At 45.0% G+C, this 144,179-nt stretch overlaps 4 pseudogenes; all 4 read right to left on the bottom strand.

Moving 5' to 3' along the window:
- Positions 1–53,045: 53,045 nt before the first annotated feature.
- LOC147697056 (UDP-glucose:glycoprotein glucosyltransferase 1 pseudogene) lies at positions 53,046–55,311 on the bottom strand (annotated as a pseudogene).
- Positions 55,312–60,215: 4,904 nt separating this feature from the next.
- Positions 60,216–62,675, bottom strand: LOC147697055 (UDP-glucose:glycoprotein glucosyltransferase 1 pseudogene; annotated as a pseudogene).
- Positions 62,676–67,838: 5,163 nt separating this feature from the next.
- Positions 67,839–70,300, bottom strand: LOC147697054 (UDP-glucose:glycoprotein glucosyltransferase 1 pseudogene; annotated as a pseudogene).
- Positions 70,301–75,402: 5,102 nt separating this feature from the next.
- Positions 75,403–119,204, bottom strand: LOC147697053 (UDP-glucose:glycoprotein glucosyltransferase 1-like; annotated as a pseudogene).
- Positions 119,205–144,179: the final 24,975 nt, after the last annotated feature.

Genomic DNA, 144,179 nt, shown 5'->3' with positions numbered 1-144,179 from the left:
TTATACTTTCAGATTATCCTGCACTTTCCCTACTGCAGCACTTATCAGGACTTGCAATATTATTTGACATGTTTCTTAACCATCCAGCACTTTCTCTACTGTTGCACTCATCTGGAGTTGGAATAGTAATTTATACCTCTGGATTATCCAGAATTTTCCCTACTGCAGCACTTATGTTGAGTTGGAATAGTAATTTACACCTGTGTGTTTTCCAGCACTTTCTCTACTGTTGCACTTATAAGGAGTTGAAATACTAATAATTTACATTTCTAGTTTGTTAGCATTCTCCTTACTGCTGCATTTACTAGGAGTTAGAATATTTACTTTACACTATCCTGCACTTTTTGTACAGTTGCATTTACTTGGAGCAGGAATCTTCATGTACATTTTTACATTTTTCTGCACTTTTGCTATGGCAGCACTTAGAAATAGTAGGAATAGTATTTTGTACCTGAGGATTATACTACACTTTTCTTACTGCTGCACTTCCTAGGAGTTGGAATAGTAATTTAAACCTGTGTGTTTTCAAGCAATTTCTGTACTGCTGCACTTAAATGGATTAGGAATATTTTTTATTTATACTTCTACATTTTCCAGCTCTTTTACTACTGCTACACTTAACTGGACTTGGAATAGTAATTTCCACCTCTGGGTTATCCTGTATTTTTCATACTGCAGTATTTAATCGGAGTTAAAATAGTAAATTACATCTTTTGGCTATGTAAATGGATTTCTCTTATATAACATATATATGTCTCCCAGAGGTATGGAAACAGGCTATAGTGCTACCTATTAAGAAAAAGCCCAACATCAGTGTGGATGTAATGGATAATCTACGACCCATATCCCTTCTACCGTATGTTGCCAAGTTGGCAGAAAAAATCGCTAACACCCAACTGATGGAACATCTGGAGACCCATAATGTTTTCCATAATTCCCAGTCGGGTTTTAGATCAGGGTTCTCAACGGAGACAGCCCTCCTGAGGGCCACCGAAACCCTACGTGAGGGAGCAGATGAGGGAAAGACAATGGCCCTCATCATGCTTGATCTCAGTGCCGCTTTTGACACTGTAGCACACTCCATCCTGCTACAGTGTCTAAATAAAGCTGGAGTCACCAATAAGGCACTGGGATGGCTGAAGGCTTTCTTGCTTGACAGAAGCTTTCAAGTCCAAAGGGGGAGCTTTCTCTCCGACAGGGTGAGGCTGGAGCAGGGGGTGCCTCAGGGCTCTGCCCTGAGCCCCACCCTGTTTAATCTATATATGGCCCCTCTGGCAGAGGTAGTGCAATCGTTCGGCGTGGAGCTTGTCTCCTACGCCGACGACACGCAGCTCCTTATCTCTCTGACCCAAGCCCCTTCCAAGGAAGCTGATAATTTCAATGTCTGCATGACTAAACTTGCCACTTGGATGAACGACCACTGTTTGAAACTGAACGGGACTAAGACGGAGGTCCTCATCATGGGAGGCAATGAGGCTAAATGGACGAATGAGTGGTGGCCCAGCTGCCTTGGTCCTTTGCCCTCCCCATCCCGAGAGGCGAAGAACTTGGGTGTTTGGGTGGACAATAAATTGTCCTTTGACAGCCACATAAGAAAAACGGTGGGCAAATGCTTTGGGGTAATGAAAACTCTGAACCGTACCCTTGACCTGTTACCTATTGATTCCAGGCGTACCATGACGCAAGCACTGATAACGTCCCGTATTGATTACGGAAACGTGCTGCTCATGGGTACATCTGAGAAAAATATTAAAAAGCTTCAGGTGCTACAAAATTCGGCAGCTCGCCTGGTCTTAAGGCTCCCTCGGCGAGCTCCATCTCGCCCCTCTCTTGTAGCCCTTCATTGGCTGCCCATCAGGAAGAGGATTGATTTTAAAGCTATGCTGTGGTGCCATAAAATAATTCATCACAGAGCACCGGCCTACATGTCGGATTTGGCTACTGTCTATGAACCGAGCAGGTCGCTTAGGTCTAAAGGTATGGGTCTGCTCAGAACCACATGCCCCAAAAAGGCCAGAATGGGAGGCAAATCCTTCCGGACTTTGGCGGCCAGGAAATGGAACCTTCTTCCTGCGGATATCAGGATGGAGAACAATGAAATCCTGTTTAGAAAGAAACTAAAAACCTGCCTTTTTACTTGGTGATGGGTTTTTCCTCTACTCCCTCTCACACTCTCTCCACAGCGCGGGGACACGCCGGGAGGCGTCACCAGGCTCTCTACAAGCTCCTTTAAATTAAAATTAAATTAAAACATATATTTTAAAACGATATTTCGAATTTACCTTTTTATATGATGGTTTCAATATACGTTTCTTCACAGTTTACAATTTCTTTCTTATATTTGTGTCAATAATTGGTATTTCAATCTGAAATATAAAAAAATAATTTTAATATATTACGTTTCAAGTACATGTTTTTTGGAATCTAAATGCAGTATTTAGTTTCACACGAAAATATGTTTATTACCTTTTAAAAGGATGTCGAAAATCTTTTCAGGGGCAAATATAATTCGAGATGAATTTTAGAAGTAATAGTTCTGTCAAAAAAAATGAATGTTTACTTGTAATGCGACCTTTTTAAAAAAATGAATAACAAAGTTATTTAATGAAGAATGATTAGGTACCTTCAGCGAACTTTGAAAAACGAGTTGTTTTTTTCAAAATAAATGAAATATTTAGGTCTCTCGTTTTCTACGGTTTTGAATGGAATTCTAAGAGAAATATAATGAATAAATATTAATTTATTTTTATCGTATTTAAATTAAATGACGTTTTATTGTGGAATTTATTTAATTTAATTTTATTTCACAATATAAATAGGACATATTTTTCTGAAATTTAATTCTTTTTCGATTATGTTTATTAAATCCCATTAATATTTTCGCCACATTTAATTATATTTTAAATAATAAGCATAGTTAATAATATTTTGTTCTACATTCATTTTAAATTAAAATTAATTATTTAGTTACCGTTTTTGGTAAACGTTACTTACTTGTAATTCGTTGTAAAACGTTTTATTAAGTAGCTCAGATATTCTAACTGCGATGACAGGGTGAAAAGGTCACAGAATAAGATTTCACGTCTGCTCTCTCGGATAGTTGAGGATCAACTAATTTCAAAATGGTGTCTGGTTACTATTTATAAGTTTGGCTTAGTAACTCAATTTTAATTGTAAAAATATGCGCTAGAATTGGTTTTTAATTTAACATTTAATTCTCTGAAAACATATAATTTAAAAATTAATTATAATTAGTTTATTTCGCGTTATGTTATCCGTTTTGGCATCCATTTTGGTTAATGTGTTGTGGTATTTATTCATAGAAATAATGGTAGGACTAAATATAGTGATACCTATTCAAAATGGCGTCCATGAATATCAGGTAAATTACATATCGTGTATATTAATAAAGGTGTGTTCATTTTAGTTTTAAAATATGAAAATAAGTAAAATGTTATCATTTTTACCAATCGGAGTATTAATGCAAGTACTCGAGTACTCGAGTATTAATTTTAATACTCTATTAATAATTAAATAAATAATTAAATGGCATTCGTAATAATATGGTAGTTTTTCTTGCCGTTTTTTAATACACTTACCCACCCAAAACCCCTATTTTCCCTGCATCCCGTGCCAGGTTTTATTTTACAAAGGAAAAAAAAAATATATTAATATATGTGTTTTTAAATACTCGAGTAATAATTAAATAAATAATTAAATGGTATTCGTAATAAAATGGTAGTTTTTCTTGCCGTTTATTAATACACTTACCCACCCAAAACCCCTATTTTCCCTGCATCCCGTGCCAGATTTTATTTTACAATGGAAAAAAAAAAATATATATATATATATATGCGTTGTAATGGTACACGTTGTTATATATTGCGTTGTAATGGTATTTATTCTAATTAAATACTATTTAGCGTTGTAATAGTACTCGTTGTTAAAACATGCGTTGTAATAGTATTCGCGTTGTAAAAAATGCGTTTTAACGGTATGCGTTGTAATAGTATGCGTTGTAACATCATATATCCGACTGGATAGGGGAACCAGCGCTATTGTTATATCTGGATGCCGAAAAGCCATTTGATTCGGTCGAATAGCCATATCTGGTGGTGGTCCAACAGAAGATGGGCTTTGGTCGGTTATTCCTGGGGTGGGTCTGGGCAGTTGTACCAAGAGCCCCTGGCCCGGGTCAGGGTTAATGGTGCAAGATCGAGGGAATTCAAGCTCGGAAGGGGCACTAGGCAGGGAAGAAGCAGATAAAGTTAATTTTTTCTGGGTTATAAAATAGTGTCTGGCCACACCCTTTTCCCTGCCCAAACTGTTTTTCATGACCTCCCCTACCATTTATCACACATTCCTAATGTTCCATTTTGTAAAAATTGCATTCCAGCCCATTGATTACACTTTATCCTGCCCGAGCCGGAGATTAAGGCTTGAGTCGGAGAGTATGGCCCTAGCCTGAGAGTATGGTCCGAGTGTGGAGAGTACGATCCGGGTGCGGATATTCCAGCCTGACAGTGTACGTAAAGATAGGAGTCATAAATGATTTCTGTGAATACCGAAAATCGTAAGTGCCTTCTGTGAATGCCAAAAGCCGTAAATTTAGACTTTTGTCTCAGATTACTTTTGTGAATTGGGCCCATTTGCTTTCAGTTCCAACTCTACCGGATGATCTGATCATTTATTTAACTTGAAATGCCTATATTCCGGAAAAATGTGTCTTCTTTATGTCATGACAAGCATCCTATATAAACTGACCAATGGACTGAGTGGCCTGATCTGATGAGGTAACCACCCCGGGTCTGTGATAATATAATACCAATTGGATTGATCCTTGGAACACATTCATTCACATTCTTTTTGCCACCCTTCTCATGCTGATTGCTTTCTATCAGACTGAGAGACAACTATCGGACTGGTGGACTCTCCTGGCTGGCACATATGCTGTGTGTGTTATCTCCTTTACTGAACTTTCCTTCAAGAACTTTGGTAATTGAGGCCAAAAAAGACCAATTTCATGATTTTGTACTCTTAACTTTTGATGCCTGTCATTAATGTATTTATTGTTTAAAAATACTGATAAAATCTAACCACTTACAAATCCAGTTTTCGTCTCTCTATGACTAGTCTTTAACCACATCGCTGCGTGCAAGATTCCCCTCCTGTGCTGGACCACAATGAAAACGGGTGTGGTCATGACGAGCTGAGCTCGTCATGAGCACATGAGCACTCTGCTGCATGACGAGCTGAGCTCGTCATGAGCATGGAAGGGGTTAATAATTAAATATGCATTTCCATAGTTTAGATGAGCGATGGGAATTGTAACAGAGGGGTCTCTAGTCTACAGGTCCTGATGTTACTATTTTGTATACCTTTAACTGAGTTGCTTGTTTGTATGAACTTAGCCCGTCTAAATTTCTTCAGGAGATTTGGTTTAGCAGTATAATTCTATGCCTGCATAGTCTATTGTTGAGAGTCACATACATGAATCTAATTACTAGCATATAGATCAGTTATCCAGTTCCTTGCACTCATTGGTTGACTGGATTGGATCCCCTATATCCGACCCCTCACTGCATGGTTCAAGATCCATCGGGGGACCAAAGTAAATGACTCTGAGGTGTAGGGTAAAGATCAATAGTAAACGGGTCCAGTGGTGCTCCAGCAATTCACAACCATGATAGAACCCCTGGCAGCTTAAATCTTAGAGGATGCACAGGTCAGGTGTTTGACATGGGATCCGGGCTGGGAGGACATGATTTTGCTCTACACAGATGACATTCTGCTGTGCGTAGCCAGTTTGGAGGTTTTAATCTCAAGCATTCTCTACATTCCTCGAGGTCCTTGGTGTGTATGCCGGGATCCGTATTAATTGGAACAAATCCATCGCATTTCCTCTGACCACATGAATCCCGCCAAGCTGCTGGTGGTGGGGGGGTCATCTAAAGTGGGAAATGACCAGTTTCAGGTAACTAGGCATCTGCATCACTGTGCAACAGGAACTGTTTCTCCTGGAAAACTTGAAGTGTATACTAAATCAATATAAGAGGGCGGTGAGCTACTGGAGGAAACTCCCTGTCTCCGAGATGGGCCGCCCTATACAATAATATATCTCCCAAAATGTTTATACATACTGCCGAACACCCTGTTTGCAATCTGGCAAGTTCTTTTGAGACATGGATGTGCTGCCAGATTATTCATATGGGATTTTGGCCCATCAAGGATCACCCTTTCTACTTTGATGCGTAAGCCCATTGACGGAAAGGTGGCTGATCAAACCTGAGTCTGTACTTTTGGGCTGCCCAGGTGCTGATCATCAATGACTCGGCATTTCTGATGCAGCATGAACCGTCAATGTATGCTGACAAAATAGCAATGGACACAATGGGTACCCCCGCTGGCTCCATGGGTCAGACAGAGGAACCCTGCCACCAGGCCCCACTGAGGTTGTAGTAAAGATATGGTGAATAGTGGTGAACAGTGATGATACACTGGGTTGGAAGGGCTGCATAATGCTTGAAACGCCACTCTTGAAGTCCGGTTTGCTGGCACCCATAAAGCACGTAGAGGACCACAAGAAATTGGACCTGGTAGGCATTTCGCAAGTGGGGATATCTGGAAGGAGTGAGAGATGATTCCGTTCCCGGAACTCCAAGTGCAATTTGAATAAGCAGAAAGACAATTCCTTCAATATCAGCAGGCAAAACATATCCTGCGGAGCTTCGGCGACCTTCTTCATGACATCACGGAGGAGAAGCTATTGGAATACTGCATACTGGGAGACTAGCTTCATAAACACATCGGGGTCTAATATGAAAGTCCGCACGTCATCGCCTCTGGAAATGGCGGGACCGCCCACTGAGGGTGCGGCGGTCCCGCCTGGGCAATTAGGCTGCGCCCGCCACACTGGCGGGCGCATCCCGCATTTTTTCATTGCAGCGGGCGGTGCTGTCAGCAGCATCAGCCGCAATACAAAAAAGGCATGTGCGAATTTGCATGCACAATGTGGCAGGCACCGCGCGGTGCCTGCCACATCATCCATGCAAATGCAGGGGGGTACCATAGGTACCCCACATGTGCCCCCCACAAAACCCCCAACATATTTGGGGCCTGCAATGGACTCCCAACTGAGGAAACGCATGCCTTTCCGTGGCAGCATCGCCGCCATGGAAAGGCTGCTTCCCGCTGCTGTCATAATATGGATGGCGGTGTCTAGCAGACACCACCACCATATCATGCCCCTTTTTCACCCGGTCAACTGTGTGACCGGCGGAAAACCGGCGGACGGTCGTTCCATCCCCCAGGGCCCCCCCGCCATACTAATATGGCATGTGGGCGGAGGAGAATGTCAGGCGGATCGCCACCACCATGCGGGTGGTGGTGATCCACTCGACATTCTAATAGACCCCATAGTCTCGCAAATCTATTTGTGCCTGCTATCGAATAGCTTGCCACTCCTTGATCCCCTACAAAGTAAATGGGAGACGATCTAGGAACACTGGAAGATGACGTATGGGGAGAAGCCTGTAGAAACCCATGGGCAGTGGCTATTCGGGCAAGATTCAGTCCAGTTGAAGATTCTTCCTAGGGCATACTATACATGAACCCGTCTATGCAAAATTACTTTGACCTTTGCCTAAGGGGCTGCAGATAAAGGGCGATGCTAATTAACACCCTGTGGACGTGCCCGAGAATATAGGGATACTGGGAATTGGTGAAAGGCAGAACATCCTTGGCCATTGAATGCTCCCTAATACTTACCACACAACTGTTTATTTTTGGCATTTAGGGGGAGCAGTCGTTGGACAGGTACACACTCCTCTTCTGTAAGGTAGCACTGATGCTAACAATGACAGATATAGTGCAACATTGGGGAGGGACAAATGTTCTAACGGTGTCCAAATGGGCCTCCAATTTACAATGATGCATGAGAGCGGAAGAAGTGGCTTATCAAGCTAAAGGGTGCCCACGTAAGTTTGAAAAGACCTGGGGCCCCTGCAAAGCATGGCAAAGACTGAGAGTGTACAAATAGTAGGGAAAAGTGGACTGCGGAGTAGAGAATATTCCAGCTGGAACTGATCACTAGGCCTGTGGCTCAGCAGTAGGGCCAGGGAGTGCCAGAGAGGATCTCAGAACATGGACGTAGTGGAAATATGGATATGGGAATTACTGTACGATATTGTTTTCATGTGCCTTTTAGCAACTACTGTATTTTTGCATCTTGTTGTAAAACCTAATAAACAGATACGAAAAAAAGGCTTCTTTTAAAGCAACAGAAATTAAGAAACCTTCTAAAGCAACACAGGCGCTAATTTGAAAAACGTCAAAGACAGCAAAAGCAGAGAATGATATTTATATGCAGCAAGTGGAGAATATGGAAAGAGAATGTAATTATCTCTCAAAGGTAAAGCAAAGGGCCCGATTAGGATGATGGTGGGACTGCCACCATCGGACCTATTACATCCCCCTACATATTTCAATAGTGGGCAGATGTGTGGCGGTCGGAAAGACTAAAAGCCACACATCTGGCTGGCTCTTTGAGCCTGCTGGTGCGGGAATGGGGCTCGTAGTCCCTACAATGGTGACAGTGCCTACCAGGGAGCGCTGTAGAGAATACGACATCCTTTCCGCCTGCCTGTTCATGGCGGTTAACCCGCCATGAACAGGCAGGCGGAAAGGGACTTTGGAGGGCCCGTAGCGGGCCCTCCTTCAGCCTCGCCCTCTGATGTGGGTACTGGGGGGCACCTATGGTGCCCCTCTGCATATCTCTGCACCATATGGCAGGCACTGCATGGTGCCTGCCATGTTGTGCAGGGAAATGTGCAGTGTGCCCACCGCTGCATTTGCGCTACTGCATTTTGATCCACCTAAAGTTATAAGTCACTGGATATAGATGTGTATGATGAAACAATTAGAGAGAGAGGGTAGGAGGCACTCTTAGTCCCCCGGGTTGAGTTTGTGAAACAAAGAAAGAGTGTCCTGCGCAACGGGGTCTGTGGTAAAGCACAGAGGCAAAGACTGTAAGGAATTCCCTATTATGGACACAGTGGAAACCTTATAGGGATTTATTGGAAGCCCTCACTCAACAACCTGGTTGGTGACATGCTTCATCATCGGGCCCAACAGGAGAAGCCGAATGCCTCCCTGGTGTGCTACAACGCCAGATTACTGCGGAGCTGGATTTTGAGACAGTGATGTGAAAAGTGATGTTAAAAATGTCTACAACTGTACCAACCCAAAAATTTTTTTTATTCACTGGTCAGTTTAGACATGGTTAAAAGATATGTGTGAGAGAACTACCACAGATTATGATGGGAGTTTCCACTTATAGTGGGGTCAACATGTTTCTGCCCTAATAAGTGTAAGATTTACATGGGCATTCGTCAGGACCGTGTATCGTGTACCTCGGCGGTGTGGGCACGCTGAGGTCCACCCTAACCAGAGGAAGTGAAAGTTAAAAATTGCTCTATGTGTAAAAATCAGTGCAAGAAAACAACACAAACCACAAGTTGTGGGAATTACCTCAACTCTGAGGAATCTGTGTAGTCTGAAATAAAAAGACAAACATACATGTAAGACAAAACATATACTTAATGCTCATTGGTTTGGAAAGTTTCTGCTAGAACAGTCTCTGCGATTTTAGTGCTGTATATCGGTCTGAAAATAGACCTTGTGCCATACGTTTATTTTAGTGCCAGAACCACTGTATGATTGCCCAAAGGGCATTACAGGCGTGTGGGCATGCACTATGGCGAGAGGAATGCAGGCCACTGGACAGAGCGGCTATATGTACAACACTCGTGGATAGCGATCAATGGGCCATTGTTATACGGCCAGAAGTGTTAACTCCTAAAAGAATTTGTGTCACACAAAGGTAAGGTTTGGAGATCTCACTTGTATTCTAAAAGATCCACGCCCCATGGGTCTCGGGAGGGGGGTGGAGGCGACTATGGCACACCCTGTAGGTAAAGGAAAGCCTTGTATATTTTACGCGCCAAAATGGTAACAAACAGAACATTTACTTAGCTCTTAGTTAGTGATGCGAAGGATCCTTAGGCCCGCAACGCCTAGCACCCGCTCGGCACCTAGCTTCTCCTGCTCCGGACCCCGTGGATGTGGGTCGTAGCGCGGAGGACGCTAATGTGGAGTGCCGGTGGGGGCCGGGCATCACGTGACGCGGGGCAGCCAATCAGGGGGCCGCCATCAGGACGAGGCTTAGAAAGCAAGCTCGTTGCGTTGCCCAATTGCTGAGCCTCTCTAGATCGAGGCTTAGAACACTGGAGTGAAAGGGCAATGCAAGGAATTGCTAGATGACGTGGTTCCCAAAAGGGATTCCCAGGGAATATCCTTATCTCCTAAGTCAGATTTGTGACATGGGGGAAGGATATGGGGCAGCAATAATTAATTATTAATACCGTTTATGACTTATAAAGGATAAAAAAGGTAGGATAAAAAGAGAGAGGTGTTTGTCGAACAGAGGACATGGGACATGGGTCTGGTGGAGAGTGAGAACAGTTTGCAAGGGAGTGCAATGTGTTAGTCACTGTATCCACTGGGTATAACTACAAAGTACAGCACATGTAGGGGCGGTAAGGTAGAACTAGACCCCAACTCGTTAATGATTAACAGGTATCTTCCTGAGAGGAAGAACTATAACAGTCTCCAAACAAGAGGGAAAGGTCAGCGTTTCAGTACTGTGGACCAAGGGATCTGGTCATTTAGACCATGTAGGTGTGTGCCCAGTCTATACACCCAGAGTTGTTCTTTCTCAAATAATATGTTAGCAGTGTTAGTTACTGAGTCAATTTGTTCTATGATGGTCCATCTCAGATCGTTGGGTGTATGGTTTTGTTGGTTAAAGTGCTCACTCAGTATAGTTGTCACTTTTCGGCATCTGATATTGCTTCGATGCTCGCAGATACGTTGTTTGACTTTTCGAGTTGTCATACCAACATATCTTTTCCCGCATGTGCAGGTGATAAGATATATGACATTCATTGAGTTGCAATTTGTATGTTTCTTTTGAATCCATGTTTTCCCAGGTTCCAAGGAAAGTTCTTTTGTGTGTGTCGTCAAGTGACACACACTACAATTGGAGCATGGCTAGTGTCTAACTATTGGGGAGAGGCCCCATGCACTGGTGATAGATCCAGGATTGTGGTAGTTAGCTTTGTCAATTCTAGGTCGTGTATTGACAAGGGTGTCCTTGAGGATGGTAGCTTTTTTAAAAGAGAAGAGGGGTTTCTGCCAGTCTTTTCTGTTACTCCTGATTATGCTCCAGTGTTTGTTCACAGATTTTTTCATCTGGTTTGAAAGGTTGCTGTAGGTGGTGACACATGTTAATGGTATTTCTGCAGGTTCCTTGATGGTATCTTCTAGGAGGGCCTCACGTGGTTGATTTCTGGCCCGTTTGTTGCCCTTTTCAAGTATTTTTGCCGGGTATCCTCTTGATTCTAGTTTCTGTGTTAAATCCGCTGCCAGGCTCTTGTAATCAGTGACGTTGCTGCAGTTTCTGCGTATTCTAAGATACTGACCGTAGGGAAGGTTCTCCCTAAGTGGTCTAGGATGGAAGCTTGAGAATTCCAAGAGGTTATTTTTTGCTGTTGGTTTGTAATGTGTTTTTGTGGTCAAGGATGTGCCACACACTGTGATTTCCACATCTAAAAAGATAACTTATTTCTTGCTATAACTGTGTGTGAATTTGAGGTAAGTATCCAAGGTGTTTACCCAGTTCAGAAAATGCTCCAAGGACGCTTGACTACCCTTCCAGATTAGGAAGATGTCGTCAATATACCTCCTCCATAGTCCTATGGAGGAGGAAAAGGGGTTTTCAGATGGTATAATGTGTCTAGATTCAAAGTCATAGGCATACAAACCTGCTACGCTAGGAGCAAATGTGCTGCCCATCGAAGTTCCAGTGGTTTGCAGGTATAGTTTGCCCTTATGTTCAAAGTAGTTCTCCTTTAAGGCTATTGTTGCGCATTGGAGTATGAAAGATTTGGGTGTTTGGTATTCCCAGATGATAGAGTCTAGAGCTGTTGCTAGAACTTTCAAGGTTTCATCTTGGGGGATACTTGTGTATAGGCTCTCGATATCAAGCGTCACAAGGGTGACGGAGTCTGCCTCAAAAGTGAGCTGTTCGAGCAATTGTAACAAGTCCTTTGTGTCTTTTAGATATGTTGTACTCTTTTGTATCAAAGGTTTTAGATAATGGTCACAAAAGGCAGACAAAGGTTCCAGAAGGGATCCAATCCCTGACACTATGGGTCTGCCAGGTGGTGGAGTTTTATTTTTGTGAGTTTTTGGCAGGGTATAGAAGTATGGAGTTGTGGTTCCACCTGCCATTAGAAAGGATGCCTCATTCTTTGAGATATAATCATTTTCTTCTGCTTCTTTTACTAGGTTATGGATTCGTGCTCTCAATTCTGGGGTCGGGCCTTCTGTAAGAAGACTGTAATTGGTTCTATAGTTGAGGAGATCCATACATCCTTTCTCGTAGTCTGAGGTGTTTTGAATAACAATACCATGTGTATGTACACCAATATATACATCACCAAAGGAGCTTCCATCTCTGAATCACTTTCCGTCTCTGAATCAGTTTAAAACATTGAAGGATTCATTTGTGGCATAAAATCTGAAGGGCAGATGACCAACCATGGCCCTTTGGGAGACCCCATGTTCTGTCAACTCAAGGAAACAAATAGTATATGGATTAAAGCTTTACCATTGTCGAGAGGTGCGCTGGCCAATAACTCAAAGTGGCAAATGCCAAACAGGCCTGAATGTAGATTTTGGGTCTGAAATGTCAAATGGTCAAATTGCTCCTTATTAACGTTCCTGTAAGCACAATCATATTTGTAATACATGGGATTCTGCAATCCCTATATACAAACCTGTCTCTAATTTCTTTATTATTAAAGCTTCCAGTTTTCAGTTTTTACCGATTTCTACAGATAAATACAGACAGAAATCAATCTATAACCTGTTTGTATTTATTTTCCTCCTGCTCTTACCTGCTGTGTTGAGGCGGCAATTGCCAGCAAATCCCCCCCCGCACCCACCCCTGCTCCACAATGTGGCCGTCGCCGGCAGCAATCAGCAGAATCTCGCCAGTACACACACCCGCCCTTCAGTGCGCCCACGGGTGGCAAATCCCTGGGACCCATGAAAGACCACAGGGCTAGCTACGCAATTGGTTACTCTCCTTGTTGTCCTTCATGAATTGCAGACCAACTTCTAAGCAGATAAACACCATGGGATCTAAAACAGGGTGAGACTCCCTTAAATACAGGCATTTAACGGGAAACAACCTTTACAACGCAACTTTAAAACTCACTACCATTACAACGAAACTTTTACAACGCAACATCTATTACAACGCATGCCATTACAATGCAACCATTACAACGCATGACACTACAACGCATACCACTACAACGCATGCCATTACAACGCAGTTATTACAACGTATACCATTACAACGCATAGCATTACAACACATAGTACCCTTACACTATCCAGCACTTACCCTACTATTACACCCCCTGGAGTTAGAATAGTAACTTTTACCCCTACACTATCCAGCACTTACCCTACTATTACACCCCCATGGAGTTAGAATAGTAATTTTTACCCCTACACTATCCAGCACTTACCCTACTATTACACCCCCCTGGAGTTAGAATAGTAATTTTTACCCCTACACTATCCAACACTTACCGTACTATTACACCCTCCTGAAGTTAGAATAGTAATTTTTACCACTACACTATCCAAAACTTACCCTACTATTACACCCCCCTGGAGTTAGAATAGTCATTTTTACCCCTACACTATCCAATACTTACCTTACATGCAATGTAATGTTATGCGTTGTAGTGGTATGCGTTGTAAAGGTAGTATGCGATGTAATGGAATGCGATGTGAAGGTAGTTTTTAAAAATTTGTTGTAATGGCATGCGTTGTAATGGTATGCGTTGTAATGGATGTTGCGTTGTAAAAAATGCGTAGTAAAGGTATGCGTTGTAAAAGTATGCGTTGTAACGTCATACATCCGCATGTAACATATATTTGTGTATAATGCTAATATATACCTGACGGTGTCGTGGTTTGATATATTTGGCTGCTTAATTCGCTAAAACACACTAGGTACCAAAGTACGAGTGCATGTTTATCAGTTAATTAAATGTGAAATACCCCATTTCATGACTCCATATATACTCAAAACATAAAATAAATACCAATATAATGGCCCAAAAATAAATATGGATAAATACAGACAGAAATGTTAAGAAAATAAATACCATAAAACAGGGAGCCCTATGCATGATACATGGGATTCTGCAATCCTTGTATAAATGCCTGTCTCTAATTTCTTTACAATCGGCGGCTTGTGACGCCTACAGCCGCTGATTATAAAGCAAAGACATCACAGCTCAACTGTAATGTTATTACAGTCGAGTTCTGGTGTCACAATGCCTGCTGTCAGATTCAGCAGTTAAGGAGATAAGCAGGTCAGGTCACAGAGCACCTGTTTGGAGCAACCAAAATAGAGGAAACAAAACATTGCTTTTCTTTTTTCTGCTCTATTTGTCTAGCTTACAGTGACAAGCAGAATACCCATGTTTACATTTTGCACTCCTTAGATAATTATAGAAAAGTTATAATCTTTGATCATGTTTCTACACATTCTGACCTACTGCAGCTTTAAAAAAACACAAAAAACGGACTTGTATTTTGTATTGACCTGTTTCTAATATATTTTTGCAACAAATAATTAACAGGTTATGGGTGTGTTTCATTTCGCTCTAGAGATTCTATTTTTATTCTTTATGTTTGCAAACATGCTGTGTCTTTCATATGAAAGAGCTGCGCACCAAAGTTTTAAGTGATTTGTGGGAAAGGAGATGGGATACATGGGATAAAATACCCCCGTTGTACATGAAAAGAATAATGCAAGTCACCTAGGAGTTCCATAACCTTATAAAGGAACTCTCCCTTCGGCCTCATTGCTCTATATGGTCATGGATCTCCTTTGTGACTTGCAATATTCTTTTAATGTGTTGGAGGGTGTACTTTATTTCATATACAATACTTCTCTCCACAGGGAACCTTCTATGCTGCACCTCCTTTATCCCAGTCACTCTGTAAACAAATGCTAGCTCCTCACAGGCAGTTCTGCAGGTCTTATGTTAATAGTGTACAGGGCTGCAAGAAGGACATCCTGCACATGCTGCACAACCATTATGCACTGCTTGAAGCGTCTTTGGATGCCCTTGCCCTAGCCTTTGCAGCAATATCGCCTCCATGTATCTGTCTATGGCATACTTAAATTTGTTGTTCTGCTTGTCTCTTACACTTTGGCAAAGGTATTTGTCCACACGTTCACTACCAGTTTTGTGAAGTAAGTAGTTCTGATAATACTCCTGAGCCTTCCGCCCCCAACCCCGTAATCTGCTTAAGTTGACAAACACTGGTTTTCCTCCAGGGCACCAGGGGTGCATGAAAATGTTCAGCTGAACGAGGAGCACTATGCCTGGGTATCCCTCTTGGGCTCCTTTTCGTTAGATGGTACATGATGACCAACCTGTTACAACATATGGAAAAGTAAGGACTGAAAGCCAGAAGGTGCCCTATATGTAGATGAAAGGAGATTGATTGAACCTAGTCTATAGATGCTGATCAATGCCTTGTGTCCTGAACACCATTAAATATAATGGGGTGGCCCTGTGTCCCTCAGAATCTGGGTATGCAATCTATGAGCTACAGAGAGTTCTGTCGGGTAACACAATCCTTAAAGAAGAATTGTGTAATGTTGAACAATTCACATCAGTATAGAAGGATCACAAAATGATCCCTTTGGAAAAAGGGGATTCTCCTATTAATTAGAGACCTCTGTTTTACGTCCCTGAAACCAAATGCAATGCCTATTTTACAGGGATGAATCAAACAGGAAGTCATAAAGATCAATCAAAAACCCTCACTTGATACAAAGGCAAACCTGGTTTGATACACTCATTGTCATATTCCAAGAATTTGTAGCCAACACATCAATATTCTTTGCTTTACTTGTTTCGTTTTTTTCAATACGCTGCCCACAATATCTATATCACATACATTAAATTAAATTACAAACACATAGTGAGAATGCAGACAATCCCAGTGTACATACACACAATAGATGAGATGTGTCCTGAACACGCAGGGGAAATGTTCCCTCTTGCCCATTGGTTTAGTAGAAAAATACCCAATATTTTGTATTTGAGGCAGCCTATGGGCCCCTTTGCAGCAGAACGCACTGCACCGATGATAGCTATGTCACTGATGCTGATGGTTAGCAAGAGCCAAATTGTGAGCTGAGAACACATTTAGTATGGATTGCCACAGTTGGAGTGGATGCACAATTCTCAAAGTGGAAATTGAAGAGTAATAAAGAGTAGTGGAAGACAAGCAAGCAGAGAAAAGATCCTGACTCTGGACTTCACCAGATGAATGTTCAGCTGTGTGCTAGCTAGAGAAGGGGAAACAGACAGCATCCACTAGAGGATGATAAGCAGGCCCATCTGATGGATATATCAGAACAGGTATTTATGGTTCAAATCTCTTTATTAGGTTTCATAAACAAGGGAAATAGCAATACAAGGCCTGTGGCCCGTCTGCAATGTTATTGTTACAAAGTCCCTGAACAACCCAAGCATTCCCCCAAACTCAGCACACACACCCCTCACCCCCACTCCCACCCCCCCAGGTCCAAAGGCATTAGAAATTGATTGGAAGAGCGATCTCAAGAGCCAGGCTGGAAAGGTTGCCAGGTTACACTCAAAACGAGTTGCGGGGGTCTCAGTCAGTCGGAGAAGGCGTAGGTATTTGGAGCAGGTCATTTCCAGGAACTCCAAAGATAATAAGGACAAGAAGGGATGCCCTAAGGCTGGGAAGGAGGTTCCTTGATTCAATAAAGTAAGTGACAGGCGCTCCATCCCTAAAGTATGCCACAATCGGTATATCCATTCCTGGTATGTCGGAATCCGTCCTGTGCAACAGTGTGACAAAATGTTTTGTAAAGCTGTGCCTAACTATTAACCAATTTGCCTACCTTGTTGAGATTCAAGCTGGAATTTAAGCTCATTAGGTAATCCCAGAATAACATGGGCAGGAACACAGGGGAACTGTGTGTTAAAATGAGTGTCAATGTCAACCAGTATCTGTGTCCAATAGGATGTGAGTGTAAGACATTCCTATAGTATATGCAATAACATGCCCAAGGTGCCACAAATATGCCAACACTCAGGCATTCAAGTGGGATTGCACTTGTGTAAACGAGGAGGTGTAAGTTACTAATATGTACCAATCTTGGTAGCCATTTCTACACCGGCCACATTAGGAGTTGTATTCCAAGTGTGATAATAAATGCCCCCCATTCCCACTGTGTTAGTGAGCGGCCTAGTTTTATCTCCCATCTTTTCTGGGCTGTGGATTTGTGTTGGTTGGTAGTGGGATGAAGCAGGCTGCACAATTCAGTAATTAGATGTGTGTTGGATGTTTTGGTGAGCAGCCATTTTTGGAAGAAGTAAGAAAGCGTTGCTCTTTAGGTCGAACTGAGGGGAGCATCAACCAGTGCCTGATTTGCCTGTAATGTAGTCATTCGGTTTCAGCAAAGCGCGGTCAGAACACAGGTTTTCGAAGGGTAGCGTGTCAAATAAGTGACCAATGGATCAACAGCCTATCCGATTCTAGTGTGTGAAAGCTAGAGAGTCCAAACCTGAAGAAAAGTCTGGATTACCAACAATTGGCATCAAAGGAGAGGTGAATGTGTTGAGTCCATTTCGCTCACTCTGTCCCAGGCATTGAGGGAAGTTCTAGTGATAGGGGAGGAATAGAGTCTCCTGGGTTGAGCGGAATTATGAAGGAAATAGATTTTTCATAAAGGTTGTCCAGACACTGCCCTGTCCATGAAAAGCCACTGCTTTTCAGATTCAGCGCACAACCATTCTAGAAGAAACCTAAGCTGGGTCGCCTGATAGCATTGGGAGAGATCCAGGATGCCTAGGCCTCCCTCCTGTGGAGATCTATAGCTCAACTCTCGCCGCATACGGGATCGTCTTTCTGCCCAAACAAAATGGTTGAGCTCTAGCTGAAGAGTCCGTATTGCTCCAGGAGGGGCATCTGGAAGAGAAATAAGATTTTAGGTAGTATTGTCATCTTTAGAGCTGCAATGCGGCAAAGCCACGAGAGACTGTAAGTTTTCCATTGTTGGGGCTCTGATTTAACATGGTGGATCAGGTTTTAATAATTAGGAGCTGCTGTCATATGGGCTGCAGTAGTAAGTAAGGAGGTTCCACAGGTAGGGAATAGATATCATCGCTAATTGGATGGGGTAGCTGTGTTGTAGGGATTCATATGTGGAGATCCGGAGTGACAAGTTGAGAGTTTGGGACTTGTGTACATTAACAAAGGACCCAGATGACCTCCGAGAATGCCAGTAAAGAGTTTAAGATCTACGTTACGGAAAAAGATATACTGGTCTATGGGACATGCAATGACGCTTGCCTTTCACTGGCTTTGGGAGACCAACAATGGACACTGCTTTTATAGAAGTGGGGATTGAGGAAGGGAAGTGCTCTCAATAGAATTAGATAACCTAGCGAGTAGGGGGGCCAGAGTCAAACAAATGTCTTATAAAAAATGGCAGAAAAGCCACCCGGACCAGGAGACTTAAGCAGCTTTTGTCAAGGTATGATTGATGTTATGTTATGTTATGTTACTGGGTGTTTTGTAGAGCGCTCAGCTGCTCAAAGAGCGTCCCGGCGCTATAGATCCTCTTCACAAACTACCAGCAACCAACAAGACAGCCAAACGGTACTAGAAATCCAAGGAACAACTTACAGAACAAAGAGATACGTTTTAAGTCCTTTTCTAAAGGCGGACAAATTAGGGCACGTTCGCAGCATCAGGGGCAGAGTGTTCCAAAGATGGGGGGCAAGGTAGCTAAAAGAGCGACCTCCACAGCGAACACGTCTCACTACCGGTACCATGGCATAGGCCTGGGCAGCAGACCTCAAGGGTCTAGATGGAAGATAGAAATTGACCCTTCTCTGCAAATAGCCAGCGCCGAGATTGTGAAGCGCCTTAAAAGCTGTAGTTAAGGTCTTAAATGAGATGCGCTTGCGAATCGGCAGCCAGTGCAGAGTGGCAAGGAGATTGCTCGCCCTGGCTCTTCTGGTAAGTCCAAAGATTGCCCTGGCTGCTGAATTTTGGACTATCTGCAGACGGGTCAGCAGATATTCAGGAAGACCCAAGTAAAGGATGTTGGCATAGTCTAGGCGAGAGCCTATCAGGGCCTGCACCGTTATCTTCTTATGTTCCAAAGATAGGTACGGCAGAAACTTTCTCAACATCCTTAAGATGGCAAAGCACTTCCCTGTCAGGCCAGCTACCTGGGCTTTGAAGGAGAGGGTGTTATCGACCAGCATGCCCAGATTCTTTGCTGTAACAGAATCGCTGGCCGGGGGGAACATGGCCGAAGGCCACCAAAGCTTCCATCTCGGGTCGGCAGGACAGCCGAAAAACAATATCTCGGATTTGTCCGAGTTGCATTTGAGGCCGCTTTTCCCGAACCAATCAAACACAAACTCCAGGCACTTCCGGATGGCCGCCCCGTCGAAGTCACAGCCCCTGTCACACGTGAACAGGAGCTGTGTGTCATCCGCATAGGATACGATCTGGGCCCCTAGCTCCTCCACACGTGCCGCCAATGGTGTCATGAAGATGTTAAAAAGGGAGGGGCTGAGTATGGAGCCTTGCGGAACCCCCACCTCGAGCTGCGGCATAGGGGCGGAGAAAGGGGGGGCCCAGATCGTTTGTCTGCGGTCGGCCAAGAAAGATTGAAACCATTCGAACACCGTTCCCCTTAGGCCAATCTCCCAGAGTCTTGTAAGGAGAAGGTCGTGGGGGACGGTGTCGAAGGCCGCCGACAGATCTAGCATGATGAGCAAGGCCTTTCCACCCCTGTCCAGAGTTTCCTTCACAGCCTCGGTCACCTCGAGTAGTGCAGTTTCAGTACTCAGGTTAGATCTGAACCCCGACTGTGACTGATGTAATAAGGAATTAACCTCTAGATAGTTGGTTAAGGTGGTGTGTACATGCTTTTCCGCTAATTTGGCCAAAGCGGGCAGCAACGAGATTGGCCTATAGTTGGAATGCAATTTGGCATCTACATTTGGTTTTTTTAACAGGGGAAGGACTAGGGCCTGTTTCCAAGTTGGGGGGACTTTGCCCGTGCTCAGGGATAAGTTGATAATAGGGTTGATGATAGGGTTGAGAGCAGGTGCCAGAGTCGCAAGATACTTGGCAGGGCAAGGGTCAGATGGAGAGCCAGATTTCAAGTTGGATAAGAGGTCAAGCGAGGCCTGAAGCTCTAAAGCAGGGAAGCAGTCAAGAATAGGACCCGGGGTATACGTGTCCGATACAGATGAATGTACCCTGGGATTAAGAGAGCCGTCAGCCCTGGATCCCGAAACCGAGATGTTATGGGCACCTTGCAAGGCCGACTGAATGGTGCGGATTTTAGTAGTGACGAATGCTGCAAGCTCCGTGATCCATGGTTCCGAGAAGACAGACGTAGGAGTGCAGCAGGAGGGAGAGATAAAATCTTTAACAATCTTAAAGATCTCTTTGCAGGAGTTATCTGCTTCCTCAATCCTTTTAGCTATAAAGGATTTTTTCTCTGCAATGATTTCCTTATGATACTCCTTCACTGCTTCTCTATAGGACTGCTTAGCAGATATATCATACTGCCTCCGCCAAATTCTCTCCAGCCTCTTGCAATGCCTTCTCTTGCCAGCCAATGTAGCAGAGAACCACGGCGCCGACACTCTTGCCGGTTCTGATCTAACCTGGCGGGGTGGTGCCAAGGTTTCCAGACGTGCGGTGAGCCAGTTCTGAAAACACACCACATCGTCCTCCAACCTGCCTGTAAGAACACAAGGATAGGTTTCTAAGGCCTGGGTAAGCATGGCTGGGGTGACTTTGTGAAAGGCTCTAGGCAAACGTGCTGTTTGCCGCTGCACCTTGCGAGTGGTCGTCAGATGATGTTCTGTCACGAAGTCCGCTAGGAAATGGTCCGACCAGAGGACTGGGGCAAGGGAGGAGAGGGACACCGGAATGGTCGAAAAAATTTGATCCAAAATGTGCCCCTTCTCGTGTGTGGGGGCTTGCAAGTACATGTGAAGTCCCACCGAAGATGTCATATCCAGGAATTTGTGCACTTCAGGATCCTCACCCTTGTCCATATGGATGTTAAAGTCCCCTAGAATTAGGCAGTGTTTGGCCCTGAGACTAAGTGTGGAGATAATCGAGAACAGGTCCTCGGTAAAAGAGCCAAGAGGACCAGGAGGCCTATACAACAAGATCCCCAAACAAGATTGATGGGGAGAAAGCTTTAAGGAGAAGGCAAGAGTCTCACAGCCTGGTAGATCATCCACAGATAAGATAGTGCAAGAAATGTACCTCTTAATAATGAGCGCCACTCCGCCTCCTCTACCTTTAATTCGATCTCGACGGAAAATAACATGCGTAGGGGGGATGGCGATAGCTAAATCAGGTTCCGATCCCTCGTCCAGCCATGTCTCCGTGAGAAAGAGACAGTCTGTTTCATCTTGAGTCAACAAACTGTGGATGTCTAGAGCGTGTTGAGGAAGGGACCTAGTGTTCAGCAATGCACATTTACTGCCTAAAGGGGAAAGCTTGCAAGGGGGGGTTTCAGTGGAACCAGGAATCCAACCGCACGTGAAACACTTAGAAATAGCCCCTGCAGAGTAAGGGATGACTCGCTGACATGGAGCAGTATGTACATTACAGGACAGAAGTTCATCTCTAGTGTACATCCTACTATGTGCTCAATAAGACCCACCGGCCTCGCGCCCCAAGCGCCTCCGGGACGCTGACGGGCGCAGACGGGCTGACTCAGGCGAGACTCCGGCGCTAGGGACGGTGCTCCCGCAAGCACGACCGCTAGCGCGGTAGAGCATCCGTTTCCTTTTATGTGATCCACTAGAGCGCTCTCACTGCTCTGGGCCACACTCAAGATGGCCGCCGTGGAATAATTTCAGTAACCCCAAATAAAGCCCAAAAACGGCCACTAGAGCCGTAGAATGATGGCGAAAATGCGTGCAGGAGGCCTAGGGGTGTGCTGTCTGCATCACAAAGTGAAAAACACAATTTTTAAAAATGACGATTTTTTATCATTAAAAAGACTCAAACAGCTGACAGAAACAGCAGTATTTGTTAGCCCTTAACAGGTAGCGTTTCCAGATAGTATTTGGCAAAGGATCTCGCGAGCGCTGACACAGGGCTCCTTTTATGTGATCCACTAGAGCGCTCTCACTGCTCTGGGCCACACTCAAGATGGCCGCCGTGGAATAATTTCAGTAACCCCAAATAAAGCCCAAAAACGGCCACTAGAGCCGTAGAATGATGGCGAAAATGCGTGCAGGAGGCCTAGGGGTGTGCTGTCTGCATCACAAAGTGAAAAACACAATTTTTAAAAATGACGATTTTTTATCATTAAAAAGACTCAAACAGCTGACAGAAACAGCAGTATTTGTTAGCCCTTAACAGGTAGCGTTTCCAGATATGATATGACTTCCTCCACCCAAATGGGACCGTAAAGGTCAGCAGCTTGCTCCAATGTCAACTTGGGAGTTTGAGCCTTTTGGAGGTATGTAGACCACCCAGCCATAGTCAATTGCTGTCATGTATAATAAAGATCTCTATAAAATCATCGGAACGTCTCCACAATGTTTGGATCATCTGTCCATTCTTGACCATCAGAACCCAACACTTCCTGGACTCCCATTGCCATGCATTGCACTCTAAATCTATTGGCTAAAAGGTGTCCACACCTATCACCCCCAATTTAATATCTATGCTGAAGGCGCAGGGCTGCATACTCCGCTCTGTCCAAATTAATGCCTGCTAATGGACATCGGGCCGCCTCAATTTGAAGTCATACCTGAGGGGCACCAGTGCGCTAATGGATGCGCTCAAATTCTTGGGCCTGGCGGGACAATACGTTTCTTTTATCTTTGTGTGCCTTATCATCCACCACAAAAATCTCAATTAGCTCGCCCCTGATTACAGCCTTTAAGATTTCCCATAGCATAAAGACAGAGGTCTCTATAGCCTTGGTGACTTGTTTAATGACCTCACAGCAGTGTAATAAGGTTTCTCGGAGTAGCCAGGATTTAGGGAGTGATTTTGATAGGGGTACAGTCAGTATAAGTGTAACTGTGGCATGATCTGCTAGGGAACAAGTTGCTATCTCAGAGACCTGGACTGTAGATGTGATCTCAGGCGAGCCGAGAAAGTAATCTAGTCTGGTATATTCTTTGTGTTCTTTAAGAATAAAATGTATAGTCTCTAATTGGTGGATGTAAGGTTTGCTAAATGTCCCTGAGGCCTATATCTCCCAGCCAGAGCACCTCCTTCCCGGAGGAAGCGCCTGTTTGCCCATGATGATGTGCTGATCTATCGAGCCCATTCTCAGAAACCAAGTTGAGGTCCCCTCCCAATCAGATTGAACGGTCTGGAGTGTTGATCACCTCTGACACTGCACGTCGGAGAAAAGATTCCTGCCCTTCATTGGGTGTATAAATAGTCCCTAAAGGAAAAGCATAGAAGGCCACTGTCACCATATATGCGAGAAGACTGCCTCTAATTTCAGCCTGTTTGGGGCCCAACTTCACCCCAGAAGGATTTAGATACTAGGGGCCTCATTTATGAAAAGTGATGCATCGCTGCATGAAAACAGCGATGCGTCACTTTTCACTGCGCCCTCCTTGCGAGACCAATGATGCGTCATATTTACAGTATGACGCATTATGGCGCAAGGAGTTACAGATACATCAGTATTTCTGACGTATCTGTATGGCGCAAAAGTGACGCATTGTTGGAGTGTGTCACAAAAGTGACGCAACTCCATGTGAAAGGGCCTGCGTCAGTCTTACGACTGCTGTGAGGCAGGCTAAGAAATTGACGCATTTGTGTCCTAGAAGTGGCGCAGTGAAATCTTATAGATTTCACTGCGTCACTTCTATGACCCTGTCTTGCGTCAGAACGCCCCCCCTGCATACATTATACCTGGCGTAGGTATAATGTAGCGCAGGGGTTTACAAAGTGACGCATCTACCTAGATGCGTCACTTTGTAAATATGGTGCAACAAGGCACATTTTTTACGCTGCTGGTGCGTCACAAAAAGTGACGCACCGGCGGCGTAAAAGTGACGCACAGCCTCATAAATCAGGCCCCAGGATTGCTACCCCAGCTGTTTTAGTGGTGTTAGATGAGAAATATTGTTGGGGAAAGACTTTTGAATGTATCACCAGCGAGGTGGTCTGTTTCTTGAAGCAAGCAAATGTGGGTTCCAGAGTGCCCCAGATATGAGAGGATAGTGCATCTTTTGATGGAATTATTCAAGCCCTTAACATAAAGGGTGAGGGTCGTCAAATCCCTTTCATTTGTCATCAGTATAGTGGGTAGAAAAATCCTAAGTGAGCGCCTCTATGAAGGGCATTTGGGCACGTATAGATATGGCATTTGAGGTGTTGTAAGAGGGCTCCTGCTCGGGTGATGTAAGTGAGAAGTGAGATTGCTGAGTGTAGGTCCTGTAAAAAGAAAAGATAAACAACCCAACAAATGACAACTCAAACAACGTATGAAAAATAATAATGAGTATCATTGCCCAAGGTGTACTACCCTTTGGAAAGAAGAAGAGGGATACTGAAATCTGTTTTACTTGGGGTGCTACAAATGGAAGTGCAAACACTATCTGGTTCATGCATAATGTGCCAGTGGTAAGCTCCAATCAGAGTTAAGAGGTAATAGATTGTGTTTTTCCAGGAGTATATGTAATACATTTGCTGGCTACTCTGAGGGTTAAATAGATTTTACCGGAAAAAAGTTTGACAAATTATTGCCTCTGCACATAGAAATGATAGCCTGCCATCTGTCACAGGACTGTACATCGCTCAAGCTTGGTCTCCTGATTACAGTAAATGTATTCCTACTAAGAATACAAGTATATTCACTCAAGTTACTGAAGGCAGAAAAATGCATTTCTTTATTGATGAAATGTAAACCAACTTGGTCTAATACAGATATTTTACCTGCAGGTACAGTGTTCGAATGGTTCATCAATTTTTCTACTAAATAGGAAATTTCAGATCTCCATGGTGCCTTTTGTGTAAGAAATAAAGGGGCATATTACCAAGCAATAGCGATAATTATTGCTATTGCTTGGTTAGAGACAATAATTTATCGCCTACCTGCGGCGATTTTTATCTCAGATAAACCTTGGTATTACCAAGGTTTATCGCAAATGCGATAAAAATCGGCCGCAATGCATGAATATCGCTGAAAAGTCAGCGATATTCATGCATTAGCAAGCTAATGCTCTTAGTCATGTTATCCACCTCCCATTGGATAACATGGCTAAGAACTGCTCAGGGCAGGTGTTAGCTTTTGGAGATATTCGCGCTTAGCACGAATATCTCCAAAACTTGGTAATAGGAGATAGCGATGTTAGCGATGTTAGCGAAGTTAGCGACTGTTTCCAGTCCTAACATCTTGGCACGCCCACTTTGCATGTCATTAGTGATAAATATCACTAACATGCAAAGTGGGGCCCAAGATGGTCGCTATCTCCTACTAGCTGTCGCTAACTGGTATTAGCGACAGCTAGGTAATAGGGAGATAATTTTATCTCCGCTTTCTTGGCTTTTAAAGCCAAAAAAGCGGATATAAACCCCCTTGATAATTAAAGTGTGGAGTTTCACTAGGATCCATTGTTTGCCCATTGCTGTTCAATCTTCATACGTTTCCTCAAGTTCTTCTTATTGAATCTTTTAGGTTTTCCCTTTTATCTATACCTATGATACACAAATTCTGTTTATGATTTTTAGAAGCTTGAACATATGTGCTGACACACGTTGTCATTATTGACACACACTGCCACATTTACACAATTGTTTACAACGTGTCAATGCTTGGATATGCTGCCGTCTGCTAAAACTAAATGGTGGGAAAAATTAGCCACTACTTCTTTTCTGATCTTCTCAAATTTGGGACCTTCCTTTCTGGACTCCTTGATTGGTTGATAAACCTTGTGTGAAAAATATGGGTGTTAAGCGTGATGATGGCCTCGCTCTCTCTCTTCAGATCAATGCAGTGACTAAAGGCCTGATTTATGCCTGGGTGGTCAGTCCGCCATTCAGCCATGTGGAAGGAGTAAATTACTCCTTCCACATGGTGGAGAGGACGCCCGCCCAATTTATCAATGACCCTCAAGCAGGTGCTCATTTATAAAATTATTGCTAGGGACCGCCATCACGGCGGTCTCTGGAAATGCATATTACTCTGTGGTTCGAGGCTGTATCAGGGATTTTCTTTTTGTAAAGAAAAACATTAAATGCTCCCATCACCATGGAAGCCTTCTCCCATGGTGAGGGAGCATTATAATGTTTTTTACTGCTCCTTTCCACCAGGTCTTACCTAGAGGTAAGAAAGAGTAAAACATACATTTCAACATGTCCGCCCATCTAAATTGGGCAGGGTGACATGTAGCCATTTCTCCGACAGCCCTTACTCCCTTGGGCCTTTGGAGGAGTTTGGCCACGGCGTAAACAGAGTAGCCTCAGCTGTGGCCAAACTGAAGGTCCACACATATTTAAATCAGGCAGGCGGACCTTCATGTTGCAGGTATGTATACTCCACCATCGTGTAAATCATCCACTAAATCATGCTATTTTTTGGCATGTCGTTTTAAAACATTTTCTCTAAATGTTTTCTTGTCCCATAACATTTTAATTCTGAATGCTTTTATATCTGCTAAATTGGACGATTGCAATGCATTATATCTGGATCTCATTGGTAAACCAAAAATAAATTGCAGTTAGTCCAAAACTCACTGATGAGACTCGCTCTCAATCTTAAAAAGATCAGTTCTTTTATCTCTGCCCTTTCCTTGTTCCACTTGCTACGAGTACAGCAACACACTCTTTTTAAATCGCTTTGTCTAGCTCATAAGGTTCTGTTCAGTGATCAGCCAACTGTTTTGACTCAGAAACTTCAGATATTTCCTAAATAAAATGAAAGATAGTTTTTTGCATCACTTGTTTTTATTTTCCTCTTTTTCTACCATATTTCAACTAACAATTTAGCACTATGATACCTGTTGGTGAAAATTGCATTTTAGAAATTCAAATACATGGGGCGTGGCTTGAGCGCCGGCCAAGATGGCGGCGTAGCTCCGGAGCTCCGCAGCGAGCCTCAGCGTTTCCTTTTCCCCTGCAGCACTGAAGGGACTTTCTTTGGTACTTTGTGCAAGATATGCGGACCGGAACATGAGGTGCGCTGCTCGCCCTCCTTGTTTCCCGGTTCCGCTCTGAATTTCGCGCAATTTCACGGAGCTGCCGATTCCGGCGATTGCGGCCGCCATTTTGTGCACCGGCCACGTTTCCTCACGGCGGCCGGCTGTGAAGTTCCTGACATGACGCATTTTCGGCCAACAACCTGAAAAACGGCCCTACATAAGAGGTGAGCCCTCGTTCCAGCCTGCTGTGGCTTCTGGACTTTTCTTTTTCCTTTGAGCTTGGTGAGACCTGACTTTTGTGGATTCGCCCGCCATTTTGTGGACTTCCTCATGTCTTCACAAGTTTTCTCTGATTAACGCCGCTTGATCTTTTGGCGCGTTGTGCAAACTTTCATCATTGTTTGCTGCCTACATTGCGCTTCTTTCAAAATATGCAAAGGTGTTCATGTGACCTTTTCATCTGCGCTATGGCTCATTTCGATGTCTCCTCCCGGTTGTGACACTGCCTCTTTGCCCCCCACATGACATTGCGGTCCTTCTTTTCTCTCAGGCTGCGATGGACTATTGATAATCCTTATCTTCTTGTACTATTAAGGTGCCTGCATTTCGTTCTTCTTACATAGTGCCTGGACTCCTGTTTATTTCCCTTTGTCTCATTGCTCCCTCTCAATTGCTACCCTGGGATTTCATGGGGAAACTTCGCAATTTAAAGCTCAACTCCACATCTAAAGTGCTGGTTGGTTCAGACTCCGACTCACCTATTCAAGACATGGAAGAGGGTCGGTCATCAAAATCTGACTCCGCACATGGAGCCATTCCTAAGGCTCCCACCGGAAGTAAAGCATCATCCTCTTTAGTTTCTTCCAAGCGCCTGAAAAAGGACCCACCTTCTCCTGGGAGTGCTTCTTCTCCCTCATCTATGGATCTCATATTGGAGGAGCTTCGTGCTTTCAAGCCATTTATGGAAGCCACCACCAAAAATATGCCGGCAATGCAGGAGAAGTGGTCATCTCTGGATACACGTGTTCTCACCTTGGAACAATCTACAGATTCCTTGCAGTCCTCTTGTTCCCGTATTCCGTCTATGGAGGCAGAAATACTACTACTTAAACGTCAGACTGAGGATTTGGAAAACAGGAATCGTAGAAACAACCTACGCTTCTGCGGTCTTCCGGAACTTTCAGAAGGGTCTAACCCTACCACCTTCTTCCAGTCCTTTCTTGCCAAGATCCTAGATGCTCCGGCCTTATCCTCTATCAACATCCAACGAGCTCATCGTCTTGGTCCTAGAATCGCTTCCAAGCCCAGAGGCGTCATCATGCTGTTCCTCCAATACACTGACCTCCTACAGGTCCTTTCAGCCGCCAAACTCAAGAAGCAGATCACATGGGAAGGTCATCGTCTCTACTTATCGCAGGATGCTTCCAAGGCCACCGCGGAGCACAGGAAGAAGTTCTTGGACATGAGGCCGCAGCTCAGAGCCCTTAATGCTAGATATGGTCTCTTGCATCCTTGTCTCTTTAAGGTTACTTATAAAGACAAAACAACCACCTACGAGGATCCTGCAGCCCTACAAGCTTTTCTTCATCAACATGGTCCTGATGTCATGGATATGTCCAAGCCTGGCTTACTGGTCTTGTTAACTTTCTTTTTGATGTCATTATAATATGGTTCTGGTCTTCTCCTCGTTTGTACTAATGATGTTATGAAGTACCTACTGTTATCCTTATGTTTGCCTTTCCTCTTTTGTACTCCCATTGTTCAACCCATTTTTCTTCTTGTTCATTTCATTCTCATGCATTTATCCTAATGTCTCTCTTCTTTCAACAGGTATTTCCCTTCCCCTCGTCACCCTGTTTTACCTTACTGTTTCCTCGTGCTGCCTTTTTGATGTTTTGATGTCATAATAACTGAGGTTTGGTGTCCGCTCTGGATGTCGTCGCCGTCGTCTCCTGCCACCACCATCCCCCATTTCTGTTTTGGGTTTTTTCGTTTTCGTAAGTATGTCTTTCAGTCGTTCGTTTTGGACGTGTACTGTCTTCTTGATCGTTATTGATGCTGTCCTCTTTTGTATTCCTCTTTTCTTGGACTTTTCTCAACTTTTCTTTTTCTCGTCTTCTCTTTTTCTCCTTCTTTGTTCTCTTTTCCTTTCCATTTTTCTCATTTTCTCTCCATTGTATTTCTTATGCATTACTGAGCATGTTGCACTCAGCTATTTTTCTAAATTGTTTCGTTCCGTGTAACGACATGGAACGTTAAGGGATTAAATATTCCCATTAAAAGACAGAGGGTTCTCTCACATTTAGCAAGACTTAAAACTGACGTTGCCCTCCTTCAAGAGACTCATCTTGCTGAACCGGAGGCTTTGAAACTTAAACGTTGTTGGGTGGGTCATGTTCTTTGTTCTCCTACGACGTCTAGGAAGAATGATGTTGTACTTTTGTTACATAAAAAGTTAAATGTTTCCTCGATTACTCATGAATGTGATGTTGATGGTTGTTGGCTCTTTGTTAATATACTCATCGATAACATCCCACTCACCCTTTTTAATGTGGATGCTCCTACTGGAATCGATAGATCCTTTTGGCCTGCTATCTCTTCCAAGTTGTCTTCCCTTTCTGGAGATTACATACTTCTCGGTGGAGACTGTAATCAGATTGTTGATCCCTTCCTTGACCGACACTCGAAAGTCAATTTTGTTCCCTCTAGAATGCGCACGCAGTTTGTGAACTCCTTTCAAAACAATGCCTTAGTAGATATTTGGAGACTGTGCAATCCTGATGTTAGAGAATATAGTTTTTTCTCCCCTCCTCATCAATCCCAATCCCGCATTGACCATATCTTTCTCAGTAAATGCTTGTCCCAACACGCTATTCGTTCTGAAATTGGCTCCATCTTACTTTCCGACCATGCCCCAGTTTTTGTAGATCTTGATCTACTCCCATTCTCTCCCCACTCTGACAGATGGCAATTTAATAATGCTTTACTTTTGGAACCCACCTTTTGTACCAAATTCACTGCCTTTGCCAAGGAATTTTTTCTTTTAAATCAAACCCCTGACTCCCCTTTTGTTATGGTTTGGGATTCATTCAAAGCAGCCTCTAGGGGTTTTATTATCAACTTTGTGTCTCGGCGGAAGAAACTTCGAGAGGCCAAGTCGGAGAAAATTTGGGCTGACATTAAAGCTTTAGAACTTTCCTATTATGCTTCTAAATCTGATTCCTCCCTTAAGGCTCTTATTGAAGCGAAAATCTCCTTTAACAAATTCACAACAGACGCTGCTTCTAATATTCTGCTAAAATGTAATTCTAGATACTATGGGGGTAAGAATAAAATGGGGAAGCTTCTGGCCAATTACTAAAAGATTCGTAAGGAACGCACAAAAATTCAATCTATCAAAACATCTTCCGGTGAATCCACATTTAAGGATAAAGATATCCTCACTGAATTTGCCAAATTTTACGATACCCTTTATACCCCAGAACAGGTTCCAACGTCTGATTATCTCCTCTCTTACTTTCAATCTCTTCCATCTCCCTCGGTTTCACATGTTGACTTTCACACTTTGGAACAAGACATTTCGCTTTCTGAAATCTCCCATGCTGTATCTAAACTTCGTCATGGTAAATCTCCAGGCCCTGATGGGTTTACTATTGAATTTTACAGCCACTTTGCCTCTCTCCTTCTTCCTAAACTCTTACTCTTATTTCAATCTTTCTCTGATGCCGGTTCCTCTAGCGCTTCTTTTCAACAAGCCTTAATTTGCTTAATTCCAAAGGAGGATAAGGATCACTCCTTGTGCAAAAATTATAGACCAATATCTTTGGTTAACACTGATTACAAAATTCTAGCGAAGATATTAGCACTACGCATGGACCCCCTTTTACCGGATATAATTGGCCCAGAACAATCTGGTTTTGTCAAGGGGCGTCTCTCCTCTGATAACTCCTGGGTTTTTCTTAACATTCTTAGCAAATCTTCTTCCTTGACTCTTCCTTTCGCAGCCATCTCCCTAGATGCGGAGAAGGCTTTTGATAGGATTGGGTGGGACTTCATGTTTCAGGCTTTACGTTGGATTGGTATTCCTCCTAAATTCATTTCTATTGTTTCTTTACTTTACTCTGATCGTCAAGCTTCTATTTTTGTTAATGGGATGTCCTCGGATTATTTTTCTTTACATAGAGGGGTTCAACAAGGTTGCCCCTTATCTCCCTTACTTTTTGTTTTAGCCTTAGAACCCTTCCTTACTAAAATTGGCTTAGATGACACTATCTCTGGTTTTCATTTTGGTTCCCAACAAGTCAAACTCTCGGTTTATGCCAATGATATTCTTTTTTATTGTTCCGACCCTGCCACCTCTATTCCCTCTTTTCTTCAGCAGGTCTCTTCCTTCTCTGCAGTTTCTGGATATCGCTTGAACGCCGACAAGTGTGAAATTTTACCTTTGAATCCTCTTTGTCAGAAACATCTCTTTTCTTGTACAGGTTTCTCATGGCAACCATCCAAAATCAAATACCTAGGGGTTTGGTTTGCTCCTCTATTATCTGATACTCTCAAACTAAACTTTGATTATATTTACAAGAAAATGGACACGGCTATCACTCGTTGGCATCCGCTCTTTTTGTCCTGGTGGGGTCGACTCAACTCTATAAAGATGATGCTATCCCCCTTGCTTCTCTATACTATTTCCATGCTTCCTTTACACATTCCTTTTTCTTTCTTTAAGAAGATTGACTCTTTATTACTGAAATTCTTATGGAACGGTAAACGTCCTCGAATAGCTCTTGCCTCTTTGCGTAAGGACAAAGCTCAATCTGGAGTACGTTTTCCTGATTTCAAAAAGTATCACCGTGCTTTTTTCCTAAAGCAATCGACTCGCTGGTTTTCATCTAATTTGCCTCATTATCCTCCTGTCTGGCTAAGTATGGAATCCTCTTTCATTTCTCCTTTTACCTTCCGTGAATTCTTGTCCTTTACGTCTTCTTTAACTCGTCTTCGTTCGCCTATTCTTTCACATTCTCGTAATCTTCTTTCTCCCTACTTAACTCCATCCTATCCATCCCTCCTCTCCATTCACGAACAACCGATTTGGAATAACTCTCTTCTCAAAATCCGTAATCGTACCATTTATTGGAAAACTTGGCACTCCCGAGGAATATGTTGGATTTCTCAATTACTTTCTCAGGATACGCCTCTCTCCTTCCAGGATCTTCAATCTCTTTTCTCTTTGCCTGCTTCTGCCCGATCGCAATACACTAGCCTTTATCCAGTCTTTATCCAGTCTTCAATCTCTTTCACCCTCCAACGATGTTCCTTTAGATCTCAGATCCACTTCCCTTTTACTGGAGACTTTTCCTTCTGCATCCGCTCTATATAATTCTTTCCGTTTTACTACTGATAGATTGAAATCTCGCATTGAACTTGCATGGGAGTTGGATTTTTCTCAGAATTGGCCTGTACTTTTTTGGGATAAAATTTGGACTAAACTTCATAAGACCTCTAGAGCTGCTAACACTACCCAAAGTTTATTTTTCATTTATCACAGAACTTTATTTACTCCACTTGCTTTATCCCGTTTTTCACCAGACACTCCCTCTACCTGTTGGTCTTGTCCCTGCCCTTCTGCTGATCTTAAACATATGTTGTTTGAATGCCCTCCTACTTCCCAGTTCTGGCAGTTGGTTTGGCGGCAAATACAAAAGATTTTCCAGTTTCAGGTCCCCTTTTCTCCCTCACTAGTTTTTCTAGGCTCCCTCTCATCGGACCTCCCTCATTCTCCCAATCACTACCCTTTACTTGACCTTTTCATTGCTGTAGCCTTTCATATCGTCACTTCTAACTGGAAACAGGCTGCAAATACTTCATATCAGTCTTGGTGGAATGCAGTCTGTTTTAACCATCGTTTAGACACCAATTATGTATCTCCCATCTCCCTAGCTATCAAACGTGACCTGATTTGGCTTCCTTTGGTAACATACATCTCTTCCTCTGCCCTTGTTCATCCCTCTCCTGATCCTGAAACAGTGTTGAAGTTCGCAAACCCCGTGATTTTCTTATTACCTGTTTTTTTCTTTTTATTTGATTACAATAAATATTAAGTCTCAATATACTGTGTTTTACTTATTGTATTTGTACTCTTATGATGTGTTCATAATTCTTCATGCTTGTTTTTTTTTTTTTTTTTTTAAGTTTTATTGTTTTATTGCAAGGAAATACAGCAAAGCATAGTAAGCAAAATAACACAGTATATTCAAAAAGCAAAGTATATAACAATTTTTAACAGAATACTTAATGGAAGAAAAATAGAACAAAGAGTAAAGGAAATTAAATCCATTCGACAATTGGTGCCCAAATTCTTTCCCCCATGATTCTTTTTTTAACCCCCTTCAGTTTATAAATAGCAGATTCCATATTATACATAAATAATAATTTTTCCCGCCACATAAAAAACGTGGGGGGATCCTGGCTAATCCATTCTTTTGGTAATACAGGATCTGACTGCTGCCATGCACAGAAAAAGAAAGTAAGAGGTTGGTCTGGGCCTAATAGTAGTGTGGTCTATACCGAGTAGTACTAATTTGAGAGTTATCTTTATGTCACATTTCAAAATAATAGATAAGAAGGTTTCAATTTGTTGATACAGCACTGACAATTTAGAACAAAGAAAAAACATGTGTAGTTCATCGGCTGCATACAATCCACACCGACTGCAGTTCATGCCTACAGTCGTACTCCATTTAACAACTTTACTTGGTATATAGTAAAGATTATGGATACACACGAAATGTTGGGATTTCATCATCCCAGTTATAAGACACTCTGCAGCCATTTTAATCGAGAGTAAAATATCAACATCCGGTATACCTAGATTGTTGGCCCATTTCATCTGACATTGACCTAAATCATCCCCATATTCCTGCATTAGACTTAAATAAATAGCTCCTATATGGGTTTTTTTTGGTAAAAGCTCTAGTAAAGGAGTTGTAACAGGAGGAACTAGAGGATGATTCTGTAGAAAGCTACGAAGTTGTAAATATTTAAAGAAATCGTTTCTTCCCACAGAAAAATTAGTCATTAGATCCTGAAATGAAACCATTTGACCATTATAAAATAAATCACCCAAACACCTTATTCCTTTCTGCTGCCATCTATACATGGTTAAATCATAAAAAATTTCTGGGAATAGATCCGTTGATATAAGGGGGGTATAGAAATTTAGTTTCCTTAATTTTATATGTTTTCGAATTTTTTGCCAAACTCCGAAAGCTGATTTCAGCGTCTTATATTTAGTTTTTTTATGATAGCTGGGTTCTACCATTCTCAAAAAGCTACCCTTGACTTTCTCACCCATTATCATTTGATAAATTGATGGGGTCTGACAATCTAAGAGTTCGACTCTATCACCCATAATTAAGGGGCCAATGTATTGTAAAACGGCAGAAAAATAATAAAAAAGAAAATATGGAACATTCCATCCGCCACATTCCTTGCTAAGAATCATTTTCTTAGCAGTTTTTCTATGACGTTTATAGCCCCAAAGAAATCGAAAGACAGTTCTCTCTAAATTTTTAAAGGAAAACAATTGGAAATCCAAAGGTATTGTGCGAAATAAGTATAGAACCTTTGGTAGAACCAGCATTTTTAAAATGTTGAGTCTACCAAAAAGAGATAAGCGTAGATGATCAAGACGCTGTAATGAGGTATTAATTTGAGTTATAATAGGGTTTAGATTGCGATCTGTAATCTTTTCTATAGGTAACGAGATTTTAATTCCTAAATATGTGACTTCTGAAGTGATAGGGATGTTTGCAGGTGGGTTTTCTCCTGAGCATAAAATTTGAGTCTTCCAAATTGAGTCTATAGCCAGAAAAAAATCCAAACTGTTTAGCAATCTCATCAATGATAGGTAAGGCTGTTTGAACATCCGTAGTAGTGATCACAATATCGTCGGCGTAGGCAAGGACTCGATAATTAATATTGGCTAGATGTATGGGTTTGATATTGGTTTCTAAAAAGAAACGGTTAATTAAAGGGTCAATATAAAAAGCAAAAAGTAGGGGAAAGCAGGGGCATCCCTGGCGGGTACCCCTGGTAATTAATAAAGGTGACGATAATTGCCCATTGATACGAATGTACGCTCTAGGGGAAATATACAAGGTTTTTAAGGCTTTAATGATTCCATGTCCTAATCCCTTCCTGAGCAAAATTTCCCAAAGATAGCCCCAAGCGACCCGGTCAAAAGCTTTCTCAGCGTCTAGAAATACGAGTCCAATATTAGACCGTGTTGCTTGGGACCAATCCAAGAAGGAAATCACACGTCGAACGTGATCAGCAGTGTCTCTAGCTGGGATAAAACCATGTTGGTACTTAGAAACTAAAGGGGAAATAATGTTGGATAGTCTGACCGCTAAAATTTTAGAAAAAATTTTACTGTCAGTATTTATAAGTGAAATAGGGCGAAAAGATGAAGGTAATAACGGAGGCTTTCCTTTTTTAAGAAACACCGTGATAATAGAGTCGTGCCATGATTGCGGGGAGTTACCTTGCTGTGCATTCAGACATAGGTCCAATAATTCTAATTTTAAAGCATTCCTAAAGAATTTATAAAATTCTAAAGGAATAGCATCGGGTCCTGCAGCTTTTCCTGAAGCTAGCGACATTAGAGAGAGTTCAATCTCCTCCCAGGTAATTGGTAAGTCTAGTTTCTCCTTCTCTTCATTAGATAGGGTAGAGTTCACAGCTGGGTCGAGAAACTGATTAATCTGATCTAAGCACTCAGGACGGTCATCATCAGCATACAATTTAGAATAGAAATCACTGAAAACTCTCAGAATATCTTCCATTTTGCTAACAGTCAACCCTATGTGATTATTTATATTATTAATACTAGCAAAAGATGCTTTCTGTCTCGCCCTCTTTGCCAGTAATTTACCAGAGTTTTCTCCAACCTCATATATCTCTGACCTAAATGCAGAGACTTGTTGCGCAAATTTTGTAGCAAAATGTGGATAAATCTTGGCTTTCAAAGTTGTTAATTTCTTTATAACAGTTTCAGTAGGTAATCCTTGATTACATGCTTGCATAAGTTGGATCTCTAGAGATCTAAGGTTTTTAATTTCGGAGTTTTCCTGGAGTCTGGCTTCCTTTTGTTTGCTTAATGAGTAGCTCAGTGTTTCACCCCGAACCCCACATTTGAAGGCGTCCCAGACTATTTCAGGTGATGCAGTACCTTTATTATTAGAAAAGAATTCCGGGATCCAAGTATTCATGCAATCAATATAGGACGGGTCATACAGTAATTTACGATCAAAAGACCATGAACGGGTGGAATTAGAAGTGTTCAGATCGAATTTAAATATTAAAGGGTTGTGATCTGAGATAACTTTCGGAAGAACCTCATAGTCTACTTGCGCTAGGTCATTATATAATCCCTTGGATACAAAGAAGTAATCTAGTCTAAAGAATCTTTGGTGCGGTGCAGAAAAAAAAGTATGGCCAAACATCCCTGTTCTTTTCTCATGCCCTACATCGGTTAATCTATACTCTTGAATAATCCCTTTAAGTGCTGTAAATACCTTCTTCTTCCTACCCTTATATGGAGTACTACTATGAATATCAAATGTTTCTTCCAAATGTAGATTAAAGTCTCCACAAAGAATAATATTGGATGACCATTGTGCCAACTCTACACTTAGAAGATCAAGTGCACCAGAATCATCTAATATAGATCCATACATTGAACATATAGTAATAATCACTCCTCCAAATTTAAATTCGGCAATCACCCATCGTCCACTTGGATCTTCTTTAACTCTTTTTACTTCCCCCATTCCATATCTCTTGAGAATCGCAACACCTCTTGTTGTAGAGTTCTGGCGAGAACACCCTACCACTTCCATGCCAAGATCTCTTAAAGTCCCTCTATTAGACCAAGCAATATGAGTCTCTTGAATGCATACTACATCCACCCGCATCGTTTTTAGCATCTGAGCCATTATACCCCTTTTTTCTTTTATCATTCAAACCACATACATTGATAAAATAAATCGATAATTTAGCCATTGTAAAGCATTTTTAAGTAAACTTGACTAAGCAAAAATACATGAGCAGCAATTGCCAGGATTCGGTGTCTACCAGAAGTGAATCTTAAACAACAAAAAACAATTATATCTTCCAACTGTATGGCCTTGCACCCCAAAAAAAGAGCTTCTTCCCACCCACAACCCCCACAATTCCCTCCCACCCCTCCCTTCCCCCCACACCCACCCACACCCCCCACCAGAAGCTTAAGGGCTATTGCCCTCAGTGATGGTATGTGAGTATGAGCTATGAGTTCCGCCCGGGTCTGACCAGCCTGACAAATAGAAAAAATAGAATGCATCTAGAACTAGAGAGGCCAAAACAAGAAAAAAAAGAAGCATAACACACTGCTAAGGGGTCAGCCCATTCAAACTAGACAAAGTGTTACCCAAGAGCTCCATCCTATAACAATTATTACATAATTTCTAAGTATTGTTGTGCTTTTATCTCCGAAACAAAGAATAAGGTTCTTCCCTTATGCACAACTTTAAGTTTAGCAGGATTAAGTAAGAAGGTTTGCCCCCCTTGCATAAGCTGCAACTGTCCAGCGTTGTTGGACAGTTGCAGCACAAAAAACTGGTCTAACGAAGAATTCGTGCCCCAAACCTTTTCTGGGTTTAGATGGCCTTGCCAAATCATATAAGATCTCTCGGAGAAGATAGTTCTGTACACAAATAAGAATAGCTCTTGGATGTTTACTCCTCCCCTCCTGGTCCGATTTTTGAATAAATGGGAATCGATGAGCTCTTATAATTTCTTTGTCCCAGTCCCATCCAGTAAGATCCTGAAAGGCATCTGAAAACATCTCTACTACAAACCGGCGAGCGTCCTTCCCTTCTGACTTTTCACCAACTCCCAAAATACGTAGATTGTTACGCCGAGCACGATTCTCTAAATCAGTTAATTTCCAGTCCACATCTTGCCTAGTACTGTCCAATTCTTTAATTGAGTTCTTTTGTAGCGTTAACTCATCCTCTACCGCAGATATACGTGTTTCAGTCTCTTGCACTCTCAAATTAGTGTCTGTACTGGACTTGGCCAATCGTCGGACGACATTCTGGAGTTTACGTACAGCTCCCTGGGTCCGAAGACCCTCAGCCTTGGTTTCTTCTCTATGAGTCACAATCATGCGATACATTGAGGCCTGTAGCTCATATATAGATTTTAAAGTAATCTCCTCAGTTTCTTCTAGTAGCTCAGAAGTTTCAGAATCAGTTTCAATATTTGCACCGGCCCCATCCCATTGAGGTTGATTCATAACAGTTATGTTCTCTTTAGATTTTTCCTCTATGACCTTGCGAACAGTATTTGATACTCCTTCATTTATTAGGAAATCGGAGCCGAGCATATCTTCCTCTGAGATTTGATTGCAGTCGTCCACCCAATCTTTTTCATGAGAGTGTCCCTCAAAAAGCTCCTCTTCAAGGTCTTCTTCCGCTGCAGCTGATAAATCAGACATTGAGAAAAATTGACCCCCTGATTCTATAGACTCTGCGTCTTGTTGTTCTTGTTGTTCTTGTTGCTCAATCAACCTGGGTGAAACTCTAACTCCCTCTACCGCAAGGCAAAGCTCAGATACTAGATCATCGTCATTAGCTTCCCCTCTTACTCCAACTCCTTCATCAACTGGGGCTAAAGCAGCAGAGGGTTTAGCTGGTTGACTTATGTTGGGTTCTTCGGGGTTAGAGTGTGCTAGAGCTGGAGCCTTAGAGGGGGTCAGTTCAGTAGTAATATTTTTATTGGGATTAGTTATTGCTTTTTTCTTGAATAAGTCAGGTATTATGGGCTCTTTAGAAACCCCATTAGTTTGTAAATTCACAGCAACTCCCGGGGTGGTATTTGCAGCATTTGCAGAGTTAACTAAGTTAGTAGTGGGTTTTTTTGTTACTCTGCCCTTAGGAGCCATGTTTCAACTCTCAGAGAATATGCCTCAGGTAACGTATCACAAAAATGTTAATTCAATTGAAGCACTTCTATACAGTTAGTACTTGCCGGCTCCTAAGAAAAAATTCAAGCAACACAATGTAGCAGATTCAGCAACAATGTTTCCACTCACCGGGTGAATCTTCTCTAAATCCAAGCGTGGCAGCGTGGTAGAAAAAAAGAAAGCTCGAAAAGCTGCTACATCGCTGATTGCTGGCAGCAGAGAGTTTTTAAAGTTCAATGGTTTGCTTAGCACCGGCAAAAACGCCTTTCAACGTCTTTAAACTTTACACAGTGTCTGAAGCGCCGCCAGCTCCTTCCTAGGCACAAACACTTCGAGCAACATCGAAGACAGGATCCATTCAATGCATCACGAATTCCGTAACCGTTGGAGCAGCAGAGGCACGTCGTCAGCAGCTCGACAGCACAAACGCCCAAGCTGAGTCTTCCACACGTCTCGTGGCAGCTGGTTTGCAAATGCGGTGGGGCGCGGAAAGGCTGGAAACGCCGCGGACGTGAGAGCAGAAGCACCTGGGTCCAGCGGAAGAAAATCCCCAACACGGCTCAGGACTTAGCTATTCAGCGGCTCCAACGCAGTCTTTCCCCGCAGAATCTCCTTAGAGCCTCGGTGAGTCCCGTAACACTTTGAAGAAAGAATCCAAACGAAGGACTGTAGCAAGCACCACAATCGCCGCTAATCACGCCAGGTTCGGTCAGTCACCGGACAGAACGCGAGCAGCTCCTCACACGGCTGCATGAGCGGCCGCCATCTTGCTTCGGTTTCAAGTCCTCCAAACGCTTGTAATGCTTACTTTTTATGAAATTATTATTATATTGTTTATTTCTTCCATCCGCTTATTGTAACTCTTCTCCTTCACCCCCCTCATTCCCCCCTTTTCTATTCTTCAATAAATCAAACTTAAAAAAAAAAAAAAATCAAATACATAAATGAAATAAAAAAGGAAGATATGAGGCCTTCGTAGTGGATCTGCCGACCTGTATAACCCTTTTCAAGTGTAGTGCATGTAGAAGAAGCAAGATGATGTGTGGAAATGGCAAATCTCCATTGCCCCACCTCCTACCCAAAAACCATTTCAGGTTGCCACCACTCCTTCCTTCAAACATACACTATTAATTGCAGATCTCTGCCCTGCTGTCTCACTACAGCACCCTCTAGGGAATGGGTTTCCACATTGTCCTCCTCTACCTGGCTTCACAACATCCCCTTAATCCTTGGCTTGCCCCTTTGGCACCGCAATGCTCCATAGCATCATGCAGGGTGCCACTCAGTGTAGGACAGTAATATCTTATATGTGTCTGGTTTCATTTGGTTTTAGGATTTGGCACAGAGACAGCTCATATTACTTTAGTAGATCCCACTTTGCTCCAAAACCTTTATTTTTGTACTGTTCACCTCAGACACATCGCCTTTGAATAAATTAACATGGAGTTGGCGCAAAGCAGTTTTAGTTCTGTGTGAGGGCCAACATTTGGCTCAAAACAACTTTATAGTCTAAAGTTAATCATCACTGCTGTTTTCTGTGCTTTGCTTATTTTCTGTCATGCTTACATCAGTGCCAACCTTAGTAGTAGAGGTAGGAAATCTGGGCCCATGTCTTCACATTTTGAAAGTTACAAAAGCGTTCTTGTGCCACCTTAACACCCTACCAGTGTTAGCATCGGTTTTTTGCCGATTTACTCACAACCGCTCACATTTAAATTGCATCTGTGTATTGTTCATGCAGTGGCAACAGAAAAAAATGTTTTTTTTACATCTGCATTTCATAATGTGTGGGATAAAGTAACTAATGAAATTCCATATAAGAATATTGCACATCACTCAGGTATTCCGTGACCATATAGAAGAACAAGGCCACCTGCAGATTTCCTTATAAGGTCATGGAGCTCCGAGGTGACTTGCAATATCCTTTGAAAGTATGGTAGAATATTCCTTATAATACATTGTCAATTACTCTTCCCACAAACCTCTTAAATCATTACGTTCAAGCTCCTTCTTATGAAAGAGATAGTATGGTTGCATCCATGAAGAAGAAAATCTGAATCTGTATCGAGAAAAGAAATACCCCGTAAAGCAGTTAGTGATCTGTGGCAAACATGCTCAAAATTATTCTTAGAAAGGAAGATGTAGAAGATGTTAAAGGGGGGGGGTATGGATGGTGGTGCAGATATCCTGACTTATTCCCTTTTGTCCAACGGAGAGAATCATTGTTGACTGCTGGCCTGTGGGTTTATTGAGTATGATTCAAATCAGATGAATGATCCTTACTTTGAACTGTCTGTTGCCCACTTAATTCTTGAATAAGTCATGTGAATTTCGAAGAAATATATTGACTTTCGACTGACTTATGGTTGAATGCCCCCAGAGCCCAAAAGAACTGCAGCTTGCCTTATATTTCTATTATTTTATGGGGCAGGACGATATCCACGGTCTTCTATATAGTGCTACTTTTCAGCTTCACTCTTCAAGAGGGACAATCCAGTGTGCCACACTTATAATTGACACATTTAGATGCACTTCACTACTTATCATACTTACAAATTAATTCTGATGTATTTCCATTGGGAATTGGAAAATATTATTCTTGATTACCACAAAGGTCCTTGTTTTTCTCTATCTATTTTGTTGGAGGGCTAGTTTACTATTGCTGAAGAGTGGAGATTAAAAAGCAGGTTAACTACCAATAAATCCTCCCCCAATCCGAAAAAGACAAAAAAAAGGTAATTGCCAGTGATTGGTCTCACAAATAAGGGTCACACAATCATAAAAATGGTGTTGTTGAGGACTAAACCAAAGAGGTTTTAAGGCATGAGCAAAGTGGACAATCGCCCTGGGCCCCCACCATTAATAGGACCCCCGTGGAAAGTGATCTTTTCTGCTCGATCTCTGTCCCTTCAGTCCATTTCTCTCTCTTAAACACTTCCCAACTCCATTGTCATCTTATGGATTTTTGAGGCCCCAGGCAAAACACTTTTCAACATATTTCAACTGTTTTTGTGTGATTGTGTAACATGAACTTAATATTTTGGAGTATTATGCAGCCTTCAATTACTGCAAAATAGGTAGTAAAATTCAAAATTTGTCTGAACAGAGGACCCCAAAACATGTGTGCCCAGGTTCCCAAGAATACTGAAAATGACGGTGAGCCATTGGGGTTAATTGAATTTGTTGGGGTTCGCTAGCAGAAGCAGAAGTTGGTTTCCTTGACTTCTCTCATTAGCAAACTGAATCATCTCTGATGAACCAGACCTGGTGTGACCCACCATCCACTGCTCACATAAGAAGTGTACAATATGGAAAGTATTCACCTAACACTTCAGGCCACAGTCTTGAAGGCAAACTTCTTTCCAGGTCTGATGAATTTCCCCTGAGGACCACTCAAAGACTTGCAATCAAACCTCCATGGCATTTGTAGTAGCTCTCCATCTCACATGGTATTTTGGTCAGCTATTTGGTGGTTGAAGCTACTGCTTCACTTCTCATTGTTGTTTTTGTTAGTGTCCGTCTTCATGGTTAAACAGTCATGTTCCAAACAACAACTTTGTAGGAGATTTGCAGATTTTCTTCCCGACCGTCAGAGTTCCCGAACCTGCAGTAGAGCAACCTAGATATGAAAAGTCTACAAAGAGATTGTAGATATTTTTCCATCTGAATAATAATGTGTCCCTTATTTTAAGGAGCAATGCTTAAGCAAACCCAGAAAAGAAAGTGTAATTATACTGTTAAGCAGTGCTTAATTTGAGCCAGTGGTTTCCGGTGCTCGGCACCCGCACTTAATTGTCAACAGCGGCATTTATAACAGTTTGCCACATGGTGGCGCTATTTGCAAATACAGAAACGAGCACAACAACAGTCATTATTAATTCTGTATACCTTAAAGTATCTATTACCTGCCTTCCAAGCCATTCCTACAGCTTTTAGTGGCCTGGAGAAGTCTGAATTCTCACACTTGTAGGGTTTCCTGGTTAGTAATTTTGTTAGTTCTATCATAGGCGATGCTCACAGGTGCAGTGGGCTGGTGCAAGCTGCAGTGGTCTTCTGACGAGGGCTCCGGCACTTATCTTTTCACAAATTAACCACCACTGCTGTTGTGTTAGCAGATTTACAAGGACAGGTCAACATTGGAATAAAGGTTGCATGAAGTAAATATACAGGCACAAAACAATGAACAGTACATTAAGTGGGTCGACTTTTTATTTCCAAAGGCTCTTGGTCAAAGAGAAACTGAACAGTTCATTTATTGTATTGCTTTGTAGTTGCATTTGTATAGTGCTTTATGCCCCTAGTAAGGCGCTAAAATGCATTAGCATACATCTAGTACATTTCATCGCAGGATAGTGCTTTGTTGGAAGAGTGTTTAATGCAGTGTCACCAGGGGCGTTACGCTGGCCCAGCATCTCCTATGGTGCAAGGGGACCCATAAACCCTTCAGGGGGCCCTCAAACCCTTCAGAGGGGCCCAATTCCACCCAAGGCCCCTAAGTACCTGTGAGATATGGGAGACCCAATGGCCCCTCTATACATTCTGCAGGGGGGCCTCATCTTTTTATGTTACGCCCTGAGTGTAGCCCGTGTTGAGAGCTTTTTCTGTCATTTGCGCGTGAACAGAATGGTGCTCTCACCATGTCTTAAGTCTCACTGCCTATGTGTGTGATGGAGGACGAGAGATAAGATGAGAGCAAGAAAGCAGCAAGCATCTTACATTGATTTGATGATGCATATAAACAGTGGCAGCTGGTGGATTTTAAATATGGTGGGCGGAAACTGTAGGCCTGATAAAAACATGTGAGCCAGCCAAACTCGAAAGAGTTATGCAGGGTTATTTCTCGCCCCCTCTCCCCCAAGAAAGTTTTTGAACAAAACAGATTCTAATTGCGGATTATACAGCACTCTGCCAGTCATGGAAAACTTTGCATTTCATGGTAACGCGTAAAGCAGTAGCACAGTGTGCATTATTTTCACCTAGCCATAACTTGACACAAATACAAGTATGCACTGCCTTAAGAACAATTAAGATCTCAGTAGAAAACTTGTATGAGTGCAGAATACTTTCTGCCAGCATGTCGGTTTTTTCAGTTCTACTGTACGTTTCGGCCTTTTGGATACTCAAAAGAGTTGGAGGCTGGAATCAGACAAGCAAGCTCCCCTCATATTAGGCTCACATCCAAGTAATAGAGATCCCTTACTGCTGGCATACCTATGTATTGCACTCTCGATGTTTTATACTATTCATACTAACCATACTCTATGGAGATCCTCAACACAAGCTAAGGGGTCGATTAGGATCGCGGACGGACTTGCGTCCGTCCGCGACCCCAGAGGAGGAGGGAACCTCCGCATGGCATGCGGAGCTCCCTCCTGTGCAATTAGGATGTGACCGCCACCCTGGCGGTCACATCCTCTATTTTTAACATTGCGGCGGGTGCAGCTTCAAGCTGCACCCGCGGCAATGTTAAAAATGCACGCATTGCATTTGCATGCAGAAAGAGGCAGGCACCGCTCGGTGCCTGCCGCTTTCTGCATGCAAATGCAGGGGGGGTACCATAGGTACCCCCCATGTGCACCCCCCACCCCCCCTTCACCTAGGGGGCCCGCAACGGGCCCCCGCAGTGAAGTTCCGTATACTTTTCCACGGCGGAAAACCCGCCGCGGAAAAGCATAACTCACTGGCCATCCTAATATGGTGGACGGTGTCTGGAAGACACCGTCACCATATTAGAGCTTTTCCGCCGCGGTTGTAATCCGACCGCGGCGGAAAAGCTGCGGACGGAAACCAGGACCCACCAGCCATCCTAATGTGGCGGTGGGTCTTTGGTCAGTCCGCTGCGGTTTTTCCGCATCCTCGGGGCCGGCGGTGGCTTCCGCCGGCCCCGAGGATGCGGAAAAACCGCAATCGTAATGACCCCCTAAGTATGGTAGTACAAGGGCCATGCTTCTTCGTGTCTGCAGAAGACACCTGGGCAATGATGTTGGTGTGACCAGTGTTCGTTAATCTATGGAGGCGATGAGGCCTGATGGCCACAGCTACCGCCCATACACCTCTACTCTAAACTTGCTCCACTGTCCATCCTAACTCCTATGTAATCCTTCTCGCCTTCCTTTGTGCTCTCTTAGAGACATATTATCAAGAAGGGCATTAAAAGTATTGCCGCTTTAGCGGCAGGAAACTGCCGCTAAAGCAGCGGTAATGGGCTTGATAATATGCCCTAGAGAATTCCCCTACAAGCCTATGTTCACACCAGAACCTGGGCTTCTATGGGAATTCACAAGGCCATATTATCAAGCCCCTTATCGCCGCTTTAGTGGCAGTTTTCTGCTGCTAACGCGGCGATAGTTTTAATGCCGTTTCTTGATAATATGCCCACTGGTCTGTCACCTCTCCTATCATTTATAATTTGTTTTGCCCCTCACCTTCATTGTATTAACTCTTAGACCATTCTCACCATGCTCTGCTCTCTCTCCCCTCTAACACAGCTCTTAAGTGTCAATACTGTAGTCCTTATCAGTTCTTTCTCCACTTTACGATTTGCTCATTTTTCTCTCTCCCTTTTTTCAGCTGTTGTGTTTTTCACCTCTCAACCCCAGCTTTAGTTTCCCTATTGTCAAGCCTATCTCTTTCCCGCTTCTCCACACCTAGTGTGCCTTCTCTCCCCCGCTGTATTTGGGTGGCTCTCCTCTCTTCCTTCGTCCCTGTTCCCTTTCATCTTTCTTTTATCTTGTTGACATTCCTTTCAGCTCTTTTACTTCTGGGTCTGCTTTCTTTCGCCTATCACCTTGACCACTACTATCTCTCCTTCCTTTCTCAGTTGGTTCAATAGGCTAACACTTTAAGGGATTGAATACATTAAGAAAGGAAGAGGCCCACAGACATGTTGAACTCTTCCTTCAACACTTCAACATTTACATTATTTTTGGGTTGGTTCATATAGCCCCTCATTATACTGTTAGGTGCTTTAGCTCTCAAGGTTGAGAACGAAGAAATGGAGGCATGAAATAATGTAGGAGAAAGTGAGAAACACACACCAAGAATGATCCTCTGATAGCCCCCAGGAAGACAAAATAGGAACAAGAGTTGAATCGTTGTTATTTACCACAAATACATTTCCAACTCTAGAAAATCCTCATAATCATGCCATTAAAGATATTCTCATGAAAAGGGAAAGACTTTAAAATGAACTTTAATCTTCTGTGTACTGAATTTTGAATCTAGATTTCTTTTTTAATAAATGCAGAATTTAAACTGTGTCAAAATTGCAAATATTTATTTTAAAATGTCCAAGAAAACTCACACGTTCCATACTTTTAAAAGATGTGTTTGATAAAACGATTCCAAATTTCACAGATCAGAGAACAGTAACTTACTGTCTTTGGTAAGGCCTGGCCGGAACCGGTGTCTCTTTTATTTGATTTATGGGCAAAGAAAGCACCCTCAGCACTGCAGGTAGATCATTGCCTCGACTCGACAACCCCAGGCTCATGCGTTTGCTTTTCATTATGGCAGGTTTTATTTGGCGATACCAGAGCGTGAATGAATGCATGAATTAGCAAGGTCACTCTTTCCATGAAACAACATTGTGACTGCTCGCTGTGTGGACCCCTCCCGGGTCCCTTCTGTGCAGTCTGCTGTGCTGGCTGTGCACAGCCAAGGACAGTCTGAGCCTCTGGGAGACAGCACGACCATTGTAAAGAAAGACTACCAGGGCAGCAAGCCCAGTACTTTCCTTGTACTGCACAGTACTGTCTGTGCCCGTGCTGTATGACAACACACCCTGCCCAAGCTCAGCAGCAGCCTAATTAATGCACATTGGCGCGGAGTATTCAACATAGTGCTTTGGAGTCCTCGGCGAAAGAAAAAGCCGCCACGCGACATTTCCACTTTTGAAGGACTGGATCAGGACAGCCACCCGTGGCACAAGGAAAATGAGCAGCGGTCGCAAAAATTAACAGCCTCCACTGGGGAATAATAGCCTAAGTTAAGCACTGGAGCGATTGTCACCCGGGCAGAGGTTGAGCGCAAAAATCTTACTCAGTTAAAAACTTACACTGGTAAAACATAAAGTTCACAAAATCGGATGTATTAAGCTGAAACATTTCAGTGTGTTACAGAAATACGGAGGTTTGAATTTTAAAGGGGCCTTTTCATATTCTAACGTGATATTTGTTGCATGATTTCCCCCACCTCGATAAAACAGTTAGAAAGAGTATGATGATGTTTCTGACCTGATGCGGGCTATGGGTAGGGTGACCAACTGGCAAGGGTCCAAATTCAGGACAAAGGGTCAACATTCAGGACAAAAATTCAGGACAGGAGGTCAAAATTCAGGACAAAACTTTGGAACAAAGGGTAAGTTTTACAGACACGTCAGAGGAGGTCGCCCAATAGTATATCATTAAGTCATCCATATCCAAACATATTCAACCATTTGCAAACCTATCCATCATGTATCCTTCCATCAATCAATTCACTCATCCATCCCTCCATCCACCCTTTCACTCATTCATTCATTATCCATCCATCCACACTTTCACCCTATCCATCGGTACACTCATCCATCCACTCTTCCACCCATCCATCCACTCACTCATCCATCCAGCCTTTTAGCCTTTCACCCATCCAGCCATCCTTTCACTTACTCATCCATCCACCCAGTCACTCATCCTTCCACCCATTCACCCTGCCAGTCATTCATCCATCCTCCCTTTCTCTCTCCATCGACCCTTTCACTTAGCCATCCTTCCTTCCACCCATCCAGCTACTCATCCCCTCATGAATCCATCCATTGACCCCATTAGTCATCCATCCACCCTTTCACTCCTTCACTCTTCTATCCATCCTTTTGTCCATCTACCCTCCCTTTCACTCACTCATCCATCCTTACATCCACCCTTTCACTTATTGGTCCATCCATTCACCCTTTCACTTATCAATTAATGAATCCATCCATCATTTTACTTATCCATCCACCCATTCACTCGCCCATCAGCCACCCTTTAACTTATCCCTCCATCCTTTCACTCATCCATCCATCCTTTTACCAATCCTTCTACCCTTCCACCCATACATCTATATTTTTACATTTTGTCTTATCCATCCTTCTACTCATTCATCCATCCATCCTTTCTCTCATTATCCATCCATTCACCCTCTCATTCATCCATTCACCCTTTCACTAATCTATCCAGCCATCCACCCATCCCTTCACTTACCCACTCACCCACATTTTGATTTTAATTATAAACGGAGCCTTTGGCTCCAGAGTTGCAGACAGAAGAGGCCCATCAAGAATGTCACCCTTGCTCTAGTTCCTAAAGCAAGGGGTGGGGCGGGGAAGGGTTCACTATGCCCTTGCACGTAGGCAATCTGAGACACGCATGATGCACAGTGCCAGGCCATGAGGTGACTGTGACATGGTATTGTTTCCAGGGCTTTAAGTGGGATGAAAAAACGGGGGGGGTTTCTCCAAAGTGGGTGTTTGATGTAATTACGGGTGTGGCTTTAAACACCTAAGCTAAAAATCTGTGCTTAGTATAGTGTACCGCCTGACTGGTATTTTGCGTCTTCTGTCATTGTATCCATATAACACAACAAGTAACGTTATGCCTGCAACAAGCCAGAACTATTGGCTTTGTCAATGGTTGCTAGTTGCATAAAATAAAAAAGCAGCAACCATGTCTTCCTTTAATATTGAAAATGCATCAGTTCTAAAATGGCGAGACTTTCACCCAAAACCAATTTTCATTCAATAGTATAATGCTTTATTCGATAGACTCAATATATAAAAAAAAAAAAAAAACAGGAATTAGCCTTCCTCACAGAAACTTTATCACGGTAAAGTCTATAGTCGAAGGGCCAAAAACACATATCACATGGCAGTTCCTAGACATTTGAACTATTAAAAAATCTTAATCATTCCATTGAGTCTCAGCAGAATCTGTCGTTTTTCTAAAGTTGAGAACAAGTGCATGAACCGCTGGATTAGATGCGTTCACTGCAGAGGATTAACCCGAAGATGCCAATAATGATTACAAGTGTATTCAGCAACGTGTGCATTTAGATAATTAAAGAGGTACTCTACTGTGCATCACCCAATCCAAACTCCTCCCACTCAAAACTGCTCTACACTCCACTTATCCCATTTTCAGTTAAATTCAGTAATGTCACTGCAAGCCTCATCTAGTTACATTGTTTTATGTCTAGAATAAAATTGAAACTGAGAGCTCCTGCCTACAACACAATCCAAACTAACTCTCCGATTTACCCCTCTAATCTTAAACTAGCTGGCAGCCTGAGAGGCCTACTGTGTGAAAACAAAATTCTTCTGGAAACGCCAAGAAACAACTCTCGTCCTCCCCCCCTCCCATTGAAATTGTATTGTGAGCCCCAAAGGCAACCCTATGGATGGTGTTGTAATTCACCACTCCCTCTAAAATGATGTCACTGCTGCAGCTTGTGCTTGCAGGTCGAGCAATACCTCGCCCTTCTGGCACATGCGCAGGAGGACATGTCCACAATTCAACGCATTTATTACTGTAGTATTGTGGGTATGCCCTGGCGAAATGACTGGACACACACACAAGTTGCTTGAACTGGTGGCCAGATACTAACTGAACCACGACCAGAGCTCTGGGCTATTTATTAACAATCCTGCGTGCCGGCCCGTGCAGACGCAGGGTCAGATCACTTTGGTCGTGCTTGTAGGGGGTGTGGCCAAGCATCCCCCAGGACACTTCAACACGGGCTAGCCCAATCCCGGGCAACACTACAAATACCAAGCAGCAAGTCATCATTTGATTCTAGCTGTTGGGCGTTCTCGCTCATCTTGCCTCTCCCTCGGGATAAGTAGGGCAACGACCCCTACGCTCATTAACACCAGTCGCCCCTGCATATGAGTGGGGATCTCCAGAACATATCCTGGATCGCAAACCTAGACTGTGCATTTGAAACAGGCAATGGCAAAAGATGTGTATAACTCCCTGGAGCAACAGGTGAGTGGCTCAACTCAGCCAAGGAGTTATGAGCAATAAGCCACAGACGTGCAAAGGAGAAGCACAGTAACATTTAATGTTCTTTAGGGAGGGACTAGAAGGCACAGCCCACAGGAGGGGAGTGGTCACAGTAGGGTTACCAGCCGTCCTGGATTTGCTCGGACTGTCCCGGGAGATTTCATTAAATTTAGCTCATGTCCCGGTTTTTAGAGAGGGAACGGCTGATAACGGCATAGGTGCATTTTCATGTTTTACAAAGCAGGAATAGTTAGCAGTTGTTTCAAGAAAGTAATTTAATTACCCGGCACGCTTCTGGGTTTCAAAATGGCATTTTATGTATGTTCTAACTGCCTGTTCTGTAATTCGCTGCTGAGGAGCGCTGTCATTATGTGCGCTGGCATGAAGTAAAACTGTAGTCCTTCTTCTATTTTAGTGAAATGCCCCAGTTTTTGGCTTTGCAATTCTGGTCACCCTAGGTCACAGTCTTCCAGGTGTAAGGCTTTGTGGGGGTAATGCATGAAGGATCCATATGCGTCCACTGGTCACAGGCAGCCAGCATAAAAATCTTTGAGCTTCAACCCACAAGCAACAGAAGTGCAGCTCACTGCATGCTATGGAAAGAGGCAAACGCCATACATGATCTAAGGAGTATATGCATGAGCGAGGGAGGGCAAATGTACAGTATACATGAGATTCACCACATGCGATGGATCTTAATAGTTTGAACAGGAGCGGTTGACTGAGGCGGGTAATCTTTAGAGTCTACCTAGGAGTAACAGAGGGCAATTGTGAGCCATGGCTCGGGTACAAGTAGCCAGTGCCCAAGGCCAGATCTGGACATGGAATCCCATAAACAAAGAACACAATCAAACCAAGACAAATAAATGTGATGGACCGCAGGTCCAAGAGGCTATAATGTTATAATGTTAATATAATTTATAATGCACACAAATCAACCCGGCGGAGGTGCAGACTGATTAGGCCTGAAAAATCACTGTTGTAAGAAGTGTCCTAGAATTGAAATGATTTGCACATTAGCGTATAGAAAATGGGAGCTTGTTCCACAGAAGGAGAGCCAGGTAAGAAAAGGATCTACCTCCCCAGCGAGATCTAGTGATACGTGGAACTGAGAGCAAGGCGTTATCACTAGCACTCAAAACTCTGCAAGACCGGACAAGCTTTTCAGAAAGATAGCTGGGCGCATTGCCCTGCAAGGACTTGTGAGTCAGGCAGCAAACCTTAAAGATAATTCTTTTGCGAATCGGTAGCCAATGAAGCATGTGCAGAAGAGAGGCAGAGGCCGTCCTAGCTGGAAGATTATGAACGAGATGAGCTGGCGTATTTTGAACAAATTTGCTTAGAGCAATCTCATTTATTGAAGATAAAAGAGCGTTACAATGGTCCAAGCGACTGAGGACAGATGATTGGACTAGCGTTTTCCTCACTGATGCTCCCACAAGAGACATTCACCTCTATGTGATACACAAAGTGGAGGTCTGAATCTTGCCTTGAAAGAGTCCAGCTAGGAGTGATAGAGGATCATCTCACAGGTGTGCTTTGGAACAGAGGCATCCAAGATAAATGCCATATTGAGTCCACCCAGCAGCTACAGAGGAGCAACCAACAGCATGCACTCATAACAGATATACCACAACAAATGCTCTGTAGTTCCCATCCAGGAGGAAACCAGAGAGATGCACTGGATACAGGCAGCTGGGAAAGATGTCATGTAGGGCCCACCGAGGAGGGGCAGGCGCAGCTTATAGCATGCGCTGGCTACAGGCAGCCATGATAGAGGATGTGTTCAGCCCTCGCAGGAGCCACACAGAGGCAGTGCATGGCAGTCACTGTTTATAGGCAACCATGCTAAATGATCTGTAGATTCCACTCAGCAGCTAATGAGAATGAACATACAGCATGCACGGATTACATACATTCCGTGATGAATGCTCTGTAATGCCCACCCAGGGGTTATGGAAGAAAGGGAGAACTCACAGAGGTGCACTGCAAAGCAGGCAGGAAGGTGAGATGATTTCTAGAGTCCACTCAGGAGCAACATAGGAGCAACTGATGCCATGCACTCATTAGAAAGCCATGATAACCGCTTTGTAGATCCCTCCCAGGAGCTGCAGAGCAGCAACCTACGGTATGAACTGCGATAAATGCTGTGTAATTCCCCCGAGCGCTTAGAGGGGAGGAACCCAGAGATGTGCACTGAAATACAGGCTGCAATAGTTAGACGCTTCCTAGAGTCCTCCCCGGAGCAACGTAGGAGCAATCTATGGCATGCTCTGGTTACAAAGCCGTGATATTGCTTTGTAGATCCTTCCCAGGAGCTACAAAGGAGACACCTATGTCATGCACTGCTGACACAAAACTGTGGGGAGCATAGTTATGCTCCACTCCCAGTCGCACTGCATAATAGGATATGTAATCCTCCAAGTTTCCACATTAAATTTATTCAATTTTTAGTCCATGTTGCTCGATGCTATTTTCCATGCTCTTCATGCTTTTTCAATTTTAATCCACATGCACGATTTCTATCATGCGTTTTGAATGCTTGCCATATTCAAGGCGTGCACATCTGGACGTCTTCAAGAATACGATCAGAACACAAGATGTTTCCAAGACAGCATTTCTTTCATTGACACCCAATGCATTTCGGGCTTAAAGTAGCCCTTTGTCAGGGGTAACTTTCTTGGTCAGGTAGTTCATGCTGTTGGCGACAGACGCAGTTTTCTCTTTGGAGTCCAAAAGAGTAAATCTTGCATAATCATCCACAAAACGATTATTGGAAGCAGTTAGGTCCAAGTACTGCCTCTCTGGTCCCAGGACTCTGGCATTGATCCTGGGAACGACATTGGGCTGGCTCATGATGTAGCCCACAACATCCTGCTCATTTGTCAATTCACCCAGGTACACAGCCCTTTGAAGAAAGCTGGTGGTGTCCAGGATTTTATGCATTGTCACAGTTTCTAGTTTGTCAGGATCTAGTTGATCTTTCTGAAAGGGCATACCATTGAACAGAACAATGGGTAGTGGCCCAACTCCTGTCTGCAGATAGTAAGGGTTCCCTTCCTTTCTGTTCTTGTCATAAACAGAATCACTGCGGAGAATGCTGCTGACTTCCACATATGGGTACTTCTCCTCCAAGACACTGATCACGTGTTCAACCTTCAGCTTATCCCCTGGCATTACTTTGTTGTGCACCGATATCACAGTCTGAAAAGCATGGAAGTTATCCATTTCTTCTGCAACATTGTTAAATGCTATAAGAAGGGCAACACCAGCATTTTCCAGCACATCACATCTTCAGAATCATCCACCACAAAAACTAGGCATGTGGTTACTTAAGAACATTTCTGCAACATTTATCAAATCAGATGTGATTTCATGGACTGGGTCAATGAGTAGAACAACGTTGTGGAATTTCTTTCTGATTTGTCGGATGACACCGGGGAATGTGGGACACAGAAATTCCTGAACATTGGAAGGCCATGAGTTGTACCTGCTGTCCAGTTCAAGGTTGTTGATCCATGCAATGCCTGAGTTCCGGATGTCCACAGCACAGTCTGAATCAGAGGGCTGAATGTTCAGCTTCAGAATGTTGTGTAAGGCAAGACCCTCAATTCCCATCCTATGCAATCCTTCCATTACCCGAACTTCATTGCGTAGAGTATCAAACAGACTGAAGATATCCTGTGAGTCAAGGTCAACATGCAATCCATTTATAAAGAGTGCGGAATCCCCAGGATGCAGTCCCAAAGTACCCTTGAAAAACTTTTGGTTTTCTTCTACTTCCATTCGGAGCTCTTGATTGACAACAGTTCTGCTCAATCGCCTGGCTTTGGTGGGAAAATTCTGGCTGAGGTCTTTCATAACCATTAGTGCTTCAGAATTTGGAGCAAACCGGATACGGGTAGCAGTCTGGTAACTGAGATCTTGCAGCTACCAGACTTTCAGTGGTGCTTTCAATGAGGTGATTTCGCTCTTTCAGCTCAGGGTACAACTGCCTCAGTTTGCAGAAGAGGAATCCTTGTACTTCATCTATGGGGTCATTTTGATCTATCACTGTGGTGTTCACTTCAGTCCCCATTACTTGTGTATCATCCTTTGCTTTGTACTCTGTGCTTTTAATGGCCAATTCCACTCCATAGCGTGAAAGGAAAACCTTTTCTTTGTTGGGATTTGCTATAAAATGTCGCAGCACATAGCCGATTTCACCACCATGAGCTTTTGCAGCAAACAACTGGTGTGCATTGGAAAACTCCTGATCACCAATGCCAGCATAAAGGATCACCACAGGGACATCAGGATTGAAGACTGGATATTTATGATCACCTTTGAACAAAAACTGCTTTGGTCTTTTAAGCGCAGTTTGCATTAGCTGACTCCAAAACATCGAAATTGCAAGTTGACTCTCCATGTACCACAAAGAAGAAGGTGCAGCCATCCGGGGGAGGTTCATCAGCAGCCATCTGCTGGAACGTCTGCACAGAGGCGGAGTAGGAGTGCAGCGACAAGCCAAACTTCAGCAGGTTCAGCTGCAATGGGAAGAGGTACTGAGTGGCTTTTCTTTATAATGAGCTGGTAGTTGGTGAAATCAGTACCTTTGTGCTCATGTGATGTGATTTCTGGACTTATCTCGACAAATGCCCAGAATTTTTCTTCTGCAACAATAAATAGCAATGGCCACTGAGGAGTGACAGAGAAGGAACCCACAGATAAACATTGGAAAACAGACAGTCCAGTTAGAAGCTATCTAGAGCCCCCCGTAGTAACAGAGGAGCAGTATACCACATGGACTGGCATCAGGCAGCCTTGGTAACCACTCCATAGATCTCACCCAGGAAGCACAGAGGAGCAGCAGCACACAGCATGGACTGAAATCCAGGTGGCCGTGGTACTGCTCCAGGGGAGGCTCTAGGCTCATGGTGGCCCTGGGCAGGAAGCGTAGGTTGGGGCCCCGGAAGAGGGGGTCCGGGAGGGGCGGAGCGCGGAGGCCAGTGAAGAGGGGGGGGTCAGGGTGTTTGGAAGTGGAACAGAGCCGGAGGCCGCCAAATTCCTGCCAGGGGCCGCCACGCAAATATGTATCCATCCTCAGAGGATTATTATATTAAGGATATATATTGGCGTGGCGGCCCCTGGGGTTTGGAGGCCCTGTGCAGGTGCACAGCTTGCACATGCCTAAGGCCGCCCCTGACTGCTCCATAGATCTCATCCAGGAACCACGGAGGAGCAGCGTAATCCAGGAACAACGGAGGAGCAGTGCACCGCATGGACTGAAATACAGGTAGCCATAGTAGCCACTCCATAGATCTCACACAGGAACCACAGAGGGGCAGCGTACAACATGGTTGGAAATACAGGCAGCCATGATACGAGGTCATTGGGGTCCACCACTAAGCACCTGGGTTGCCAAACTATGTAGGATGATTTTTCACTCACACCTGTTCTGACTATTAACAGTAGCACATTTAAAGCAAATGTTTGGGCACAGATATATATCTGTGCTAAAAGAAGATGAAAAAACAGAAAGAGTAGATGGATGGGTGCCGGAGAGACAGATGCATTGTTCTACATAGGGGCTGTATGAATTTGAAAAGTTTTATTCTTGACATCCTCACACTTTTTTTGCTAACCCTATGAAAGGAAAACATGCGAAAATACATGCAATTGGCCCTCTGAGTGAAGATCAAGACTCTTGAAATTCATTTAATTCCCTAATTTCTTAGTTTTGTACTCGAGTGTAAAGTTGCAAAGAGTCGGCAAAGAGATTTTAAAGAAATGATAGCATGTTTGAGTTCTATTGCAGGGAAATGCTATAATTGGGGTAGGAGCAAGGGAAGCATTAAACTCTGCAAACAACAGAGTGATGAATACTACCAAAGACGACTAACCAGGAGCTGCTCAAATCTATGCTTGTTTAATCAAAACTTTGCACACCCCGATTTTTAACCTTGTGTATGGGTTTTGTTTTTTCCACTTCAGTTTTGTTATTATTTTATATCCAACAATTACAAACATCTGTAATTGTATCGCATTGAAGTAGGTCCTTTGTTCCAGTATGCTTGTCATTGCTATTGCAAATGCTTTATCAACATCAGTCTGTACATTTCAGAACAAAAACTGAGCAATAAACAGAGCAACCCAATGACATATATCTAGTAAGAGACCCTTCAATCAGACAAACACTCAACATATGCTATGGCACATTACAGCTTCCCAGGCTTTCATCGTCCATTACCACCATGCGCAGTAAGTAGGATATCCAACAGCCTAGACCTCTTTAGGTTTAGCGAAGGTATGCCACTGTGCAGAGCAGCCCTCTGTTACATCATTGCAGTTAGCTAAATCACTTATCCAGCTTTGCACTCTGGGCATGGGCCACCACAACCAATGCATTGTCACACAACGTTTCACAAGTAGTAATGCTATAGCAGCATACTTCCTAAGGGCCATTGGCCTATCAGCAACACATCCCACCATTCTATCATGGGAGTAACTGGTATGTCTGAAGAAACCCTTGCCTCCATAGTTTAGGATACTTTTTTTTATAGTAATCCTGAATTACTGGACATGCCTGGCTAGATGTAAACGTCTACCCCTAAATCTGCCACACCGCTTTCAAAAGTCGTCTTGTCCATTCCTAAATTAACCGAGCCTCATTGGTGTATAGAGCAACCTACACAGGAACTTAAATCACACCATCATATATCTGCTACTCAAGGATAGTTCTTTGATTTGGCTGTAGCAGTAAATCCAACACTTATCTGATACCTTTGTCTCAGGTCTCTGTCCCACTGAGCTCTAGCGAGGGGGCCACGTATGCGTGGGGCCAAAGCACATAGGAGTAAAGAAGGGGCACATCTCCCTCTTGTACCCGCGCTGTCATTTTAGAGAGTGCAACACACTCCTGTGTCACAGGGGGGACATGTGATACAGGGCTTTCAGAGTGTGAATGATCCTACAATACAGCTGGATGGATAACAATGAGTTCCCCGCTCAATCCTCCAGAGCTTGTAAATTTAACATCCTCCCTTCCGGTAATAAATCTCTCATCACCTCCAGCCCTAATGCAGAAGAATCTTTTGAACCCCCTTCTCTGCCGTCAATGGAATGTGGAGGATCTCTGCCAACAGCAAAAGGGAAGAGTAGGGGGAAGCTGAATTGTTAGTTCATACCAGCTGCCCTGACTAGTTCATGCCAAGTGCAACCTGGAGCAGTTGTAGTGTCTATTATACAGGCCAGCCTTGTTGGTTGCCTTTAGTGCCTCCACTAGAATCAGTGATGTGCACGTTGGAAGAATCAGAATGGCGTTGAACCTACACGCGGATTCACACTAGCAGGAAAACGAGGCGAAAAAAGTGATCCCTGGCCATATGTTTAATTTGATACTCTTGACAAACAGGAGAACTTGGGGGTTTATTTGCCAGCCCTTCGTTACCTATTAGAAAGCGGCGACCCAAACATATCTAGAGCTACAGATCTTTGTCTACTGTCGTCAATGTAAGGAATCAAGACTCTTCTAGATTTTTACCATCCTCACACATAGGACGATGTATACCACGACGGTCCTTTAATAGCCTGTGTCCTGATGAGGCCCATATCTATTGGGCTGAAACGCGTCGACATTATTAAGAAGACCCCATCAAAAATGTATGTTGCAAAAATAGATCAATAAGGAGTGTTTAAATAAGAAAGGTCTAAATAATATACACCTTCTAGGCTCCTGCTCTGTTTTTTGGTAGATCTTGCTTTAAAGGAATGCTTTTTTTACTTTAGTAAGCGTCCTTCTTGTTAAAAAAAATGGGCTATAATACATAGAAAGGTTGAAAATATATGTGTTAGTATGACAATGTAAATATCTTGTATAGTTTGTGGTGAATATAAATGTGGTGTATATATATGTAGTTGTTGTATATATGTAGTCTATTGTATAACCATAACAAGAACATTTTCTGTCTATGAAAAAATAGAACAGTAATAAAAAAAAAAAATAATAATAAAAAAGAGCTACTCAGAAAGTTCCTTCTGTGTCATAGAGTTTGGTTTCAGATGAATATAAAATATAGATTTGTTCCGATATGAATTAATTCAAGCAGGAAGGGATAATTTATTTTTCTCTGTCCTCGAAATAGATTGATTATTATTTCCTATGCATCAGTTTTTGTTGAATATCCACTAGAATTAGGGCCTCATTTATGAAAAGTGTTGCATTGCTGCAGTAAAACAGAGATGCAACACTTTTCAGTGCACCCTCCTTGCGACGCCATGGATGCACCGGATTTACTGTACGGTGCTCCATATCGCAGAGTTTGACATTTACGTTAGGAATCCTGACAGATCTGTTGTGGCAAAATTGACACATTGCTGGAGTGTGCTTGGAAACTGACGCAACTCCAGCAATGTTTCGTTTCACATGGGGCATGGAGGACATTGTCCACTCTTTTCCCTGTGTGTGGGTGTGAATCCTGGGGATGGCAGATCTGTCGATTAATGTGGATCAGCAATTGGTGATCAGGCACATGTGGGTGGACGTAACATTTTGTTATTATACCTTGTATGTCATAACTTGTGATATTGTGTTTTGATTCTATGTTGTGCTTAATCTATGTTCTGTGCTAGAAATAGACAGGATTTACTCAGGGAACAAACAAAATAGTTAATAGTGGCTGGTGATGTAAAGGGAGGAGGCGTCACAAGGGGCAGAGCCCTGAGCAGCTTTTCATAACTGTCATCCTATGCAATATTCATTACAAACACTAACCTCAAAGAAATTGTCAACATTGAAAAAATGATGATAATGCTAGTCTGTCTTAATTAATTGGTGACAACTCTACTGCATTTTAAGATAGCTAAGGAGGTTAAGGCACCTGGGGCCTCATTTATGAGAAATGACGCATCGCTGCGTGAAAGCAGCGATGCGTCACTTCTCAGTGAGCACTCCTTGCGACATTCCTGATCCGTCATATTTAATGTATGACGCATCATGTCGCAAGGAGTTACAGCTACGTCAGTATTTCTGACGTATCTGTAAGCGCAAAAGTGTCGCATTGCTGGAGTGTGTCACAAAAGTTACGCAACTCCATCAATGCGCCCTTTCACATGGGGCAAGCCCCATGTGAAAGGGCCTGCGTCAGTCTTACGCCTGCTGTGAGGCAGGTGCAAGATTTAGATGCAACGGCTTCCTAAAAGTGACGCAGTGAAATCTCATAGATTTCACTGCGTCACTTCTATGACCCTTCCTTGCGTCAATAGGCCCCCCTTGCATACATTATACCTGGCGCAGGTATAATGTGGCGCAGGGATTTACAAAGTGACGCATCTACCTATATGCGTCACTTTGTAAATATGCTTAGAGGGGAGGAACCCAGAGATGTGCACTGAAATACAGGCTGCAAAAGTTAGACGCTTCCTAGAGTCCTCCCCGGAGCACCGATGGAGCAATCTATGGCATGCTCTGGTTCCAAAGCTGTGATATTGCTTCGTAGATCCTTCCCAGGAACTACAAAGGAGACACCTATGTCATGCACTGCTGACACGAAACTGCGGGGAGCATAGTTATGCTCCACTCCCAGTCGCACTGCATAATAGGATATGTAATCCTCCAAGTTTCCACATTGAATTTATTCAATTTTTAGTCCATGTTGCTCGATGCTATTTTCCATGCTCTTCATGCTTTTTTCAATTTTAATCCACATGCATTTCTATCATGCGTTTTGAATGCTTGCCATATTCAAGGCGTGCCCATCTAGACCTCTTCAAGAATATGATCAGAACACAAGATTTATCCAAGACAGCATTTCTTCTATTGACACCCTATGCATTTCAGGCTTAAAATAGCCCTTTGTCAGGGGTAACTTCCTTGGTCAGGTAGTTCATGCTGTTGGCGACAGACGCAGTTTTCTCTTTGGAGTCCAAAAGAGTAAATCTTGCATAATCATCCACAAAACGATTATTGGAAGCAGTTAGGTCCAAGTACTGCCTCTCTGGTCCCAGGACTCTGGCATTGATCCTGGGAACGACAATGGGCTGGCTCATGATGTAGTCCACAATATCCTGCTCATTTGTCAATTCACCCAGGTACACAGCCCTGTGAAAAAAGCTGGTGGTGTCCAGGATTTTATGCATTGTCACAGTTTCTAGTTCGTCAGGATCTAGTTGATCTTTCTGAAAGGGCATACCATTGAACAGAACAATGGGTAGTGGCCCAACTCCTGTCTGCAGATAGTAATGGTTCCCTTCCTTTCTGTTTTTGTCGTACACAGAATCACTGCGGAGTATGCTGCTGACTTCCACATGTGGGTACTTCTTCTCCAAGACACTGATCACGTGTTCAACCTTCAGCTTATCCCCTGGCATTACTTTGTTGTACACCGATATCACAGTCTGAAAAGCATGGTAGTTATCCATTTCTTCTGCAACATAGTTAAATGCTCTGAGAAGGGCAACACCAGCCTTTTCCAGCCCATCCACATCTTCAGAATCATCCACCACAAAAACTAGGCATGTGGTTACTTAAGAACAGTTCTGCAACATTTATCAAATCAGATGTGATTTCATGGACTGGGTCAATGAGGAGAACAAAGTTGTGGAATTTCTTTCTGATTTGTCGGATGACACCGGGGAATGTGGGACGCAGAAATTCCTGAACATTGGAAGGCCATGAGTTGTACCTGTTCCTCTTATTCTCAATTTAGGTCTCTCCTCAAAACCCATCTTTTCCGTAGTGTTTATACTTAAGCTTTTTATACCCCCCCCCCCTGCCTCTCACCAAATAAGTTGCACAGCGCCAAGAAACCGTCCGGTGTATGCTGCGCTTTATAAGTAATTTTTACATTTACATTTACATTTACCTGCTGTCCAGTTCAAGGTTGTTGATCCATGCAATGCCTGCGTTCCGGATGTCCACGGCACAGTCTGAATCAGAGGGCTGAATGTTCAGCTTCAGAATGTTGTGTAAGGCAAGACCCTCAATTCCCATCCTATGCAATCCTTCCATTACCCGAACTTCATTGCGTAGAGTGTCAAACAGACTGAAGATATCCTGTGAGTCAAGGTCAACATGCAATCCCTTTATAAAGAGTGCAGAATCCCCAGGGTGCAGTCCCAAAGTACCCTTGAAAAACTTTTGGTTTTCTTCCACTTCCATTCGGAGCTCTTGATTGACAACAGTCCTGCTCTATCGCCTGGCTTTGGTCGGAAAATTCTGGCTGAGGTCTTTCATAATCATTAGTGCTTCAGAATTTGGAGCAGACGGGATACGGGTAGCAGTCTGGTAACTGAGATCTTGCAGCTACCAGACTTTCAGTGGTGCCATCTCATTGGTGCTTTCAACTAGGTGATTTCGCTCTTTCGGCTTAGGGTACAACTGCCTCAGTTTGCAGAAGAGGAATCCTTGTACTTCATCTATGGGGTCATTTTGATCTATCACTGTGGTGTTCACTTCAGTCCCTATTACTTGTGTATCATCCTTTGCTTTGTACTCTGTGCTTTTAATGGCCAATTCCACTCCATAGCCTGAAAGGAAAACCTTTTATTTGTTGGGATTTGCTATAAAATGTCGCCGCAGATAGCCAATTTCACCACCACGAGCTTTTGCAGCAAGCAACTGGCGTGGATTGGAAAACTCCTGAGCACCAATGCCAGCATAAAGGATCACCACAGGGACATCAGGATTGAAGACTGGATATTTATGATTACCTTTGAACAAAAACTGCTTTGGCTTTTTAAGGGCAGTTTGCATTAGCTGACTCCAAAACATCGAAATTGCAAGTTGACTCTCCATGTACCACAAAGAAGAAGATGCAGCCATCCGGGGGAGGTTCATCAGCAGCCATCTGCTGGGACGTCTGCACAGAGGCGGAGTAGGAGCGCAGCGACAAGCCAAACTTCAGCACGTTCAGCTGCAATGGGAAGAGGTACTGACTGGCTTTCTTCATAATGAGCTGGTAGTTGGTGAAATCAGTACCTTTGTGCTCATGTGATGTGATTTCTGGACTGGTCTCGACAGATGCCCAGAATTTTTCTTCTGCAACAATAAATAGCAATGGCCACTGAGGAGTGACAGAGAAGGAACCCACAGATAAACATTGGAAAACAGACAGCCCAGTTAGAAGCTATCTAGAGCCCCACGTAGTAACAGAGGAGCAGTATACCACATGGACTGGCATCAGGCAGCCTTGGTAACCACTCCATAGATCTCACCCAGGAAGCACAGAGGAGCAGCAGCACACAGCATGGACTGAAATCCAGGTGGCCGTGGTACTGCTCCAGGGGAGGCTCTAGGCTCATGGTGGCCCTGGGCAGAGAGCGTAGGTAGGGGGCCCCGGAAGAGGGGGTCTGGGCTGGGCGGAGTCCCCCAGAGCTCAGGAAGGTGTTTTAATAAAACGTCCAGAAAAGGCGTTAGATGACCAGTACCTGCGGCTGCTCCTACCCTTCCGAATTCGTCTCAGAACGATAAAATTTAGGAGGAGGAGGGTATTGCGACACACAACGTGAGGGACTGGCACAGACGGCTGCAGTGCCAAGGCCATGACAGGGGCCTCGGACCCACAGCCCCCTCACAGAGAAAGAAGTGGTGGGCTCCTTGCCCAGAAACATTAATATCGATGAGGCGCGTAGGCCAGTGAAGGGGGGGGTCAGGGTGTTTGGAAGTGGAACAGAGCCGGAGGCCGCCAAATTCCTGCCAGGGGCAGCCACGCAAATATGTATCCATCCTCAGAGGATTATTATATTAAGGATATATATTGGCATGGCAGCCATTGGCGTTTGGAGGCCCTGTGCAGGTGCACAGCTTGCACATGCCTAAGGCCGCCCCTGACTGCTCCATAGATCTCATCCAGGAACCACGGAGGAGCAGCGTAATCCAGGAACCACGGAGGAGCAGTGCACAGCATGGACTGAAATACAGGTAGCCATAGGAACCACTCCATAGATCTAACCCAGCAACCACAGAGGGGCAGCGTACAGCATGGATGGAAATACAGGCAGCCATGATACGAGGTCAGTGGGGTCCACCACTAAGCACCTGGGTTGCCAAACTATGTAGGGTGATTTTTCACTCACACCTGTTCTGACTATTAACAGTAGCACATTTAAATCAAATGTTTGGCCACAGATATATATCTGTGCTAAAAGAAGATGAAAAAACAGAAAGAGTAGATGGATGGGTGCCGGAGAGACAGATGCATTGTTCTACATAGGGGCTGTATGAATTTGAAAAGTTTTATTCTTGACATCCTCACACTTTTTTTGCTAACCCTATGAAAGGAAAACATGCGAAAATACATGCAATTGGCCCTCTGAGTGAAGATCAAGACTCTTGAAATTCATTTAATTCCCTAATTTCTTAGTTTTGTACTCGAGTGTAAAGTTGCAAAGAGTCGGCAAAGAGATTTTAAAGAAATGATAGCATGTTTGAGTTCTATTGCAGGGAAATGCTATAATTGGGGTAGGAGCAAGGGAAGCATTAAACTCTGCAAACAACAGAGTGATGAATACTACCAAAGACGACTAACCAGGAGCTGCTCAAATCTATGCTTGTTTAATCAAAACTTTGCACACCCCGATTTTTAACCTTGTGTATGGGTTTTGTTTTTTCCACTTCAGTTTTGTTATTATTTTATATCCAACAATTACAAACATCTGTAATTGTATCGCATTGAAGTAGGTCCTTTGTTCCAGTATGCTTGTCATTGCTATTGCAAATGCTTTATCAACATCAGTCTGTACATTTCAGAACAAAAACTGAGCAATAAACAGAGCAACCCAATGATATATATCTAGTAAGAGACCCTTCAATCAGACAAACACTCAACATATGCTATGGCACATTACAGCTTCCCAGGCTTTCATCGTCCATTACCACCATGCGCAGTAAGTAGGATATCCAACAGCCTAGACCTCTTTAGGTTTAGCGAAGGTATGCCACTGTGCAGAGCAGCCCTCTGTTACATCATTGCAGTTAGCTAAATCACTTATCCAGCTTTGCACTCTGGGCATGGGCCACCACAACCAATGCATTGTCACACAACGTTTCACAAGTAGTAATGCTATAGCAGCATACTTCCTAAGGGCCATTGGCCTATCAGCAACACATCCCACCATTCTATCATGGGAGTAACTGGTATGTCTGAAGAAACCCTTGCCTCCATAGTTTAGGATACTTTTTTTTATAGTAATCCTGAATTACTGGACATGCCTGGCTAGATGTAAACGTCTACCCCTAAATCTGCCACACCGCTTTCAAAAGTCGTCTTGTCCATTCCTAAATTAACCGAGCCTCATTGGTGTATAGAGCAACCTACACAGGAACTTAAATCACACCATCATATATCTGCTACTCAAGGATAGTTCTTTGATTTGGCTGTAGCAGTAAATCCAACACTTATCTGATACCTTTGTCTCAGGTCTCTGTCCCACTGAGCTCTAGCGAGGGGGCCACGTATGCGTGGGGCCAAAGCACATAGGAGTAAAGAAGGGGCACATCTCCCTCTTGTACCCGCGCTGTCATTTTAGAGAGTGCAACACACTCCTGTGTCACAGGGGGGACATGTGATACAGGGCTTTCAGAGTGTGAATGATCCTACAATACAGCTGGATGGATAACAATGAGTTCCCCGCTCAATCCTCCAGAGCTTGTAAATTTAACATCCTCCCTTCCGGTAATAAATCTCTCATCACCTCCAGCCCTAATGCAGAAGAATCTTTTGAACCCCCTTCTCTGCCGTCAATGGAATGTGGAGGATCTCTGCCAACAGCAAAAGGGAAGAGTAGGGGGAAGCTGAATTGTTAGTTCATACCAGCTGCCCTGACTAGTTCATGCCAAGTGCAACCTGGAGCAGTTGTAGTGTCTATTATACAGGCCAGCCTTGTTGGTTGCCTTTAGTGCCTCCACTAGAATCAGTGATGTGCACGTTGGAAGAATCAGAATGGCGTTGAACCTACACGCGGATTCACACTAGCAGGAAAACGAGGCGAAAAAAGTGATCCCTGGCCATATGTTTAATTTGATACTCTTGACAAACAGGAGAACTTGGGGGTTTATTTGCCAGCCCTTCGTTACCTATTAGAAAGCGGCGACCCAAACATATCTAGAGCTACAGATCTTTGTCTACTGTCGTCAATGTAAGGAATCAAGACTCTTCTAGATTTTTACCATCCTCACACATAGGACGATGTATACCACGACGGTCCTTTAATAGCCTGTGTCCTGATGAGGCCCATATCTATTGGGCTGAAACGCGTCGACATTATTAAGAAGACACCATCAAAAATGTATGTTGCAAAAATAGATCAATAAGGAGTGTTTAAATAAGAAAGGTCTAAATAATATACACCTTCTAGGCTCCTGCTCTGTTTTTTGGTAGATCTTGCTTTAAAGGAATGCTTTTTTTACTTTAGTAAGCATCCTTCTTGTTAAAAAAAATGGGCTATAATACATAGAAAGGTTGAAAATATATGTGTTAGTATGACAATGTAAATATCTTGTATAGTTTGTGGTGAATATAAATGTGGTGTATATATATGTAGTTGTTGTATATATGTAGTCTATTGTATAACCATAACAAGAACATTTTCTGTCTATGAAAAAATAGAACAGTAATAAAAAAAAAAAATAATAATAAAAAAGAGCTACTCAGAAAGTTCCTTCTGTGTCATAGAGTTTGGTTTCAGATGAATATAAAATATAGATTAGTTCCGATATGATTTAATTCAAGCAGGAAGGGATAATTTATTTTTCTCTGTCCTCGAAATAGATTGATTATTATTTCCTATGCATCAGTTTTTGTTGAATATCCACTAGAATTAGGGCCTCATTTATGAAAAGTGTTGCATTGCTGCAGTAAAACAGAGATGCAACACTTTTCAGTGCACCCTCCTTGCGACGCCATGGATGCACCGGATTTACTGTACGGTGCTCCATATCGCAGAGTTTGACATTTACGTTAGGAATCCTGACAGATCTGTTGTGGCAAAATTGACACATTGCTGGAGTGTGCTTGGAAACTGACGCAACTCCAGCAATGTTTCGTTTCACATGGGGCATGGAGGACATTGTCCACTCTTTTCCCTGTGTGTGGGTGTGAATCCTGGGGATGGCAGATCTGTCGATTAATGTGGATCAGCAATTGGTGATCAGGCACATGTGGGTGGACGTAACATTTTGTTATTATACCTTGTATGTCATAACTTGTGATATTGTGTTTTGATTCTATGTTGTGCTTAATCTATGTTCTGTGCTAGAAATAGACAGGATTTACTCAGGGAACAAACAAAATAGTTAATAGTGGCTGGTGATGTAAAGGGAGGAGGCGTCACAAGGGGCAGAGCCCTGAGCAGCTTTTCATAACTGTCATCCTATGCAATATTCATTACAAACACTAACCTCAAAGAAATTGTCAACATTGAAAAAATGATGATAATGCTAGTCTGTCTTAATTAATTGGTGACAACTCTACTGCATTTTAAGATAGCTAAGGAGGTTAAGGCACCTGGGGCCTCATTTATGAGAAATGACGCATCGCTGCGTGAAAGCAGCGATGCGTCACTTCTCAGTGAGCACTCCTTGCGACATTCCTGATCCGTCATATTTAATGTATGACGCATCATGTCGCAAGGAGTTACAGCTACGTCAGTATTTCTGACGTATCTGTAAGCGCAAAAGTGTCGCATTGCTGGAGTGTGTCACAAAAGTTACGCAACTCCATCAATGCGCCCTTTCACATGGGGCAAGCCCCATGTGAAAGGGCCTGCGTCAGTCTTACGCCTGCTGTGAGGCAGGTGCAAGATTTAGATGCAACGGCTTCCTAAAAGTGACGCAGTGAAATCTCATAGATTTCACTGCGTCACTTCTATGACCCTTCCTTGCGTCAATAGGCCCCCCTTGCATACATTATACCTGGCGCAGGTATAATGTGGCGCAGGGATTTACAAAGTGACGCATCTACCTATATGCGTCACTTTGTAAATATGCTTAGAGGGGAGGAACCCAGAGATGTGCACTGAAATACAGGCTGCAAAAGTTAGACGCTTCCTAGAGTCCTCCCCGGAGCACCGATGGAGCAATCTATGGCATGCTCTGGTTCCAAAGCTGTGATATTGCTTCGTAGATCCTTCCCAGGAACTACAAAGGAGACACCTATGTCATGCACTGCTGACACGAAACTGCGGGGAGCATAGTTATGCTCCACTCCCAGTCGCACTGCATAATAGGATATGTAATCCTCCAAGTTTCCACATTGAATTTATTCAATTTTTAGTCCATGTTGCTCGATGCTATTTTCCATGCTCTTCATGCTTTTTTCAATTTTAATCCACATGCATTTCTATCATGCGTTTTGAATGCTTGCCATATTCAAGGCGTGCCCATCTAGACCTCTTCAAGAATATGATCAGAACACAAGATTTATCCAAGACAGCATTTCTTCTATTGACACCCTATGCATTTCAGGCTTAAAATAGCCCTTTGTCAGGGGTAACTTCCTTGGTCAGGTAGTTCATGCTGTTGGCGACAGACGCAGTTTTCTCTTTGGAGTCCAAAAGAGTAAATCTTGCATAATCATCCACAAAACGATTATTGGAAGCAGTTAGGTCCAAGTACTGCCTCTCTGGTCCCAGGACTCTGGCATTGATCCTGGGAACGACAATGGGCTGGCTCATGATGTAGTCCACAATATCCTGCTCATTTGTCAATTCACCCAGGTACACAGCCCTGTGAAAAAAGCTGGTGGTGTCCAGGATTTTATGCATTGTCACAGTTTCTAGTTCGTCAGGATCTAGTTGATCTTTCTGAAAGGGCATACCATTGAACAGAACAATGGGTAGTGGCCCAACTCCTGTCTGCAGATAGTAATGGTTCCCTTCCTTTCTGTTTTTGTCGTACACAGAATCACTGCGGAGTATGCTGCTGACTTCCACATGTGGGTACTTCTTCTCCAAGACACTGATCACGTGTTCAACCTTCAGCTTATCCCCTGGCATTACTTTGTTGTACACCGATATCACAGTCTGAAAAGCATGGTAGTTATCCATTTCTTCTGCAACATAGTTAAATGCTCTGAGAAGGGCAACACCAGCCTTTTCCAGCCCATCCACATCTTCAGAATCATCCACCACAAAAACTAGGCATGTGGTTACTTAAGAACAGTTCTGCAACATTTATCAAATCAGATGTGATTTCATGGACTGGGTCAATGAGGAGAACAAAGTTGTGGAATTTCTTTCTGATTTGTCGGATGACACCGGGGAATGTGGGACGCAGAAATTCCTGAACATTGGAAGGCCATGAGTTGTACCTGTTCCTCTTATTCTCAATTTAGGTCTCTCCTCAAAACCCATCTTTTCCGTAGTGTTTATACTTAAGCTTTTTATACCCCCCCCCCCCCTGCCTCTCACCAAATAAGTTGCACAGCGCCAAGAAACCGTCCGGTGTATGCTGCGCTTTATAAGTAATTTTTACATTTACATTTACATTTACCTGCTGTCCAGTTCAAGGTTGTTGATCCATGCAATGCCTGCGTTCCGGATGTCCACGGCACAGTCTGAATCAGAGGGCTGAATGTTCAGCTTCAGAATGTTGTGTAAGGCAAGACCCTCAATTCCCATCCTATGCAATCCTTCCATTACCCGAACTTCATTGCGTAGAGTGTCAAACAGACTGAAGATATCCTGTGAGTCAAGGTCAACATACAATCCCTTTATAAAGAGTGCAGAATCCCCAGGGTGCAGTCCCAAAGTACCCTTGAAAAACTTTTGGTTTTCTTCCACTTCCATTCGGAGCTCTTGATTGACAACAGTCCTGCTCTATCGCCTGGCTTTGGTCGGAAAATTCTGGCTGAGGTCTTTCATAATCATTAGTGCTTCAGAATTTGGAGCAGACGGGATACGGGTAGCAGTCTGGTAACTGAGATCTTGCAGCTACCAGACTTTCAGTGGTGCCATCTCATTGGTGCTTTCAACTAGGTGATTTCGCTCTTTCGGCTTAGGGTACAACTGCCTCAGTTTGCAGAAGAGGAATCCTTGTACTTCATCTATGGGGTCATTTTGATCTATCACTGTGGTGTTCACTTCAGTCCCTATTACTTGTGTATCATCCTTTGCTTTGTACTCTGTGCTTTTAATGGCCAATTCCACTCCATAGCCTGAAAGGAAAACCTTTTATTTGTTGGGATTTGCTATAAAATGTCGCCGCAGATAGCCAATTTCACCACCACGAGCTTTTGCAGCAAGCAACTGGCGTGGATTGGAAAACTCCTGAGCACCAATGCCAGCATAAAGGATCACCACAGGGACATCAGGATTGAAGACTGGATATTTATGATTACCTTTGAACAAAAACTGCTTTGGCTTTTTAAGGGCAGTTTGCATTAGCTGACTCCAAAACATCGAAATTGCAAGTTGACTCTCCATGTACCACAAAGAAGAAGATGCAGCCATCCGGGGGAGGTTCATCAGCAGCCATCTGCTGGGACGTCTGCACAGAGGCGGAGTAGGAGCGCAGCGACAAGCCAAACTTCAGCACGTTCAGCTGCAATGGGAAGAGGTACTGACTGGCTTTCTTCATAATGAGCTGGTAGTTGGTGAAATCAGTACCTTTGTGCTCATGTGATGTGATTTCTGGACTGGTCTCGACAGATGCCCAGAATTTTTCTTCTGCAACAATAAATAGCAATGGCCACTGAGGAGTGACAGAGAAGGAACCCACAGATAAACATTGGAAAACAGACAGCCCAGTTAGAAGCTATCTAGAGCCCCATGTAGTAACAGAGGAGCAGTATACCACATGGACTGGCATCAGGCAGCCTTGGTAACCACTCCATAGATCTCACCCAGGAAGCACAGAGGAGCAGCAGCACACAGCATGGACTGAAATCCAGGTGGCCGTGGTACTGCTCCAGGGGAGGCTCTAGGCTCATGGTGGCCCTGGGCAGAGAGCGTAGGTAGGGGGCCCCGGAAGAGGGGGTCTGGGCTGGGCGGAGTCCCCCAGAGCTCAGGAAGGTGTTTTAATAAAACGTCCAGAAAAGGCGTTAGATGACCAGTACCTGCGGCTGCTCCTACCCTTCCGAATTCGTCTCAGAACGATAAAATTTAGGAGGAGGAGGGTATTGCGACACACAACGTGAGGGACTGGCACAGACGGCTGCAGTGCCAAGGCCATGACAGGGGCCTCGGACCCACAGCCCCCTCACAGAGAAAGAAGTGGTGGGCTCCTTGCCCAGAAACATTAATATCGATGAGGCGCGTAGGCCAGTGAAGGGGGGGGTCAGGGTGTTTGGAAGTGGAACAGAGCCGGAGGCCGCCAAATTCCTGCCAGGGGCAGCCACGCAAATATGTATCCATCCTCAGAGGATTATTATATTAAGGATATATATTGGCATGGCAGCCATTGGCGTTTGGAGGCCCTGTGCAGGTGCACAGCTTGCACATGCCTAAGGCCGCCCCTGACTGCTCCATAGATCTCATCCAGGAACCACGGAGGAGCAGCGTAATCCAGGAACCACGGAGGAGCAGTGCACAGCATGGACTGAAATACAGGTAGCCATAGGAACCACTCCATAGATCTAACCCAGCAACCACAGAGGAGCAGCGTACAGCATGGATGGAAATACAGGCAGCCATGATACGAGGTCAGTGGGGTCCACCACTAAGCACCTGGGTTGCCAAACTATGTAGGGTGATTTTTCACTCACACCTGTTCTGACTATTAACAGTAGCACATTTAAAGCAAATGTTTGGGCACAGATATATATCTGTGCTAAAAGAAGATGAAAAAACAGAAAGAGTAGATGGATGGGTGCCGGAGAGACAGATGCATTGTTCTACATAGGGGCTGTATGAATTTGAAAAGTTTTATTCTTGACATCCTCACACTTTTTTTGCTAACCCTATGAAAGGAAAACATGCGAAAATACATGCAATTGGCCCTCTGAGTGAAGATCAAGACTCTTGAAATTCATTTAATTCCCTAATTTCTTAGTTTTGTACTCGAGTGTAAAGTTGCAAAGAGTCGGCAAAGAGATTTTAAAGAAATGATAGCATGTTTGAGTTCTATTGCAGGGAAATGCTATAATTGGGGTAGGAGCAAGGGAAGCATTAAACTCTGCAAACAACAGAGTGATGAATACTACCAAAGACGACTAACCAGGAGCTGCTCAAATCTATGCTTGTTTAATCAAAACTTTGCACACCCCGATTTTTAACCTTGTGTATGGGTTTTGTTTTTTCCACTTCAGTTTTGTTATTATTTTATATCCAACAATTACAAACATCTGTAATTGTATCGCATTGAAGTAGGTCCTTTGTTCCAGTATGCTTGTCATTGCTATTGCAAATGCTTTATCAACATCAGTCTGTACATTTCAGAACAAAAACTGAGCAATAAACAGAGCAACCCAATGACATATATCTAGTAAGAGACCCTTCAATCAGACAAACACTCAACATATGCTATGGCACATTACAGCTTCCCAGGCTTTCATCGTCCATTACCACCATGCGCAGTAAGTAGGATATCCAACAGCCTAGACCTCTTTAGGTTTAGCGAAGGTATGCCACTGTGCAGAGCAGCCCTCTGTTACATCATTGCAGTTAGCTAAATCACTTATCCAGCTTTGCACTCTGGGCATGGGCCACCACAACCAATGCATTGTCACACAACGTTTCACAAGTAGTAATGCTATAGCAGCATACTTCCTAAGGGCCATTGGCCTATCAGCAACACATCCCACCATTCTATCATGGGAGTAACTGGTATGTCTGAAGAAACCCTTGCCTCCATAGTTTAGGATACTTTTTTTTATAGTAATCCTGAATTACTGGACATGCCTGGCTAGATGTAAACGTCTACCCCTAAATCTGCCACACCGCTTTCAAAAGTCGTCTTGTCCATTCCTAAATTAACCGAGCCTCATTGGTGTATAGAGCAACCTACACAGGAACTTAAATCACACCATCATATATCTGCTACTCAAGGATAGTTCTTTGATTTGGCTGTAGCAGTAAATCCAACACTTATCTGATACCTTTGTCTCAGGTCTCTGTCCCACTGAGCTCTAGCGAGGGGGCCACGTATGCGTGGGGCCAAAGCACATAGGAGTAAAGAAGGGGCACATCTCCCTCTTGTACCCGCGCTGTCATTTTAGAGAGTGCAACACACTCCTGTGTCACAGGGGGGACATGTGATACAGGGCTTTCAGAGTGTGAATGATCCTACAATACAGCTGGATGGATAACAATGAGTTCCCCGCTCAATCCTCCAGAGCTTGTAAATTTAACATCCTCCCTTCCGGTAATAAATCTCTCATCACCTCCAGCCCTAATGCAGAAGAATCTTTTGAACCCCCTTCTCTGCCGTCAATGGAATGTGGAGGATCTCTGCCAACAGCAAAAGGGAAGAGTAGGGGGAAGCTGAATTGTTAGTTCATACCAGCTGCCCTGACTAGTTCATGCCAAGTGCAACCTGGAGCAGTTGTAGTGTCTATTATACAGGCCAGCCTTGTTGGTTGCCTTTAGTGCCTCCACTAGAATCAGTGATGTGCACGTTGGAAGAATCAGAATGGCGTTGAACCTACACACGGATTCACACTAGCAGGAAAACGAGGCGAAAAAAGTGATCCCTGGCCATATGTTTAATTTGATACTCTTGACAAACAGGAGAACTTGGGGGTTTATTTGCCAGCCCTTCGTTACCTATTAGAAAGCGGCGACCCAAACATATCTAGAGCTACAGATCTTTGTCTACTGTCGTCAATGTAAGGAATCAAGACTCTTCTAGATTTTTACCATCCTCACACATAGGACGATGTATACCACGACGGTCCTTTAATAGCCTGTGTCCTGATGAGGCCCATATCTATTGGGCTGAAACGCGTCGACATTATTAAGAAGACACCATCAAAAATGTATGTTGCAAAAATAGATCAATAAGGAGTGTTTAAATAAGAAAGGTCTAAATAATATACACCTTCTAGGCTCCTGCTCTGTTTTTTGGTAGATCTTGCTTTAAAGGAATGCTTTTTTTACTTTAGTAAGCATCCTTCTTGTTAAAAAAAATGGGCTATAATACATAGAAAGGTTGAAAATATATGTGTTAGTATGACAATGTAAATATCTTGTATAGTTTGTGGTGAATATAAATGTGGTGTATATATATGTAGTTGTTGTATATATGTAGTCTATTGTATAACCATAACAAGAACATTTTCTGTCTATGAAAAAATAGAACAGTAATAAAAAAAAATAATATTAATAAAAAAGAGCTACTCAGAAAGTTCCTTCTGTGTCATAGAGTTTGGTTTCAGATGAATATAAAATATAGATTAGTTCCGATATGATTTAATTCAAGCAGGAAGGGATAATTTATTTTTCTCTGTCCTCGAAATAGATTGATTATTATTTCCTATGCATCAGTTTTTGTTGAATATCCACTAGAATTAGGGCCTCATTTATGAAAAGTGTTGCATTGCTGCAGTAAAACAGAGATGCAACACTTTTCAGTGCACCCTCCTTGCGACGCCATGGATGCACCGGATTTACTGTACGGTGCTCCATATCGCAGAGTTTGACATTTACGTTAGGAATCCTGACAGATCTGTTGTGGCAAAATTGACACATTGCTGGAGTGTGCTTGGAAACTGACGCAACTCCAGCAATGTTTCGTTTCACATGGGGCATGGAGGACATTGTCCACTCTTTTCCCTGTGTGTGGGTGTGAATCCTGGGGATGGCAGATCTGTCGATTAATGTGGATCAGCAATTGGTGATCAGGCACATGTGGGTGGACGTAACATTTTGTTATTATACCTTGTATGTCATAACTTGTGATATTGTGTTTTGATTCTATGTTGTGCTTAATCTATGTTCTGTGCTAGAAATAGACAGGATTTACTCAGGGAACAAACAAAATAGTTAATAGTGGCTGGTGATGTAAAGGGAGGAGGCGTCACAAGGGGCAGAGCCCTGAGCAGCTTTTCATAACTGTCATCCTATGCAATATTCATTACAAACACTAACCTCAAAGAAATTGTCAACATTGAAAAAATGATGATAATGCTAGTCTGTCTTAATTAATTGGTGACAACTCTACTGCATTTTAAGATAGCTAAGGAGGTTAAGGCACCTGGGGCCTCATTTATGAGAAATGACGCATCGCTGCGTGAAAGCAGCGATGCGTCACTTCTCAGTGAGCACTCCTTGCGACATTCCTTATCCGTCATATTTAATGTATGACGCATCATGTCGCAAGGAGTTACAGCTACGTCAGTATTTCTGACGTATCTGTAAGCGCAAAAGTGTCGCATTGCTGGAGTGTGCCACAAAAGTTACGCAACTCCATCAATGCGCCCTTTCACATGGGGCAAGCCCCATGTGAAAGGGCCTGCGTCAGTCTTACGCCTGCTGTGAGGCAGGTGCAAGATTTAGATGCAACGGCTTCCTAAAAGTGACGCAGTGAAATCTCATAGATTTCACTGCGTCACTTCTATGACCCTTCCTTGCGTCAATAGGCCCCCCTTGCATACATTATACCTGGCGCAGGTATAATGTGGCGCAGGGATTTACAAAGTGACGCATCTACCTATATGCGTCACTTTGTAAATATGCTTAGAGGGGAGGAACCCAGAGATGTGCACTGAAATACAGGCTGCAAAAGTTAGACGCTTCCTAGAGTCCTCCCCGGAGCACCGATGGAGCAATCTATGGCATGCTCTGGTTCCAAAGCTGTGATATTGCTTCGTAGATCCTTCCCAGGAGCTACAAAGGAGACACCTATGTCATGCACTGCTGACACGAAACTGCGGGGAGCATAGTTATGCTCCACTCCCAGTCGCACTGCATAATAGGATATGTAATCCTCCAAGTTTCCACATTGAATTTATTCAATTTTTAGTCCATGTTGCTCGATGCTATTTTCCATGCTCTTCATGCTTTTTTCAATTTTAATCCACATGCATTTCTATCATGCGTTTTGAATGCTTGCCATATTCAAGGCGTGCCCATCTAGACCTCTTCAAGAATATGATCAGAACACAAGATTTATCCAAGACAGCATTTCTTCTATTGACACCCTATGCATTTCAGGCTTAAAATAGCCCTTTGTCAGGTAGTTCATGCTGTTGGCGACAGACGCAGTTTTCTCTTTGGAGTCCAAAAGAGTAAATCTTGCATAATCATCCACAAAACGATTATTGGAAGCAGTTAGGTCCAAGTACTGCCTCTCTGGTCCCAGGACTCTGGCATTGATCCTGGGAACGACAATGGGCTGGCTCATGATGTAGTCCACAATATCCTGCTCATTTGTCAATTCACCCAGGTACACAGCCCTGTGAAAAAAGCTGGTGGTGTCCAGGATTTTATGCATTGTCACAGTTTCTAGTTCGTCAGGATCTAGTTGATCTTTCTGAAAGGGCATACCATTGAACAGAACAATGGGTAGTGGCCCAACTCCTGTCTGCAGATAGTAATGGTTCCCTTCCTTTCTGTTTTTGTCGTACACAGAATCACTGCGGAGTATGCTGCTGACTTCCACATGTGGGTACTTCTTCTCCAAGACACTGATCACGTGTTCAACCTTCAGCTTATCCCCTGGCATTACTTTGTTGTACACCGATATCACAGTCTGAAAAGCATGGTAGTTATCCATTTCTTCTGCAACATAGTTAAATGCTCTGAGAAGGGCAACACCAGCCTTTTCCAGCCCATCCACATCTTCAGAATCATCCACCACAAAAACTAGGCATGTGGTTACTTAAGAACAGTTCTGCAACATTTATCAAATCAGATGTGATTTCATGGACTGGGTCAATGAGGAGAACAAAGTTGTGGAATTTCTTTCTGATTTGTCGGATGACACCGGGGAATGTGGGACGCAGAAATTCCTGAACATTGGAAGGCCATGAGTTGTACCTGTTCCTCTTATTCTCAATTTAGGTCTCTCCTCAAAACCCATCTTTTCCGTAGTGTTTATACTTAAGCTTTTTATACCCCCCCCCCCCCCCCCTGCCTCTCACCAAATAAGTTGCACAGCGCCAAGAAACCGTCCGGTGTATGCTGCGCTTTATAAGTAATTTTTACATTTACATTTACATTTACCTGCTGTCCAGTTCAAGGTTGTTGATCCATGCAATGCCTGCGTTCCGGATGTCCACGGCACAGTCTGAATCAGAGGGCTGAATGTTCAGCTTCAGAATGTTGTGTAAGGCAAGACCCTCAATTCCCATCCTATGCAATCCTTCCATTACCCGAACTTCATTGCGTAGAGTGTCAAACAGACTGAAGATATCCTGTGAGTCAAGGTCAACATGCAATCCCTTTATAAAGAGTGCAGAATCCCCAGGGTGCAGTCCCAAAGTACCCTTGAAAAACTTTTGGTTTTCTTCCACTTCCATTCGGAGCTCTTGATTGACAACAGTCCTGCTCTATCGCCTGGCTTTGGTCGGAAAATTCTGGCTGAGGTCTTTCATAATCATTAGTGCTTCAGAATTTGGAGCAGACGGGATACGGGTAGCAGTCTGGTAACTGAGATCTTGCAGCTACCAGACTTTCAGTGGTGCCATCTCATTGGTGCTTTCAACTAGGTGATTTCGCTCTTTCGGCTTAGGGTACAACTGCCTCAGTTTGCAGAAGAGGAATCCTTGTACTTCATCTATGGGGTCATTTTGATCTATCACTGTGGTGTTCACTTCAGTCCCTATTACTTGTGTATCATCCTTTGCTTTGTACTCTGTGCTTTTAATGGCCAATTCCACTCCATAGCCTGAAAGGAAAACCTTTTATTTGTTGGGATTTGCTATAAAATGTCGCCGCAGATAGCCAATTTCACCACCACGAGCTTTTGCAGCAAGCAACTGGCGTGGATTGGAAAACTCCTGAGCACCAATGCCAGCATAAAGGATCACCACAGGGACATCAGGATTGAAGACTGGATATTTATGATCACCTTTGAACAAAAACTGCTTTGGCTTTTTAAGGGCAGTTTGCATTAGCTGACTCCAAAACATCGAAATTGCAAGTTGACTCTCCATGTACCACAAAGAAGAAGATGCAGCCATCCGGGGGAGGTTCATCAGCAGCCATCTGCTGGGACGTCTGCACAGAGGCGGAGTAGGAGTGCAGCGACAAGCCAAACTTCAGCAGGTTCAGCTGCAATGGGAAGAGGTACTGAGTGGCTTTTCTTTATAATGAGCTGGTAGTTGGTGAAATCAGTACCTTTGTGCTCATGTGATGTGATTTCTGGACTGGTCTCGACAGATGCCCAGAATTTTTCTTCTGCAACAATAAATAGCAATGGCCACTGAGGAGTGACAGAGAAGGAACCCACAGATAAACATTGGAAAACAGACAGTCCAGTTAGAAGCTATCTAGAGCCCCACGTAGTAACAGAGGAGCAGTATACCACATGGACTGGCATCAGGCAGCCTTGGTAACCACTCCATAGATCTCACCCAGGAAGCACAGAGGAGCAGCAGCACACAGCATGGACTGAAATCCAGGTGGCCGTGGTACTGCTCCAGGGGAGGCTCTAGGCTCATGGTGGCCCTGGGCAGAGAGCGTAGGTAGGGGGCCCCGGAAGAGGGGGTCTGGGCTGGGCGGAGTCCCCCAGAGCTCAGGAAGGTGTTTTAATAAAACGTCCAGAAAAGGCGTTAGATGACCAGTACCTGCGGCTGCTCCTACCCTTCCGAATTCGTCTCAGAACGATAAAATTTAGGAGGAGGAGGGTATTGCGACACACAACGTGAGGGACTGGCACAGACGGCTGCAGTGCCAAGGCCATGACAGGGGCCTCGGACCCACAGCCCCCTCACAGAGAAAGAAGTGGTGGGCTCCTTGCCCAGAAACATTAATATCGATGAGGCGCGTAGGCCAGTGAAGAGGGGGGGTCAGGGTGTTTGGAAGTGGAACAGAGCCGGAGGCCGCCAAATTCCTGCCAGGGGCAGCCACGCAAATATGTATCCATCCTCAGAGGATTATTATATTAAGGATATATATTGGCATGGCGGCCATTGGCGTTTGGAGGCCCTGTGCAGGTGCACAGCTTGCACATGCCTAAGGCCGCCCCTGACTGCTCCATAGATCTCATCCAGGAACCACGGAGGAGCAGCGTAATCCAGGAACCACGGAGGAGCAGTGCACAGCATGGACTGAAATACAGGTAGCCATAGGAACCACTCCATAGATCTAACCCAGCAACCACAGAGGGGCAGCGTACAGCATGGATGGAAATACAGGCAGCCATGATACGAGGTCAGTGGGGTCCACCACTAAGCACCTGGGTTGCCAAACTATGTAGGGTGATTTTTCACTCACACCTGTTCTGACTATTAACAGTAGCACATTTAAATCAAATGTTTGGCCACAGATATATATCAGTGCTAAAAGAAGATGAAAAAACAGAAAGACTAGATGGATGGGTGTCGGAGAGACAGATGCATTGTTCTACCTAGGGGCTGTATGAATTTAAAAAGTTTTATTCTTGACATCCTCACACTTTTTTTGCTAACACTATTAAAAACCATATCTACCTATATGCGTCACTTTGTAAATATGGCGCAACAAGGCACATTTTTTACGCCACTGGTGCATCACAAAAAGTGATGCACCGATGGCGTAAAAGTGGCGCACAGCCTCATAAATGAGGCCCCTGGTACAGAGGTCTATGTTAGGGTGTATAATACTAGCAGAATAACTCAGTTGGTAAATGCACTTGCACGAGAGATCTAATTGTGATCTGTGATTGTGGGTTTAAATATTTAAATACTTCAGATCATTGATGTCACCGTTGCAAAAATTGTATGTAACATGCAGGTCAGATATGTCTATTTTACATAAGATAGCACAGTGAGTAATACTTCTGTTACATAAATCATTGTTTAACCTGTAGGCCACAAGTTACAATCAGGTAAAATAACATAGTGAGTTATGCCCCTGAGAGAGCGCAAACTGACCTAAATGTATAAGTACACCACACTTACACGTAGTAAGCACAAGTCATGAAGAGAAATGCCATGAGTGCTGATAGTACCTACATCTATATTCTGAAAGGTGTAGTTAATGTAGAGATTTAAGTAGAAGTGGAACTAATGCAGAAATGTGTGAAACTATATGACTTTATTAGACGTGATTATTCCTGAATCCATGTCGTGTAGCTGCTAAAATGTAAGATGGCATACGGTTAAACGTAGAACGTGGTAGGCCTCAGGGCCAGAGATGGAAGGGATGGGGAAGGTGTTTCCGTTCACGACATGGATTGCACTAATGTTTTAGTAATAACGTTAATGGGCCATGATTTATAGATGTGTTTACCGAATAATAGAATAAGAGTACTAACATGCTATTAATTAATGAAGGAGTTGGATGCTATAATCATTATGAGAAATGCTGTAGGCCTGAAATGTTTTAGCCATTGATTTACACGTATTGGTCTGAGCCGAGAAATGTTGCAAACCTTTGTTGGAAGTCTATGAGAATTGGGATCTTGGCTGCAGGTGTCTGTCTGCAAGAGAAAGGGGGGATCCAATTATAAATGGAATGAATAGAGGTTTGTTCAGGAGACGGCCCAGACATGGAGGAGGGTTCCGGAATGTTTTAAGGGGTATCAGCGGGCCGGAGAAGAGTCTGAGAAGCAAGGTCAACTCTAACGCACGAGGCCTCATCATGGAAAAAGCCAGAAGCTAAACCACGTGAGGGGCGTCTCACGAGGGGCGTCCCAAATGCTGTTGTGTGTTTTGTATTAGGGACAGCACCCCTGGGTGGAGTTAGAGCAGATGCCTGAGGACCCTTTAGAGAGCGGATGGGTAGGCAGAGAGGGGCCATGACTGGAGAACTATAGGTTTTCACCAAGAGACTGAGAGTGGGTGACTTCCCTTGGGGGTCATTCACCGCTGACACCTTTTGTTAGGTTGAGACCTGGTTAAGTAGGGATACCATCTAGAGCAGGGTAGGGACAGCCTAACTTGTGTTTTTTCCTCCAACTTAAATGACGGAGAGATCCCAGTACGTGTCAATGCTGATAGCTTTATTATTCTTAGAACTTGTACTCGTAGTTTCCGTTGCTCGTCTGAGGGCTTTCAGAGAGCACATGTATGTAGTTGGGCCTGTGTATCTTGTGAATCTCATTCTGAGATGCCTGTACTTGCAACTTATCTTAACCTTATAATAAACCTTTGAAAGCTAGAAGTTGTTTGTGATCTTTTGGAGCGGAGTCCTTTATTGGGTGAACTAACTTGGTAAGAGATGCACTTTCTTCCCTCAATGACAGGCAACAAAGGTTCAGTCGGCCAGATCGGGGTTTTAGATCAATAGTGATAAGGTATCGATCAAAATCTCGCCCTTCCAGTTGGTAGCTATAGAGGATGGTTGCCTTCTTGAGGAAGGTGATCTAGGCCAGGTTAGATTACCCCAAGGCCCCTAGAGATCGATGATCGGAAGAACCGCCCGCCGAAGAAGGACCGGATGACGTGAGACAGAAAAAGCAGCAGTATCGGTCGAGAGTGAGTATAAAGGGTCATGCGTGCTAGATTGCGGTGTTTTTGTGTTGTATTTATGTTGTAATGTCTGGCGGAGTTGAATGCCTGTAGAGAGACTGTGGAACAGGTTGTGAGCGCGCGCAACCGGTGGAAATCTTAAGTTCAAGGAGAGCTTAAGTGGTTCGGGTGTATCGGACACCCAGTGTAATTGTTAACTAGTGTGAAGGGGGTCATGAGGTACCATTGATCACCCGAAAGACCGAGATAGGGGGAACGTAAGAGTGAGTGCGTGAGTAACGGACGCTGGTCGGAGGTTACTGTGTGTGTAAAGAACCTATCAGAGAGACGATAGACATTTCGTCAGTTGTGTTGACAATTACAGATAGACTGTGGACGTACAGTCGAGGGAAGTGACCGCTTGGTCGGAAGTAGTCATTTTTCAGGGTATGAATGGGACGCATGCATGACCGGGAGGAGAGCTGAGAAAGGAGGGGTGCTGCTGCGAAGCGGAGACTAGTGACGTCAGAAAGTGTCGCGCTGGGATTGGCCGGCCGGAGAAAGACCGCGCTGCGATAGGCCAGCTAGCAAAGCCGCGCTAGGATTGGTGGATTGTCATCAGGAAGTAAACAGAGTATTCAGGCTGGAAATTGTGCGTATAATTATGAAGTGTTTTAAATGGTTGAGAGCGGCGTTCAAAAGAGAGAGGCAGGGATCGTATGAAGGGGAAGAAGCCCCGCCGGAGGGTACGCCGGCTCGTTACATGGCAGTACATGTTGGGCTGCATACAATTTTGTGGATCTCAGAGTGGAGTAAGATTACAGAAGGAAATGAGGAACTGACGTTCCCGAAGTACGGGACGTTCAGATTAGAGGTGCTACACAGATTAAAAGCAGTTATGACCTCAACGAGACCCTTGCCTAGACCGACCCAGTTTGAAGCCCTTAATGCGTGGATTAGGGCAGCGCACGAAAAGAACATGAACAGACGACAAGAAAGGGTGAAACGTTCGGTAAGGGCAGTGCAGGATGCCAAGTGGGATGCGGATGCTAAAAGATGGAGAGTGCATAATATGGAAGTAAATAAATTGTATCCAGTGTTAGAGATGCCCGGGAACAAAAGCCCCCTAGAAGAAGATGATGAGAGCGAGACAGAGGACAGCCTGATGAACAGATTATTGACAGATAGGCCACCCCCGTATAACAGAGCAGGGGGGGAGGTCGAGCATAGTGGAGAAGGGGGGGGCAATGCAGGAGAGCATGGGCCGCTTCCCAGTTCCGATTGGGATCCCGCTGCGAAGAAAGAACTGTTCCAGTCTAGTCAGGTGCAGCAGGTGGTCGGAAGGTTTGTGGTACAAAGGGCGCCGGAAACGGAGTGTGCCACATCCTACGCATTACCAGATGCACTACAGGTACCTGTTACAATAGGTCCTATAGTATCGATATATGACCCAGAAAGGGCCAGAGGGGAGGAACGGGTACGGAGGGACAGAGAAAGAGCAGAAATGGCAAGAAGAAACGATACGATTAACTCCCCAAGTCAGTTGCCGATACCAAGAGAGTGGAGCACCCCAGTGCACACAGCAGGGGACCCAGCAGGGGATCCGGGGGACCATAGATGGCCAGTGGATATGAGGGGATCAGGACGAAAATCCTTTCAGGAGTTAAACGAGTACATGAAGAAGTGGGATGAAGCAGTAGAGGCTCACAAGAGCATCAAAGCTGCGGAAGCTGGAAGAGAAAGTCAGGATCAGGATAGCAGAGCCCGGACTCACTGCGGGGCTGAGGAGAGTAGCCCGGAGTGGGACGGGAGGGAGAGGGATAGTAGGGGAGTCACCCATTGGGCCCGGAGTGGAGGTAGATCAGACCTGGAAAACGGGGGCCCAGAGAGCGGGGGGGTGTCTCGCCCAATACATAGTGAAGAAGACAGGAGGACTCGGGAGTACAGAGACAGCTTTAAGTGTATCCACTGTGTGCCCGGCAACAGAGAACAGAATGGAAGTTGCGAGAGGTCGCACCACAGTCCCTGCGATGATGGACATGAGCGCAGTCCAGGGAATATGGGGAACCAGGAAGGATCGTATCGGATACTGAGTGATACTAGGCCGAGAGAGAATGGACAAAGTAAGATAGGGGGTAACAGGCCCGTGTTCCATCACCTTCCAAGATCGGATGGCCGAGCATGGGACCTGGAGAGATGGGAGCAAGGGAGAACACTCCCCAACTCTCCCGAACCCAAACGTAGGGCTCGAAGTTGGGATGGGAGAGAAACCTGTGAACCTCCCTCGCAAGAGATATTGCGAGCTGAGATAAAAGCCAAGAGACTCGATGTCTCCAGCTTAAGGTCAGATCTGGATGACATGGTAGATGGTACCCTGCCCTTAGAAAGAATGGAAATGTATGAGCAGGATGAAATTCTGTTCATGGCAAAGGACGTAACTCGTAAGGCGAGAGCAATCCATTAGAAATTAGTCGAACTAGCAGGCAAATATATGGTGGACCTGTCAAGGACCAAAGCATTACAGGGTAACCACAGGCTACATTACTCAGATCGAGACCTAGATGAGAGGAGAACGATCGGATTGAAAACGCACATAAGGGAACTGATCACTGGAATAAGGACATGGAGGGCACTAGATAAGTGGGAAGAGAGGTGGTCCAAGAAAGGGACCGTCAGGAGAAGCACACTTGGTATGACACCAGGAAGACTGCAGGGAGTAGAGGCATACCCTTTGCGTGAAGTCGCAAATGGGACCTATGTCCACGTCCCTTGGAGTAGGGGAGATTTAGCTGCTTTTACCACCTCCTTCCCCAAATTGCGGGAAAACCCAGTGGAGTGGTATAAGCAAGTTGAGAGATTCGTAAAAATCTCAAAGGTCCTATGGATAGATCTGAACACGCTGTTTGACATTGTAGTGCCTGGAGATTTGTGGACCGCATGCAAGGTTAGCGCTGAGTGGCCCACAACAGAGCCGGAGAGAGATGCTAAGACCAATGGGCCGTCCGAGACTGTGATGGCAAAATTCGAGAGAGTGATGACCTGGCTGAAAGAGAAAGTGCCAATGCAAGACATAGATTGGGTCAAAATAGATCGAACTAGACAGGAACCCAAAGAGACAGTTCATGAATACTATGAGAGATTGCTGAAGGCGTTTAAACAGTATAGCGGTCTGGATGTAATGGATCCAAAAGACATAGGGCAATTTGTGTCCAAGTTCGTCTTGGGCCTGAGACCGGATATTAGTTTAATGATTCAGCAACACTTGATTTGTTGGCAAAATAAGCCCCTAGATGAAATACTGAGATATGCCAGGTACTGCTGTGACGAGATAGACTCCAAGGCAAAGAAACTAAAGGAGAAACTGATGGTGGTACAGATGCAGGCAGCTGGGAAGGGGGGACAGCAGCAACAGCAACCAGGAACAGGTACTGGAGGAAAGAAACAGTACAGTCAGAACAAGGGCAATGAGGAGAACTCCACCTTTAGACCCAGGATAGATATAGCTGCCTTAAAGAAAACGACTAGGTGCCACCAGTGTAACGAGGTGGGGCATTGGAAACGCGAGTGTCCCTATAATGTTGAGATAGGAGAACAAGAGGTAGAGGAGGAAGAGACCCAGAGTGCGCCTACAAGAGGGGTAACGCAATACCAGGGAAAGGTGCTCAAAGGGGGGGGCCCTCCTCCCCGAGCCCAGTTCCCGCAGCCACCCAGAGTAGGGACTATGGGTAAGACATATAGACAGATGCCCCTGTTTGTCGGAGGAGAGGAATGCTATTATGTGGACCCACTAACTGGGCAGAGAGTGGAAAGGGAAGACTGCACCCTCGGGGCAGCTTTGGAGGTGGACCAGAGGGGACCCTATGTTGAGGCCGAAGTAGCAGGGTTCCCCACGACATTTCTAGTGGACACAGGAGCCACTAGATCCACGATCAGATCCGCCGCAGTTCCAGGCCTGCCCATGTCTGGAGAGACCATACAAGTGGTGGGGGTCGCTAACAGGAGAATGACCAGCCCACTGACTGAGCCCGTGCAGGTGAAAATAGGGAAGTACAGTGATGAGCACCAGTTTGTGGTTTGCGATTCTAGCCCTGTATGTCTGCTAGGAAGAGACCTCTTGTGCAAACTAAATTGCACCATATACTGCACACCACAGGGAGTGGAGGTATTGACTAATGACGATGATGCAGACTTTAAAGTCGCAAATTCCAGAATATGTGTGGAGTTGTATCCCACTCTGACAGTAGATGAGCTCCCCTGGGATCTGAGAGAGACAGTAGCTCCAGAAGTGTGGGATTTCACTGGGGAAGAGATTGGGTTGGTGAAAGGGGTGGACCCAGTGAAAATTGTAGTGAAACCGTATGCTGAGTTTCCAAGAACACCTCAATATAAATTGACTCCAGAAACGATTGCAGGCATAAAACCCGTGATCGAGTCCATGATTAAGCAGGGAATACTGAAAGAAATCGTGGGTAGTCCATGTAACTCCCCGATTATGGGTTTGCAGAAACCAAATGGGAAATTCCGGATAGTGCAGGACCTCCGAAAGATTAATAATATAGTCGTTTCGTGTTGTCCAGTGGTACCGAATCCATCAGTGATACTGTTTCAGATACCGTTCCAAGCAGAATGGTTCACTGTGATTGATCTTTGCCAGGCTTTCTTTTCGATCCCTTTGGACGAAGAGAGCCATTTTCTTTTCGCATTTAAGCTGGAAGGTCGCGTCCTAACATGGTGTCGTATTCCTCAGGGGTATACAGAGAGCCCATCGATCTTCAACCAGCTTCTGAAGAAAAATCTTGAAAGTCTAGTGCTGCCCCAGAGGTCAGTTCTGGTCCAGTACATAGACGACCTCCTTGTGGCGTCAGAAACAGAGGAAGCTTGCAGGGAGGACTCTATTGCTTTGTTAAATCACCTAGCTGAGAATGGGCACAAGGTGTCCCCGGGAAAATTGCAGTACTGCCTGACAGAAGTGCAGTACTTGGGACACAGAATTGAGAAAGGTAAACAAAAAGTGTCACCAGACAGGATAGAGGCCATCATGAAGATGAATGCGCCTAAAACACAGAGAGAAGTCAGGATGTTCCTAGGGATGGTGGGATATTGCCGACAGTGGATTGCAAACTTTTCCCTGAAAGCAAAGCCCTTGCAAAAACTGACGCACAAGGAGGTGAGTGATCCGGTACCATGGGACAAGGACTGTTTGATGGCGTTCCTACAGCTGAGAGAGGACCTGTGTCGTGCTCCGGCTTTGGGAATGCCGGATTACGATAAACCATTCTTGCTTTATTGTTGTGAGAGAGAGGGTTGCGCGCTGTCTGTGTTAGTCCAAATTCATGGGAATGCCCGTAGACCAGTCGCTTATTTCTCGGCTACTTTAGACCCAGTAGCCGCAGCGTTGCCCGGATGTCTCAAATCCGTTGCCGCAACAGGTGTCAGCATTGAGAGGTGTGAGAATATTGTCATGGGGCATCCGTTAGAGGTGCATGTGCCCCACTCTGTTGAATTGTTAATGACCAGGACCAAAACACAGCATCTGACCAACAGCAGGCTCACGCGCTATGAGCAAGTTATTCTTGCTGCAGAGAACGTGACCCTCAGGAGATGCTCTGTTTTAAATCCTGCTACCTTGATGCCACTCCCAAACGATATTGAGGATGATGATGAATGTACAGACCATGACTGCCTCGATGTGACTGAACTATGCACCAAACCAAGACCCGACATCGTAGATGAGCCACTGACTGACCCAGACGAAATTTTCTTTGTCGATGGCTCATGTGTAAGAGACGAAGTTGGGCAGTTGAGAGCAGCTTACGCTGTTTGTACAATTACTGGAGTTGTGGAAGCTGGATGCCTGGAAGGAGTACACTCCGCTCAGGTAGCCGAGATTATTGCCCTGACGCGTGCCTGCCTGGCAAGCAATCAAATCCGAGTCACCATATACACCGACAGCCAATATGGTTACGGGGTAGTTCATGATTACGGGCAGTTGTGGTCTCAAAGAGGTTTCATGACCTCTTCAGGCTCTCCCATTCGCAATGGAGAGTTTGTGCGCCTGTTGTTAGAGGCGTTGCAATGTCCAGCAGGTATCGCAGTTGTGAAGTGCACCGCACATACCAGAAATATGGACTTCGTGTCACAAGGCAATAGATATGCCGACGAAGTCGCGCGGTATTGCGCGGAACAAGGGTACTCTTTCACAGAGGTGGAAGTGGGTGGAATAAATGTAAGAACTGAATTAGCTATGATACTAGAAACTGTTGACTCTTGGGACGAACTGAAGAGCATGCAAGAAAATGCTCCGGATTTTGAAAAAGAAACATGGGAAAAGGCAGGATGTGTGGTGGGTGAGGCCCATTTCTGGGTCTCAGCAGATGGCAGAGCAGTGTTGCCCAATGAGATGGTGAGCCCAATGGCCAGACAAATACATGGTCCCGTACACTTAGGAAGAGACGCTATGCTGAGAGTGTTTAGACAGACCTGGTACAACCCTAAGTTCAGAGTAGCAGCCGAAGCAGTGTGCCAGCGTTGTGTGACTTGTCAGCAGTTGAATGTAGGGAAAAAGACACCAGTTGCAATGAGCCACATTGGGAGGTCAGGGGGTCCCTTCAACCGCATGCAGTTGGATTTTATCGAACTGCCAAGGTGCAACCGCCTCCGTTATATCCTGGTGGTTGTTTGCGTATTCTCCAGATGGGTTGAGGCATACCCTACACGTAGGTGCGACACCCTCACAGTAGCCAAGTTACTGCTTAGGGAGCTCATTCCGCGCTTCGGGGTGCCGGCCTCTTTGGAATCAGATAGGGGAACGCATTTCAACAGCTCGCTTGTGAAAATGATTTGTGCGGCTTTGAACATAGATCAGAAATTGCATTGCAGTTATCGACCAGAGGCCTCAGGAATTGTGGAGCAGATCAATGGCACTATCAAGGCCAGAATTGCAAAAGTGTGTTCATCAACATCCTTGAGTTGGCCTGACGCTCTGCCATTGGTCCTTATGAGCCTCCGTAGTACCCCAGATAGAAGAACGGGGCTGTCTCCCCATGAGGTGTTGATGGGGAGAGCAATGAGGTTGCCTTCTGTCCCAACTACTGCACTGATTAACATCACAGATGATATGATCCTGGACTATTGTAAGGGGCTGTCGGACGCCATTCATTCTGTGTCCCTTCAGGTGCAGGCTGCCGAGGTTCCATCGTGCCAAGACCTGTGCCATGACCTGTGCCCTGGAGACTGGGTACTGGTACGAAAGCACGTGAGGAGTAGCTGCATGGATGTTCGTTGGCGTGGGCCCTTCCAGATCATCCTGGTCACGAACACCGCAGTGAAGGTGGGAGGCCTGCCCAATTGGATCCACGCGTCACACACGCGGAGGGTTCCAGCACCTCTGGAAGAAACAGCTCCTCTCTCGGATAGACGTCCAGCTGCGGACCGAGAAGCCATAGAGGGGGCCAGCCAAGCTGTAGAGGTGCCAGCGGAAGCAGGGAACGAGTCTGACCAAGCTGAGGACGGTCAGTACAACAGCGAAACAGACGACGCTACTGAAGGAGAAAGTAGCTGGGAGTACGAGTCAGATACTGACCGGTCTGACAGAGAGGGTGAACAGACCAGAAGGAGAAGGAGTAGAAGGGTACGTGGAGAAGCTAATTGGCCGCAAAGAAGAAGCTCTAGCCTAAGGTCAACTCCAGAGAGAACCCTTCCTCCGATATCAGAGGACTCAGACCCGGAAGAAGGTGCTCAGGGCGCTGAAGCACCGGACTTGAGGAGGTCAAGAAGAGTGCGTGTGCCTAGCAGAAGATACTCCACCCCTGAGTGGACATATCTGGCGACAAATGTCTTTGAAACCGGAGACGGGGAGGATACGAGCGGTGGTGGTGTCCAGCTCTGAGCCCATCGTTACAGTGGAAATACGACTGTTAGTACCCGGAGTCGAACAAGAAGGGTCACTAACTTTCATGCTCCCCAGACCTCCCCGCCTCAGCAAGTTAAAGCACATGTTTCTCACAGAATTGCAATTCCCCGATTTTGGTACAAGGATAACAGACCATGAAGAGCACAATCTTCGTTTGGAAATATTGAACTTTGCTGTCGAAGCTGCAGGCACAAGCCTGATAGTAGATGCTTAAAAGACTTTGTAAATAAGCGAGAAGAAAAGAAGATTACCTAGCGCCCAGGAAGCAGAGAATCTTAGGGACCTTCCCTTGAGTTGATGGAGAAGGGCTAGGGTTGTCTGTATTGAACTGTTAAAGGACTTTTTGCGAAGAAGGTTGTCAGCTTCCAGTTGTGTGGTTCTAAGGACAAAAGGAGTAAAAGAGACTGTAAAGGAACGAAAAGAAAAGAACTTTGTGCTGAGTTACGAGAGAGCCATACTGTCTGACGAAATGGAAGCCGGCACCCAGAACCGCAGAGCTAAATGTATAATAGGCACACTAATAGTAGGAGTGATAATATTAATAGCTTTAGTAGTAACAGTTTCTTATGTAAAGGGACGTGAGGAAGAGGCAAAGGTAACCGATGTGAAATCTGTAGAGACGCTTACACCCACCGTTGCTGGTGAGAAAGGGGAAAACACTCAAGAGAAAGCGTTATTAGCTGCAGAAGCCCGCAGGTTACATGTAGATGAGTCCCAAGGCGACTTTAGGTCAAATGCTTATGCTAAACTTTTATATGAATACGTGGATGCCATGGAGGTTAAGGACTGCTATGTCTGCATGCAGTTGCCGGCGTCTGTAGATGAAGGCATTCGATATCATCACCTCCCGCTGACATATGGCATTACATGTAGCTTGTTGCTTAGTATATTTTATGGGAGAGATAGTTTTGAATACTATTTCTCCAATTACGATTCAGTGTTACCAGAAGTCCCAAATTATAAACAGATGAACAAATGGGACTACTGGAAGAGTGAAGACAGGTTGGCAAAGTTTTTCATTCCTTGGATTACCTTAGATACTTCACATGCCCGCAGAAATAACCTGACATGCAAGGTGTCAGAAGTCGAGAAGAAGTTCATAGGGCAGGTGGATGATCGAAATAGGAGACAAAAGATTTTGAAAAAATCAGGACAATGGAAAACAGATTGGACCGAGGAAGAGAAGGCACACAAGAGAAAGGGTAGTAGTGGTCCAATAGCTTTAGATAGAACGCAGAGAGGAAAGTTATGTCTTCATAGAGCCAAAACGTATTATGAAAATGTATACGTGGGAGAAGTTAGCTGTGAACATGCTTTCAATCTAGAGTACTATACTAAGGACTTCCTGAAGGGAATGCAAGTGATTCCAAATGTGTATTTTGTATGTGGAAGAAATGCCTATGTGAGACTACCTGACAATTGGTATGGATCATGTTACTTGGCAATTATCTTCCCCAAAATATATCATGCCCAAGACTTAGAGATCATCGAGGGCAAGACATCATCGAGAGGAAGGAGAGATATAGGAGATGCAGAAATGGTTGGAGATGTCTTTGGAGCTGTGTTCCCTCTTTTGGGACTAATCCTTAATGATGTTAAAATTAGACGACTGGCAACAGTCGTAGACAGGTTGTCTGCCAGCACTGCTCAGTCCTTAATGCTGGTAGAAGGAGAGATGCAATCGATAAGGGCTATGGTTCTCCAGAACCGTCTTGCATTAGACGTCCTATTAGCAAAAGAGGGCGGAGTCTGTAAGGCTTTGAAGGTCCAGGAATGTTGCACTTACATTCCAGACAATTCGAAGCCCCTTGAGAAAGTTATTAGGAACATAACTGATATTCACAAGGAGATCGAAGACCTGAGTAGAGAAAATGTCTGGGAAAAGGTGGGCCACGGAATGAGTGAAGCTGGAGGTTGGCTCACCACATTAGGCAAAAGCTTTGTGTGGTATATACTGAAACCTATCATCATAATATTGATCTGTGGGATCGTGTTGTGGGGATTGGTGAGGGTATTCAAATGGTACAGAGCAAGAAGGTCAGAGAGGGCCCAGAGAGACCAGCTGCAGAGATTGGCTGCCATACAAGATAGTCAGTACAGGAGTCTGAGGGCTCTGGAAACGCAGAAACAAGTTATGCTAGCAATCAATGCAGTTTAAATGTTAGTGATGACCCCGAGAGGTCATCAAAGGGGGGAACTGAGAGAGCGCAAACTGACCTAAATGTATAAGTACACCACACTTACACGTAGTAAGCACAAGTCATGAAGAGAAATGCCATGAGTGCTGATAGTACCTACATCTATATTCTGAAAGGTGTAGTTAATGTAGAGATTTAAGTAGAAGTTGAACTAATGCAGAAATGTGTGAAACTATATGACTTTATTAGACGTGATTATTCCTGAATCCATGTCGTGTAGCTGCTAAAATGTAAGATGGCATACGGTTAAACGTAGAACGTGGTAGGCCTCAGGGCCAGAGATGGAAGGGATGGGGAAGGTGTTTCCGTTCACGACATGGATTGCACTAATGTTTTAGTAATAACGTTAATGGGCCATGATTTATAGATGTGTTTACCGAATAATAGAATAAGAGTACTAACATGCTATTAATTAATGAAGGAGTTGGATGCTATAATCATTATGAGAAATGCTGTAGGCCTGAAATGTTTTAGCCATTGATTTACACGTATTGGTCTGAGCCGAGAAATGTTGCAAACCTTTGTTGGAAGTCTATGAGAATTGGGATCTTGGCTGCAGGTGTCTGTCTGCAAGAGAAAGGGGGGATCCAATTATAAATGGAATGAATAGAGGTTTGTTCAGGAGACGGCCCAGACATGGAGGAGGGTTCCGGAATGTTTTAAGGGGTATCAGCGGGCCGGAGAAGAGTCTGAGAAGCAAGGTCAACTCTAACGCACGAGGCCTCATCATGGAAAAAGCCAGAAGCTACACCACGTGAGGGGCGTCTCACGAGGGGCGTCCCAAATGCTGTTGTGTGTTTTGTATTAGGGACAGCACCCCTGGGTGGAGTTAGAGCAGATGCCTGAGGACCCTTTAGAGAGCGGATGGGTAGGCAGAGAGGGGCCATGACTGGAGAACTATAGGTTTTCACCAAGAGACTGAGAGTGGGTGACTTCCCTTGGGGGTCATTCACCGCTGACACCTTTTGTTAGGTTGAGACCTGGTTAAGTAGGGATACCATCTAGAGCAGGGTAGGGACAGCCTAACTTGTGTTTTTTCCTCCAACTTAAATGACGGAGAGATCCCAGTACGTGTCAATGCTGATAGCTTTATTATTCTTAGAACTTGTACTCGTAGTTTCCGTTGCTCGTCTGAGGGCTTTCAGAGAGCACATGTATGTAGTTGGGCCTGTGTATCTTGTGAATCTCATTCTGAGATGCCTGTACTTGCAACTTATCTTAACCTTATAATAAACCTTTGAAAGCTAGAAGTTGTTTGTGATCTTTTGGAGCGGAGTCCTTTATTGGGTGAACTAACTTGGTAAGAGATGCACTTTCTTCCCTCAATGACAGGCAACAAAGGTTCAGTCGGCCAGATCGGGGTTTTAGATCAATAGTGATAAGGTATCGATCAAAATCCCCGATCTGGCCGACTGAACCTTTGTTGCCTGTCATTGAGGGAAGAAAGTGCATCTCTTACCAAGTTAGTTCACCCAATAAAGGACTCCGCTCCAAAAGATCACAAACAACTTCTAGCTTTCAAAGGTTTATTATAAGGTTAAGATAAGTTGCAAGTACAGGCATCTCAGAATGAGATTCACAAGATACACAGGCCCAACTACATACATGTGCTCTCTGAAAGCCCTCAGACGAGCAACGGAAACTACGAGTACAAGTTCTAAGAATAATAAAGCTATCAGCATTGACACGTACTGGGATCTCTCCGTCATTTAAGTTGGAGGAAAAAACACAAGTTAGGCTGTCCCTACCCTGCTCTAGATGGTATCCCTACTTAACCAGGTCTCAACCTAACAAAAGGTGTCAGCGGTGAATGACCCCCAAGGGAAGTCACCCACTCTCAGTCTCTTGTTGAAAACCTATAGTTCTCCAGTCATGGCCCCTCTCTGCCTACCCATCCGCTCTCTAAAGGGTCCTCCCACCCCCACAACAAAGATCTGCAGGTAACCTGAAAGTCATACGCCTTTAGTCCTTGCAGGTTTTAATACAATCTTTATTTACGGTTGATAACATGGGTTTGGTTAGATAGTGATAGAAGCATTCAGCTTTGATTGTCTGCTACATACATGAGCATTGTGTATTTGCAAATAGGAACATCCCTAGCATCCACCCATTCTTAAACGTGGAAACAGCTTGAGTCATAAAACACCTTTAAAGCTCACCTTATCGTTTGTACCTTTGTGAAGTGACAACTGAGTCCACCTTTGTTTGTGGCTGAGGCAGGTTCCAGCCGTGCTGTATTTGACACCTTCCAGTAAGACACACAACTTGGACGAAAGGAATTAGTAGTTGTCTGTGAAGTGAGCCACTTAATAGAAAAGAAGCAGAATTCACCTCCCTGCAGTCAGGGGCGTAACACAGGCCCCCGCATCCCCCGCGGTGCGGGGGGGGGGGTGCAGGGTCCCTCTAAGCACAGTACTCAGGTCTGAGTGCTCCGGATAAAATCCGGAGCAGGGGCCACTCAGTGTACATTGCAGGGGGGGCCATAAACTTTCGTTACGCCACTGCCTGCAGCCTGCAGCTCAGTGGGCCAAAGTCCCACTGAATGTGTCCGTGCATAAAGCACACACCATCAAGACAAGTTCTGCGTCAAGTGTATATTCAAAGAGAATAAAAAGTGAGAGCCAGGATCCTACTCGGGTGCTACTTCGTGTTCCTAACTAATAGCAGATGAACTTATTGCATATTTGAATTAATGAAAATGTTAAACATGTTTTTTACTTTTTTGGGACACTTGGAAAATTGAAAATAGAAAAATATAAATAATTAAGACATATAATAAAAAGATAAACAATGTCATGAATATGAGTTTGTAATGCTGAATTTGCACAGTGGACAGCCCCAGAGGGCTTTAGTGAGCATTTATAGAGAAATATAGGTTGTGTGGGAGTTCTTATTACTTTTCTTTTGATCTGCATCCCCCTTACTCCCAGAACTAGAAGCAATATTTGAGGGGGTACCTACAGATAATCATTAGGAAAACTGTATCAATCCAGATGATGGATTGCAGACTGTGGGAATCAGAAGAAGATGCAATGTATGACTGACAACACTTCCTTAAGTGCTGTTCTGATTGGACATCAAGTGAAGAAGTCTTCAGAAAGTGATACATGTATTACAAAGTTATAATAACAAGTGTTCCTAGTTAGTTAACCACCACACCTCTTCTTTCCCTATAACACTACCTTACGAGCTGTTCTGATTCGACATCGAGTGAACATGTCTTCGGAAAGTGAGACACATATTACAAAGTTATAATAACGAGTGTTCCTAGTTAATTAACCATCACACCTCGACTTTCCCTTTTACCCGTTTGGTGGTCTTGCTGCTGGATTTATTCTCTTCCTGAGACTCTTCTTTATTTTCAGATACCTTAAGGTGATTCCTTTATTAATTTGTGATTGATGGTACTGCACAGATCGCTATTCTAAAAGTGTTGCTACTGCAGTTGTGGAGAACTTGGCTGAGTTTTCCATAACTACTCTTCATGAGAAGTTCGTCCCTTTTTTACTGATCTTTTCCAATGGAACTCTTTATGGGTTTTCATGTTGAATAGGTACCTTAGCTAGCTTACTGGGTTTCTTTATGGAAAATATGTCTTGATTGCTGATTTCTTATCTCTTTTCTTATTTCTGTAAATTACTAAACTGCATAAAGATATTTGATATTCTAACCTTATTGCTAAAAATAAAGCCTTTAAAACTATCTTCACGTTTCGTCATTGACTCAACGCAAATTATAAATGTCCTTGATGTTTTGATGACTTTATTCCTTAGGGATCTCTAATTCTCCACACAGTAAAAAAGGTCCATCGACCTCTCCGGAGCCTAGAGGATTCCACATAGTGCCATTTGTAAGTGGGTGTATGTAAAGGTCTGAACAATCGAGGAGAGTCCTTTTGGGCTCCAGCACAAGCGTCAGCAGTGGCAAAATCAGGGCAGGAACATAGCAGCTCCTCCTAATAGATGTCAGTGGGGGCTTCACTCCCCTCGTTTTTTGTCACATTTGTATTACACTAATAGTGAATAATATTACATTATTCTATATTAGTTTAATAAAAAATCTCTTTGTAAATGGGGTGGTAGACCATTTGAGAGAGGTTCCATCTGATGCCCCAACCCTGGCAGGGGAGAAAACCCCCACCCTCCTATTCACAGACGATACGCTACTGATCTCAAAAACACCCTCCGGCCTACAGACACTGTTAGATAGGTTTAGCCACTTTGCAATCTACGGGGCCTAACAATAAACACCAACAAAACAAAATTAATGACAATCTCCCCTTCCAAACGCTTTAACAACAGTATTAACCTGAATGGCACCCCCTTGGAAACTGTAGAGTCTTTTGACTATTTGGGGATCAGGTTGAACAACCAAATGAAGTGGAATACCCATTTAGCCAAGAAGCTCCTTAACCACAGAAGGGTAGCGGGAGCCATTTTAAGAGAACAACAGCTCTCAACCAGCAGACCAGTAGGCCCGACTCTCGTGGTCTATGAGGGCAAGGCATTGCCTTCGGCGCTTTACGGGTCGGAGTTATGGGGATTCGAGGATGTTTGTGACATAGAGAGATCAGAGAATACGTTTTTCAGGGGTTTGGTATCTCTCCCTGTTTCTACCCCTCTGACACTGCTCCGTAGAGACCTGGGCAGACAGTCCTTTATTGTTAGACTACGACCTCTATTGTTCTGGGTACGCCTGAGAAGAACTCCTGAACTGGCTAACTATGAGGCTGCACTGACCGAGATTATCCAGCTAGACTGAAGGACCGGGTTTTTAGAACCCAGCAGCGTCAGGGAGAACGCCTGAAACCTTTGAGTTCCCCTGTCTTGGCAAACAGAGACACGGGATACTTCTTGATGACGTCAAAGACCAAAGTTTATTGGCTGCAACCAGGAACAGAGATCTACGAAGCACACACAGGTGGTTCGTCAGAGACTGCACAAATTCAATTAGCGGAGCATGGTCTTTTATGCCAAAAATCAAGCCTCAGGCAACATTTCAAATTAGCATTCGGTGCATACAAACTGACCAATGACAGTGTAACATTTTGAAAGTAGCGAATGATGACAATCTCGGACAATCCCATTTTCCGTTGTCCAGCCCACCAGAAGTAACCACGCACATTCCCAAGTTTCCTGTTCGATCAGGCCGGACAAACCCATCATAAAGCCTTCAACCCAAATCAATGATTATGTCGTAAAGGAAAGGCAGAAACAGATTGGAGAGGAGATAGAAAGGTGGGAGCAGTGTACCATAAACTCGGGCACGTCCTGCTCTTTGATCCTTATCAGACCAGCTGCTGAACAAGGAACTGGCTCAACGAGGTCGGCCTCGGGCAAGGAGTCAGTTCGGCCAGGTCACCCAGAAGTCAGCTAAGGCATACGTGTCTCAAGGACTCGTTCGGCCACAGTCATCGGGCCTATGTTAGGGCAACCACACAAAATGGCTGCCGTATACAAAATGGAACCCGGAGGTTCAAACTAAATAATACAGAGTGTTCTCCTATATCGATTCATACGAAAACACTCAGACACGCTACATTCGCCATTTGCGGTCTGCTGACACCAAAATCGTCCATTTCCGACAATCTTTAGTGTACGGGTTCGGAACCATCGAACCCAGTTCGCGAACCACGGAACCACAGACCCTCCTTTTGCCCTTACATAGGCAACAGACCCAAACCCATGTTAATCTGAATCCGGATCTATATTCATCAGATCATCGATATGTTGCTGTAGCATCATCCTATTACTTAGTACCTCTCTCTGGACAGGTCTCCTTGCACACAAAGTAGCACAGAGGCCACAAATTGCAGGAGCACACTGTACACAGAGACAGAACATGAAAAGGATTGCTAAGACCATCCCAATGACCATCAAAATCTTCCAACCCCAAGTGGATATCAATCCCCATAACCATCCCATCAACGACCAATCTCCTTTGTCCAAATGGACAGAGTCGGAGATTTTATGCAATTTGGAAATGGCCTGGAAGACTGAAGGAGCGTTGTCTGGAATGAAAACGCAGCAGCTTGATTGAATCAGCTTACAAACTCCACCTCGATCTGCTAAAATAACATCAAGGGCAACTCTATTTTGAAGTGTCATGAGTCTATCCGACTGGAGCTCAGCAGTCAGGTTATCAAGGGCACCAGCAGTTTCGACTATGGTGGACTCAATCACTCTCGTCAACTGGCGAATATTCCTACTGTTAGCCATAGGTCCCCAGAACGGCAGAAAACCCTTAAAGAAATCTCCCAGTTCTTGTCCTGCAGTGTCTTCTTGACTAAAGACACCTCTAGCAACTCTCGTCTTATGGTAATCTGCCGCAGCTGTAAAAGTGGGAGGTAACAGAATGGAAACAAAACATGTGCCCGAGAAGTCAGGGGGCAACCATGTATACGCTTTGTCGTAGCAAACAAAGTAGGTACCCTTGGCAGCTAAGAACGCTGGGGAAGACTGAGACGCAAATACATAAGTCTCAGCGCAAACACTCTTCCCTAACTGAGCCTTCGGATTCTTGCCATTGCCCTGCAGACAATAGTGGCCCTGATGGGGCACTTTCCAAATCGATGGAGAACTTTTCGCTCGCTGGTTAACACTCAAACTAACTCCATATCCAGTAACGTTCCAACCAATGTAGGCTAGTGTCTCATCTCTCGGAATAGTCTCATACGAGCTAATCCCTCTAATCATGTCGACAATGCCTTTAACTATAGCGCTATTCTTTGGGTTGTCTTTCAATGAACGTTGGGGGTAGACACTATGGGCGTAGATAAACATCGTTCTGTAAGCCCAAATCGAACCATTAAAGCTAAAGGGCAAAACTAAATAGGGAATACCCTTATTGGTTGTATGAGGCATCAAACTACAAATCCAGCAGTTTGTCGTATTCATCACTAACTGGTGTTAGTGTAGAAGTTGGATGAAGGAATTGTTAGGAAATTCCAATCGTCTAACTACCTCATGCTCAGGCAAAGGATGGAAAGAATGAGAAGAAATAGTAGGTGAATGTGTAGGTTGCACAGTGGGATTAAACGTCATTTTAAAAGAAAATGTTACATAACCAGCTATAAATATCATAAAGCTCAATAGTAAAAATAAACATGGTATCAAAAAACTTTTCTTCAATATTATTTTACATATTCTTTTTCTAAAAGTCAGTGTCTGTACAGGTCTCTCCAACTCAAAGAAATCCATCCTAAACTAAATGTGCTGCCCGCGGTGGTAGGTTGATTCTGCTCAGGAATGCCTCTGCTAACCCAGGAAGGCTGCCTTGGGCCAACAGAACCCTCGACCTAGTGTCTCAGGCTTGCACTCCCAAGACTGATGGCAACCGCGACCCTAGCAGCAAGAACCGGATGGCGGTTCAAGAAAAACAAAAATGAGTAGATCCTTGGTGGAGAGTTAACCTGCAAACAGAAAAAAATCGTCAAACTTTATTAGTCTTTATTTATTTGTTCGTAACTCTCGATCTCAAATTATAGCGGCTCTTTCCAGCTAATTCTTGATCAGCGAACAAAAGGTGAAGCTCTGTAGTGTCCAATCGATCTGCAGGAGGTACTGATTCTTGCAAAATACTATCACTCTCTTTCTCTGAGTTTGTTCCAATCAGTCGAGCATCGCTGAACGGTATAAACCGTGGGGACAACTTCCGTTTCAGAGTCTGCAAGTCCCTCCTGGACCCACTTATCGTATGGCAAGGGCAAAGGTCCCCTTTTAGTATGGGATCCGTGGATCCAGTTCCGCTTGCCTCGCACTCGGACCGCAGATCTTGTTGATAGGAGCACCTGGTAGGGCCCTGTCCAACGGGGCTGTTCGTTCTTGGTCCGCTGAAAGTTACGTACAAACACCCATGATCCGGGTTCAATAGAATGCCCTGGATCTTCTGCAGATTGTGGAAGGCTGTCATGCACCTGTTGGCGTAAAACACTCATTTTAGTTGTCAGTTCACGTAAGTAGTCAAGCAACACAGGATGCTCGAAGTCACTGAACCTCGTTGGTCTTGGTACGCCCCAAATATTTGCCGGGCGACCAAACACAACCTCATACGGACTCAAACCCATTCGCGAATGCACAGTCATTCTTGTGGACAAAAGTGCTAATGGCAAGGCATCTGGCCATTGTAAACCAGTGCTCTCTTGAATTTTGGCCAATTTTAACTTAAGAGTGCCATTATAGCACTCGACTAAACCAGCTGATTGGGGGTGATTTGCAGCGTGGAATTTCTGCCTAATTCCGAGACCCTCACACACTCTCTTCATAACTTGACCCACAAATTCACTCCCATTATCACTCCAGATAATTCTCGGCATTCCGAATCTCGGGAAAAACTCTTTTATCAAAACCTTCGCTGTGGACAAGGCAGTATTGTCCTTAAGGGGGTAAGCTTCTACCCATCTAGAAAAGGAGCAAACAACTACTAACACATATTTCAAGTTGTTGCATCTCTCCATATGGATGAAATCTAGCTGCAAAGCCTCAAACGAATACGTAGGAGGAGCAAAATGACCAGCTGGTGTTGGAGTTCCCATACCAGGATTATGCATCAAACATACCATACAGTTCTTGACCAAATTCTCTGCGCACTTGGGAATTCCCACATTCTGCCAAACAGTGGCCAACAGCTTGCAAATCCCTTTCACACTAATATGTGCCATTCCATGAGCCATTGTAACAACTGGAAGCACATACGCATTAGGCAACAACCATCGTCTGATGCTCTGACAAATCAGTCCAACAACCATTCGAATCCAATCTACCCTTGCTTTCTCTCCATTCATTCGACTCTTTCTCTGTGTCTTCCCCATGAATGGATTTCAAGCTCTCAATGGTATCTTCACACATACTCTTCTCTGGAACCCATCTCGCTGGACCCGCAACATACATTCGACTCATCACATTTGTTGCAGTTTCTTTCGCAACTTCATCCGCAAACGCATTACCACGACCAACATCATCCGTAACCTTTTTATGGGCACTGCATTTCACAATCGCTACTTGCAATGGTAATGTAAGAGATTCAAGAAGTTCATTCACCAGTTGCCCATGCTGGATTTTCGGCCCATGCGATGTCAAAAATCCACGTTCACGCCACAAACATCCAAAGCTATGAGCCACACCAAACGCATACTGATTAACCGTGTACACATTCACTCGTTTTCCTTTTGCCAACACACATGTTCTCGTAAGTGCAATCAATTCCGCTTCTTGTGCTGAGTTATATGGGACACGTGCAGCTTCAACAATCGTATGCAAAGTCGTCACAGCATATGCTGCAGTCGTATCACCATTTGGCAACTTAAAGCACGAACCATCAACCCACAAGGCATCATCACAGTCAGGAAGAGGAGTATCCCGGAGGTGCACTCTCCCTTTCGTCTCTTCTTCGGTTCTTAGAAAACAATCATGCTGTTCTTCACTATCATCATCTGTCTCAAGCGAAATCGGCAACAATGTAGCTGGGTTTAAGGTATTACACCTTCTGATGTGCACATGACTCGCTAACAGTGTAAGCTCATACCCTGACAACCGAGGACTAGTTAAGTGCTGGGTCTTGGTACGAGCAGATTGTCGAATTGAAACAGCCGCTGCCGCTGTGGCTCTCAAGCAACTCGGCAACGCTCTAGCTACTGTGTCTAAAGTCGATGAAAAGTACGCACATGGGCGTTGCTTATCGCCAAACTGCTGAGTCAAAACCGACAATGCACATCCCTCTCTCTCGTGGACATACAATGTGAAAGGCTTACTGTAGTCGGGAGTACCCAACACAGGAGCCGAACACAACGCATTGCGTAATTCAGAAAAGCTCTTCCGACATTCGTCAGTCCAAGGAATAGGATTTGGAGTATCCTTAACAGTAAGAGCTATCAATGGTTTCGCTAACAAAGAAAAATTGGGAATCCACTGTCTACAATAAGACGTGATACCCAAAAACGCACTTACTTCTCTCTGTGTCGTAGGATCACTCATTTTCGAAATAGCCTGAATTCTTTCTGGGGTCAGTTTCCTTCCCTCCTTCGATAAGAGGTGACCTAGATAGGTAACTTCTTGTCGACAGAATTGCAGTTTCGAGAGAGAAACTTTGTGATGACAATCAGATAAATGACGTAATAATGACAAAGTGGCATCCTTACAAATCTCCTCAGTATCGGCGGCAACTAACAAATCATCAACATACTGAATAAGGGCTGCACCTTCAGGTAAAACTAACGAATCAAGCTGTGTCTTTAAAGCTTGACTGTAAATCGATGGACTCTCGCAATAGCCTTGAGGAGCGCGCTTAACACCTTAGCTGCTTCGCAAATATCCCTCCCCAGTGCTGCGCTGTCCATTGGAACTAGTGCTGAATGGACGTCCAATGGTCGTGCGCAGCACTGGGGAGGTAGCGCTCGTGACGACCGTTGGCCGTCAGCAGCGCTTAAGAGGTTAAAGCGGAAACTTCGTCCTCCTAAAGAGAATCCAAAGATATCCCTACTCTCCATGGCAATCGGGATGCTGAAGAAAGCATTCTTCAAGTCAATCACTGAAAACCAGGTGGCAGAAGCCGGTATCAAAGTCAATAATGCAGTAATGTCAGGCACAACAGGAAATTGTGGAACAACAATTTTGTTCACTTCACGAAGATCGATGACAAATCTATATACAGGAGGCTGTGAAGGATCAGTTCTCTTCAAGACAGGCAAAACAGGACTATTGCACACATTACCTCGCGTTTCTTCAATAACACCCTTGTCGATCAGATCATAAATGATCGCCAAAAGTGCACGCTCACCATCACTTGAAATACGATATTGCGGAATGCGCGGTAACTTAGCATTCGCCTTCAGTGTCACAACATATGGGGGAATATCTAACAGGCCCACGTCATTTGGACCCGTAGCCCACAGTGAATCCGGTAACAAAGACAATTCCGATGGAAGACAATCTTTCGACACGTACATCGGAGAGATCACATTCTCACCCAAAGTGAGATGTACTCCTGTCGGAGAACAATACAAAGTCGCATACAATCTCTTCAACAAGTCCAATCCCAACAAATTCTCATTACAACCTGTAGTCAAAAGAAGGGGTGCTTCAAACCTACGAGGACCAACAGAAAGGGGCAATGGAGCAAAAATCGGATTCGTAATGGGGGCGCCAGAAAAACCTACAGAAACATTATTAAAGCCAGACAAAGATGCGCCAGGGAGTTTAGAATGCATAATAGAACTCTTCGTAGCACCAGTGTCTAGCAGAAAAGGTTCTGACACACCTGATGCAATCTCTTCAACATAAGGTCCACTCTGATCTACTGGAACTGAAACAACTCCCTCTCTTTGTCCATGGCTGTCCTAACAATTATTACCATTTGCTTCGTCACCTTCAACATAATAATCGTCTACATAGTACTGTGCTGTCCTACCAGACGAATTCTGCTGCTGATCAAAACTATTCATCGAATTCTGCGGAGGCAAAGGACGCACATTCTGTCCGCGACCCCTACCTCTAGGCGCTTGCTGAGCACCTCTACCTCTCACACCAGGAGCACTATTCGCTCGTTGTAGCAAGACCGGACAACTATTCTTGAAATGGCCCTCTTCTTTACAATACGCACACTGATTAGGGCCATACGGAAAACGCTGTTGAGAAGTATTGTCTCTTTGCGAGTTTCTCGAATACTGTTGATGTTGTTGATAATCACGCTGATTATTAACACAGGGTGGATAAGCTTGTTGTAGAAGAACTTTAGTCTTCAATTCCTTAGTCTTCTTATCCGCTTTCTCTAACTCATCCTTGCGTCTATTCTCATAGTACTGAGCCGTAGCTAAAATTTGCGCCGATGTAGAAACAGGCCAAGCACTCTCAGAATCCTTCAACTTAGTGCATAACTCGGGAAGAAGATTGTGCACAAATTTGTCGACAAACAATCTCTGGCCACCCTCAGTAGCCATATCCTGCCCACTATGATCGACAAAAGTTTCTTCGAAACGCGTGAAAAAATCTGACACAGTCTCATCTTTCTTCTGCTTACATGCAGACAACTTGTCCCAATTAACACGTACTTCGGGCATCAAAGTCTTCATGAAAGTAATAATCCTACCAGGAAGTTCTGTAATAATATTTTCAGGCTTAGCACCTCCAACTTGTCTATCGTTTGCAGCAACAAGATGAACCCACGAATCACCCAATTAATTATCATGATCCGTATGTCGAATGACATTCCAGATGGGCTGTAGAACAACATTCCCAAACAACATATCTATTCCGCCAAATTCATGACGCACGAACCCACAGTTTGCGTAAGCTCTTTATAATATCCCTCTGTTTTTTTCCGCGGATCAGGCAAAGTCTGCTTAAGCGCTAGAACTTCAGCACGCTTCCAAGGAACATGTACCCACACTCTCTGAAAGTGCGCAACAACAGGTGGCTGAGCAGTTGCATCAGCAGGTCTCCAAACCGGAGGAACCTCTCGCATCGGATACTGACGTGCTTTTCTCCCAACTGACGAATCGGGCTCAAACAGCAGTTCAGAAGAAGCATTATTTTGAAATGACAATAACGACGACACCGCTCTCTCGATGTCGAGGAGACTCACAATCGTTCCCTTCGCAAACTCAGAACGCAATCGAAACAACTCTTCAGGAGGTTTACCCATCTCGTCCATCCATTGGTCATGGAGGAACGCACACATGATCTCAAAAACATATCGTTGCTTAGGTGCTTCCCATTGTCGAAAAACATCCATGATACCCTCAAGATTGTACTGGGATGTGTACGTAACCCATCTACGTGCCATGTGGTCCAAAACCACTTGTTCATCTGTATCAGGCAACTGACTACGCGACTGTCTACGCTCACTCACAGGAGACATACCCAATTGTCCCAACCAAGGAGTCAGGAATCCAGAAAAGGCAGCAGTCATCCGCTGTCTAGGAGAAGGAGTAGTCGGAAGAATAAGGGAAGACGAAACAGTAGTAGAAGAATCCAAAGTCGGAACTGAAGAAGTATTAGGGACAGGCATAGAAGTAGCAGTCGTAGAAAAGGGCAAAGTTGGCGGCCCCTGAGGAGGCTGCGCCAAAGGTACAGTGGCCAACGAAAGAGCTGGCTGTAGAGGAATCGCAGGAGGCAAAACAACCGGCAGTTGCACAGCCACCACTGGTGGCGGTGGTGCCGTAGCATTCTGCGCATAGGGTGGAGGTAAATTTAACAGATGCGACATTAAAGGATATTTTGCAAGATCTTTCTCGTCTTTCTGCTCTTTAGACGACAAGACTGGGTAGCATCTATCTACCGCTAACTTCCTCACTCTAAGCATCTGTTCACTTTCTTGTTCTTCTTCATTATCTCTATACGCAATGGCAGCTTGCACCATTGGCATACCTTGTTCTCGCTTATTCTTTTTCGCTAATTTCATTTCTTTCTGTTTGGCTTCTTTGCGCCATATGCGGAAAGAGTCAAACATCGCCGGCCGGGCTTTCTTCTTGAACAACTTCACCTCAAGGTTATCTAGAATTTCAGTTTCAAAACTACCGTAATGGGCCCACTGTAGGACACCGTCACTCTTCGTATATTTTACCCAGATCTCATTATAACTAATAGGGCCCACACCATGTTTCACATACAAATCGTATGTAGGAGTTCCGATCGGAGGAACCGGACACGAATCCTCTAACCGGGAATCCCTCGATATACCACAACTAAACAAGTGTCTAAAACGGCTAAAACCAGGCATCTTGCTCACTAGTCTAGCTTCAAACAACAAGGGATATCTAGAAACGATAGTCTCGTGAATACACGAATCCGTTGGCTTTGGGGCCTGCAGGTACCAAATCAAAGCGATCCACTAAAGGATACCAAACAAACTCAGGACTAGGAGACGCTCCGCTTTTACTTAACTGAAATGTCGATGGCGTCACCAGAAGACCCGTCAATCGTCTCGCTCTACAAACGTCTAAGGCTCCAAAACAGGGCGACAGTCAGGGCAGCAGTCCTTCGTAGCCGTCGAAAAGCGGGAAACCTCGCAGCAAAGACTTTCAGACCACGACGACATACAGGGGTCGATGAAGTGGCTGGCCTTCCTCCAGAATTTTCACACAAAGCTTCTCACGAACATCTGGCTTGGACCGGTACCGCTGAAGTCGCCCCACGTTGGGCGCCAACTGAAGGACCGGGTTTTTAGAACCCAGCGGCGTCAGGGAGAACGCCTGAAACCTTCGAGTTCCCCTGTCTTGGCAAACAGAGACACGGGATACTTCTTGATGACGTCAAAGACCAAAGTTTATTGGCTGCAACCAGGAAAAGAGATCTACGAAGCACACACATGTGGTTTGTCAGAGACTGCACAAATTCAATAAGCGGGGCATGGTCTTTTATGCCAAAAATCAAGCCTCAGGCAACATTTCAAATTAGCATTCGGTGCATACAAACTGACCAATGACAGTGTAACATTTTGAAAGTAGCGAATGATGACAATCTCGGACAATCCCATTTTCCGTTGTCCAGCCCACCAGAAGTAACCACGCACATTCCCAAGTTTCCTGTTCGATCAGGCCGGACAAACCCATCATAAAGCCTTCAACCCAAATCAATGATTATGTCGTAAAGGAAAGGCAGAAACAGATTGGAGAGGAGATAGAAAGGTGGGAGCAGTGTACCATAAACTCGGGCATGTCCTGCTTTTTGATCTTTATCAGACCAGCTGCTGAACAAAGAACTGGCTCAACGAGGTCGGCCTCGGGCAAGGAGTCAGTTCGGCCAGGTCACCCAGAAGTCAGCTAAGGCATACGTGTCTCAAGGACTCGTTCGGCCACAGTCATCGGGCCTATGTTAGGGCAACCACACAAAATGGCTGCCGTATACAAAATGGAACCCGGAGGTTCAAACTAAATCCTCAAATACAGAGTGTTCTCCTATATCGATTCATACGAAAACACTCAGCTTGCCTCCTGTGAGCTGCCCAGGGTGCTACGCGCCATCAGATTCGCTTTCCCATTTCCTCTTTGCATGCCCCGCTTAAAGAGCTCCCAGCAGGAAATGGTTGAAACCTATATGTAAAAACATGGGGTTTACTGATTACAGGGCAGCACTACGTATGTTTAAACCAGATACCTCCTCCCTTAGCATGATCTGTGTGGTAGCAAATAACTTGGGTAATGCTTGGGTAAAGCTCAGTAAAAACAAGGGTCTTTAGGGAGCAAACTGTAAAGATCATTTGTTTTTATTGTATATAATGTATAATCTCCTCTTTTTTAAATGGACTTTTTATAACATCCTTTTTAAACTGCTAACTGTTGTATGAATTGTCAAATTTTTTACTCCTAAAAATATGTGTTATGCTTTTATGATATTTTATATCGAATAATGTACATACAACATGATTTCCCCTGGCAGCTGAGGTAAGTAAAAAAAATGCTTTTCAATGTATGTATGTTGTGTCCGTGCTTGCAGTTTTGAGTGTGTTTATGTATGAGAGAGGGTATGTGTGAATGTGTGTGCATGTGTAAGTCTTTATGTGAGTGTGTGTGTATATGCGTAAATGTATAAGTATATGTAGGTGTGAGTGAAAGTGAAGGTCACTTCCGCTACCCCAGACATTTTGGTGAAGTGACGTGCATAAGAACACCTGCCAAAATACAGCTCTATTCCAGCACTGTGTTTGTTAGTGTTGTGCTATAAGAGTCTCCCCTAATCATGACCTAGTAGATTTCCCTTATCCTGAGGCCAACATACCTGCTTAAGTGGGAAACCAGTCAAGTTACAGCCCACATATCTCTCTCAAACCTACCTAGAAGTAGGTAATAACCCTGTTAGAAACTATGTAGGTACACAAATAATCTGCTGTAAAAACTGGTGCCCGCTCCCTCAAAGTTAACACACACGCTAAATTCACACAGTTAAAGCCAGTTTTCACTGCAGAGTATATCTATGTTATATATGCACAGAATGCCATTAAAGCAGACAACATATTACATTGCGGAAATTGCCTTTGTATCTAGTCCAAGCTTGTGTCATATTGTTTCTCTATTTATTATGATCAAAATCCCCTTCTGATACATAATACAAGATGAGAAGAAAAGCATAGGAATTCATTTACATATTCACTTTAAAGCCACACTGCATTTGTTTAACTGTCACAAATGACATAAGTAAAGAAATATATGGACTAGAAGCACACTATCAAGATATATATAGTGCACATTGTTATACTATAAACCTAAGTGTTTATGAACTAATAAAACATTGGAAATGAATAGCATAATTTGATGCCTTGGTCCATGATTTGCAAATGTACAATATAGGGGGCTCTATAGTAGGGGTGGGCCGAATATTCAATTTTGCTCGCTGAATTGGCAGAATTTTGGTGACTCTGGGTTACTCTTGTAACGCAGAGTTCTGACTAAATTCTGCCAATCGCCATCTGGTGGATTTTTTTCTTCAGTGCAGATCCAGAACGTTAAGTTGGTGAGCGAGAATACGCATTTTCAGGGGTGATTTACGCACAGGAGTAACACAATTGAGGGGGGCCCCTTGCAAGGTGCTTGGAGGGGCTCTCTCTGGACTCATTCGGGAGATCGCCGGTCAGAGTTCTGTGCTTAAGGACCCTTGGAGCTTGGGGCCCCCCGCACTGCGGGGGCTGCGGGGGACTGCGTTAGACCACTGGATTTACGGTCTCTAAGAGGACCTCCAGCGAGATTTTTCTGATGCAGGCGGTCACGACCGTATGCAGTCAGAAGGCTGCCGCTCGAGTACAAAATGTACTTGAGCCACAGCAACATCAAATCTCGAGTAGCTGCATACTCTGGCGCTGTTCGCACAGATTTTTCAGTGCAGAATGCGCTACTGGCACTAAATCACAGCACGAGCAGCGCAACATTCCTATTTCCGCCCATTGACGTAACTCTGCTGAATCTGGTGCGGTTTTTATGTAATGCCGCAGAATTCCACAGAGTGAAATTCCACTAGTTATGCCCAACCGTACTCTCTAGTAGGAAATTAATCAAAATAAATTACATAGTTATGTTATGTTGGGATGTTATTTTATGTTACGATGTTATAGTATGATGATTCCTATATTATACTATGATACTATGAAGCGTTCCTAATGAGTAACATGTCCTGAACCAACCAGCACAACTGGTTTGTACCTTGGGTTCGGGTTTGATTCTCTGCTTTCCCTAACAGCTCAGATTTCAGCTTTAACATCTTTGTTTTTTTCCAACTAGCAAAGTGAAAGAAAATGCTACACTTCCTGGCAAATTAATGCTGTCCTGTTTGCTTTAGTATTTTCCTGTCTCAAATAGAAGAGCACCCTTTAAATAGGTGAATCTAAATGGACATCTTCCTGCATCCACATAATAATAATTCTGGGATCAGATTGCCGACTCCTTGGTCTACATTTTTTTCTACCTTGGCTTTACTAAGGAGTTGACATGGTTACCCATTGAAGATGAAATCATATTTGAAGCCATGTGCATGGTACATTGGTACATCCATGTTAACGTGCCAACATTTCTTAAGCAGAAACTAGCAAGATACCATCCAGCCCATGCCCGGTGACCAGCAATTTCAGTGCTACCTCTAGTCTCTTAGTTTCACAAGACAGTAAGGTTAAATGGGTCCTGTATATCCTAGCCTAAAAAGAATGGAATGCTCTTTCAGGCTGTTTGAACATAATTCCCAACCTACTTCCATTTAGAAAAAAAATCAAAAAAACTGACCATTCACGAGTGCCGGTCGGTCACCCACAAAAGAGGAGAGTCGTCGAACCAGTGCCAAACCCAGTGGCAGGCAGTGTGATGAATCACAATGCCTTTAGGCTCACATTCCAAAGTTCTCAATCCTGGCTTTTTAACAGATTTTATAACAGGCCATGACAGCGAGCTCTGGAATTAAGACTGAAGGCAATGTGAGTTTCTCACGGCGCCTGTCAGTGGGCCAAAAAGATAAAAATATAACAGAAAATGTGCTTGCCCATGCTCCTTGTCCTTGTCTTGATTGCAGTCAGCGTGACACCCCTCATGGAGCCTCAGCCGGCTCCCCTCCTCCCTAAAACAGGCACAGAGGATCTGTGCCTGCTCTCCACTCAGCTGTCTCAGACATGTAAGGATGGCCGTCGCAAAACAGCCGGCCAAAGAGACATGCACAGTGTAAACTGGTGGAGTGAGCACCACTCCCATGCTGCCAGTCAGCCCAAACACTGCTTGAGCAGGGAGCAGTGAAAAATAAAGTGGTAATTTATTTTATTACCATTTTATTTTTTACTTTTGCTGCACTGGCAGCAGGGAGGCAACGCTTCTCTGCCCACATGGAGGGCCGCTGCTGCTGTTCATCACTACCACTTGACTCCAGATAGATTTTAGCCCTGCATTGCGCAGCACTAAGAGCTCTTTAGAATGTACGAGTGCAAAAATAATAAACAAAAACATTTTATTGATATGCTGTGATGTTATGTTGTAATGTTATGTGATTGTGAAGTTGTGATTTTGTGGGCTAGTATTAAATTATTGTGAAGAGGACCCTGCCCCAGTACCTTTTGAGGGTTATGACCCAATACCCATAACCTCCCCTCCTTTTCCTTTTTTATCCCAGCACGACCGCAACGGACAACTCCGACAGCCTCTGCCCAGGGGGAAAGAAAAGGAAAGGGTTAATCCAGCAGCCAAGACTCCAATGGAGGGGGTGGACTTAACAATACCAGGGACCAACCAGATGGCAGAGAAGGGAACAAGAACGATGTCACAAGTATTGTAGGTGGGATATGCAGGAAAAAACAGAAGACGCTGAGGAACACAGTGGGACGAAGCAAAGAAGAGGAAGCACCTTTCACTGCAACGTTCCCAGAGCCCAGCAGGAGCAGGAAGCCGTGTGCCCAAGAAGAGACGTCTTTGCCTATGGTCGAGTCGGGGGATGAAGGTCCAGAGATCTGGAGTGAAGAGTGGTGGTTGCCCCGGGAGGAGTGAAGACGCCCCAGCAACTGAGGAGAGTTTACGGCTTACGCGGTACGTGGACAGGGGGAGTGAAGCAAAAGACAGTAGGGGTGCCACGAATCGGAATCTAACTGGATGGGTGGAAAAGTGGTATGGGAATGGATAAAGAAGGTGGCCTATGATCATCTTTATAGGGTATCTCTTGTTTGTTTTCCTTTGTTTGCTTTGACTCGCATTTTTATTTTGCTCAAACACTCCGTGCTGAAACATACTACTTTATTAGCTGGGTCACTTCTTGTGAATAAAAGGCTTGAGTTAATAACGAGACATAAAGGGATTGTTTCTGCAGAACCACGCTTGCTTTCTCCTCCTGTGCACACCTCCCATCTACAATTCCGTGTGGTACTGGTCCCTACACAAGAACGTAATGCAAAAGTTACTACTTGTGTAACAATATATCTGTAAGAGACATTAGTTAGCGATAGATTCCTTACCTTAGAATATTTTCCAGGCGTCAGACTGGAACCTGGAAAGTTTTCTGCTTAGCAGTACCCCTGCGTGCCTGTAGGTGGCTTCGTGCGGCTCCGTGTCCGTCACTGGCGATGTGAGCGCCGAGATGACGTCACGGAGACTACTTAGGCGCCACCCATGCGCGCTGACGTCAGTTCTGTACACGACTTTCCGCGCTGAAACGCAGAGCCGTGCAAGAGATTGACCATTGGTGCATAAAACTAGGGCCCTAAAAAAGGGATGACCTTAACCCTAGTAATCAGTTGGCAGAACGGGAGGATGGGTGGGGCAGTAAGGAATCTATCACTAACTAATGTCTCTTACAGATATATTGTTACACAAGTAGCAATTTGTGCATCTGAAAGAGACACGTTAGTGATAGATTCCTTACCTTAGAATAGATACCCCAGCAATACCAACCCCGGTGGTGGGTCTGCGAACAGGATTACACCAAAAAGTCACGGAGCACAGAACAGCCAAAGAAGCCGTCTCTCCGGACCTGACTGTCAAGGCAGTAGTGTTTGGTAAACGTGTGCAACGAGGCCCATGTGACCGCTGGACAAATGTCCTGCAAGGGAACGCCGCGTCCCAAGGCAGTAGTGGGTGCAGTTGCCCTCGTTGAATGGACATGCAACCCCACAGGAGGCCTCTTCTTGGCCAAGGAGTAACAAACTTTGATGCACAGAACGACCCACAGGGAAATGGTTCGCTTGTGCACAGCCCAACCTTTTTTGGCACCCAAGTAGCCAACAAAGAGCTGATCATCCACCCGGAACCATTATGTACGCTGCAGATAGAAAGCAAGCGCACATTTTGGGGCCAGACAGTGGATGGAAGGATGCAGAGGTGGAAAGAAGGTGGGCAAAGTGATGGTCTACCCGATGAGGAAGGGCGTGACAACCTTTGGCAAGAAAGATGGACGGGTCCTCAAAACCACCTTGTTCGGAGGAACAGAAAGGAAAGGAGGTTTAGAAGAAAGAGCTTGGAGCTCACTCACTCTTCTGGCAGAGGTAATAGCTACCAGGAAAGCTGTCTTTAAAGTAAGAAGACATAAAGGACAGTTATGAAGAGGCTCGAAGGGAGCGCACATCAGAAAAGTCAAGACCAAATTTAAGTCCCATTGAGGCATTGTGAAAGGCACGGGAGGGAACGTGTGCATAATGTCTTTAAGGAAACGGTTAACAACCGGGGACTTAAAAAGAGAAGGCTGATCAGGAAGCCTCAGAAAGGCGGAAACGGCAGAAAGATAACCTTTGATAGTGCCCAGAGCAGAGCCCTGCTGGGTCAAAGATAGAAGAAACAAAAGAACCTCAGAAAGAAAGGCCGAAAGGGGGTCTACTGCTTTTGCTGTGCACCATGCCACAAATCTGCCCATCGGCAGGCGCATACCCTTTTAGTGGAAGGACGCCTGGCTGCCAGAATGACATCACAGACTTTGGGAGAAAGATCGAAAGGTGTCAACTGTCGAAGCTCAATCTCCATGCATGGTGGCGGAGGCTGGACAGGTTCTGGTGGAGGACTGTTCCCTGCTGCTGCGACAAATGATCCTCCCAAAGAGGCAGGGGGATTGATGCTCATACTGAGTAGCTCAGGATACCATACTCTTCGAGCCCAGTCCGAAGCCACAAGGATGACTTGGGGCCCGGTCGCGCCTGATCTTCTTCAGCACTCTGCGCTGCAGTGGTATAGGCGAAAAGGCATACAATAGACCACAGCTCCACTTGCGACGAAAAGAGTCTCAGAGCGAGAGCCACCTTGGAAATTCCAACTCGCAGAACTGATGACATTACGCATTTACTTCGGTGGCGAATAGATCTAACCAAGGCTCTCCCCACTGCAGAAAGAGACCTTGCGCCAAGTTCAAGTTCAGATGCCATTCGTGATCCACCATGCACCGGCGGCTGAGTTTGTCCACCCTGGTGTTCAGAGAACCTTCCAGGTGTTGAACCACCAAGTTAATGCCTTGATGTTCCAGCCATGTCCAGAGGCGCAGAGACTCCTGACAAAGGGTCCAGGACCCCACCCTGTCCTGTTTGTTGCAATACCATATGGCGGTGGTGTTGTCTGTGAACACCTGCACTACACTTTCCCGGAGAGGGGGAAGGAATGCCTTCAGTGCAAGCCGGATTGCCCGTAGCTCCAGAAGGTTGATATGAAGCCGGAACTCCACCAGAGACCAGAGGCCTCTGATCTCTGCCCCTCCCATGTGGTCTCCCCATCCTGTGTGCTCCGGTTGGGGAAGGGAGAGGGATCTGCCACTGACCCAATCGCGGTTCGTGAGCCACCACTGCAACTGTCGTGCAGCGCTCTCCGAGATCTGGATGCGATCGGACAGGTTGCCCTGATGCTGTGCCCACTGGAACTTCAGGTCCCACTGCAGAGCCCGCATATGCCATCTGGCATGCGTCACCAGCAGGATGCAGAAGGCCATCAGGCCCAGAAGCCGGAGGGTCATCCTGACTGAAACCCGGGATAGAGGCTGAAAGAGCGGAATCATAGCCTGAATATCCCGGACTCGCTGCTCGGGAGGATAAACCTGAAACAGCGTTGAATCCAGAACCGCTCTCATGGAAAGGAGCTTCTGAGAGGGACTCAGGTGCGACTTTGGCACATTGACGGAGAACCCCAGCAAATGCAGGAGGTCGGCCGTAGTCTGGAGGTGAGAGACGACTGCCTGGGGCGAGCCCACCTTCAGCAGCCAGTCGTCGAGGTAGGGGAAGACTGACACTCCTGACCTGTGCAGGCGATCTGGAAACACCGCCATCACTTTCGTGAACACCTGTGGGGCGCTGGTATGGCCAAAGGGGAGCAAGGCAAACTGAAATGCTCCTGGACTACCATGAACCGCAGGTATCGCCGGTGGGCCGGCAGGACAGGGATGTGAAAATAAGCATCCTGCAAGTCCAATGCTACGATCCAGTCTCCAGGGTCCAGTCAGTCAGGGCCAGCACAAGCGCCAGCGTCAGCATCTTGAACTTCTCCTTCCTGAGGACGTGATTGATGTCCCAGAGGACCAAGATGGGGCGCAAGCCCATCTTTTCCTTCTTGGGAACCAGAAAGTAGTGGGAATAACAACCACTCACTACTTCCTGATCCGGAACAAACTCATTGGCCCCCTTGGCCAGGAAGGCCAAGATTTCCTGACGGAGAAGAGCCAAATGAGCCCCTGACATGCGGTGGTACAGAGGTGGCATGGCTGGTGGGGAGGACAGAAAGGGGAGCGAGTAACCTCAGCAGATTATCTGCAGCACCCACTTGTCCAGTGGCGGAGGTGGTGACGGACCCTGCCTCCCACCGGCATGGGGCATATTGGTCCAGCTTCTTAAAGTCCTTATCCGGCGGAGCCGTGGGAAAGGCACTCTGTGACATCGAGGCCTGAATGACCAGGCTCTCCGGCGTGGGGTGAGTGGTCAAGAAGGCAGGGTCACCAGGTGCCAGGCGATTATGCCTAGCGACGTTCTTATCCACCGGTGCTGACGAGGCCGGCCGCAACCAAGTGCCCAATATGACTTCAGTAAGGGCCTCATTGAATGGGAGCAGCTGTCTGGAGCACCTCCGTATGGAGGTTGGTCTTAAGGCTCACCGTAGGGAGGTCGAGATGGAGAGCCTCCGCAGCTCGACGCAGCACCATAGCGTAGGAAGCACCCTCCTCCATAGTAGGCAGAGGGCAGGCAAACCCCGGGTCAGAAGACACCTCAAGGTCACCCACATCTTGGGGGTCATCTACCCAATCCTGCTCGGAGTCACACTACCGCACAAGGGGGTCCTCAGAGCCGTCACAGTCATCATCCGGTTACAGAGTAGAAGTAGCCAGCCGCGACCGCAGGGCAGGAGCTGGAGAGAGGGCTAGCGACGCCGGGAACGGTGCCGGTCGTGGCCAAACCGGAGCCGCATCCAAATGCGGATCTCAGGTCGGAACTAAATGGCCCGAAAAAAGGGGCAGGGGCAGGATAAACGGCACCCAGTGTGGCGCCTGTGGCGGAGCCAAGGGTGGCACTGGGTCCGGAGCCAAGGGCAGCACCGGGGCCAGAGCCAGCGGTGCTGCACCTTTTGGCACCGGGCCGAGGGCACTGGATCCGGCGCCAGAGGCAGTGCCGCCGGGCCAACAGGATCTGCACACAGGACCGCGGGCCCACAGGCATACCGGTGGGGGCCTGAGGCCTTAACAGGCGATCCATGGCAGTAAGAAACTCTTGCATCTGTTCGGGAGTCGCCAACGGACCCGGGTATAGCGGGTAGGCCGCAGGACTCCCAGGCTCCGGAGGAGCCGCAGGGGCGGAGCCCCTGTCCCTCTCGTCAGCCTCCGAGGAGCGACAGTGGGATGTCAGAGAGTGAACATGCTTCTTCGACTTCTTCTTATGGCGTCGCTTACCAGAATCTGAAGGTGAAGACTTAGAGCCTGAGGACCGAGCTATCCCGCAAATGGCCCCTAGACCCAGAGCGGCAGTGAGAGGAGTGCCGGACCTCCAGCAACTTCTGGTGGCACTCCTGCAAGGCCTTCGGAGCCATGGCATGGCCGTCCAGACAGTCCCGGGCATAGTTCCCTCTAACATGCGTGGGTGAGCACGCAGGCACAAGCATTCCTCCAGAGCGCACAAACACTTGCAAAGCGCGCATATTACCATGAGTCCATTCCTCAACTACGTCTGTAAATATACATATGCAGATGAACGGGGTACAACGGTCACTTTCTGGGCAAAGTGCGAGGAGCCGTGGCGTTGCTTTTGCAAGGACGGACTAAGAGCAGCTATTCTGCCACGGACACTCCGGGTATGCTGCAGATTACAAACCTCACAGCTTCTACACTTGCTACTTGCTCTGTTGATGTCAGGAGCCAGAAAAGCTTTGCAGTGCTGTCATGGTGTAATGGCAGCGCTGCTCACTTTGGAATGGAGGAGCTGTGTTCGACTGCAAGTAAAAATATATATATTTTTTTGTTTGGACCCGAGAAAAGCTTCTAAAATTGCATCCTAATATACAGAGATGTTCATTCAGCGATTCTGTTTTAAACCTAATGGCTCTGGGTGAGAGGCTGCGATCAGGATGTAATTTGAGGGCACTCTGAAAAGTAAACCCAGGGGCAGATGGCTATGCACGTAGAACTTTCTCTGCTCTCTCATTGAGCATATAGCACATAGCCTTGGTTGCAGTGCACAGAGACCTTGAACTGCCGCACGCAGACGAAAAAAAATAGAGGGAACATTGGTCCCGGGAGTCATGGTTGGTCTCCAGGCAGTAGAGGCAGACATCATGGAGGTCCACCACAGACATATTATGGTGGCACCACCCACAAGACTTAAAGCCGGGCATCCCTAAGTGCACCAGGACAGGAGACAAAAGTCTCAAAAAAGAGGTCAAAAATCGACTTGAGGAACGTGCTCAATCCGGATCTGCGCTTTTGGCGCGGAAAAAGAAAGAACTGACGTCAGTGTGCATGGGTGGCACCTAAGTAGTCTCCCTGACGTCATCGCAGCGCTCACGTCACCAGTGGCGGAAGTGGAGCCGCACAACGCCACCCACCGGCCCACAGGGGTAATTCTAAGCAGAAAACTTTCCAGATCCAGTCTGACGCCTGGGGAATATTCTAAGGTAAGGAATCTATCACTAACGTGTCTCTTTCAGATATAGTAATACTTACCGCCATCTTCCTGTCTTCTTCCCCGAGATCCTGAGACACACCACCGAAGAGGGATGGACCTAAAGAGTAAGAGAAGAAGACAAGCAGGAGTAAAGACTGAAGAGCTGAATACTCCTTCAACCTGTCACTCTCACATGAAACTGACTATTGTTTAATAAACCGCCAAGATTGAGAAACACATCAAGCCTCCTAGATTTAATTTCTGCCGATCCTTCCCACAGTTATGGTTTATTAGGTTGTTATGTTCTACTGTGTTGTTATGAAACGTTACACTGATATGTTATGTTTTGTGATTATGTTCTGCTTTTCTGCTGTACTTCTATGCTCTGTAATATATTATGTTGTACCTGGTCCTTACATTATGTTATGTATTGATGGTTGTGTAGCATGAGTATATTGTGTTCTGTGCTCCTGCACTGTGAAAGCCAGGTCTCCAAGATAGAAACTTTTGTTTCATCTTCTGACTTATATCAACTACTACCTTGCAAAGGTCTAGGCTGGAAACAGGGGAACAGATACTAAGCTTCTATTAAATCTCCTGAGAGAGCTGTCCTCTGTTCTCTACAGATTTTGAGTGCTTCCGCAGTCTGTGCTGGCAAAACACATAGGGGCCTTCCGATTCAGGTCGGAAATCAATCCGACTGACTCATACCCACAACGGAGTCCGACCGACACCTACCAGCACCGAACGACCCATGCAGTACGATGCAAAGCCCGTGATCTATGACCGAGCCGTACGGAAAACAAGCCGTACGACCGAGCCATACAAAATTCAGCTAGCCAGCCGGAAAATGGACACGAGCTGCACCGACCGATACGAACCCAGACTGAACCCGACTGATACGTACCCGCGACGTCCAACACACACAGTATGATGCAAAATGCATGAAAACTGACCGATTTGCACAAAGCCCAAGCTGCACGACCGACACAGACCGAAAATGTACCTGAAGCGAGGGAGACCACCGCAATCTATTTGCATACAACACAGAACCAAATCTACTTGAAAGGCACGGAGCAGCCCTCACAAGCCAACATGAGCGTCCAACTTGATCAGAAGAACGTCTCCTACATGCCCACAAAAAACAATGGCAAAAACACAAAAAAAGGACCAGTCAAGCAATGACAAAGTCAATAAATAAAAATAAATAGCACAAAGACACACCCACAACTCCACCCATAAAAAGACAAAAATACACTACCATGATCCTTTGCAAATACAACAGAGCAGCCAGCACAGAACAACTTGAGACACCAACCACAGACACACACACAACTCACACATCACACAACCCACACACCATCAGCACCCCTCCAAAAGCTCTCACACATACACTTACCAAAACAGATACCCACCCACCCTCACTTTCACCCACATACCCACCCACTCACATCACTCCTCACCACCACCCATATAGAATAGAATAGAAGCCATTTATAAAGCGCCTGGTTACTCAAAAACAGAGTGTCCCCGCGCTGAAAACCGCAAAGGAGCCTAAAGGAATAAACACAGGAGAAAACGGAACAGGGGCAAGGGGGAAAGAGGGGGATCAGATGCGGGGGAAGAGGAAAGTTTTCAATTTTCCTCGAAATCTTATTTCAGAAGGTTCCATTCGTATCTCGATGGTGAGTTCATTCCAGCCCTTGGCAGCCAGGTATCTGAACGAGGAGCCGCCCATCTTGGCTCTAGTTATCTTAGGGATTTTGAACATCATCGTACCAGAAGATCTAAGATTCCGGGTAGGGCGATGTATAGTAAGTAAACTATGCAGATAACCTGGGCCAGTTCCATGGGCTATGCGGTGGGCAAAGCAAAGGGCCTTGAATTTAATTCGCTCCTTGATGAGGAGCCAATGGAGTCTGGTCAAAGCCAGTCTCCCTGAGGCTCTTCGGGGTAGCTTCAGCACAAGGCGCGCAGCGGCGTTCTGAGCACATTGGAGCTGGTAAGTTCTCTTCTTGCTCAGACCCAATAACAAGGCATTCCCATAGTCCAGATGGGGGGTGACTAGGGCATGGACGATGGGCTTTCTTGAGTCTATGGGAAGAAGATCAAGTACCTTCCGGAGGACCCTCAGTATGCTGAAACATCTTGCAGTGATTTTATTCACATGGGGTTTATATGACAGGTTAGAATCCAACGTTATGCCCAAGTTCCGCACCGAAGCCACAGGGCAAGGTAAACTGCCCAGTTCCGCTGGCCACCACATGTGGGACCATGCGGAGGAGGATTTTCCCACCACCAACAGCTCGGTTTTATCGCCATTAAGGCGAAGGCAATTATTGTTCATCCAAGCTGTCACGGAGGAGAGGCAGTTGGAGAAATTGGTGGCATCCTCTCTGTGGTCGGGCGTCAGTTTGAACATCAGTTGGGTGTCATCAGCGTAGCTGACAATGCCCACTCCATAAGTCCCTACTATGCGAGCCAGGGGCTCCATATAGATATTAAACAAGGTGGGGCTCAAACTTGAGCCCTGAGGAACCCCGTGGCTCGCATTTCTAAGAGAGGACTTAAAGGGGGGGCAGTGCAACTGAAAGTTTCTGTTGGCCAGGTAAGACTCCAGCCACGCAAGGGCTGACCCCTTTACTCCCATTCCAGCTAGCCGAGACAGCAGCGTTGAGTGCAGCACGGTGTCAAAGGCTGCACTTAGATCTAATAATACCAACGCTGCTGTCTCTCCCTCATCCACTATTCGCCTAAGACTCTCTGTGGAGAAAAGTAGGGCTGACTCAGTAGAGTATCCGGCTCTAAACCCTGATTGAGTAGGATGTAAGAGCGAATGATCTTTCAGATAAAGCATGAGCTGCATATTCACTACTTTTTCCACAATCTTGGCACAGAAAGGGAGGAGGGATATGGGGCGGAGATTCTGGAATTGGGAGATGTGAATGTTGGCCTTTTTTTCAGGGGGATTACTTGGGCGATTTTCCAGGCATCTAATACCTTACATTTCTCAAAGGTCAAAGATACAATTTGATTGATATAATCAATAACCGTAGCGAGTCGGTGGGCAAACGTCACTCGGGGATCCAGATTGTATACTGTTAACAATGCTGAGAAGTTCTTGTTTCGTGTTGCTGTTGTTAACTTCTGTCGATTCGCTAGAACTAGACTCATCTTTTATGAAGGTGGCATGAATTTTGTCAATCTTGTTGACAAAAAAATCGGCAATGGAGTCACATAGTTCTTTGGAATACATGTCCTGAGCTTCCAATCTAGTAGGAATAGTAAGTTCTCTATAGATTGAAAACAATTCTTTAGTAGGATTATCCGCTGAGGCAATTCTATTTTTGAGATGGCAGCTTTTTTCCGATCTCACTAATTTGTTATATTTATGGAGTTCAGTCTTATAAAGCATTTTATCCTCAGGATTGTAATGCTTTCTCCAATTGCGCTCTAGAGTTTTACATCTGGCTTTGGCAAGTTTTAATTTTTCAGAAAACCATGGAGCGGTTTTAGACTGCCTGACAGGGGGCTTAAATGTCCAGGGGGCTATCTCATCTAAGGCATTGGACAACCAGTTTTCATAATTTTCGTAGGCCTCTTGGAGAGAATTACTTCGCAAGGGGGGATTTTTTAGGAGAGCAAGTCTAAAGGTTTCTTGGTCAAACTTCTTCCAGTTTCTTCGTTTAAAGGAAGTGGGCTTAAGGATTTTGTTATTTATGAGAGTATTATGTATCAAAAATGGAATAACAAAATGGTCGGACCAAATTATTTTTACCGGAGGGAAGGCAGTGATGCCTTCCCAATTGGCAAAGATGGGGTCCAGGAGATGGCCGTGTTGGTGGGATGGAGCAGTCGATTGTAAGTTCAATCCCAACGATGCCAGTGCCGTGGCCACCTCTTGTGCATTTTTGCACTCCCTATCCTCAAAATAGAGGTTTAAGTCACCTAAAACTTATGAGCGATCTCCGCCAAAGAGCCCCTCCTTGAGGTGAGCCCGTCGGGGATTGCACTGCCTCCCCGACGAGGAGCAACCGCCGATGATGAAGCATGACATCCCTCGGGGTGTGTGAGGCAAACATGTCCAATTTATTGGATGCCCAAGGGTGTTAACATACACCTTCGGTACAGCCAGTCTCCTTTCTTACCAGGAACAGTTCAGCAACCCCGCTTGTTGTTTGAATTCTCAGAGTGGAGCCACATTTGTTTGGCACATTGGTATAAAGGACCCCTATGTCATACAAAACAAAGATGTGGTACAGGATCGTGGACAAGGTGAAGGCACAAGCACCAGCGTATCGCACAAAGACCGACATCCAGAACAGGTGGTATGACGTGCGCAGGAGGGTCAAGAAGCTCCTCCAGAAGGAACATGCCTTGAGCCAGATCACTGGTAGTGGCTCTCCTGCCAAACCAGTCTACTTCAGGTCCTGGGAGGAGAAGGTGTGGGACACCCTACCACCAGAGGGCATCCATGGCCTACCTGACATATCAGAGCCTGGTGAGTGCACAACCAATATACCCAATATTGTGTGGCAATACACACACATCACTGTTAAGGGGACAGTGAAACCATGCACTGATAGCAAAGGCATAGTAAACAAAAGTCAATCAGCCCAAGAAGTCGATGCTAGTCAGACAAACATAATAATGGCCACATCATAGTGATTTGTAACTGTATCATGACATGTATAAACCTAACAACAAATAGGGCAAGGCAGTGGCACTAATCTGAGTCAACTCTTGTCAGACATCCCTGCTACCACAACCACTATCTCACAGTGAAGCTGACTGACAGGAAAGAATAGTGGGTATGCTGGTGAAGTGAGTGTATACCAAAGCATGATGGGGTTGTTGTCACAGATAATGCCCCCTGTCACAATTGCACCATCAACACCTCTCTGAAGAATGCTCACCTCAGAGGGGCTGGAAAAGGGCTGGCAAGTACTCTGCGATTGGGCTCTGTTGTGGGCAGCACAAGGCCATCCTGGGAATTGGCAACCACCAAACAACAGAACTCCACTGTCAGCCATCTTGTTAGCACAGGCACACACCCTCACAGGGAGTCAGAAGGAGGGAAGTGAGGGCATGCTGGGAAGGGGGTGTAGCCAGGAGAATGCTGGGAGTTGTAGTCACTCACAATACCCACCCACCCAAATGGCCCAGCAAGCTCACACTGAACCATGCTCATCTCACAGGGGAAGGGGGGGCTTACAGGATCTCTGTGACTGGGCACTGTTGTGGGGAGATAAAGCTCTGCTGGGAATTAGCCACCAACAAACACCAGAACTCCACTGTCAGCCATCTTGTCAGCACAGGCACACACCCTCACAGGGAAGCAGAGTCAGAAGGAGGGAAGTGAGGACATGCTGGGGAAGGGGGTGTAGCCCAGAGAATGGTGGGAGTTGTAGTCACTCACAAACCTCAGCCACCTACATGGCCCAGCAAGCTCACACTGAACCATGCTCACCTCGCAGGGGGCAGGACTGACAAGATCTCTGTGACTGGGCACTGTTGTGGGGAGCACAAAGCTCTACTGGGCATTGCCCATCAACAAACACCAGGACTCCAATGTCAGCCATCTTGTCAGCACAAGCACACCCCCTCACAGGGAAGCAGATTCAGAAGGAGGGAAGTGAGGGCATGCTGGGAAGGGGATGTAGCCCAGAGCATGGTGGGAGTTGCAGTCACTCACAAACCTCAGTCACCTACATCGCCCAGCAAGCTCACACTGAACCATCCTCACCTGCCGGGGGGGGGGAGGACTGACAAGATATCTGTGACTGGGCACTGTTGTTGGGAGCACAAAGCACTACTGGGAATTGACCACCAATAAACACCAGGACTCCACTGTCAGCCATCTTGTCAGCACAGGCACACCACCTCAGTCATCTACATCGCCCAGCAAGCTCACACTGAACCATGCTCCCCTCACGGGGGGGGGATGACAGGAGCTCTGTGACTGGGCACTGTTGTGGGGCGCATAAAGCTCTACTGGGAATTGGCCACCAACAAACACCAGGACTGCACTGTCACAGCCATCTTGTCAGCACAGGCGCACCCCCTCACAGTCTCACAGGGAAGCAGAGTCAGAAGGAGGGAAGTGAGGGCATGCTTGGAAGGGGGTGTAGCCCAGAGCATGGTGGGAGCTGCAGTCACTCACAAGCCTTAGCCACCTACATGGCCCAGCAAGCTCACACTGAACCATGCTCACCTCACGGGTGGGAGGACTGACAAGATCTCTGTGACTGGGCACTGTTGTAGGGAGCACAAAGCTCTACTGGGAATTGGCAACCAACAAACACCAGGACTCCACTGTCAGCCATCTTGTCAGTACAGGCACACCCCCTCACAGGGAAGCAGAGTCAGAAGGAGCGAAGTAAGGCATGCTGGGGAAGGGGGTGTAGCCCAGAGCATGGTGGGAGTTGCAGTCACTCACAAACCTCGGCCACCTACATGGCCCAGCAAGCTCACACTGAACCATGCTCACTTCACGGGGGAAAGACTGACAAGATCTCTGTGACTGGGCACTATTGTGGGGAGTACAAAGCTCTACTGGGAATTGGCCACCAACAAACACCAGGACTACAATGTCAGCCATCTTGTCAGCACAGGCACACGCCCTCACAGGGAAGCGGAGCCAAACGTTAACAGGGATCACACTACCGTGTCAGCCACCGATTGGCCCTTGAGTACCAATGACCATGTAAATGGAAATCCATTCATGAGCAGGGTATGTGCACACATCAACATGCACATTGAAAGGCTTCATGTTGGCAGGACAATGTGCTACGAAAGTATCAATCTCTGTCTGTGACGACTGAAGACAATGCAGTGTTGAGGCATGCATCCTAACGTCACGTTGCAAAAGTCATGTATATCAAACATTGTTACAAAGATCAAGGAGGGGTGAATGGTCTACACCTCCTGTGCAACCTGGGTCATTACTTATTGTGTTGTCTCCATTGACAGCCTCACATATGTACACATGCGTAGTGCTTGATGTCCTGCTTTTCCGCATCAGTGTACTGTAGCAGCAGCAGCATTGGCTCCCCCTTGTTGCAAACATAATGTGCCTCCACCTGGAGGTAACCTGGCTGGTTCCCCAGTAGTGCCCAGAGGAGAAAACTGAGAGTGTGTGTCTGTGCTCAAGTGCTGTGAGTCAAAATCACACAAAACACCGAAAGGCAAATGAAAAATGTTGAACATTGGAATGTATGAAGTTACAAACAAAGGTGTTGAGTGTGTGGATACAGCTACTGATCCACTGCACCAGGGTCGGTCACTGTTGGTCAACATGTTGCAGCCCCATGTGATCCTAGAGCTAATATATCCCCTGGACACAATTGGGAAAGCAGCCAGTCTACCTCCAGATTGAGGCACATCATATTTGCAGTAAAGGTGAACCAAAGTAAATGCTGCTACAGTACACTGAGGTGGCAATCCTAGAAGCACGGCCCCATTCCTGTATACGTATAGGAGGAAATTTACTAAGGAATGAAATCATGTGCATACCATGGTTGCACAGGATGAGGGATCCCTTGCCCCTCCTTCATTGTTAATACTACCCATTGCAAGATGCATGTATCAGTACCTCTTCCACCCTCCCTGTAGCAATATACATAGTTCAACCATTGATGTCCATAGAAACTTCATTGACAATGTCTGTCTCTTCCAAACACAGGTGCTACTGGGGAAGCAGCAGCAAGTGAAAATGAGTCCCTGGCCCAGACTCTGGTGGAGGATGAGCACTCTGGTGTGGATCTGGCTCTGTCCTCTTTGGATGACGAAGATCAACCTGGCACTCCAGTGCGAATCATCAGGCAGCCCCACCATCATAAACACCTGCACCCCCTGCAGCCATGCCAACACCATCTGGCCACATACCTAACACCCCCACCAACACGGAGAGACCTAGGAGACCAAGCACAGGGACCCCGGCCACCCAGGATGCTACGAACAATGACACCAGTAGCAACACCCAACCCCGTGTGTCTAGATGTGTCTGGGGGTAGTGGGAGTAGTGTTAGGCAGAGGTCACTGTCTGCAGAGGGGCCTGTACTGCCTAATGACCCCAACTGGTATGCATCATAGATGCGTACCAGGATAGTACCAGAGAATTCAGCCAGGTAGTGGGAGTCCTTAAGGACATGCAACAGGAGCAGGCTAGCCATCATACACGCATGGATGCCAAGTGGGACAAACTTACTGCGGTACATATGGACATATTGACCTGTCTCCGCCAGATCAGCAGAAATATGTCCACACCTCCCTGTGTGCCTGCAACATCTGTTGCAACAACATCTGCAAATGCCACAGGGAGGGAGGATGAATCTGGTGGAGAGCATGATGCAACGTTGGCGTCTGCTCCTGAGGAACCTCCCCAGAAGAAGAAGAGGGGTCGTCCGAAGAAGGACAAGTGAGCCACAGTTGTCCATGCACATCTCCCAGGAACCCAGAACCTGTTTTGGACATTGGTCTTTGTGTGCATAGCGTTCACCTTGCTGCACATGACACAACTCCCCAACATGACATGGAGGGTCCATGTTGTACTAATGTAGAAGATGAATGTGGACTTCACTCTGGACATTTCATCTACCAATACTTCAAACTCATCTGTGAACTTTGGATTCTAAACCTTATGTACAGCACTATCTCCACACATGTATGTAAAAAAACTCACTATAACACTATACTTGCCTATGTTGTGATTAAAACTTGGTATGTGTCATGGAGATGATGAAATGCCGAAGTACACAGTGCATGCCGATTACTACAGCAATGTCATTACCGTCATGTGACTCATGTTGATGTGACACCTATGAGGGAGACACACTAAAAGGGCACCACAACACATACTCACCATGGACATGTGACACATTGCCTACAAAGATGGTTGCCAGATATACGGTGGAATGCACAGACACCACACCTTTGCACAGTCACTGCCAACAAGCCCACAGGTGAGGTAACCAAATGTCAGTCAGATGTGTGAAGACAGACAACACACATAACTAAGTGAAGCACAGGTTCATTACAAATCAGAAACATGTTTATTACACAACAGTATCAAGGTTAATCCACATGACAGTGGGCACATGGTCACCAAGTGTCGTCGAATGGCGCTTTAAGGGTGGATTCTGGTTGTCGGTACCAGACTTGCCTCAGCAACTGGCAAAGAACCTTGGGAAGGACAGAAATTAGACACAGTCAGAAGCACACCAGAACAAGATGGAAATGCAATAAACATGTCACAAGTAACCTACACAGTAACAAATTAGCATGTCAACAGCATTGTGGACTACAGACCATCTGACAGGACACATCACTGCACGCATCCAGTCAAGTACCACACAGACAAACTCAAACAGCAACTGAGCTGAACAAACACATCACAGGCTAACTCAGGACATTGACATGACAACCCTGTGAACTCACATTCAGCTGAAGAAGTTGTTGATGAGCTGTGTGCAGACTTCACCCTCATCATCATCACTGACCTCGTGGCCCAGGCCAGGAACCTCCACAGGTGGTGGATGTTGGTCGTTGTTGCCCTGGATGAGAGGCACCTTCTTCCGTACTGCCATGATGTGGAGCATGCAGCAGACGATAATTATGTTGCACACCTCTGCAGGCACATATGGGAGGGCTCCTCCGGTCTTGTCCAAGCATCGGAAGCGGCTCTTCAGGAGACCAAAGGTACGCTCAATAACTCGCCTGGTTCTGCCATGTGCCTCATTGTAGCGCATATCGGATGCTGTCACAAGGTTCCTCAGGGGTGTCAGCAACCAAGGCATGTCAGGGTATCCAGAGTCACCTATTTGCAAAGAATCCCACATTAGTTGAGTATTGTAAGGGGGTGGGAGACTACATTGCTAAACACACACAATTGTAAACAATACACACCAACAAGCCAGGCACGCAGGTTTGGCATCTGTGTCATCATCAACGGTATGCGACTCCTCCTCAAGATGTAGGCATCGTGGGCCGAACCAGGGAAACGTACACACACATGTGTAATCACCACGTCCGCCAAACATACCACCAGAGCATTGATTGAGTGAAAATGTTTACGGTTGCGGTATGTCTGTTCCTGTGCCCGTGCTGGTATCAGGGCCACATGTGTGCTATCGATTGAGCCAATCAAATTTGACATCCTCACTAGTACATAAAAGGCATCCTTGATCTCGGCGAGTTCACCCGGTCTAGGAAACTTGATGTAGAAGTCTAAGTGATTTAACATTCCCTCCAACCCATCTCGTAGCACACGGCTGAACATAGTTTGTGAGATACCACTAACACTAGCCACAGTGTGTTGGAAGGTACCGGTGGCAAAGAAGTGCAGGGCTGCCATCACCTTCACCTTTGGTGTCAGTGCTGTTGGGTATGTGCGGCCAGGTAGCAGATGTGGCGCCAACTGTTCCGCCAACTCATCAATCAGACTCCTGGTGAAGAGGTAACGTTGGATGCTATTGCGTTCCACAATGGTATCGAGGTCAGGGAATGTCTATGGACTGCTGGCGCCCTTCAGTACAGAGATGAGCAAAGTAACATTATAAATTCAGCTAGCCATGTGGCACTCACCTTGCAAAACATCACATGATACATTATAGCCATATACAAGTAACTGAGGTGTGTGCTGTTGGTTATGGACACATATGTCACCTTCATGTCCATTATCTCACATATCAATCACACGTGTACATGAGTTCCTTGGGGTGCAATGGCAAATCATTGGGCTGTGACACAGTACATATGGACTGCTGTCTCGTTCTAAACAAACAACGCATTGACAAGGGAGGACCGATGTTTCACAGGCATCACAACTCCATGTCACTGAAATCGCCATGGTCCCTGTATTGCCACATGTGCACTGGAATGACATGTTGTATCATGGACATCCCACAGCCAATCATGAGTCCCACAGTTAGTGGCCCCAGTGGTCACTGCAGGCCATACATGGATGCCCCTGAGACACACAAACAACATGAAATTATATGCACAAGGCACATTGTTTTGCCCTGTTTCACATTGGGCACATGGAACCACAAACATCAGAGACACAACATGCGCACAGACTGTGTGGGTACATCATGATTGTGTCCATGGGTCTGGCTGTTATGTACATGACATGCAACCCTGTACTCATGGTGTATGTGACAGGTCATACACATCTCCAAACTAGTACTGTGTCCATGACTCATGCCCATAAGCCAACACTTGGACATTACATTTGTTAGGTGCACCACACCAAAACTAATCTGTCCCCATGAACCCCTGCCCAGCCTGGGAGTGGCTTGACCTGAGTGCCATTCAAGAATAGAAATGTTGCCCCCATACACACACAGGTGATGCAGCCTTACATGCCATGGGATGCAGTGTGGGACATGCTGTGGTGTTGAAGGTGTGACCATGGCACTGAAATATGTGTGTAAACTGTCTGCAAGTCACACCAATGTGATCTGATGCGGCTGACTTGTATGCAGACGCACCATACATGCATGGACCAAGTAGTGCTCACACCTTGTACATTGACTGCACGATGCGTATGCATTACAGTCCCCCGCATCGGATCACATTGATTCCAATGGGCAATGCGTGCGCACGGCTCGGTTCATGCATGTTGGACGCATATGCAATCTGACCCGACGCGGGTGACTTGTAAGCAGAACCATCGTACAGGCATGGACCGAGCTTTGGGCACGCATAGCCCATAGAATCGTATCCAGACGGATGCGTTTTGTTAAAAAAATACGCATCGGATAGTCAGTTTACCGAGCCGTGCGCCATCCTTGGCAATGGGCTGTCATGGAGACGGATGCGATTTCAAAAATCGTTCGAGTCGTGCGCTGGAAATTCAGTTGGATGCCTACAACAATGTTGCAATCCTAGGGTGTCCTGAAGGTGAGTGTTTTGAATGATGCGGAAGACGTATAGGAGTCTTACATTTCCATGGATTGGACAGATTCATAGAATGCAACCGTGTCTGGCCTATCAGTGAGGGGCAATGTCACATAATCTGCCTCTGCAGCACTGATTTAAGGTTGGCAGGCCCCCAGGGAGCTCACTTGCCTGCACCACCTACAGGACTACTTTCCAAAATCGCTGCTGCTGCTGTCTATGCTTCCTCAGGATCCTGCAATGGCACATACTCTGGAGAGGGCCCCAGCATTCACAGAGGAGGAAAACTAGGCCCTGCTGGATGGGGTCCTCCCACAGTACAGCAAGCTGTATGGTAAACCAGGGGAGCAGGTGAGTATGCAGTTCACTGCCTATCATGTACTGCAAGTTGTATGACTAAAAGTAATAGAAGTGTGCACAGCAGTGTGAGGCTTATGCACTCAGTACTTTCAGCTACATCTTTATGTGGGTACATATGATGAACATGTGTCCTGCTGCAGTAGTGCAGTAGTGCTAGCCTAAATTTCCTAGCCAATGTTACCATGTCAGACCTGTAGCAAAATGCACATTTGTAGGGGTGCACTACCTGTGTACCTCTTTTAGCTTTGTGATGACTACATGTATTTTTAACTGTATGCAGCACAATTATGTGGCATGTGTGGGAATGTCCTCTTCATTTTGTCATCCTCAAAGGTTGATGCCCACCAGAAGCATGAAATCTGGCTGACCATCGTCCAGGCAGTGAGATCAGTGGGGGTCTACAAGCGCAGGATCTGCAACTTCCAGAAGAGGTGGCAGGACCTACGTGGCCGGACCAGGAGGATTGCAAGGGTCCAGCTGAAGTTGTCGCCTCCTCACCGTAGGGGCGGACACCGAACCCTGACCCCCCAAATGCTCAGGATTCTGGCGGTGGTCTTCCCGGACATGGATGGGCAACTGAAGGCCAGACAGCAGCAAGGAGGGGGTAAGTCCATGCCTGATCTGTGAACATGTCTGACACGCCATTTGCAGTCTTTTGGCCTGGTCATACTTCCACATTACGTTGGTCTTGGAGTCCACGACTCATGTCCCTCAATTGTGTCAGTCACACTCCTCATCTGATCCACAGTTGTGGCCCCTACAGTCTGTGACTTTTTTTAACTTGGGCACTGTGTCCCTTCAATCAGCTATGCTGAGGGTCCTGCACAGCATATGTTACTGGGAGTCTGATGTGTGCATCGTGGGTGGGTCTATTTTTTGCACTATGCCTGGTCTCTGACATGTGTTCTGTGTGTGCCTTTCATATGTGTTCAAATTGCTGGTCTGGATCACAACATGTGTGTGGGATTCTTAAAACATACACATGCAGCAGGTGAGTCCATGTAGTGTCCTCAGGAGTATGTGTAGTAAGTATGTCACACTAGCCCAGACACCTGCCTACTGTCTAGGCCAATACACTGTTTTAGCTTTACCTGGTCATTCAAGCCCACTCCACGGCATTGGGAGACTCTGTACTCACACTCACATTTATGGACCTACTTTTTGTGCTTCCTGAAATGTGCCATCAGGTGTCTGACACAATATCATTGGAGTGTGGCTTCCTTTTTATGACAACTGGTGTGTTGAGGATTTTAGTGTCAGCAGGGCATCTGAGTTGTGACAATGGTTATCATACCTGTGCAACATATAGGGGTGTGGTCAGTTGAATGTGCACAATGCTGTATGCAACATAGACTTTCACGCAGCTGTGTGTCATTGGCAGCAGACTGTGAGGTGCTCATGTAGTTGTGTTTGCAGTCACTCATATGTCAGATGTGAGTGATGTAGGTTCATCATAGTCCAAGAACAGTGTGTGGCAGGGGACACACTGGTGTACTTGTCAGCTGTAGAGTTCGGTATGGGCATGACCTATGAATGTGACGCAGTGCAGACTGATGTTGTCCAGATGCATTGCCCCATGACATGTGACAGTGAAGACTGACTTACCATGCACGTCTGTGCCAGGGCATTGACTTGAGAAGAGGGATCCTGCATTGGAGACAGAGGTGCTCCATGCACCCCATTGTGTCATTAACTTTCAGGACGTTAGGAAATCATTGTGTGTTGTGGTGCTAGGCATCACAAGATTGTGAAATGTGAGTCTGGGCATACATTCATCCAGACCCCTGATTGGCATGCGATGTGATGTATGTCAATAGTAATATACTTCTACATGGTCATTTGCATGTTCAACAATTGTGTATGTGGTGCATGCGTGCACTTTGGGGTATTATCAGCCAGCATGCAACAGACATATAGGTACAGGTACAGGTCCAGGAGGGATATGGGTGCCATGGTTGATGTTCAGACTGGCTATTGCTCTATGTACACCTGTGTGTGCATTTTTAGAAAATATCAGCTAAGGGTGCCAGTGCATGACCTGTGATGTGGTGTATTGACAGTGTTGTGTGCAGTCAGTGCAGGCGACTAATGTGGTTCTTCTTTTCCTACTTATATGCAGATACATCCACGGGCACAGGAGCCAGTGTCATGGAACAGGAGGAGGGACCCAGTGGCACGGAGGGTGAGGGGAGCCATACCGAGGAGTCCTCAGCACCATCCACCTCAGCTGAGGACCACAGCAGCTCGGAGGATGACTCCCTTGTGGGGGCGGGTGTCAGCAGCCTGGAAACTATGGATAGTGAGGCTGTCCCCACCACCACCACCACCACCCTCCCCTCGGCTCCCATCCCAGAGGTTTGTGGTAGCTCCTGTGTTTGGGAGCATGTCTCCTTCCTGCCAGGCACCTCACCCCCTGCCCCTGTGTCCCCTGCTGCCCTGAGTGTGGAGTCTGTGGCCCTGCTTAAACAGATCCATGTAGGGCAGACATCAATGCTGAGTGTCCTACATGTCTGTTGACACAAGTGGTGTCGTTCATGGATGGCATCTCATCGGGCATGTCTGCCCTTCAGAGGACCAATCAGTCCATGGCCTCTTTCCTGACGGCAGCAGAATCCCTCCTCCAGCAGTCCCTGACCCCTTCAGCCTCTGCTCAAACAACTACTCCTAGCACCCTACCGGTCCCCAGCACACACACCAGCATGGTCACCCAAACTCACAGACACAGACAGCACACAATCACCCAAACCAAAGTCAAAACGTGCACGCAAGCTAAGTCAGGGGACTGAAACCACACACACTGGGGATGGGTCGCAAACACTCACACAGGCATCCACGACCACTCCGCAGTCCTCAGATCCCTCTCCCTCCAAGAGCCCTTCCCGGCCTCACCTGCAACCCCATCTCCTAGGAAGCTCTTCCTGTGTGACCTAGGCCTCTTCCCCTCAGATCCAGCAGATCCAGACTACAGGGGGAAGAGGAAGTCCCCACATACAGACAAGAGTGCCCCTCACACCCGGACCCCCTCCCCCAGTCGCAGGCAGACTGAGGCCCCCACCCGCAAGTCCCCCATACCCAGAAGAGCAAGACCCCACCCCCCAGCTCCACTGCACAGTCTCCTTCCTCCATCCCCCAGGTCAGCACACCACAGGTTCCCCCGGCACTCCCTGTCCCAGGTTCCCCCACCCACAGATACATCATCCCCAAAATGCTCAGGCCCTCCCCAACTCCCACTTTCTCTTCCACTGACACCACCACCAGTCTGTCTGTTTGTGCAACTGATGTGGGGACCGTGGCCCCCCAGCTGTCCTGCCAACCTCACCTGAACCCCTTTCGGCTCCCATGGAGTTAGGCACTGCAGTGGCGTCCACGCCCACCCAGTCTGACATGGGCACTGCAGTGGGGACCGTGTCCACTACACCTGACCTGCCCACTGCAGTGGTTCCACCACCCACCCCATCAGAGTTGTGCCCCACAGTTGTGACGATTCAGAAAAGGGGGTGGTGATGAACAGAGTGTCTGAATTAAGCAGACCACTCTTGCCCAGTCCAAAGATCAGGGCTTGATCCATCACCGTTATTTAGCTCACTGCACCATCCCAGCTCAGAACCTGGCTATATGCAAACCAGTCTGTCCCTGGCCCAGTGCATCATGGGAACAGGGCAGACTAAACTACCAAGCCAATTCTTCACCAGAAAGGTGTCCACCATAAGCGTGGAAGGGTATACTCAGATGTGAGTCCTTTGCTCATTGCACCATCAGGATTCAAGCAAGCCGGGCCGACGACGGCTGAAATGCCAGAAACCGGTCCCCAGAAGCTTGTTTCCTTCCCAGTATAAGAATTGGCTTGGTAGTTTGGTTTGCATTACCGAGTGATAATGTGAATTATTATGCCCTTTGATATATACTATTTGTCTTAGGCGATTTGCATTACGCTGTGTTCTACTGAGCTTACAATATTGTAATGTATGTATGACCCACTCCAAGATGGCGACTATACTCTCGTCAATGAGTTCTACCTCCATGTTGATAGGACACGTGATGGTTTTAAATGGCGGTTGTTTGCCGCGACTTTCGTTCTATTACTGAAGAAGGCCGAGTGCCGAAAGCGCGTTCTTGAAAAATAAATATTGTGAATACAACCCTGCGAGTGCTGCTACCTTATTTCCGCAGGATTGCGGAGAGGGACCTTTGGAGCAGATATATATATATATATATATATATATATATATATATATATATATATATATATATATATATATATATATATATATTACCTACTGGCTGTCGCCAGTAGGTATATATAGTTAGGATTTTTTGTCTATGGAACTTTTGAAAATTCTATGTCTAATAACTTTGGCGTTTGTGGATGGAATCGGCTGAAATTTTCAGGTAAATGGCACATTTTGTTTCTGAGCAGCCCCTGAAAATTTGGGGGGGTTTCGTCAAGGGGGGGTCGAGAAAAAAGGGGGGTCCCAAAACACGTTTTTCCCATGTTAATTTCCATAGGGCGGTTGGCCTCACTTTTAGCTCGAACGGCTGAATGGATTTGCACGAAACTTGGCAAAATTATAGGGACTGTTAGCCCGGTGTGCCTTTGCTAGGTCTCAATATATGTGCTCCAGTGGATTTTGAGAAATTAACGTTCAAAACAAGATATATATCTGTAACAGCGCTCCGGGCTGCGCTCCGGTCCGCTTACTTTTCGCGAAACGGAACTTTGCGATGCGAAGCTGATTGGCTCCCCGGTGTCTGTCAACATTCTAAGCAGTCCGGAGCGGCCGCCATCTTATCTCTCGGTAGGATCGAGAGAGAAGAAGAGGTGAAAAATGAAGGGGGAATTTAATGAAAGGGGGCAAGGTATACCCCTCTTGACCCCCTAGGAATGTTGTTGGGGTTATTAAAGGGTCCCGTGGGGAAAATAAAAAAAAAAAGATTTTTCACGGTAGAAGCGCTTCACGGGCCGCGAACTGGGCCGCAAACTGGTAGCGAAACGGGAATTCGCCATTTTGTGCTTCGTTTTAATTAAATCACTAGGTATAAGGGGGTGCGGGAGACGTATCCTAATCCCCTATGTTTTCTGAGGGTGGCTGAGGAGGCTCATATATGTTGATACATCTCTTCCAGCGGCTGTGCGTGAGCTTTTTTTTTTTTTTGCTGCGTGACGTCTGTTAACGTTCGATTCGATGGAAATCAGGAAGTGTTGACCGCCAATTTGTCACTGCGATAAAATATTTTGTTATAAATGAATCCTTATTGATAAACATTGTCTGCGCCATCTTGCCTTTTTTCCAATGCCACAATTTTGTCGTGCACGGCAGCCATTTTAGATGCCAGGCTGGTCCCAGGCTATCACCTAGCCCTGCGGATGTAGTTTATGGCCCCAGCTGTAGAGAATCCAGACATGCCAACCCTCCCGATTCAGGCGTGAGACTACTGATTTCAGTGCTAGTCTCCCGCCTCCCGATTTCTGCAAGCAAAAACCCGGGGGCATATTACCAACAACTAGCGATAATTTTTGTCTCTAACTTGTTTAGAGACAAAAATTATCGCCGCACATCGGCGATTTTTATCGCAGATAAACCTTGCTATTAGCAAGGTTTATCGCAAATGCGATAAAAAGTGGCCGCAATGCATGAATATCGCAGAAAAGTCAGCGATATTCATGTATTATCGAGCAAATGCTCTTAGCCATGTTATCCACCTCCCATTGGATAACATGGCTAAGAACTGCTCAGGTCAGGTGTTAGCTTTTGGAGATATTCGCGCTTAGCGCGAATATCTCCAAAAGTTGGTAATAGGAGATAGCGATGTTAGGGACTGTTTCCAGTCGCTAACATCTTGGCACGCCCACTTTGCATGTCATTAGTGATAAATATCACTGACATGCAAAGCGGGGCCCAAGATGGTCGCTATCTCCTTTTAGCTGTCACTAACTGGTGTTAGCAACAGCTTGGTAATAGGGAGATAATTTTATCTCCGCTTTCTTGGCTTTTAAAGCCAAAAAAGCGGAGATAAACCCCCTTGATAATATGCCCCACGATTCCTCGGGGGTTTCAGCTGACAAGGCTTGGTATTGTGTTACGTGGTAATTCTTCCAGGAAACGTCAGAGGGTCGATGCAGGGGTTCTAGAAGGGGTGATAAACCATTTAAGCCTCATGAACAAGCGCATGGTCTTTTAAAGATCTGTGAAGTACTCGGGGCGGCGGTGTGTGTGTGTCCTCTTTCAGGAGCGGGCGGGGGGGGGGGCACTGCCAGCAACTTCCAGGCCAGGCAGTGTTCAACAGTTGCATCACCCTTTCTCTGCCTGCTATTGCGCTCTATACTTCGGAAAGGTAAGAAAAAGAACGTGCATTTGAGTTTGAAATGTCCGATCCTGTAGCAGTACACTTGCAAAGCCCACACATGACAATAACCCGATTCAAGGCCCCATTCACCCGTTTTAAAAAAAATATATAACACTCCAACAAAGTAGGATTATAAAACTTTATTAACTTTTAAATATAACGAACGGAACAAAAACTGTAAAAACATTTAAACATTTTTCACAAAAAAAAGCAACAATGGTCAGAAGCTGTCTTTTGTGCGAATAGTCCCAAGGCAGCACAACGTGCTGAGTTCTGGACGGCACCCAGGTGATGTCACCTGGGTGCCGCACTGGTTTTTGGGATCCTACAATGCAGCAAAGAAAAACAGCGTGGGGCGTCCAGGGTGTTGCGGAGGGAGGCCTCGTCAGTAGCGGTCTGTTGTGCGAATAGTCCCAAGGCAGCAGAACGCGCTGAGATGTTGATGGCACCCAGGTGATGTCCAGTAAACTGCCGCACTGGTTTTGGTATCCTACAATGCTGCTCCGAAAATTGGCGTGGGGCGGCCCGGGGGGGGGGCGTGGGGGAGGCGGCGTGAACGGGCCTCCCCAGGTGGCGGCCATCCAGCTGAGTTGCGCCCGCTCTTGCAGCTACAGCGTTTCGCTCACCATGTTGTTGAGTTGCTCCCACTCTTGCAGTGCAGCGATAGGCGGCTGCCACATGACTCTTAAAATGGCGGACGGCTCTTCGGTTTTGGGCCTGGTCCACTAAAATGGCCCTGGGACACCTTGGAACTCGGACGCTTGCCTGCTAGGGCTTGGGCTCCATTCTCGAAAGCGTCCCCTCAGCCGTGAAGATTCTACAAAAGTCTTGGGGGCCCTCGACTCCTGCAGGCTTCCGGTGGGGAGCGGCTGCCATGATTGCTCGCGGAATGACCACGACGGAGCCACGAGATGGTGGTGCTCTCATGCTGACGCCAGCTTCAGTCTGAATCATCCAGAAACAAGGTGGGGCTTTCATCGTTTGGGAAAAAAAAATGTTCTAAACCAATGAAAAGTGTTATTTTTAGGTCATATGACCAAGCCTTCCATCTTTAGGAAACCAAAAGTAAAATGAACCAATGAAAAGTTTTATAAACAAGTCACATGACCTGTTATGCGGCATAGGGCTACAAAAAGCGTAGAAAATCCGTTGGCACGTGAGTCGGCGTCAGTAGCGGACCGATGTGCGAATAGGCCGAAGGCAGCACAACGCGCCGAGATCCGGATGGCACCGAGGTGGTGTCCAGCAAGTTGCCGCACTGGTATGGCCATCCTACAATGCTGCGCCGAAAGACGGCGTGACCAGCTGAGTTCCGGTCACTCTTGCGGTACAGTGACTCGAACGCGCCGAGATCCGGATGGCACCGAGGTGGTGTCCAGCAAGTTGCCGCACTGGTGTGGCCATCCTACAATGCTGCGCCGAAAGTCAGTGTGGGGTGCCCCGTTGGCTTATGAGGTGATGTCAGTAGTGGACCGATGTGTGAATAGGTCGGAACCAGCACAAGGCGCCCTGCACTGTTGAGCTTTTTTCAATGCCTGTTTTTTGTTGTTTCCCCTCCATCAAAAACAAAAAAAATATATAAAACTGTGCAAAAATACAAAAAAATGTTTAGAAAAGCAGTGCTTGTAAGACTGTCTGAAGCTCTTTTGCACCTGCTGCAGCTTCACTATTGCCCTGGTGTGGCCAAAGATCGCCCATGACATAGGCGGCCGGCTCCCGAGGTCGGGCGGAACTTTTTTCCTTTTCCTTTCTGCTTCTTGTCCCACAATCCGTTTCACCTGAAGACACGACCAGGTTCCTGAATGTGTGCAGGGGGACGCTATTGATTGAATGAAAATGGCGGCTTGACACAAAGCTGACTCAAGCGTTGCTGTTGATGCTATACAGACAAAAATTGGTTTTCAGTTTGTACATTCTTCAGGATTTTTTTTTCCATCCAAGGCTGATTGAGAGTTTGTAGAAAAATGGCTTCAGATTTTCCACATATTACTCTTCAACATTCTTCCTAAATGTAACAATGTGAGACTCACTAGGAGAACGGCTGTTTATCTTTCCTTTCAAAATGCTGCCAACAATATTTTCTGAATGGAAGACACCATCTTGTAGCATAAAGGGCCGAAAGGGGTTCTGGTCTGGCCGATTGTTGGTGGAGACATTTTGACTATATCTTGGACCTGCCCGGCCTCGCCCAAAATGGCTCCGGTATAAATGGGACTCGTAACTCCTTGCCCGCAAATGTATATCTAGAAAATTTTATTGTAAGTGGCCCTGTCTTATTTTAATTACAAAATGTACGTCCACCGATTCCGCAACTGTTAGACACCTTAGTTCTTGCAACCTAATGGCCCGCTCGTTACGTTCCTCTACAGTGTAAATGTCTCCTCATCATATACGATTTCAGTTTGCTCCGTGGCCGGCCCACGTGGTTATAGGCCCGTATTTGTATACTGACATTTTCACAATAAAGGTTTTTAAAACAAAACATGGTAGTAGTATTTACATTGGTAAAGTTTTTACTTTTAGTCACTGTTTTCGAATCAGTAAAAGGCAAGTGAAATAAAGCAGTCCAATTACATGACGGATAAAAGGTATAATATGTAGGAACGCAGTAAAGATAAATGGTCAAGGGCAGTTGTGTTTTCCACTCCTGCAACATAAAGTGATCGATAAGAATCTGATAATCAGGCGTATCGGCGACTAAGACAGCAGGCCGAGTCTCTTTTACTCAACGGCTCCGTCATGGAACGAAGAAACGCCCTTTTTCTCGAAAAAGGAATATATTTTACTTGCAGGACAGTTGTAAATTTTCCGGGAAAGTACATTAGCCTGGAATATTATAACATATATGTTTAAAAAAAATAATGTTCGAAAACAATAAAAAGCGTAATTTTTAGGTCATATGACCAAGCTTTTCATCATTAAAATAACAAAAGTAAAATGAACCAATGAAAAGTTTTATTAACAAGTCACATGACCTGTTATGCTTACGTTACGCGCTGCGCGCCGCGCCCCGGATCACTTCCGGGTGCGCTAACGCGGCGTGTCATATAACGCATTACGCGACAACGTAGGTCAAGAATATAGTCAAAATGTCTCCACCAACCAGCGTTCGGAACACAACCCCTTTCAGCAGTCCAAAAAGTTCTGTTAAATGACAACAGAGGGGACAGGCAACAAGAACCATCAGTCAAAGAGGGGAGGGCAAGTTCTTCTCTTTCGGGTCATGTTGGGGCGCTACCGGAACTGATCGAATTGGTAGTCTACAGTGTTTCTGGATGTTTCAGACTAAAGCTGGCGTCAGCATGAGAGCACTACCATCTCGTAGCTCCGTCGTGGCCATTCCACGAGCAGACATGGCAGCCGCTCCCCACCAGAAGCCTGCGGGAGTCGGGGGCCCCCAAGACTTTTGTAGAATCTTCACGGCTGAGGGGACGCTTTCGAGAATGGGACCCAAGCCCTATCAGGGAAGCGTCCGAGTTCCAAGGTGTCCCAGGGCCATTTTAGTGGACCAGGCCCAAAACCGAAGAGCCGGCCGCCATTTTGAGAGTCCTGTGGCAGCCGCCTATCGCTGCACCGCAAGAGCGGGAGCAACTTAACTACATGGTGAGCGAGACGCTGTAGTCGCAAGAGCGGGCGGTAAACAGCTGAATGGCGGAAGAGGCACAGTGTAGCAAAAGCGGGCGGAATGGCAACTAAAACGGTAAAGGGGCGCCCCACTACAGCGTGTCTTCAGGTCAAACGGATTGTGGGACAAAGTCCAGAATAGAAGAGTCATCAAAAGGCAAAAAGTTCCGCCGGACCCCGGGAGCCGGCCGCCTATGTCGGGGGCGATCTCAGGCTACACCAGTGCTATAAGACTTGGGGAGGGGGTCGGAGCCAAGCGTCTTCTCCGAGTCCGTGCCATCACACCGCCCCTCGGGGGCCTCCGTCAAGCGGTTTAGGGAGGTACCATATAACATTGTTTTCAAATGCAGTCAGGTCCACAAACGACCCTCACTTACTTTGAGAATAGTGAAGCTGCAGTAGGTGGAAATAAGCTTCAGACAGTCTTACAAGCACTGCTTTTGTAAACATTTTTTGATTTTTTTGTATTTTTGCACAGTTTTATATATTTTTTTTGTTTTTGATGGAGGGGAAACAAAAAAGCACAAGCATTGAAAAAGGCTCAAACTCAGAACTCTGAACTATGGCACCCAACATCCAGGACTTGCCATCCGGATCTTGGCGCCTTGTGCTGCTTCCGACCTATTCACACATCGGTCCACTACTGACATCATCTTATAAACCAACGTTATGTAAATAGTTATTTAATAAAATGTTTTACCCTGTTTCTTTGCTGGTGTGTTGTCTATATTTTTAATATTTGCATAGGGTTTGTCGTTATTTTGGGCGGGATGGGTGACGGAGCCGAGCTGTCTTGCAGCCCTCATGGTGTGGAGCTCAGTTCATCTCACTATTTTCGTATTTCTCATGAAGGGTTGTTTATAATATTTCTATTTTAGCGAGGTCAAAAAGAGATCCAATTAGTGGCCTACTGATTTTGCTCGATTACTTTTATTTTTTTACACGATTTTTCACGATCTGCAAAGACTAAACAGAGTATTGTGACTTTGTGCTTGTTTGTAAATAGAGAATGAACCAAAGAGAATCAATTGTAAAACAGTAAATGCTTGGATAATAATCAATCAAATGGAGAGACAAGCAGGCAGGACGGATTACAACGGGGGTAAAGGCCTGCGTTAAGTACTCTTCACTATCTGCAAAGAGAGAGTACTACTAAGAGAAAAGAGGGGAGGGGGGCAGCGTTCAAAGCACATCAGCGTGCATAAACACGAAAAAGTTTTTACCTATCACGTACTTGACATTTTTCAGCTTTTGATATTTGCTATTAAAAAACCAATGAAATTCACTGAAAAAACCATAGGTTATAGGCCATATATAGTTAGGAATTTGCATTTACAAAACCTTGAAAATTCACTGAAAAAACCATTGGTTATAGACCATATATAGTTAGGGATTAGCCTTTTCAAAACCTTATTTTACTCACACAAAACCATTGAAATTTCATATATAGTTAGTTCCACTAACTATATATCGCGCACCCGCAATCCACTGCTGATGATGTCACATATTACATCATTCATGACATGGTTAGTGACATCACTGATGACATCACTGATGACATCTCAAATGACATCACTGATGACATCTCAAATGACATCACTGATGACTTCTCAAATGACATCACTGATAAAATCACTGATAACATCTCATTTGACATGACTGATCACATCACTGATATCATTCATGTGATAATACCATGAACCTCTTCAGACTCTAATATAACCTTAGATACAATCAGTGTAAATAGACAGTCACAGACTGTCACTCATCCATGGAGTTACTCACACACGTAGTCAGTTATGCAAAAAATCAATCACACCTCCATTTTCTCAACTATACAGTTATACACACCTTACTTATTCTAACATATACTAACACATTTACTTTACTCTCTTATACAATCCCTGATACATGTTCACAATGATCCATACAGCCACTCACACATTCACTGGCTCTTATGCACAGTTATTTATATATGTCAACTCTCACATGTACTGTGTTTTACTTATGTACTTACTTTGACATGTAGTACTGAGATATCCATTCACTCACTAATACACTCATGCACAGTCAACCGCCCATACAGTTGTTTGCACATGCACTTTTGAAACCATACATATAGTGAATCAACTACTCACACATCTATGTACAGAGTCACACACCTCCCAGCCACCCATACACACACACTCAGTTTCCCATACAAATACTTGGACAACCAATGAATAACCCATACAGTTACTCATATAGCTACTGATCAACATATGTAGCAGTTTGTAGAACAACAGATATAATGATGCACAAATAAAAACAGTTTAGTCACTAACCCATGCACTCAGTGAGACACATTTAATCACTCACTCATACAGTCAGTCATGCACCTACTAAATCCTTCATCCAGACACTTATACATCCACTCATTCTTCAATATGTAAGACATATTTTAACTTTACAGAAACATACAGTCACTGGATGTTGTCATCAGTGATGTCATTTGAGATGTCATCAGTGATGTCATTTGAGATGTCATCAGTGATGTCATCAGTGATGTCACTAACCATGTCATGAATGATGTAATATGTGACATCATCAGCAGTGGATTGCGGGTGCGCGATATATAGTTAGTGGAACTAACTATATATGAAATTTCAATGGTTTTGTGTGAGTAAAATAAGGTTTTGAAAAGGCTAATCCCTAACTATATATGGTCTATAACCAATGGTTTTTTCAGTGAATATATATATATAGATACATATATATACATATATATATATAAACATATATATATATATATATATATATATATATATATATATATATATATATATATATATATATATATATATATATATATATATATATATATATATATATATGTATGTATTAAAAAAATTGTATTTTAAAGTTACATTAATTATTTAATAAATTTACATTTATTTAATTATTTTAAGTATGTTTAAATTAATTATATTTATTATTATATTACTTTAAAATTAATTTTAAGACATTTAAAAAAATCGATATTTTGACAGTCTATATTTTTTACAATTGATATTTTGGAGTCGATATTTTTGTACTTACCTGTTTGTTGATAGGCAGTCGATATTCTGGCATTCTATATTTTTACCTCGATATTTTGGTAGATCGAAATTTTGACTGTCGATATTATGTCAGTGATCCATGAAATACGGATACAAGTTGAGGTGATATCTGATAATATACTGTTGGCGTACAGTGAATCATAGGTGGATGAACCGGAAGAGGACCATTGGGAATTTGGGAGATGAAGACATGGCTGAGGATGACAGGCTTAACGGAGATGGAACGAACATAACTTAACAAGCAAGCCGAGAACCAAGTGTTCTAATTCAGAGGGAGACCTTGTTGTTTTGTAGATGGCAAGCAAGAAGAGGCTTTTTGTACAAAAAATAAGAAGTGTGGCTTTGTGGACAGTCAGTCAGAGGAATACTGTTGGGAGACAAGCAATAGGCAGGGAAAGAAGTTAGTGATATTGTAACGAGAAAATCAACGGGACTTGGGGAAGTAGTGGTGTCAGTGTTCAAGGAAGGGTGGTTAAAAAATGAGAAATATGTGGCGATAGGGGTACAGGGACTAAGGAGATTGTCAAGTATGAGAAAGGGGGTAAGAAGAATGTTACAAATAAGGTACATATGGAAGGGACGGTGGCTGAAGCTGATAAAGGAAACATTGAAAAGACGTGCAACTTAAAGCGTTGCCATGTACAGGCGTCACCAAGCCATTGGGGGTACACTTGATGGAAGCTACAAAAAAGAATATTTGGAAAGGGAAATACATTGAGATTTCTAAACTTTTGAAAAGGGAGCTGAGAAAAAAAGAGGGGTAAAAAAAGGGAATTGGAGCTTTCAAAGAGGATGAACGTGTGCCAATTAAAAACTTGACAACTTCTTTCCTGATTTATGCCACTGTATATTGTGAGAAATATCCAGAGAGGAATATGGTGCTATCTAAAGATATTAATGTCATAAGAAAAGCGCAGTTAACCTTTGGATAGATGGACTCGGTTTTGGTATGATTAGGAGTTCTGGGCGTGGCTGGCTGAAAACGCTGATGGACAGTAGTGGAGGGGAACTAGATAGATAGAGACCTCTGGTTGCAATGGTTGGCTCCTTCAAGGCCAGCACTGACACCTAATATGAGCATTTTGTCAGTGCTTTATCACCCCCTTTGGGGGTGACCCACCAATGGTGGGGTGGACGCAGTGCTCAAAAGACAAGGAGTACAAGGCACACCTGCAGGGCTTGTAACAAAGGTTTCTGCACTAGAGACCAATGTAAGTTCAGGTATGAATGCTCAAGGTGTCGGGCATGGCATCTAGTCTTATATTGTTGCAACCAAGTGAAAGGAGGGACCAATGGAGATCAAGGGGGCAAATGGCAGCAGAAAGCAGGTAGATGGAAAGGGGGCAAGTAATTAAGTTAAACTGGAAGTTTTATGATATTGGCTCCAATTTAATCCTAATTGCCAAGATGAAGTTGTGTTTAACGACAAGTTAGAAAAAGTTAACAAGTGGGCTGAAAGTTTGAGTTCAGTTAAAGAGCACCTTGAAGTCATTAAAGCAAAGCTCTTGAAAGAAGAGTGTAAAAGAATAATCGACTGACCTTTCGATGATTGGCCCCCATGAGATTGTGATAGTGTCACCAATCAGAGTTCTACCTATAAAAGAAAAAGGGAAAGTTCTGCTTAATACAGCATCTGTCATGGCCAAAAGGGCAGCCAGTGGAAGATTTTATAGTAGAAGAATGAAGCTCTGTACATTAGGCTTCAGTGGATGATGCAATAGCATTGGTGAGGTCAGCAGGCTCCAGGGCCTTCATCACTAAGTGTGATGTAAAATCGCGATTCCAGTACATCTGAAGGACTATGGGTTGCTAGGAATACAGTTTAAATCCCAAGTGTATGTAGACAAAGCTTTACCATTATGGTGTTCCATTTCATGTTTGTTGTTTGAACAGTTCACTTCACTTTTACAGTGTTTATTTTGTTTTTTAACTGGTTATAATGTGGTGGTGCATTATTTTGAATAGTTTGTTTTTGGAGTGTTTGAGGATCAGGTTATTTGTCAAAAGGCTTTAGATACCTTACAGAGGGTAATATGAGAGCATGGATGCCTTTGGCAGCAGAAAAAAAAAAATTTGGTCCAATGACAGTCATCACAAATCTGTGCATTGAGATGGATTCAGTGGCATTGGGGGCTAGGCTGACCCACTAAAAATAGTTTGTGATGCTTGCACTGTTAGAGGACAAATTCACTAGAAAGAATGTGGAGCTGAGGTCCATGGAAGTAGGATGTATGTCGTTACTACGCATGCTTTTACAACGCATGCCTTTATCACGCAATTTTTACAACGCAAGTCGTTACAACGACTTGCGTTGGAGGGCGCTGGATAGTGAAAAGTTTAACTTACTATTTCAACTCCAGTCCCCGTGGATAGTAGGGAAGGTTTTGGATAGTAAATTAAACCATTCCCTATCCTACAGTGCCCCGCAGCGCAAGTCGTTGTAACGACTTACATTGTAAAAGTTGCGTGGTAAAGGTAGTGCGTGGTAAAAGTTGCGTTGTAAACGCTGTTCCCCATGGAAGTATTCTTAGTGTACCTCAATTTTGCTTCTCGAGTTGTTCGGACGGGGAGAACATTTGGCTGTAGCTCATGGGTAATTTTCTATCACATCACAGACTAAGTTTGTCAGCAAATTTCCCTTGTGGATCTTTGGAGATTAAGTAAAATGGAGTATTCAGATATTTTTATATGTGGCTGGAGGTAGCAGTTTTAGTCTATCTTGGCAGGAAAAGTGGTGTATGGAACAGTGGCTGGAGTCTTGGAGGTGTAAAGTGTGGAGTTTTTTTTTCTTCATGTTTTGGTGGCATTAGTGCTTTGGGATAGGTATTTTAGATATAAAAATGTTCTTTTCAATGTGGATAATTTGGTTGTAGTGCAGAAACTTAACAGTTACCAAAAGCTTT

Source organism: Lissotriton vulgaris, chromosome 8 (assembly GCF_964263255.1).
Source record: "Lissotriton vulgaris chromosome 8, aLisVul1.2, whole genome shotgun sequence".
NCBI classification, from domain to species: Eukaryota; Metazoa; Chordata; class Amphibia; order Caudata; family Salamandridae; genus Lissotriton; species Lissotriton vulgaris.
This window is presented reverse-complemented; position numbering and strand designations above follow the sequence as displayed.